The sequence below is a fragment of the Stegostoma tigrinum genome, chromosome 1 (genome assembly GCF_030684315.1).
Source record: "Stegostoma tigrinum isolate sSteTig4 chromosome 1, sSteTig4.hap1, whole genome shotgun sequence".
Classification (NCBI taxonomy): Eukaryota; Metazoa; Chordata; class Chondrichthyes; order Orectolobiformes; family Stegostomatidae; genus Stegostoma; species Stegostoma tigrinum.
The window spans coordinates 33256807-33400985 of NC_081354.1; the positions used below are offsets into that span (position 1 = coordinate 33256807).

The 144179-nt window shown below is 40.6% G+C and overlaps 1 protein-coding gene across 3 annotated transcripts; it reads left to right on the forward strand.

The window, feature by feature from the left end:
- Positions 1-5179: 5179 nt before the first annotated feature.
- On the forward strand, positions 5180-97409 carry ankrd50 (ankyrin repeat domain 50). Of its 3 annotated transcripts, none has more exons than XM_048532966.2 (5): positions 5180-5708; positions 6109-7299; positions 64006-64235; positions 87334-90902; positions 95480-97409. In XM_048532966.2, the coding sequence occupies exons 2-4, from the start codon at positions 6839-6841 to the stop codon at positions 90897-90899; spliced, it is 4257 nt and encodes a 1418-aa protein (XP_048388923.1). In that variant the 5' UTR covers positions 5180-5708; positions 6109-6838; the 3' UTR covers positions 90900-90902; positions 95480-97409. The 3 variants fall into 3 exon arrangements, with proteins under 3 accessions (XP_048388923.1, XP_048388905.1, XP_048388915.1); XM_048532948.2 differs by having other exon boundaries at positions 6131-7299; XM_048532958.2 differs by lacking the exon at positions 5180-5708 and having other exon boundaries at positions 5946-7299.
- The last annotated feature ends 46770 nt before the right edge of the window (positions 97410-144179 follow it).

Consider the following 144179-nt stretch of genomic DNA (forward strand, 5'->3'; position numbering starts at 1 on the left):
GGCACTGCAGGAAGCCCAGGATGGACACGTCGTCTGCGGAATGGGAGGGGGGAGTTGAAATGGTTCGCGATTGGGAGGTGCAGTCGTTTATTGCGAAATCAAGCGTAGGTGTTCTGCAAAGTGGTCCCCAAGCCTCCTTGGAGCGGACAAGTGAGTCACAGACAGAGTGGTCCCGCCAGAGGTGTAGGGGCTGGTGCAGCACCTCCAGCGGTTGCAGGGAAAAGTGCTGGGTGAGGTGGGGCTGGAGGGGAGTGTGGAGCGGACAAGGGAGTCACAGAGAGAGTGGTGTTCTCCAGCCCCACCAAACCCGGCACTTTTCCCTGCAACTGCAGGAAGTGCTACACCTGCGCCTACACCTACCCCCTCACCCCCATCCCAGGCCACAAGAAGACTTTCCACAACAAGCAGATGTTCACCTGCACATCTACTAAGGTGGTATGCTGCATCCACTGTTCCCGTTGTGGCCTCCTCTACATCAGAGAAACCAAGCGGAGGCTTGGGGACCACTTTGCAGAGTACCTATGCTCAGTTCACACTAAACAACTTTCAAGGAACACTGAACCTGCAATCCAAGGTCTTTTGGTTCAGCAATACTCCCCAGGACCTTACTGTTAAGTGTGTAAGTCCTGACCTGATGTGCCTTACCAAAATGCAGCACCTCTCATTTATCTAAACTAAGTTCAGGCGAATGGAACTTAGTTTAGATAAATGAGAGGTGCTGCATTTTTGGTAAGGCACATCAGGGCAGGACTTGTACACTTAACAGTAAGGTCCTGGGGAGTATTGCTGAACCAAAAGACCTTGGATTGCAGGTTCAGTGTTCCTTGAAAGTGGAGTCACAAGTAGATAGGATAGTGAAGGAAGCTGTTTGGTATGCTTGCCTTATTGATCAGTGCATCGAGTACAGCAGTTGGAAGATCCCGTTGTATGGGACATTGTTTAGGCCACATTTGGAACACTACATTCAATTCTGGCCTCCCTGCTATAGGTCGGATGTTGTGAAACTTGAATTGGTTCAGAAAAGTTTTAAAGATGTTGCCAGGGTTGGAAGGTTTGAGCTATAGGGAAAGGCTGAATAGGCTGAGGCTATTTTCCCCAGAGTGTCAGAGGCTGAGGGGCATCCTTATAGAGGTTTATTAAATCATGAGGGGTATGGATAGGGCAAATAGACAAGGTCTATTTGGGGAGTCCAAAACTGAAGGGCATAGGTTTAGAGTGAGAGGAGAAAGATTTAAAGGGACTGAAGGGGCAACTTTTTCATGCAGAGGGTAATGTGTCTATGGAATGTGCTACCAGATGAAGTGGTGGAAGCTGGTACAATTACCAAGTTTAAAAGGTATCTGGATGGGTGTGTGAATAGGGAAGGACTTACAGTGATATGGGCCAAATGATGATGAATGGGGCTAGATTAATTTAGGATATCTGGTTGGCATGGACAAGTCAGATTGAAGAGTTTGTTTCCATGCTGTACCTCTCTGTGACTTTAAATGAACTTCTTAAAAAAAAAAGACAAATGAGGATTTTCTTCTGAGAATAGTGAATTTGTGGAATTATTTACAGCTGAGGGCAATTGAGGTTGGGGATCATTAAATATTCATAAACAGATTTCTAATCATTAAGGGAAAAATCGAGGGTTATAGGTATAATACAGAAAAGTGAAGATTATCGATCAGTGACAATCTTATTGAATCGTAGAATTGACCCTTTAATTGACTTTAAGTTACTCATGAGATTTATACATCAACCATCAATCTATTGTGCATTTATGTTTGGATAAGAATTTATTTATGATTTTTCAAACCAAACTTTTTCACTTTGAAGAATTTTCCCTATGAATTGAGATAGCAGGGTTGGCATTACCTGTATCATTGAAGTTCTTTTGCACTACATTTTGATTATGTCAAAAAACCTCATTAATCAGCGATACTTTAATGAGATCATGTTCCTTATATAAGAAATTCAGAGTTGACGTATCACGTTGAGGAACTCTTTACAGTCAAGTGTCTATTTTAGTAACCCAATGTATTATTACAGAAGGAACAAATTATTCTGTTTTTCTTATGTGATAGAAGTTTTCAGGTGTTGTTTTGACACCACTATTAATTGTTAAAATAGTCATAAATAACTCCTTCCCCTGTAATACAAGGGTATAGTATTTGTTTTTCAATTATTATCACCAATTATTGCTTTATGAAACCTCTTTTTGCCAATTTTGGTTGAGATTTACAAATAAGCACGGATGAGAGCCTGCACCAAATGCAAGCAGGACAAGTAACAACAAGATCTAAACAGACATGTAGATTATATATTCAAATTTATTTATCATCATTCACTTATACTACAATTGTTATCATCCACATCACCAATGAGTTCTGAATAAAACTAAAGCAAAGCACTATTTTGTATGGTGATTACTATCTTTGACATTATGCCTTCAGAAGCGCTCATATGCTGTCCACACACATCACAGTCAGTACATTATCAACGTAATGAAAACATTATCTCAATGACTCACTCCATCTACTGGATATATACTGAATCACATTAGACTTAAACACTGCACTTCAAACATAAAAATCCACTCGCAGCCCAGCCACCTGACATTTTCAGGCTTTTACATGCCAAATTTGGCATAATTGTGGCTCTTTGATTGATTACATTTTGTCTCCTACTTTCTATTATGCTTTCCGCATCATCTCTTATAATCTGTCTATTTCTGCTATGTTAAACATTTGGGCTGTTGTACAGCATTGACAGTTCGATGTAAATACAAGCTGTTGTAGTCTGCTGATGTTGGCAATGTTATTAGGCATGGGCTTTGCCTCAAACAGATTTCTTAACAGAAAAATACTGCATTTTGCAACTGATGAACATGCATTTTTAAACCAAACACCTTACAAAAAAAATTTTGTGAATACACAAATAACTTGTTTATGCAGATTTTTTAAAACTCACCATTGTCATAAGATATTGTTGTGCAATTCAAGTATAAATGAATTCCATGTTAATCAGTTGTTCGGATTTCTTCAGTCTTCCCTGATGGTAAGTTAGGATTTATTTTAGCAAACATTAATAGGCCAGCAAAATGAAATATTTGTTCTAAAAATGCTTGAACTGATTAGTTGTTCTGCAATTTCTTTTGGTTACTAATTTATATTAGATTTATTCACACATCTAGTATTTAATTCATGTTGATATTGCAAAGTGAAACTTCTAGAACAATTTTCCAATACCAATCTTTGCCCGACATAGGCTCACCCATCAGCAGCAGCCTTGTAACACAAATACACCAAGTGATCAAAAAATATATTTAATCAACACAGTTGAATATTTTTTGACCATATCTGATTCAATAATTAGTAAGACAGAGGGTTTTGAAATAAACTTGTTGGACTGTAACCTGGAGTTGTGTGATTTTTGACCTAGTGAGACAAAAAGGAAATACTTTTATTTGCCCCACCCTTTGTTTATCAGCTAGCCTTCCCTTCTGAATACTGCACCCCCCCCCGCCCACTCAATTAACTTGTGCCCATCTAAAATCTGTACACCACATTTGAATCTGCAAGTTCTGAGGAAGGGTCACTGGACCCGAAATGTTAACTCTGTTTCCTCCTTCACAGATGCTGCCAGACCCGCAGAGCTTTTCCAGCAACCTTTTTTTTGTTCCTGATTTACAGCATCTGCAATTCTTTTGGTTTTTATGTGATCCTGCCGTATTTAGCCATCGCCACATGCTCACTTGGTATCCAGTCATATTCTAAATTATAAATTGCTTCATCGCCTCACTAATCCCTAACCTCCAATATCCTCCAATCGATCCATCCCCATGAGGGGATTCAGTGTTTTCCAATAAGTCTCTTACATTGCACATTTCACTCACCTGGTCATTGAAGGCCGGTACTTCAGCCAACTCCATTTTAAACTATAGAATTATCTCTGTAAATCTGTGCAGCATACCACTTTCTTCCACTCATGGCCATCTTTAAAATATCTTTGGAACACAGTCAGTTCTCCATATTTATTATCGCTTTCTTTGGTTTAGTGTCAGTTTTTACTTAAAGTTATGCTCCTGTGGAAAATCTTGATGTTTTGCTTCATTAATAACACCTTACAAATGTAAGTTTTTGACAATTTCCACAATAAATGCTTTACAACTTAAGTTTCACTTCCTTGCATAAATTGAAAAAAAAGCCAATGTTCACTTTATATACTTCATTGGAAAGTCCATAGTCACAAAAAAATGAAAATTACAGTGCAAAAAGAAACAATAGACCCCCCCTCAATATCAACACCTTTCATTTACGCTTTTTCAAATACAGTCATCAGGTTTCCATATTTCTTCGATCACAGTTTCTCCATTCACTTTACCAATATAATCTTGACTGTTACATGATTTCTACATCACTAAAAGTGAACACCACGATCGCACAAGAGACAAATCCAGCTCCCTCTTAAATATCATATACACTACCTTGTACCTGTAACCACTCGCTACTAACTCCTTCAACCACTAGAACAATCAGCTTCTATTTAGGAGCAAACTATTGGAAATGCTGGAATCTGTACTGATAACAAATAATGCTTTCTCTGATGAAGACTTGAAAGTTAGCTTGCTTGCTCTTCATGGATGCTGCCCGACCCGCGATGACGTCCAACATTTTTTTGTATTCAGTACAGCTTCTCTTTATCCTTGACCCATTTTCAGATACATTATTTCAAACGGTTCAGGTATAAGCAATTATTTTAACTGATAAAAATTTCCCTTTGATTTTCCGTTAGAGAACGACTCTAATTTGTTGCTTGTCAAAAGCTCTATTTTCTCACTCCTAAATGAAAACTTTAAACATAGACATTGGTCTGTACGGATGTGGCGGTGCAGGCCGGGAGTTGCTGTCTCCAAGGATCAAGCCTTCGCTCCAGTCTCTTTGGAGTTGCTCCGCAGCCAGTCAGCTTGGCTCGTATGGTACTACAACTCCCACAAAACATCGCGCCTCCAGCGCTCGACGGCGGTCATTTGTATCGGGAGCACTGCACCCATTGAGTATGAGTCCACCTGGGAAAGGTGATGGCGAGGATAGGACTGCAAATCCCAGAGTGCAACAGTGTGGGCGGGGTTAGTACGCAAGCTGGAGGAAGGCAGTCCTGGCTCGCGTAACCTTTACAGTTTGAGTTGAACGGTCGTTGCGCGAGGCAGACGGTAGGAGCGCGAGCGGCTGTGTGGGGCTCCTAAACTGTCGTTGGCGGAGGGCGGGTGTGGGTCTCAAGCAGACACATACACACCGATTTGGGGGCTCCGGTTAGACAGACGCACGCAGATACGCAGACCGGGCTCCGACCAGTTAGGCTTTTCACAGCGAACCTGGAGCTCTGAACACAGACACTTTACATCGGCCCCACAGATATATATACACTGCACACACCGAGCCCGGGGTTCCGGTCAGAGAGAGACACTGAGCCCGCGGCTCCGATCAGACAGACAGATACTGAGCCTGGCGCTCCGGACAGACAGGCAGACAGACACCGAGCCCGGGACTCCGCTGAGGCAGACAGATACCGAGCCCAGGGCTCCAGTCAGACAGTCACCGAGCCCGGGGCTCCGCGGATCTCCGGGTTTTACGCAAGTCATTTCATTCATCTACAGTGTTGAGGTCTAGGAGGGCGGCGAGGGAGACCAGGATCCAGAAGAAACGGAACTACTCACGGCCCCAGTAAGTGATACGGAGATCGGAGGCATCCCGGCTCGGGGAGCGGGGCGTGATCGGGGGCGTCCCGGCTCGGGGAGCGGGGCGAGATCGGGGGCGTCCCGGCTCGGGGAGCGGGGCGAGATCGGGGGCGTCCCGGCTCGGGGAGCGGGGCGAGATCGGGGGCATCCCGGCTCGGGGAGCGGGGCGAGATCGGGGACATCCCGGCTCGGGGAGCGGGGCGAGATCGGGGGCATCCCGGCTCGGGGAGCGGGGCGAGATCGGGATGGCCGAGGGTGAGAGAGACTGAGGGCAGCTCGGATCGAGAGCGATCGGGGTCAGTCCGACTTTGGGAGCGGGGTTAAGTCAGGATAAGTGTCTGCCCAGAAGCTTTTATTTTAACTGTTGATGGATTCACTCCCCCGAGTGGTTTTCGTGTTTATACACAGGCTGCAAATGGACTGCCCTTATCCTAAGCTCAGGATTTCAGTCTGCTGGGCTGAACACTGAACTAGAAGGAGAAGATGGAGGGGAAGCATTTGGTCCGGGGTACTGCAGTTAGTTGCTGGGGTTTACCAGTCGTGTGAACCCGGAACGTAGTACTTGGCGAGCGAGTGGGGACGATATCAGCCCGACACCATTTAGACCTCGTTTCTTCCCCAAGAGCCTTTGTTGCGCTGGATTTACGATGTGGGGAGCTCCAGGAGATCTTGGACAGCTGCCGTAAATTTGTAGATTAAATAATTTCGATGGATGTACGGTGAAGATATGGCAACAAGGAGAATGAGAATGTTGGTCGGTTTTGGATCTGTGAAAAATTAGAGATTAAATTAAACGGGCGAGGGATGAGGGAGTAAACGTACAATGGATGGATATTGTATCACTCGGTACTATGCGGACAATATTTAACAAATAATAAGAATACTTGTTAGATATGTCACTGACCAAAAGGATAACAAAAATGGAAGAAAATGGCTCAAATTTCGCTGCAGCTGTTTGACTGCGCGGAGTAGTGACGGTACCTTGTCTTCCTTTGAAAAGACTACAATTCTTCGACTGTTTTTAGCTTGGGTTTTTTTTAATATACTTGTTAACTGTTCTCTGCGTATGCAGTAAAGCAACATCGCAGACAAAGGACATCATCACTGCATACGAAAATGTCTCAGAGTTTATTACAAGGAAAGAGATTTTTCTGTAGGGAGTGGGTTTTCCATAAACTCCACCATTGTCTTCAAGAAAAGAACAGTGGTAAAATGTTCGGGATCTCCAATCCTAGCGGGAATGGTGGTGTCCCTGGGAAAAATGCTGGAGGCATCGGGGGTATCCTGATCGTTGGGGGTCCCGGCAGCGGCAAGACGGCACTGTGTACAGAGTTGGTTTGGCCCACATGCCCGCTGTTGATTCAGCGGGGGTTGCATCGCCAGGCACTCGCCTATCACTTCTGTAAGGCTCAGGATGCAGACACACTGTGTGTCAGCAACTTCATCCGAAGCATCGTCTCCCAGATTCGCAATAGCAATTTGGTCCAGGGATATGAAGAGAAACTGCGTGAACCAGCCGTTCACAGCGTGCTGCAGGCAGGCGAATGTGAGAGAAATCCTGGAGAAGCTTTCAAAAGGTACCATGTAGTTTAATAAAAAGAACAGTATCCTGTTGAATATTTGCTTTTTTTGAAACAAACTTAGAGCATTTCTTGGTCACTGTATAGGGAATTATTTTAACCCTGAGTAGTAATTATTTACATACTCACTGGTTATTACATATTGGATCAGAAAAACTAATTTCGAATTATTAAATATTGTCGTGATTCAAAGAGGACAATATAAAAGCAAATAAAAAACTCAACAGATAAATGTGTTTTTGATTCTTATTTTCAGTATCAGATTGGTATATACATGACACTAGCTGGTGGCCATTCAGGCCCTTACTTCAGCTTTTCTCGATTTGTACCTCGAGCCTCATTTAACCACTTTTGGCCAATTTCCCATATGTGTCAATCGTGGATTGACAAGCAAGTGTTATGCTATCATTATTCAGATTAAAGTTAATTTCAGCAATCCTAAAATGTATCAGTGCTCCACTAACAAGATAAAATGATGTTTTGTAAGGGATTTGTGTTACTTTTAATTATGTTGCAGCCAGTGGTATCAGACAGTTCTTTTAAGGTGGCGTCATGCTGAATGCCAAAATATAATTTGGAGGACTTTGGCTAAAATTTGGCACATTTAGATGCATTGTAAAGATGAAAACTGCTTCATGAGGAGTCAAAAGTTGAAATGTAACTCACCTATAAGATAATGAATTTGTGTTGAATATCTTGTTATAGAGTCATACAGCATAGACACTGACCCTTTAGCCCACCATGTCTATCCTGACCAATGACTGCCAAACTACTCTTATCCCATTTACTTGGCCTTAGCCTACTATGGCCTGGTATTTCATGTATTCATACAGATGTTTGTTAAATGTTGCGGGAATACCTGCCCCCATTCCATTTTAGGTACCATGTTCCATACATCTCTCACTCTCTGGGTGAAAAAGACTTTTCTCCGATCTGCTCTCAACCACTTGCTCCTCACTTTAAACTTATGCCCTCTGGTCTTATCAATGCCTGCCGGGGGAAGAGCTTCTCAATATACTGCTATGCCTCTCATAATTTTGTATACCTCAATCAGACACCCCCTCAACTTCCTCTGCACCAAGGAAAACAAACCCAGCCTGTCTAGTCTCTCCTTGTAACAAAGATTTTTCATCTTGGTGAATCCCAATTGTACCCTCTCCAGTGTAGTTGTGTCCTTTTGAATCTGTGGTGACTAGAATTGCACGTGATGCTCCATCTGTGGCCTTATGAATGTTTTATGAAATTGGTGACAAGACTTCCTTGCTCCTGTATGCCACGTTCTGGCTAATGGAATGCTTGCATTCATATGCCTTCTTCACCACTACCTATATTGACATCATCAGGGAGCTATGCACTTGTGTACCAAGGACCTTTTATTCCTCAGTATTCTGTCCAAACTTTACCATTCATTGCGTATATTCTTCCCTTATTAGACCTCGCACTTACCAGGATTAGGTTCCATCTGCCATTTGCTCTGCCCAGTTTACTGGCTGATCAACATCAGACTGTTGCCTGACACCAGTCTCTTCACCATCAATAACACTCCTAAGGTTTGTATCAAAAGCAAGATTACTAATTAAACCTTCTACATTCACAGCCAAATCGTTAATATACTTAACAACAAGGGTCCCAACACTGATCCCTGCATTACACCACTGGTTACAAGCTTCCATTTGCAAAACCAATGCTCCCCCATCACCCTTTGCCTCCTATTTATAAGTCAAGCTTTGATCCAGTTTGCCAACTTGCCTTGGATCCCATAAGCTCTTACCTTTTGGACCATCCTTCTGTGTGGGACCTTGTCAAGGCCTAGCTGGAGTCCATGTAAACCACATCAACTGCAGTTCCCTCATATATTTGGTCACATTTTCAATAAACTCAATTAAGTCACTCAGACTTGATTTCTGTCAAACAAATCCATGCCAACTTTTCCTGCCTTTCCAATTATTGATTAATCTTGTCCTTCAGAATTTTTTCCTATAATTTCACTGCTATTGACATTAGACTAACTGGCCTGATTATGTGGCATATTCCTGCTGCCCTGTTGAACAAAATAACCACGTATGCTATCCTTCAGTCATCTGGCACATCACCTATGGCCAATGCAGTATTAAGTATATCTGCCAGGGCCTGAGCAATCTCCTCCCTTGTCTACCTTGGATCTATCTCGTCAAGCCCTAGGAATTTATGCACTTGTATGCCTGGTCCAACATCTAATACCTCCTCCTTATTAATCCGAATTATAATCAACTGATACCTGAGGCTGTCGTGTCTTTCACTTCTATGAACACAGATGAGCAGACGGACGACATTGTGGCTCACTGCTTAGCACTGTTGCCTCATGGTGCCAGGGACCTGATTCAATTCCAGCCTCGGGTGACTGTGTGGAGTTTGCACATTCTCTCTGTGTCTCCATGGGTTTTCTCTGGGTGACCTGGTTTCCTCTCACAGTCCAAAGATGTGCAAGCTAGGTGGATTACCCATGGGAAATGCAGGATTACAGGGACAGGGTAGGAGGTATGTCTGGGTAGATTGCTTTTCGGAGGAGTGGTGTGGACTCAATGGGCCAAAAGGCCTGCTTCCATGCTTTGGATTCTATGATTCTAAGTGTTAATTTAAGACCTCACCCATGTCCCCTGGCTCCGTTCACAACTTGCCTCTTTGCTCTTGAATAGGTCCCACTCTTTAGATGGTAATCCCGTTCCTCAATATATTTATACAATGCCGATTTATATCTGATATAATAATTATAAATTCAGGAGAAGGGATAACTTTTAATCTCATTTTGCCTTTTGTTCTTCCATTTCTAATAGTTTTCATATCTATGAAGAGGAGCACAGTAAATTAACTTATTTTCTTGCAATTTCATGTTAACTTGTCAGAAATCTGATGAAACAGAAATATATCTTCCTAATGGCATGAAATTTTACTGTTCTTTTGTTCTTGTGGAAGAAAGGTCAGTTATATGTAGCAATGCTCATCAGCAGTTGGTCCATCAGAAAGAAATAGCATCAGTTCATTGATCTTGCCAAGCCATTGTGCTTTACTGGCTTTCCCAGTGAAATTACTTATATTGGTCAGTTGATGGAAACCCTTTCACTATTTTCCTCCAATCTTCCCAGCAAATTTATGGTTTTAAATTGAACTTTGAGCCAAGTATGTGAAATGACTGGAATATTGGGATGAACAGCAAATAGAATCTAAGACTTGGACTTTGGTGATCAAATGCCTCCACCTGTCACTCTAAATAATTTGCACACATTTTTTTTCCCCCTCAGTTTCTTTGTTATTTTTGTTTCTGCGCTTTAGATGATCATGAAAGAATTATGATTTATTTAAATGCAAAGGCATATTTTGTGCAGCAAGTTATTGTAGGTATTGATATTTAGTCTGATTTGGAGCTATAGGAATAAACAAACAAAATTGTATATGTCCTTGATGTAATAATTTAGCTGGTAGCATTGAATCATAATTTACAGATGATCTCTGCATTAACAAAACCATGATTAGACTGCGTATATTCTACGTGCAAAAATTGGCAGAATATTACATTACGATTTGAGACCTAGAAAAGACTACAGTTACTATTTCTTGGAAGAGCTCATGATCTTTTCTACTATGTTACCCTTCCATCAAACATATAACAAAAAAAAACTTTTCCAGGTTGCCACTATTTAGAATTTTTTTCACAAAATATCTTTTGTGCATGCTAAATTTAACACTTGCAGTCAGATATACCATGCCATAAGCTGTTTCTCATCTTGCATGGAAGCTGAATATTTGCATGTGACTGTCGGAAGATGCAAGAAATTAGTGTTTCAGACTATTACAATTCAATTAGTTTATCGACTCCCATTACATGCGTCAACTGCAGAAGAAATGTCGTTGTTAGAATTTACTTTATAGATGGTTTTCTTTGGATAATATTACTCTGTAACCTTTAAAAATACAGTAAGATACTTTTAGGGTCTTGGACAGTTCTGTATAGTTTGGAAATATATGTTGACAGTTGGTGGGGCTAATAAGCTGCATATTTCCCCAGCTAGTTTTCTGAAAAGGCTGATGTAGTGGTGCTCTGGTTAAATGTCTCGTTAAAAAGGAAAGGCTTGTTAAAACATTCTTGGTTTGAAGTAAAAATTTTTAGCGGCATACCAGTATACTGCGGTGACCATTATAGGACAATACAAGTGCAAGGATACTGAAAGCCGTTTTTAAAAAAAACTATTGGCAATAATAAGATATAACCCTTGCCAACAGCATTTGTCTGCTAATTTTGAGTTTGGCTGCAGGCAGTGCAAACCAGCAATGCAGTTTCCATATTGCTGATATGCAGATTTTTGCTTCAATGTTGCAGAAGTTTGTTGTCAGATAAATAAATCATAAATGCAGCATACAATTATTTATCGCTGAAAAATGACACATCTTGTTGAGGCTTTTCATCTTGATTTCATCAGGAAGAGTGCCAGAATTGCAATTTATGCTAAAGGAGAAAAGGTGCTGATTCATTCTTGTGATTGTTTTGAAATTGGCATTGTTGCATTTCTCGTTATGATTCCAAGATGAAAAGCTTCAACAACACCTCTTTTTTCTAGCAATATTCAACTTCTCTACTCCCAAGAGACTGTTGATTTTAGTTACTAGCATGCTGAAAATTGGTCACTCTGTGGATTTAGATTTAAATGTGAGAATATAATATTGACCAGAAACTATTTTGTTTGAGAAATGAAAACAAAGTGCTGAAAAAATTCAGGTCTGCAGCATCTGTGAAGAGAGAGAGAGTGTCTTGAGTCTAAAATACTGCCAGACCTCAAATTTTTCCAGTGCTTTGTTTTTATTTTGGATTTCCAGCATCTGCAATATTTAGCTTTTATTATCTGTTAAGGGATCTTAATACAAAATATCATTAAGGATTCTGCAGCGAGTAAATATGGAGAGTATGCTGTCAAATGTGCACTTTTTAATCATTGCAAACAGTTAGACTGTTTGCTAGTGTCCCTCTCTTATCTGTCTCTCGCATTTCCCTTTACTATGTACTGGATCTTACTTTATTAGCCTTTCAGCCTCAATGTTGTGACCTCTTATTTTGAATTTGGTGACCTTTTCCATGAAAACCAATTGTTCAGTCATGACGAACTGTTGATTTTATGTCAAGTGAAGTCATTTTGTGCCATACTCGTTAAATACTCTGCTAGTTTCCCTTCTCTGGATTATTATTAGTACCATAAAATAGTACAGCAAACTTTGCATTAACAGCACCTTATCAACCAGCTCTATTGTTAAACTGGCAAAAAATATTCATATCAAATACTGCGATCTACAGCAGTGTCTGAGTATTTATGCTGTAAATAAAGTATAATAATGATTTGCGTACCACCTGCATTATGTTTCTGTTACTTACCAAGTGTATTTACATTGATTTTAAGAGGTGTGTTAATGTGTTTAACATGGATGTTTTTGAGAGATTTTTCGTGGTTTGGAGGTATTAATATCAGTATTTTCAGATGAAGTATTAAACAGATTCTACTTGCATGTCTGAGTGGGTATAAAGGATCTCATAACACCATTCCAGAAAATAACCCAATCACTGTAGACTGGTGAAATCTGTTTATCTGAATGGCAAGTACTGTTTTAGAGTGTGGATTTCCTTACTTTTCTAAGATTTGGTTTGGAAATCACGCCTGCCTGTACTCTTGTAACTACTTAAGGAAACTTAAATGTCACCAGACTTCAGACCCTTTGAAGGACTGTTATCCTAAAATTAGTGGCTTTTTTGAGTGTAGGTGCAGAATTGGCTCTAAAGGTTTATTTTTCGGTTAAGGAACAACTACAATGGTGGATGTTTGAGAGACCAGAACTGGAATATTGTGGATCTGGGTGATGTTCCAAAAGTAGGGTGCATCAAAGCCTTGAGCACTTGGAAAAAATAATGTGAGAATTTAAAAAAAATAATCCATTGCTGAAATAGGAACCAATGTAGGTCAACAAACATATGACCAATGGGTAGGCTGGATTTAGTATGAATTAGACCCTTGTACTTTGAATATTTTGATGAACTCAGCTTTATAGTGTGGAAGCTCGTTTGCTGGCTTGGAAAACGTTGGAATTGGTAGAAGTAATGTCTGTTGCAGCTGATGTAAATTACTACTTCCTACACTACATGATGTACACATTAGTAAATTGCCTAACAAAAGAAAATGAGCAAGTTGCAAGTGTAAGTGAGGCATTACAAAAGAGAAAGTGCTAGAAAAGCTAAAAGGTCTAAAAATTGATAAATCTCCTGGCCCCGATAGGCTACATCCTAGAGTTCTGAGGGAGGTGGTTGAGAAAATAGTGGAGGCTTTGGTCGTGATCTTTCAAAAGCCACTGGAGTCAGGGAAAGTCCTAGATGATTGGAAAATTGCTGTTGTAACCCCCATGTTTAAGAAAGGATTGAGGCAAAAGATGGAAAATTATAGGCCGATTAGCCTAACCTCAGTTGTTGGTAAAATTCTAGAATCCATTGATAAAGGTGAGATTTCTAAATTCCTGGAAGTGCATGGTCGGATTAGAACAAGTCAGCATGGATTTAGTGAGAGGAGATCGTGCCTGACAAACCTGTTAGAATTCTTTGAAGAGGTAACAAGTATGTTAGACCAGGGAAATCCAGTGGATGTTATCTATCTAGACTTCTAAAAGGCCTTTGATACGGTGCCTCATAGGAGGCCGCTGAGCAACGTGAGGGCCCATGGTGTTCGAGGTGAGGTACTGGCTTGGATTGAGGATTGGCAGAGAGTTGGGATAAAAGGCTCTTTTTTGGAATGGCAACCGGTGACGAGTGGTGTCCCGCAGGGTTCGGTTTTGGGGCCGCAGCTGTTCACTTTATATATTTAATGATCTGGATGAAGGGACTGGGGGCATTCTGGCGAAGTTTGCTGATGATACGAAGATAGGTGGACAGGCAGGTAGTACTGAGGAGGTGGGGAAGCTGCAGAAAGATTTAGGCAGTTTAGGAGAGTGGTCTAGGAAACGGCTGATGAAATTCAACGTGAGCGAATGCAAGGTTTTGCACTTTGGAAAAAAGAATACAGGCATGGACTATTTTCTAAATGGCGAGAAAATTCATAAAACAGAAGTACAAAGGGACCTGGGAGTGTTGGTCCAGGATTCTCTAAAAGTTAACTTGCAGGTAGAGTCCGTGATTAAGAAAGCGAATGTAATGTTGTCATTTATCTCAAGAGGGTTGGAATATAAAAGCAATGATGTGCTTCTGAGACTTTATAAAGCTCTAGTTAGGCCCCATTTAGAATACTGTGTCCGATTTTGGGCCCTACACCTCAGAAAGGAGATACTAGCCCTGGAGCTTGTCCAGCGGAGAATCACACGGGTGATCCCTGGAATGGTAGGTTTAACGTATGATGAATGGCTAAGGATCCTGGGATTGTTCTCATTAGAGTTTAGAAGTTTGAGGGAAGATCTAATAGAAACTTACAAGATAATGTATGGCTTAGAAAAGGTGGACATTGGGAAGTTGTTTCTGTTAGGCGGGGAGACTAGGACCCGTGGGCACAACCTTAGAATTAGAAGGGGTAAATTTAAAACAGAAATAAGATGACATTTCTTCAGCTAGAGAGTGATGGGCTTGTGGAATTCATTGCCACGGAGTGCAGTGGAGGCCGGGACATTAAATGCCTTCAAGGGAGAGATCGACAAATTCTTGATCTCACAAGGAATCAGGGGCTACAGGGAGAGTGCAGGGAAGTGGAGTTGAAATGCCCATCAGCCATGATTTAAATGGTGGAGTGGACTCGATGGGCCGAATGGCCTTACTTCTACTCCGATGGCTTATGGTCTTATGGTCTTGCAAGCTTTATATTCAAAATTTAAATAAAATAGGGGATAGAAATCTACTGTGTAAATTATATTGAGTTTTGAACTTTAAGTTAATGTTTTAGAACTGAGTTTTATTGCTTTGGTAAATTGTCAAACAAGAAAAATAACTTTAAGTGTATGAAGCACAGTACAAATGTCACTATATCAACTACAGTGGATAATTCGCATTTTCTAATTGGTAGTGTAATATTTCTATTTTACTGGTTCACTGAGCTGTTTTCATTCTCTTAATAAAGCTTTTTCACTGTTTACCTCTTTGCATATCATCAAAGACTTTTTTGTCATTTTTTTTAATTTTAAAAGAAAAATTCCAACAAGGAAACCAGTGTTGACAAATCTCTGCTGTAAGTAAGGTACTTCAGCATTTGCTGCACTTGAAACTTTCTTCTGGTTATCAAGATTGTAAAATTATGTATTAACTTCATAGAGAGACTGTGTCTGGTCTGAATTGGAAACTCATTGAAGCAACAGTGTTTAACATGTGCTTTGGTGCTATGTTAAATGCTGCTTAATTGAAGTGCAATATGATCCCTCACCTTCTCTCTACCACAAAAATAGTAAGAATTCAGAACAGAACATAACTTCATGTACAATCACTCAATATGAGAGAACACCTATCGAACATTAGAAATGTGAAACATCCATGTCTTGACATGTTTAAAGCAAAATAATAACTTAGGGTTCTAGATTATTTGTGTTTGAAATTAAATGGTATCTTGGTTTCTATTTGGTTTGAAGAGATGCTGTTTTAAATAAAGAAGGAAGAGCAGCTGTGCGCCTTTGGTCATGGCACCTACAGGAAATGTGATATGTTTGAGTTATTATGTCTGAGTACTAGATAAAGCAAGTTTTTCCACTTTTTACCATGTTTACGTAAAGGACTTTTCCTTTTTGACAGTTATGGTTTCATTTATTTCTGCATTTAGCAGGGTAAAACCACTGTCATTCTGTGGTGTATTTAACCTTTGTTATCTTGTGCATGACAGTTGAAGGAATTTTTTTTGTTATTTTAAGATATTAATGCTTTTTCTACCATGAAAAGTGTTGTGTGCAGATTTGTCTGCTCATGTTACCAGTTCAGTTATGGCAGGAATCAGCTGTTCAGCATTTTTAGACTGTGAAATACTGTGAATCTCTTGAGGTTTATATTTTACATTAGGAGAAAAAAAATGCATGAGCCTTATAGACCGTCTCACACATAATTTTGTTGAAGGTACGCTTCATATTCCAGTTTATTAAATAAAAGCTGTACTATTGATTAGTTATAAAATGTCATTGAAAGGAAAATATAACGTGATTTGAATGTTAGTGTTTCCAGTCCTGACATGTGAACAATCATTAGGTTACTAACTCTTTAACCAAGCGAAAGCACCGGGCATAGACTTTCCTGAGAACTGATTTTTGAAGCAAAGCCACCTTGCAATAAATATGTTATGATTAATGGCTTGTGACGTATATATTTTAATATCATTTTTTTCGGTTTGAATTTTCAACTAGCGATATGTGGGTTTTGGTTTGTGTATGAAGAGATGTAATGATTAACTTGCCAGAATTTCTGGAGCCACGTTTTATTTTTGAAGAAAGGAGTAAGACATTTGTCCTGTAGTATAAAGGGAATTTGTATTCATTTTGAGAGATTTTACAACCACGCAGAATAAACAGGTGAAATGCATTCAGCTTTCAGTTGGAATGATCCATATTTTCTTTTTGCTTAGGGAAAACATCAATAATCGGACAAGCAATTTGGTTTCAGCTTATGAAAGTCCAGCTAGAATTTATGTGTAAAATAGTTTCTCCTGAAGGAAAGAGAGTTGAGAACAGTTAAGAAATAAGTTACCCTTGTGCAAGGAATTTAGTTTGAAAATTCCACACCAGAAGTGCTTTGTTAGAACCTGAAGGGTTTATTCAAAGCTGAGAAAGTATGAACTCAGTTGTGTGAATTCTTAAGAAGCTATCAAAGTTGCAAAACGTGAAATTGAAAGTAACAGTTAAGTCAAACCATATATAATTGCAAAGGAATTCTCACTGCTGTTTGAGTACTGTAAGTGAGATCTTATTTTACTACATATTTCAGTCTTCAAAATTCTGTTTTTAGTAAGTAGCTTGGTTGATTCTGTTTTATCTTCATTTCCTTTGCATGATAAGCTTCTGTTTTGTTTTGTAAAACCAAACTGCAGCAATTCTGTTTTATGCTAATGTTTTAGTGGAAGACTACCTTGTTAAGCAAGAACAAAATCTATCAAGCCAGATTTCAGATGAGGAACTGACTTATCCAGTAATCGATCAACTTGAATCATATCAATGTTTTCTTCGAGTTTAAGAACATGCTAGGCTCAGGTGCATCAGCCCTGCTCTCTAATATGCTGTTAAATCATTTCATTTGCAACTTCTGTTCCCGCCTTTCGAATCTCTTCAAACCTCTTGCTTTCAACTATGCACTTAGCCATCTTTTCTCAGATTTTTACCTGGCATCTATTTCTCCCATGAAATGACATGGTGACCCAAGTTTCCCAAATTTTGTGGTCAACCAGCACTTAATCTGAGTAATTTTAAGTATTAGGAACAGTGTTTGTAGGTTATTAAAGCCAAAACAGCACGGTAACATTTTATGGGTAATCTGGAACTTGAACTTAGAAACATGGAAAAGAGAGCAAGGGTAGGCCATTTAGCCCATTTGAGCCTGCTCAGCCATTCAGTGTGATCATGGTTGATCTTTAGCCTCATTGCCATACTTCAGATTTTCTCTATGTGCCTTGCAGCTTTTGTGTGTAGAAATCTATTTTTTTCTGAAATATATTCAGCAACCTGACCTTTACTGAATTCCACAGGGTTGCCACCCTGTGAGTAAAGAAATTTCACCTCATCTCAGTCCTAAATGTTCCACCTTGTATACTGAAACAGTGACCCCTTGTTCTTAAACTCCAGCCTCCCCACCTAGGAAAGCATCATTTCTATCCAGTCCTGTCAGAATGGTTTATGTTTCAATGACATCCCCTATTACTCTTCTAAACTCCAGTGAATCCTAGTTTACCCAGTCTCTTCTCAGTTGATGCACCTGCCATCCCAGAAGTAAGCCTGATGAACTGAACTCCCTGTAGGGCAAGTATAACATTTCCTGGGCAAGGAGACTGAATATTCCAGATATGGCCTTACAAAGCAGCAAAGTAGCAGCAAGGCATCATTGATCCTGTCCTCAAATTCTTTTGCAATTCCTTCCTCGCTGTTCACTGCCGCTGCATGCTTGCTTTCAGTGACAGGTGTATAAGGATAACTCTCATGTATGTACATCAACATTTTTCAATCTATCAGATTGAATAATACTCTTCCATTTTGTTTTTCCATCCAAACTGGGTAACTACGTTTATTCAGTTAATACTGTATCTGCCAAATATTTGTCCACTGACTCACCATGTCTAAATCACCATGAAATCTTTTTATATCATCCTTCCAACTCTCAGTTGTTCCTGGTTTTATATCATCAGAAAATTTAGAAATAAAGCATGTAATTCCCTAATTTAAATTATTGATGCAGTGATTATCTGGGACCTACGCAGTAATCCCTCCACTATACATCATCTTCCGCTCCAATAAAAATTACTACTGCTCTTTTTATTGTGAAATTGGCATTGCTGCTGGTCAGAAAAGCATAAGTGTAGTTGTGCAAGGAGCACAAAAAATAGTATGTAGCTGCAGAAAGCAAGAGGGTCACTCAAGCAAGAGACCTCACTCCAATGCAGTTTTGGTTTCCATGTTGAAAGAAGGCAATAGTTGCTTGAAAGCAGTAAGTGAAGATTTAATATATTGATCCCTGGGATGAGAGCATTGACTTACGACAAGATGCTGATGAAATTTGCTTTACATTTTCTGGAGTTTAGAAAAATTAGAGGTGATTGTCTCACTGAAGTATTCAAGACTATGAAGACATTGATAGAGTAGATACTGATAGGGGAGGCAATGGCACAGTGGTATTATCACTGGGTTGTTAATCCAGAGACCCAGATGATATTCTGGGGAGATAATGGGAACTGCAGACGCTGGAGAATCCAAGATAACAAATTGTGAAGCTGGATGAGCACAGCAGGCCAAGCAGCATCTCATGAGCGAGGCTGTTTGGCCTGCTGTGTTCATCCAGTTTCACACTTTGTTATCTTGATATTCTGGGGACCCAGGTTCAAATCCTGCCATGGTAGTTGATGGAATTTGAATTCAATAAATATCTGGAATTAGACTCTAATGATGACCATGGATCCAGTGTCGATTGTTGGAAACACCCATCTGGCTCACTAAGCCCAACGTTAGACATAGTCATGTTGAATGGCGGGTTAGGCTTAATATGCCATATAGTCATCTTCTGAACATATTTCATATTCTTGGAAAATAAGACTGTGTACAAGAGCAAGTTGTTGTCAGTCCATCACCTCCCACCAATCCAAAAGTCCAACCTACATAATTTTTTAAGTGAAGCAGGTACCAAGAAATAATATCTTTTACATATTTAGTAATGGGTTGTGTGTGCGTCTCTGACTCGGCCAGAATTGCTAATACCCAGTTTCTCTAAAGAGGGTGTTGGTGAGCTGCCTTGAGCTGCTGCATTCCTTCAGGTCTGTGGGGACACCCACATGCTATTAGGAAGATAATTCCAGAATTACAGTCATGGTGAAGGAACGATGGCATTGTTACAAATCAGGATGGCATGTGGTTTAAAGTGAAACTTCCAATTGATAGTGGTGTTGCTGTATACCTGCTGCCCCTGTCCTTCTAGGTGGTAGAGATCACTGACCAATAAGGTGCTGTCAAGATAGCCTTGGTGTGTTACTGCAGTGCGTTTTGCAGATGGTGCACATTGTTACCAGTATGCATTGGTGCTGAAGAGTGAATGTTGAAACTGATAGATGGGGTGCCACTCAATCAAGCTGTTTGTCCTGTTCAAATTGCAGACATCCAGCAAGTGCATTGTTTTCCATCACACTACTGATATGTGCCTTGTAGATGGTGGACAGATGCTGGGAAGACGGCATGAGAGTTACTCACTATAGAATTCCTTATTTTGGTTTCTGGACAAGGTAACGCCCCAGGATTGATACTCAGTGATCATAATGTCATTGAATGTTAAGGAGCATTGGGCATGTTCTCTGTTTTTGGAGGCGGTTGTTGCCTCACATTTGTCCAGTGTAAATGTTACTTGACATTTATCAGCCCAGGCCTGGATTTTTTTCAAGTTTTATCTGCATATGGATGCAGAGTGCTTCATAATTTCAGGTTTAGCAAATGGTGCTAAACCTTGCGTAATCATCAGTGAACAACCGACTTCTGATATTTTTTTGAAGGACAAGTCATTGACTCAACTGAAAATTGTTGGGCATGCACACTAGCTTGAGGTACTCCTATGATGATAGTCAGGGACTGAGATCATTGACCTCAAGCACACACGTTTGTGCTAGTTTGGAGACCAGCAGAAAGTTCGCATATATTAAGTTGATTGAAGTAAATAACTCTTGTTTTAACTGTTTCTACCATTCAAGCTAGCAGGACTTCTCTCTTCAGTTAGTTTACAGCTACAGATTTGTCCATTCCCACAAGAAGAGGCACTACTGGATCTGGTTCTTGGGAGCAAATTGGGCCAAGTCAAACAAATGTCAGTATAGAACTATTTAGGCACACAATGATTATTGCATTTTAAGGTTTAGGTTGATGGTAGGGAAGGACAAAAGGTCATCCAGAGCAAGAATGATTAACTGGGTGAGAACTGAATTTAATTGAGCAAGAGAGCTTGGTTAGAAATACTGGCACCAAAGGTAAGAAATGCTCGCAGGTGCCAGATTGCGTTGCCTAGAAAAAATGCAATCAAGCGAAGAGTTATAAATTTATAGCAGGAATTATTGAATATACTGTCAGTACCTCACGTTGGTACAGTTGGCACTGAGACCATATAAGATGTACTGAAGCATTTTGAAAGACATGACAATGGAATTTGTAGGGGCTCTATCAATAATATAACAGCCTTCCCCAGACTTGGGTGATGCTAGAGGAGTTAAATTACAAAGTAGCACCCTTGTTCAAAAAGGTTACAAGGATAAGCCCAATAATTGCAGACAAGTCAGTTTAACTTTAGTGGAGGGAAACATTGTCAAATAATTATTTAGGTTGGAATTAATGGCACATGGAAAAATCTGGGTTAATTAGCATTAGTCAGCATATTTTTTTAAAGGCAAGATGTGTTTAATTGTATGGAATTCTTTGAGGAGGTAAGAGTTTATGAAGGTAATGCTGGGTAGATGATGGCCTACCGGTTTTACCACTAGACTATTAATCTAGAGACCCAGGTAATGTTCTGAGGACCTGGGTTTGAATCCCACTGTGGCAGATGGTGGAATTTGAATTCAATATTAATCTGGAAATAAGAGCTAAATGATGATCATGAAATCATTGCCCATTGTCAGGAAAAGCCCATCACTCATGTCCTTTTGGGGAAGCAATCTTCTATCCTTACCTGGTCTGGCCTACATGTGACTCCAGACCCGCAGCAATTCTTAACTGACCTCTGGGCAATTAGGGATAGGCAATAAGTGCTGGCCCAATCAGTGATGCCCTTGTCCCATGAATGAATTTAAGTAAATGATGTAGCACACATGGACTTTTAAAAGGCATTAGATACATTGCCACACAACAGACTTGAGAAACGTATATAGCTCCTGGAGCAAAAGGAAGAGAAGCAATGCTGGTAAAAAAAAAGGTTAAGTGTTGGGAACAAATAGGAATGGATACTTTTCAAGCTGAAGAAAGAAATATTATGAAATTTCCCTGGAGCAGGTATTGGTTTTCCTAATGTGTATTAATGATCTAGATCTTGGTGTGCAGGAGACACTTCCAAAATTTGTGGATTTGATACAAAACTTGAAAGCATTGTAAACTGACATGAGGACAAAATAAAACTATCTAAGTGTCTTGATAAGTTGGCAGAATGGGCAGAAGTTCAGTCAACATGGAGAAACTCTTGGAAATTGCGGGAACTGCAGTATGCCAAAGCGTGTGCAGGAGAAAAGAGACCTCTATGTTTTATACGTACAAGTCATTAAAAGTGCAGGACAGTGAGAGCAAACAGTTAATAGAGCATCTAGTATCGTTGTTTTGGTATTCCATGTCTTTAGTAATAAAACCTAAGAGGTTACACTAAACTAATAAAATTCATTAGTTAGACCTCAGTTGGTACATTGTGTACAGTTCTTACACTTTAGGAAGCTTGTAAACACATTGGAGAGAATGCGGAAGAGATTTATGAGGAATGAGAACCCTCATTATGAAGATAATTTGAAGAAGTTGAGATTTTGAGAAATTTTACTTGGAGAAGTGATGGCTTAGAGAAGAAGCAATCAAAATTTTCATCATGAAGGTGCTGAACAGAACCGAGAATGAGGCGGCACAGATAAGGTAACTTGCAAAATACGAAACATGATGTGAGTAAGAACTTTGTCACAACAAGTAGTTACGAGTCTGGAACTGGTTTGAAATGTGGTAGGGGCAGGTTCAGAGGAGGCATTCCAGAGGGTACCAGATATTCTTTACAACAGAAACAATATGCAAGTTTTTGGTGGAAAAAAAATTTAGGAGAATCACTCAGAGTTAGAATTCAGAGAATCGGTAGAGGTGTAATGGCCCAAAAGGCCTCTTTCGGTACTGTAACAGTGCTGTGATTCTGTACTACTTCTGAAAATTACAAACTTATAGTTATTGCTACTCAGAATGGTCAAGGTTTTGGAGTAAAGCGCTATCTCCGTTCCCTCTGATGTGTTCAGTATTGAGGTGGATCCTTATATTAATTATGCAGTCTGTGCTTTTGATGTTAGCGTGTGGATTCATGACTGCAATTTTACCTGAGATGTGTTTCAGTTTTATCTGTAATATTCCGCAAGGGTAGAAGAAGGTTGAAGTTACTAAAAAAGATGGAACTTCAGCAGTAGGAACCAAGGCCAGATTTGTTCACTATCTGGCTACAGGACAGCATTGGCTAACACCTGATCTATCTACCAGTCTTTTTGACTGAAAAGTAGTGTGTGGAAGCAGTTGGAGCCTAAAGGGAAGGGAGGAAGGTTGCTAAAAGATTTTCTGAAATATTAATTTTTGGCATATCTAAGAAGACAAATAAAAGTGTTTATCCTATTTAGCTATAAAAGGCACTGGTGACACCATATTTTAAAAACTGTGTGCAGTTTTGCCCTTCCTATTTAAGCAAGCATGTAAATGAGTTGGTAGCAATTCAGCTAGGGTTACTAGATTAATACCTGGAAGAGTGGGTAGTCCAATGAGAATTAGTTGGTCAGAATAGGTGCTTCCACTGGAGTTAGAAGAATGAAGAATGACTTGGGTTGATGTGTATAAGATTCAGAATGACATGGAAAGGGTGTTTCCTCTTGTGGTTGATTCCCAAACCAGGAGGTGCTGTTTTAAAGTTACTGGTTGTCCTTTTAGGACAGAAATGAGGGGAAGTTTTTTCTGTGAGAGTTGTGAGATATTGGTATTCTCTGCTTCCAGAAGGCAGTGGAATTGGGATCATGGAATAACCTAGGTCATTCCTGGATTTCAGGGAGGAGAAAGTCGACAGGATTCCTGTTTCTGATTACTTAGAAAAGAATGCAAATGCAGAACGGTTGAAGTCTGACTTGCATTTAATGCTATCTATGACTAAATCATGTGCTCACAGAGTGATGACCCCATAGCTGAGAACATGATACGGAACAGGCTGATGTGTTGCAGTTTATGCTATTCATTTCAACTAATCTGCATACGTTTGGGTTTGTAAGGAATATAAGTAAAGAAATATTTCCCTCCACATTTGTGTGGGAATTTTGTTTCTGATGTTCATTGTTTAGACATGCCCTCTCCAGCTAATAATTGTTCATGTTTGAACAATAGTGATGTCTTTGAAACTTGAGGAAGTAGAAAATTAGTGGTGATGGTGTGCATATGTGGTGTATCCTTGGAAATTCTGTACAGAAATTGTGCCATAATTGCATATTAAGGTTTCTGAATTGGTAAATGAATACTGCAGTTCGCTCTTACTGATTATTAGGAACACACGCATACTCCAGTGAAATAGACAGTAATTTTGTTAATATGCAAATCAATAAATTACCATTATTGTACATCAATGATCGCCATCTGTTATAATCTATTCTCTATTTATGGTTTGCTACAATGTTCATTAATGTAAAGCTGTCCAGCCTTTGGCACAATTGACCATTGTGTTAGCTGTGTTGATCTCCAGTATTCACCTGCAATAACCTGAATTTATTAGCCTCAGAATCTTTAGACAATAAGTTGAAATCTCGATGTGACAAGTTGTGAAGTTAAATTACCAGTTCTATTGAATTCAACAGCTAGCACCAAAGTTCTGAAAGCTGCCAGGTATGGTGGCTCAGTGGTTAGCACTGCTGCCTCACAGCGCCAGGAACCCAGGTTCATTCCCACCTTCTGACAATTGTGTGGAGTTTTCACATTCTCCCTGTGTCTGCATGGGTTTCCTTTGGGTGCTCCGGTCTCCTCCCACAGTCCAAAGATGTCAAGGATACGTGAATTGGCCATAATTGACTATAGTGTCTAGGGATGTTTAGGTTAAGTAGGAAATGTAGGGGTAAGGGGATGGATCTGGGTGGGATGCTCTTCAGAGGGATGGTGTGGACTTGTTTGGCTGAATGGCCTGTTCCCACACTGTACGGACTCTGTGATTTTTGTAGAAGTGCGACTAGCTTACCAGTGTTTTTCATGGAAGGGAGACTGCCATGCCTTACTGTTATGATTTCCATGTGATACCATGTGAAAGAAAGGACAACATCCAAAAGCACTTCTGTCGATTCATTGCTTTTTGAAGTGTAATGACGGGTAATCTGCAAAGCAAAGCCCTATGAGTCGCAATGTGAAATGCCCAGATAATTTTAGTGTCTTTTGTTTTGGAAGTAAATGTTGCCCAGGATGTTAGGAAACCTCCCCGAACTTCAAAATAGTGCTGTAAGAATGTTTGCTTTGATTTGAGTCAGCAGTTTAATATGTCATTTGAAAGGTAACATCTCTGATAGTACAATACTCCTTCATTCCTGCATGACAGCCATTCTGCATATCATTCTCAAGCATCAAGATTGAGACTTGAACTCACACCTGTTGTTTGTGCTGCATAAATGACTGCTGCTGGCTAATAGCTGGGGAAGGAGTGTTACCGCCAATCCTTCTTTCTATTCTGGGCCGAAAACCCTGTTTAGTTAACAATGGTAGTAGAGGATGTACAACTGAACTATTTGAGACTCATGTTTTGTATTCAATAGTTCATGCAGGATAGCAATAGGTACAATATATAGGTGAGTTTGACACATAAAAACAACTAACATCAGGAGATTCTGACACACCTGTCTCTCTGAATTACGAGCTAAACTCCTCTTTTCCACATACATTGGGTGGCCCGTAATGCAGAATCCAACAGTAACCCTTTACGAATCATTACCTTATACAACAATGAACTTTTGACTCAGGTGTGTGCAAAATAATAATCTCCACATCTTTGAAGCAGTTTTCTTCAATGGATGAGGAAGATGTGCAAACAAGACAAACAAGTGAGGAAGCATCGAATCTGAGCGAAATGTATTTAAACGAATGGAAATACTGTCTTGTATCTTAAGAACAGGTACCATGATACTCTTTGGATAATATTCTTAGTTGGCAAAAGAGAATCATCTGTCGCATTCTGGATATCTCAAAGAGATTGTACCTTTTTAGATTATTGATAAATAAAGTGCATTCATTTCTTTCAGGGGAGCCATAACACACATAGTAGAGAGAAGCTGAATGCGGATGCAGGAATTTTACTTGATTTTGAAGCACTTTTTGTTCGATTGGAACTGGTGCTGGTTTTCTGTTCTTGTCTTGTGTGTTAAGTAAAATCAGCATAGATGGCACAGTGGTTCAGTAGTTGGCAGTGCTGCCTCACAGCACCAGGGACCTGGGTTTGACTCCACCCTCAGGTGACTGCCTGTGTGGAGTTTGCACATTCTCCCTGTGACTGCATGGGTTTCCTCCGGGTGGTCCGACTTCCTCTCTCAGTCCAAAGATATGCAAGTTACGTGGACTGGCCATGCTAAATTGCCCGTAGTGTCCAGGGATGTGCAGGCTAGGTGGATTAGCTTTGGGAAATGTGGGGTTGCAGGGATAGGTTGGGTCTCGATGGGATGCTGTTCAGAGGAGTGATGTGGACTTGATGGATCAAATGACCTGCTTCCATACTGCAGAGATTTGATGAAGCCTATACATCTTGCAAAAAAAAAGTGGAAATTTAAAAACCACAGTGTTGTTAGTTGAAACTGAACAAAAACTGTTTTTTCGCAAAGCAAATCAAACAGTGGAAAATGCATAATAATAACTGCTTATGATGTTTAGGAAGTGGATAGGCCAGTAAATAGGACGTATGAATAATTGCTTTCAGTGTAATGAAATATGTTTTAAAAAGCACTCAGGTTTTAGGTCTTTTTGTATATACCTGATTTTCTTGAACTTTAATGTTGTGCATGAAGGCAGTATGCTGGTGTGTTTACTCCCTATCTTGGTGGAGAAGCTGAGGGTGTCATGACATTGCTTAATTTAAAATCAGTCAATGCTTTTTTTCATATTTTGGTAATTTGAGAATGAGTTGAAGCGTCTCAGTCAGTTAATGATATGAATGATGGTTTGGATGTTCATTTGTTATTTTATTTGTACTTCAACAATTTAACCAAGATGTTTGGATTTTATAGAATTTCAAATAAAAAATCACTGGCATAGTAGCAGGCCTTTTGGCCCAACTTGTTCCTGCTACTGTTTATGCTCCAAACAAATGTTCTCCTGCCCCTCTTCTCTTAGCCCTCAAGGATAATCTGCCAATCCTTTCTCCCTCGTGTTTACCTACATTTTATTTGTGTATCTGGTGTTGCCCTTAACTACTCCTTATGGAATGAGTTTTAACTTCCAGCTACTGAGTAGTTATGTAAATTCTTTGTGAATTTACTAGGGTTATTATTGCAAAAGAAGTTCTTCTCCCTGTACTGTAATGAAACCATTTCAGAATCTTCATTCTCTCTCAGGTCGGAGCGCAATATGCTCTCTTCTCGCCTCAGATTTTATTCAAGATGAAATGTTCTAGAGAAAGTACAGGGAAGGTCTACAAGAATATTGTCAAGGTTTACAAATTTTAGCCATATGAGAAGATTAGATTAGCAAGCTTTGTTTTCCTTCAAACAGGAGGCTGAGGCATAAGTTAACTGAAGTGTGCAAAATGATGAGGAATTTAAATATAGTGGATACCGAAGATTGTCCGCAGTTGAGAGGTGAGGCTTGAGGGCCTGAATGGTCTACCTTTGTTCCTATGTTCTTAGACCAATTGCCAGGGGCATAGATTAAAGTTGATTGATAGAGGACATGAGGAAAAATGTGAGGGAGTTTGGTGGGGCTTTGGAACTCATTGACTAGTTTGGTTAAAATGGAAACCTGTAACTAATTTAAGTGAGACCTAGGTCTGCACCTGGAAAAAACCATAAATTCATCTGTCCTTTTAAGATCATATATTTTGGCTTAAGAGAATTGTCACGTGATTGTGTGAAATATGTGTTGCACTTAACATCTGTAATAGTTGTCTAAATTTGGAAAAACTTAAAAGATATTGTGCTTGGTCATCACTTTGAGCAGTTGGCCAGATCCCTGCAGGGTGGTATAGAATAACATTGGAGACTTCAGTACTTTGCCCACAAAATGCAGAGTGATGCCCCTCAAGCTGTATAATCAGTTGCCTCAGTGTAATGGCAAAAGATGGCTATGGTCCTTCACTGACTATGCTAGTTACTAAGTTACTTATTACAGCACAGATCAAGTGTGTTTTTAATGATTTGAAAGTCCTAATGGCACTCAACCCCAATTAGATGCGAAGCACTTGGTAATTATTGAATGATTTTATTTTATATATTTATGTATGTCTTTGGTAGCAAGTGGGTGAAAGCACCTTATAATAATATTGATAAATACTATTCTTCGTGCACCGGTATGTAGTCCCAGTCTCCATAGATGGCTTGTTTGGCACTAATAAGTGGCACAACTGAATTAAAAGTGCATTAGCACATTAGTGATTGACTTTGTTACAGAGATAGTAGGAACTGCTGATGCTGGAGAATGTGAGATAACAAGGTGTAAAGCTGGATGAACGCAGCAGGCCAAGCAGCATCAGAGGAGCAGGAAAGCTGATGTTTTGAGGGTCTAGGCCTGAAACGTCAGCTTTCCTGCTACTTTGACTTTGATAATACTAATACAATAAAAATAGTCTCTAAATGTAAAACTACCTCGCCATCAGATCACTGAGCTATTGCCTGTATAATGTTTGAAAGGAAATGAAAACCTCGATATTCTGATGGCCATATAGTCACTAGAGCAAGATAGACTAGACTGGAGTTGCACGTCAGAACCACCAAAAACCATGTCGCAGCTGACTCCCTAGGAATTGCTTGGGATATTGAAACTTCCAATGGCCAATTCACCAGCACCTGTCTGATATCTTAAGAATAATAGGATTGTAGTGGTAGGGGATTTTAACTTTCCAAACACAGACTAGGATTGGCAAAGTGTTAAGGGCTTGGATGGAAAGGAATTTAAATGTGTCCAAGAAACATGTCTTATTCAGTATATGGATGTACACACCAGAAGAGGAGCAAAACCTAACCTGCTCTTGGTGGGGATAAAAGGCAGAGCAAGTGACTGAGATAACAGTGGGGGAGCACTTTGGAGTCAGTGATCATAATTCTATTAGTATTGAAATAGTAACTGAAAAAGATTGATCTGATCTAAAAGTTAAAGTTTTAAATTGGAATAGGGTCAATTTTGATTGTATTTGGCAAAGAACTTTCAAAAGTTGATTGGGAGAGGATGGTTGGAAAATGGGAGGCTTTTAAAACTGAGATAATTTGAGTCCAGAGATTATGTTCCTGTTAGTGCAAAGGGCAAAGCTGGTAGATAAAGGGAGTGTTGGATGACTAGATAAATGGAGATTCTGGTCAAGAAAAAGGTGGTGTATGTCAGGAATAGACAGCTGGGTTCAAGTGAATCCCTAGTGGAGTATAAGCAAGAGTATACTTAAGAGAGAAATCAGGAGAGCAAAAAGCGGACCTGAGATATCTTTGGCAAACAGGATTAAGGAGAATCCAAAGAGATTCTACAAATACATTAAGGGAAAAAAAGTAACCAGGAAGAGAATAAGGCATTTTTTAAAGATCAACAAGGCTGTCTGTGTGGAATCACAGGAGATGAGTGAGATACTAAACGTGTCAGTATTTACTGTAGAGAAGGATATGGAAGCTAGAGAACTTGAGGAAATAAATAGCAGCTTCTTGAAAAATGTCCATATTACAGAGGTGGTGGTGCTGGATGTATTAAAATACATAAAGGTGGATAAATCCCTGGAACCTGATCGGTTGTGTCCCAGATCTTGTTGGGAGGCTGGGGAAGAAATTGCTCGGTCCCTTGCTGAGATATTTGTATCATCAAAAGGAAAAGGTGAGGTGCTGAAAGACCGAAGTCATGATGTGGTGCCATTATTTAAGAAAGTTGACAAGGAAAAGCCAGGGAACTATAGACTGGTCAGCCTGATGTCAGTGAGACTAAGTTGATGGATGGAGTTTTGAGAGATAGGATTTACATGCATTCAGAAAGGCAAGGACTGATTTAGGGAAGAGTCAATGTGGTTTTGAGCATGGGAAATTGTGTCAAAATTACTGTCAAAGAAAATTGATAAAGGCAGTGCGATAAACATTGTCTACATGAACTTCATTAAGGCATTCTGCATGTTTCCACATGGTAGACTGATTAGCATGGTTAGATCCCATGGAATCCAGGGGGAGATAGCCAATTGGATACAAAATTCATTCAAAGGTAGGAGACAGAGTGACGTAGTGGAGGCTTATTTTTCAGACTGGAGGCCTATGACCAGCAGTGTACCACAAGGATTGGTGCTGGGTCTACTGCTTTTTGTCTTTTGTGAATGATCTATATGTGAAAGTGCGAGGTTTAATTAGTAAGTTGCAGTTGACCCCAAAATTGGTGTAGTGGACAGCGAAGAAGGTTATCTCAGAATTCATTGGAACCTTGTTCAGATGTTTCAGTGGGCTGAGGAGTGATAGATGGAGTTTAATTTCAATAAATGTGAAGTGTTGCATTTTGGTAAGCAAATCAAGGCAAGACTTGTTCACTTAATGGTCGGGCCCTGTGGCCCTGTGTTGCTGAACAAAGAGAGCTAGGGGTGCAGGTGCATAGATTCCTGAAAGGAGAGTCACAGATAGAGAGGGTAGTGAAGATGGCATTTGGCACACTTGCCTTTACTAGACATAACATTGAATATTGGAGATGGGATGTCATGTTGCGGCTCTACAGCATATTGGTTAGTCTACTTTTGGAATACTGTGTTCAATTCTGTTCTCCCTACTTTAAGAAGGATGTTGTGAAACTTTAAAGAGTTCAGAAAAGATTTACAATGTTGCTGAGATTGGAGGGTTTGAGCTATAAGGAGAGGCTGAATAAGCTGGGGCTTTTTTCCCTGAAATGCTGGAGGCTGAGGTTTATAAAATAACGAAGGGAATGGATATGGTGAGTAGCCAATGTCTTTTTTCCAGGGTAGGGGAGTCCAAAATTAGATCGCATACCTTTAAGGTGAGAGGGGAATGATTTAAAAGGGACTGGAGGGGAAATTCCATTGTACAGACAGTGGTATATGTATGAAACAAGCTACCAGAGCAAGTGATTGAGGTTGGTACAAATTACAACATTTAAGAGGCATCTGGATGGGTAAATGAATAGGAAGGGTTTAGAGGGATATGTGTCAAATGCTGGCAAATGAAACTAGCTCAGCTTAGGATATCTGGTCAGCGTGGACAGGTTGGACCGAAGAGACGGTTGCCAGGTGCATAACTCTGACTCCATGACCTCTAATGCTGTGGAAAAACTCTTTATAGATGCAAACTTTAGATGCTTTCACTTGAGTTTAGTAGTCACACATGACAAGTTAGAGGACTGAAATTGTTGTTCTAACTTCTGGGTAATTATAAAACTGAAACCCCAAACTCTCTACTGAACTCTAGCTACCTTTCCCTCAAAAAAAAACTCAATTCCCTGACACCTGACACACCTGCACCCACCCTGACCAGACCCCTCACTCCATCCACCCCTTCTCTCTGTCTGTCTGTCTGTCCGTCTCTCTCTCTCTCTCTCTCTCTCCCCCCCTCACCCCCCGCCAGGCCCAATAACTGACCTCCCTTGACACAACATCTATCCTAATTGGCCTGATCCTTCACCCCAGAGACATATTTTGGGTAGTATCTTCAGTGTCCTGTTTAAAATGGAATATAAATACTACAGACTAGCAGAACAACCCTTGCAGTTCAAATTTGCTGAATATGAACATATTTGTGCAGGGTTTTGCCATTGTTTGAATTTTCAGTAAAACAGCACATAAGCTCTTAGGTAGAATCACTGTGTGCTTGATAAAGAGAGCCAACAATCAAGTGTTTTTGATCCTTTAGCTGCATTACTGCCAATTAAATAAAGATGCTATTTTTTCTACAGTTGGCTTTCTCTTAGGATCCCACCTGCAACTTCAGTTCTGCTGAGTGTTAGAGTAAGACAAGGCTAGATGGTCTTTAGTGCCAGGAGTGTAATAGTTAACACTGATGAGTTAAATGTGTGGATAGACACATGGAAGTGTGATATTTTTGCCACCATGGAAACATGGTTGTGGGACAGGCATGACAGGCGACTCAACGTTCTGGAGTATAGACAGAGGACGGTGTAAAAAAAAGTGATGGAGCAGCACTATTAATTAGGCAGTCAATTACAGCAGTAAGGAAAGATGACATCTTGGAAAGGTCTTCAAACGAGGCTTTGGGGTAGAATTTAGAAGTATTGAGTAAGTATTTAGAAGTATGTACTGCATCGGCTGTACCCGCTGTTGCCTCCTCTACATCGGAGAAACCAAACGGAGGCTTGGGGACCGCTTTGCTAAACACCTACGCTTGGTTCACAATAAATAACTGCACCTCCCAGTCACCAACCATTTCAACTCCCCCTCCCATTCCTTAGACGACATGTCCATCCTGGGCCTCCTGCAGTGCCACAATGATGCCACCCGAAGGTTGCAGGAACAGCAACTCATATTCCGCTTGGGAACCCTGCAGCACAATGGCATCAATGTGGATTTCACAAGCTTCAAAATCGCCTCCCCCTACTGCATCCTAAAACCAGTCCAGCTTGCCCCCGCCTCCCTAACCTGTTCTTCCTCTCACCTATCCCCTCCTCCCACCTCAAGCTGCACCCCCATTTCCTACCTACTAACCTCATCCCACCCCCTTGACCCGACCATCCTCCCCGGACTGACCTATTCCCTCCCTACCTCCCCACCTACACTCCCCTCTACTGACTCCATCTCTGCCTCTTTAACTTGTCGGTCTCCTCTCCACCTATCTTCTCCTCTATCCATCTTTGTCCCACCTCCTCCTCTCTCCCCATTTATTTCAAAACCCTGTCCCCCTCCCTCGTTTCTGATGAAGGGTCTCGGCCTGAAATGTCAGCTTTTGGGCTCCTAAGATGCTACTTGGCCTGCTGTGTTCATCCAGCTCTACACATTGTTGTCAGGGATTTGATTGAAGTGTATAAGATTATGAGGGTTTGGACAGGGTGAGATGGGGAGCTGCTGTTCTCCGTGGTTGAGGGGACATAGTTTTAGGGTAAGGGGCAGGAGATTCAGAAGGGATTTGAGAAAAAGCATTTTCACTCAGGATGGTGGGAATCTGGAATGCAGTACCTGTGTGAAGTGAGTGGAAATTGGAAACCTTGCAACCTTTAAAAGAAATATTTGGATGAGCATTTGAAATATCATAACATTCAAGAATATGGGACAAATGCAGGAAATTGGGATTTGCATGCCTTTAACGGTAGATATTGTTTGTACAGACACGAAGAGCTGAAGTGTCTTTTCTGTACCTTATGATTCTGGGTCTATGAGCTTGTCCTAGTATTTGACATTTTTCTGGAATGTGAGAGTGTACCACTTTTAGTTGTTCATATTATGAAGACTACACTGGGATACCATGCATTAGAAGATGTCGATTAGTGAAAACGTTAAGCAGTCTGGAGACTTGTGCAGACCTCAACACCGTCTGTTAAGTGTAAAACACACAGCTTTCCAGCATTTGCACTTTTTGCATTTTACCTGCATCTAGTGTAACTCATGTTTTTGATTACAGTAAAGAAATACTATTCCTCTAGCAGTTTCCAACAGGCCCAGCCACCAAATACCATAGATGGTGTTTGTGGATGTGTTATTAGTGATTTATTTTGGGAGGAGAGAGTTGAGCATCATTTTGTTTCTGCAAATTTTCATTTGCAAACATGCAGCCTTAATCAATAACTAGTATGGAAGCTATCAGCAAAGAGATCTCAAATCTCAAATCTCAAAAAAAAGGATCAAAGGTTCAATGTGGTGTTCATCTGGCACACAGCTGTTAAAGACGTACCAGACATTTTCTGTCTTTAATTGATACCACTGGAGAGGAAATAAAGGGAAAATTATGAACTGACGTGCAGAAAGATGTGGATAGCCAGCTTTTACTGCCCTGCTTTTAGTTCTTGTTATTACAGGATCTCTTCCAAGAGAAGGGAGGGGATGAGTACACTGGTCCATGTGAATAACTCACTGGTAGTGGCTGGGGAGAATGACATTACCTTCTGTGAAGTATTCTTGGAAATGGCTTTTAAAAAATGAACTAAACTTTTGTTAGAGGTTTTAACTAGTTCTTTTAACATTTAATGTTTTATACTGTATCTGCTAGTTCTAAGAAGCCTGGTGGTATGTCATCGTGAGGATAATGCTCAATATTTCATTGGTAGTGGAGGAGGAAGACGGGTGGTGAGAATGTGGGGTGGTGAGTACTTGACAACACGGTGTGGTAATGGAGGAACACAGCAGGCCAGGCAGCATTAGAGGAGCCGGAAAGTTGACTCTTTGGGTCAGGACCCTTCTTCCGAAATGGCGGGGGGGGGAAGTGAGCTGGGAAATGAATACAGACAGGAAGTGTGGGGCTGGGGAAGATAGTTGGGATGGTGTAGGTGAGCGCAGGCAGGGGGTGGTGGGGATTAGTCAGTGGGATAGGTGGGGTGGATAGGTGAAAGAGAAGATGAACAGGTTGTATCAGGTCAAGTAGGTGGGGCTGAGAGGGAGCCTCAGACATAGAATGAGGCTGGGCATGGGGAGATTTTAAAATTTTGAATTCCACATTTTTCCAAAGAAGAGTCAAGGCCCAAAACATCATCCTTCCTACTCCTCTGCTGCTTGGCCTGCTGTGTTGAGTATGGTGTTATTGTGACTCTGGAGGAGGCCTAGGAGGGACATGTCACCCAGGGAGTGGAAGGAGAGTTAAAATGGTTGGCAACTGGAAGGTGTTGTCGTTTGTAATGTACAGCACGTGGATGCTCTATAAAACAGTCTCCAAGTCTACGCTTAGTCCCACTAATGTAGAGGAGGCCACATCAGGAGCAGTGGATACAGTAGACCAAGTTGACAGATGAACAGGTGAACCCCTGTCTGATATGAAAAGATTGTTTTAGGCCTTGAATGGAGGTGAGGTACGGGCAGGTGTGGCACTTGCTGTTGTTGCAGAGAAAGGTGCTGGGGTTAATGGGGAGTGTGGAGCTGACGAGTAAGTTGTGGAGCGAGTGGTCCCTGTGAAAAGCAGATGGGGTGGTGAGAGAAATATCTCTTTGGTTGTGGTATCGGATTGTAGGTGGCATAAATGACAGAATGATACGGTGGATGTGGAGTTTGGGTGTTGGTATGTGAGGACAAGGGGGATTCTGTCTTTTTTTTCTTGGGGGAAATGGGTGTGAGGGAAGAAGTGCAGGAAATGTAGGAGATCTGGTTGAGGGCATTTTTGGTCACCAGAGGTTGTGAAGTTACGGTCCTTGAAATAGGAGGACATCTGGATGTTCGGGAGTGGATCACTCCATCTTGGTAGCTGACGCAGTGGAGGAATTGGGAGTAGGGGATCGCATCCTTGCAGGGGGATGGGTGAGACAAGTTGTAGTCCAGGTAGCTGTGGGAGCCGGTGGGCATAAAATAAATGTAACTTTGGAGGCAGTCACCAGAGAGGTCTGAAAAGGAGAGGGAGGTATCAGAGATGGTCCAGGTAAATTAAGGTTGTGGTGAAAGGTGTCAGTAAAGTTGATGAACTATTCAAGCTCCTTGTGGGAGCACAAGGCAGCACTGATTTAGACATTAATGTAGCAGAGGAAGAGGTGGAGGATAGTGCCAGTGTAACAGTGGAAAAGAGATTGTTCCACCTATCTTATGAAGAGGCATGCATAGCCTATGGCCACCCCCTTAGTCTGTAGGAAGTGGGAGCAATTAAAAGAGAAGTTGTTCAGGGTAAGGATATGTTCTGTAAAGCAGATGAGGGTGTCGGTGGAGGAGGGCCTGATGGAGCCTGTAGGACAGGAAGAAGCGGATGGCTTTAAGGCCATCTGTGTGGGGGTTACAAGTGTACAGGGATTGGATGCCCATAATGAAGATGAGGCATTGGGCTCCAGGGAATTGGAAGTCTTGGAGGAGGGTGGAGGATATGGGTGGTGTCCTGGACGTGGGTGGGGAGTTCCTGGACCATGGGGGAGAGAAAAGAATCATGATAAGCGGAGATGAGTTCAGTGGGACGGGAGCAGGCAGAGACAATGCTTTGCTATTTTTTAACTTTGTGGTGTTAAGTAGCCAGATCAAGTAGTTGTTTAATTGTGCTGTGACAGTTGTGACACATTGATTTTTACCATTCCATTGAAATCTGTGCAGCTAACATTGTACAGCTTGTTTATTAAATTCCATATCCACCAAGTACTAGTTGCTGTACACAGCTTTAACTGTAGTTAGTAAATTTAACCAAGAAAAATAGCTAATTTAGAACATATGAAACATAAACTTAAGAAAATTAGGTTGCATTGAACTTACTCTGGGTCAATATATCAATTCATATCCTGGAGAAAATAATAGCATTTTTAGTACGTTGCCTGTACTACTGGTGAAACAATAGCAACTAACGAATGAAGAGGTACCTGGTCATCATTGGGCTAAGACAGAATGGTTACAATGTCTGTTGAATTAAGGAACACATTAATTTTCTCAGAACATCATTTGCTTTATCTTCATTTTACTCTCTCTTGCAGAACTTCATGGTAAGATCTGAGAGATTCTATTCTTATTTATGATAATGCACACCCTTAACATATTACTCTGTTAGAATTAATCCCTAATATAACATATGTCTTGCCTTGCTCCCATCTCCCCACTCCAGTCTCTGACTTAAAAATTTTACTTTATGAAGACCAAATCACAGCTTTACTATATACTGTTACAGTTTGATTTTTTTTTGTTTTTTTCATCACTTGAGTATTCTTCCTTACTCCCTATCTTTTTTTTAATGTGAATAACTTGTAGCAGTTTCACAGGTCTATCCCACCAAAACTCTTCCTTTGGAGGGGATTGGTGATTTGAGCCCTGAAGTTGGTGTTTCTGATTTTTCTGGCAGTTTGGAAATTGGTAGATGACTTGGGTTCACTCCTCTTCTCATCTCATGATCTCTAACACGACTGCCAAGTTTGTGTTATGGTCTTGCCAGTGGTAAGTTTTTTTGAAGACCTTTTTTTGAAAAACAACTTCATCTGGCACTGCTAAAAATGTGCCAGATTTTATTTCCCCAAGTTACAAAATTCTCTTGTTATTTCACCTATGTGTAGTCTAACTTCCATATCAATTGCTAGTTCCAGAAAGACAAAAAACATGTAGTCTGTTCTGATCACGTGTGCTGCAAATTTTCAAGAAGGTGAAATGAGAAGGGAAATTAGGGTCGGATAACAATTGCTAGCCTTGCCAGTTACACTTGCGTCCCATGATAGAGTGAAAGAAAGTACCTCAATTACATCATATGATGATGGCATCCCAAATAACTGTTGCTCGTCTTTCCAGATGGTAGAGTTTATAGTTTGGAAATTGCTTTCTAAGGGCCCTCAGTGAAATGCTGCAGCATATCTTGTAAATGGTGCTTACTGCTTTGCGTGTTGTTTGTAAAGGAAGCAAATATTTGTAGATACGCCAACCAAGAGGGTAAAATCTGAATGGTATATATCTTTAGGTTTTGTTAGAGCTGTGCTCATTCAGGAAGGTGTGTCCTATAATCTGCTATGGTGTGATTCAAAACACTATCCTGGATGGACAAAACACTATCCTGGACAGGCATGTTTAACATTGTCTGTAACTGCAGCCTCAGCACCGTATCCCTACTTGGCCTTCTTAATTTCTGTGCAGTGATTACAATACCATTTCTATCATCGCTTTCATCTATTGTCTAGATTGTATAAGATTTCTGACAAATAGTTGTATTCTTTCTTGATCAAAATGAAATCTATATATCTCAGTGCTGCTCACACAGCACAGTGAGCTCAAGAATCCCAACAAGGATCTATCCTTTTTGTTATCTGCCGTATTATTAAATCAGGCACTAGCATGGCTCTCTCAACTTCTAAAATTCATTGATGGCATTCAACTCTACGTTGTTTCCTATTTTGTCAATCTGAAGATGCTAATGAAATGGATATTTATAGGATTGAATCAATTGTTTCTGGTCCTCCCTTGTTTCACCTTATTATTGAAATTTATTTTTTACCTACTTGCTTTGGGCTGAACAAGATAGTGTGAAACATTGGCATCCTGTTTATTTTGGACCTACACTGCAAGCGTCATATTTAATGCATCACCAAGCACAAATTTCATTTCTGCAGTATCCTTGTTCGTTTTCCATCATCCACTGACCATAATACCATAAACTCCAATGTCTCCTGAAATCAATTGTCTTTATCCTTTTTCTGCATTTACATCTGGTCACCCATGGATGTCATCATACATAATTGATTCCTGGGTTGGATTTTCAATTTCCCCCACTGCAGTCAGTTTAAAATTATATTTGTCTTCAAATCCCTGATGGACTAATACATCCTACCTCCTTCAGTGCATTTTCATCCTCTAATCCTGCAACTCCTCACTCTTTGGCCTCACCATTGTTAATAGAAAACTCATTTTACTTCCACAATGTCCAAACGTAATGCTTTCATTTTTTTTCTCCCCCTCAAAATGACATTTTTGAAAAGATATTTAACTTTGAGATGTCAATTATTAATATCTCCTTCAGTGGTTCAATGCCTGTTCTCTAACTATCCCTTTATTTCTCCATACAAAGTCCCCTGGGAATCTACTTAATTGGAGATTTTCTGTCAGTGTAAACCGTTCAAAAGCATCAACATGAGCAAAAACTACTAAGCCAAAGTCATGAAACTGCTGTCAGTATTTCATGAGGCTGATTTTACCCAAAATCTTAACGATTTTGACATTATGTCTAATATTGAAATAAAAGTTGTATGTTTTAAAGCTATGAAAGATCTTCATTTAAAAAATGGTTAAGCACAGTTAAATACAAAATGCAACTACGATATATATTTATAAAGTATTCACATCACTGAGACTAGGTTATTTGACTTAATAGATCAATGCTGATGCTTTTGCTTGACATCTTCCAGCCCTTTTTAATCTCATCCTACCAATATATCCTTCTGTTCTTATTTTCTCCTTCCTCATTTTCGTTGTCTTGATTCCCTTTAACTGTAGCTGTGTTATTTGAGGAGTACTTGGGATGTGGTGGAGAATGCCAGTCATTTAATCACTTTCTGTGTCATTTTTTTTTCCCTGAATTCCATACTGAATTTTTCAGTGACGTCATGATATTCAAGATCCTGAGTTCTGGTCTTGCTTCAGTTGTAAACATATTTTGTACATCTGCTTTATCAGATGCTTTCATAAGATAGAAGTATTCAGTCAGGTTACTCTTCTTTCTAGACAAAAAAGAAACATCCTGCTTAATTTGTCTTGATATGCATAATTTCTCAGTACAAACAAATCTAGAACTTTCTCTGGTGCCAGTTCTTTGAAGTAACTCATATTGGAGATGTCCATTCTTCTGAACAGCTTAAGTTTATTTAATGTTTTCCAGATAGTATCATGATAAACTTAATGAGGCGGTTTAACAGGATAACCAACTAACTTTATCTGTGTCAAAACCTTCTGGAGGACTTGTTGGCAAAATTGCTATTATCAGAGCATGGTAAAAAGCTATGATGTCCTAAACACCGCCATTTTTTCCAGCACTGAAAACACACAAAAGGTGCTATAAGCAAGTTATCCATTTTTGGCAAGTTGTGAGCCATAATTTGTTTTTGTATAAAAGCATCAAAGCCAAGAAAAAAGCACGATCTTTTTGACATTGCCGGGAAAGCAAATTTAGTCAGCAAATAGAGCACGTAACAAATGAAACATTCTAATATGGTGACCACTGAGATCTTATACTGGTGTAGCTCTTAAATTATGTTGTAATAAACATAATATTTTTTGAATGTAGCATTAAGGTTTGAAGGAGATTCTAAATAAAACGTAATTGTTCAAGAGGTAGATAGGATATGAACAAAAGTTGTAATAAGTCAAAGCACAGATATGGTGAAGAAATCAAATTGAATTTTTTTTACACTTTAACTTCTATGTACAACTCACTATGTAAACCTGAGTAAATATTTAAAAATCAAAAGTCACAAAGACCTATAATTTTCAGAAGTTGACTGAATTTCTTGTGGGATAGATGACTGAAACTAAATTTCTTCCATTATATTTAAGCAATGACTTTAGACTTTAACTGATAAGGTGCCCACTGTTATATATTTCCCTTCAAATTAATTGCACAATATATAATTTACATCTGATAGAAATTGAATTTCACCAATAAAACTTTGCTTCGCAAATCTGTAGTGGTGTGCAAGTGTTTTTTCTCTCAAGTTACTCTGAAACGCATTTGGCAGCTATGTTTCTTCATTCTGCTTGTCTTGAGTAAGCTTTTGAATTATTATCAATGATTGACCAGATATCCCAAATTATTCTAGTTCCATTTGTCAGCATTTGACCCATATCCCTCTTAAACCCTTCCTATTCATATACCCATCCAGATTCCTTAATGTGCATTTTGAAATGCAGAGGTCAGAGTCAGAAATTATTAAAATATATTCTGTTAAAAGGGAGTTAAGGTAACAGTCTGTTTCTGTAGAAGCTGATGAGCCAGTGCATTTTGTCACACTGTATTTTCACATTGACAAGTTTTTCTTTTTTATCCTTTCTGGAAAGTTTCCTATACAGTTGCTGTTTAGCTATCAGAATGAATTACGTGCACTTTCTAGGACTGAGAATTGGTACAATGGCTCATGTGAATTTCACGTCAGACATTTTTTATGCTACTGTTTGAGGTGAATTTTGCTGGAGTACTACTCATAGACAAAATGTAATACATATAATTGTGTGGAGTTATAATTTTTTCATTGCAATATGGTATATGGATTCCCTAAATTGAGCCAGTAATTTAGTTAGTATAATTAAAATGTATTGATATTTGAAAAAATGTTAGTGAATTTCAGTGACACAATTTACTGAATTTAATCAAAATGCTTAGCTCGTTGTTATAGTTACTCAAGTATAAAGTTCAATCAGTGGTTTCCACTAAATAATAGGCACGATATAAGTGTATTAGCCCTTGGTTAGAATCTAGCCCTGAATCCCGTGTGAACTAGCTTTACTAATTAGTCCACTTAGCAGAACGTTGTCAAAGGCTTTACCAAAATCCAAATAAAATCCAATTTCTACTGCTGTACCATCAATTTTTTTGGTAACTTGACCAAAAAACTCAATCAAGTTTGAGAGACACAGTTTCCTCGCACAAAACGATGTTGACTATCCCTAATCAATTTTCCCTTTCTAAATGTCCATAAATGTTATCTTTTATAATCACCTCCAACAAAATAATCACCACCCACAACCAAAGTCAGACAAGTTCCCCAGTTTCCCCTTACAACCTTACAAAAGGAGCAACATTAGGCATTCTCCAGTCATCAGCTCAGCCATTGTCTAGTGTACTGACCTCTGTCTTGCAGAGGCTGAGCATTAGCTCTTGATACCTCCTCCTATCTTCCCCTGGACCATGAACCCATTGTGACACATCAGGCCATTATATCAGCTACGGTAACTGATCTTATTTCATCTGGTAACCTCCCACCTACTGCATCCCTGCTGATAGTCTCCCAGCCTCAAACAGCTCACTAATACCTCCTTCGCAAAATCCACAGACAGAACTGTCTGAGCAGACCCATTGTTTCAACCTGCTCCTGCCCTTCAGAACGCATCTCTTCCTACCTTGACTCAGTCTTTTCTCCCTGCTCCAATCCCTGCTCATGTACATCTGTGATTCCTCAGATGCTTTACGCAGGTTTCAAAACTTACAGTTTGCAGGTTCCAGCCACCACCTCTTCACCATGGATGTGCAATCCCTTTACATATCCATTCCCCACCAGGGGAGTGTTAGGGTACTCCACTTCTTCTGGGAGCAAAGACCTAACTGTCCCCACCCTCCTCTGCTTGGCTGAGCTTGTCATCACCATCAGTAACTTCTCTTTTAACCTCTGTCATTTTCTTAAGGTCAGTGGGGTTGCAGTGGGTACCACATGGGCCGCAGTTATGCTTTCTGTCCATGGGGTACATGGAATATTCCTTGTTTCAGTCCTTTTTGTTGGCTCCCACCCACAACTCCTTCTCCAATATATCGATGATATCACCTGTGCTGTTTCCCTCTCTTGTTCGGAATTGGAAAAGCTCATCGATTTCATATCCAATTTCCACCCTGCCCTCAAGTCCGCCTGGTCTATCTCTGACTCCTCCCTTCCTCGACATCTGTTTCCATTTCTGGGGACAGGCTGGTCACTAATATCCACTGTAAACCCACAGACTCCCACAACTACCTGGACTATACATCCTCACATCCTGCTTCTTCTAAAACTCCATCCCATTCTCTCAGATCCTCCATCTTCATCGTATATGTTCAGATGGGGCCAACTTCGACTAGGGAGCCTCCAAAATATACACCTCCTTCCTCACCTGAGGATTCCCAGCACAATTGTTGACAGGGCCTTCAACCGCGTCCGACCCGTCTTCCACACTTCCGCCCTCACCCCATCTCTTCCTCTCCTGTTACAGCAATAAAGTTCCCCTTGTCCTTACCTACCATCCCACCAGCACCCACATTCAGAAGATCATCAGGTGCCGCTTCCGCCCCCTCCAGCGAGATGGCACCACCAGACACATTCCCCCCCTCCCCTCCCTTGTTTGCCTCCCACAAGGACTGTTCCATCCGAGACACCCTAATCCACTCTTCCTTCAGCCCCAACGCCCCTCCACAGCCACACAGCATCTTTCCCTGCAACCAGTGAAAGTGCAACTCTTCTCAGTATCCAAACATAGCTTCCAGGTGAAGCTACACTTCACCTGCACATCCCAGAATCTAGTCTACTGCATTCGCTGTTCAAAATGTGGTCCCCTCTACATCAGGGAAACAAAGTGTAGACTGGCTGACCGCTTAGCAGAACATCTACATTCTGCTCACAAGAAAGATCCTGAGCTACCTTTTGCCCGCCACTTGAACACACCACCCTGTTCCTGGCCATTATCCGGTAGAAAATTAATCTGGAACTTATAATGGGGAATAAAGAGATGGCAGGTGAATTGAACAGAATTTTAGGTTAGGTTTTCACTCGAGATATAAATAGCTGGAAATCAGGAATTGAAAGAGAAGGAGGAGCTCAATTAAAATTGCATTTACCAGGGAAGTGTTACTGAGTAAATTGTTGGAACTGTGAATTGACATGTCCTCATGTCCTAATGAATTTCATCCGAGAAATTAAAGGAATTAGCTAGCGAGATAGTTGATGCATTAGTTTTAATTTTCCAAAACTCATTTGACACAATGTAACTCCTTTAATCAAAAAAATGACAGAGGTAGAAAGCAGGAAACTACAGGGCGACTAGCTTTACATCTGTTATCAGGAAAATGCTAAAAGCTATTATTAAAGACATTGTAACAGGGCACTTGGATAAGCTCAAGGTAATCAAGCAGAGCTGACTTGGTCTTGTCTAAAGGAAATCATGTTTAATTAATTTATTGGAATTCTTTGTTACTGTGGATTCAGGGGAACAAGTGGACATATTGTACTTAGATTTCCATAGACATTTGAAAAGATGCCCCTATCAAAGATTTTTGCAGAAATTAGAAACTCATGGTGTTGGAGATAATACATTGGTATTGATTAGAAAATTGGCTGGCTAACAGGAAGCAGAGAGTAAAAATAAATTAACCTATTTCATGCAGGATGTCACTAGTAGTGTGCCACAGAGGTTGGTGCTGTTGTCTCAGATTTTTGCAATTTATGTAAAAACTTAAGATGAAGGGACTGAAGATATAGTCGCTAAATCTTCTGATCACAAAGTTGATTTGTGAAGAGAACATCGGGAGCCCAAAAAAGAATAAAAATAAGTGAGTGGACATGTGACTGGCAAATGGAGAATGATGTGGGAAAATGTGAAAAGTTCAGCTCAGTTAAACCACATTTGGAGTACTGTTACACTTAGGGAAGGATATTAATGTGTTGGAAGCAATTAAGAGAAGGTTTACTAGAGTGGAATGAGCTAGACAGGCATGTGCCAGTTGAGTTTAGAAGAGTCAGAGGTAACGTATTTGAAATTAATAAGATCCTGAGGGGACTAAACTAGATGGATCTGAAGATGATGTTTCCTTTTCTGGTAGAATCTAGAACTAATGATCATAGTGTAAAAATAAGAGGGTGTCCATTTACACAGAAGTGAGGGCAACATTTGACTCTGAAGTTGGCTGTATGGAATTCCCTTCCTCAAAAGGCCGTGGTGCAGAATATTTATGTTTTTTTATTTTAAGACAGAGGTAGGTGGATTCTGAATTACTAAGGAAATGAAAGATTATCAGGGATGTTATGCAGGAATGTAGAGTTGAGGTTAAAATCAGCTCAGCCATGATTTTATTGAATGGCAGAGTAGACTCAAAAGTCTGAGTGGCCAAGTTTTGTTCCTGGTTTGTAGGTTCATGGATTATAAGAGCTTTGTTTGAATGAATGAATGAACAATCTGAAAGGCGAGGTGGGTGTTAGGTGATCCATTGCACTAAAGGGTGAGATGGACAGGGAGGAGACATGCAATATTAGATGCCAGCCACTACACTGGGAGGGAAGGTTGACTGGAGAGTAGGAAAGGGAAGTTAGAGTTGTTATATCTTGTGTAAGGGAGTCAGGACCACTGAGCAACTTTGCAATGATGTCACTTAAGTGGATATGACACTGGTTGATTCTGCACTCGAAAGAACACGCTGGAAGAGCACTTGACTGGAATTTGCTGCTGTCTGAACTATAACCAAAACCAGATGGACATAAACACATGAACATAGTAATATAACTACAAGTAAGCCTTGTAAATCTGCAATCGTCATTCATGTATAATAAATAATTACTTTAAAGTCTAAGCTTGAAGTCAGTTTGTTTTAGTTTTGTTTTTTCCTCAACTAGTCTGTAAAGAACCCAAACTCAGTGTGTCATTAAACTGCAATAAAAGACCTTAAAGGAGGCAGAGAAGTGTGTCAAAATAGGCCATTTAGAGGATGCTGAAGATGCATTAAGGGAAGGTATAAAAATTCTAAGAAACATTGGAGTCTGGGTCATTGTCAAAAGCGTAGAAAAGTTGAGGAGAATTAAAGAGTTCAGTTACAAATTTAGCAAGGTACAATGTCTGAAAGAGAATGAATGAAAAGAGGCATCACTACAGGAGAATATGTAAAGAAAGAATATGTAAAAAGTGGAATTAGAAATGGTAGACTGGGATCCAGAATGGCAGCTAAAACATTCATTTGATTTTATTTATTGTAATCATATATACCTAAATACAGTGAAAACTTTTGTTACAAGCAGTACAGGCAGATTATAACATACAAGGACATCCTGTTATAAAGGGGATGGTCAACAACTCCGATAATTAAAATTAAAACCCCCAGAGACGCTTGCCTTGCCATGTAATCTGTTAAGGAAAGTATGAAAGTGGTATAATCTGCTTCTCACTCCAATCTGTTATAAAGGAATGGTTAAATGAAAGAAATCCCTGATACTCTGTTTATAGGCAATAAGTAACACTATCTGACTCTAAAAATGAATAATTCAACAGAATCCATAACAAATCAAACAATTCTCCCCTTTTCTACTAACTGGTCACAAATTAGACAAAATTCTAATGAGATAGTAGGAACTGTCGATGCTGTAGGCCTAAGATAACACGGTGTGAAGCTGGATGAGCACAGCAGGCCAAGCAGCATCAGAGGAACAGGAAAGCTGACGTTTTGGATCGAGACCCTTCTTCAGAAGAAGGGTCTTGACCCGAAGTGTCAGCTTTCCTGCTCCACACCATGTTATCTAAAATTGTAATGACATGCTGTTCCAATAAATACAAGTCCCACTTGTCATAAGAAAAAATAAATTAAATCTTAGCCTGTCAAAATTACAGCTAGGATAAGCCTTCTGTGATATTCTTTGTCTTCTCTGCAGTTTTCCATTGAGGAACACCTTTCTCCATTAAATTTTTGTGTCAGGAATATTAGCTAAGAGTGCCACTGATCCTTTAGTTAAATGATACTTACTCTGAGAACTTAGAGATTCTCTGAGAGCCAGTGACTTTCTCTTTCTTTAGAGCTGATGCTTGTTGAGAGCTCTTCACTTAACTGATAGCAGTTGTGCTTACACAAATTTTCAAATAACCTCTTCTTTTCTTTTATACCCTTGACCTATCAGTTTCTTACAACAGGATTGGCTTTAGGTTGTCAACACCATCAGATTTAAATTTAATTGGGTTTTGGTATCTGGGACTTAGTTTAAATTAAACCTGTTGTTTTGGTAATAATGCTACTTTTCCTGCTAACAGTATAGCCTTCTGGTACAATGTTTTAATTTCAAAATCTCTCTGTGCATCTGCTGCTGCCTACAGACTTTTTTTAATATCTAGGCTTAAAAAAAACATAATCTTTTAAGGGGGCCATGGATTCTTCACCCCCATTCCCCACCTCTCACCCCCCCTTGCCATTATTTTACAGACATCAAATACTGTACCAAACCTTGCAACAAGGCCGATCACAGGGTGTTTAGATGGAGTGAGGCAGACAAGGTTATGGCTGCACAGCCGGTGCACAAAAGCAAGATCAATATTAGATTTGAAATTGGAGAGGTCCATTGAGCAGCCTAAACAGCAGGGAAGTAGCTCTTCTTGAACCTTTTGGTGCATATGTTTCAGCTTTTGGATCTTCTGCCTGAATGAAAAGGTTTGAAGAAAGTATTACTGAGTTGGGAGGGGCCTTTGATACTAACAACCATTCCGTGGCAGCAAGTGGAGATGGAATCCATGGATGGGATGTTGGCTTTCGTGGTGGCCTGGCCTGTGTACAGCACATTTTGTAGTTTCAATCCTGGGCAGAGCAGTTACTGTATCAAGCTCTTATGCACCCAGATAGAATACTTTCTGTGGTGAATCTGTAAACGTTAGTGAGAGTCCTTATAGGCATATCAAATTTCCTAAGCCTCCTGAGGAAGAAGAGACATCGTTGTGCCTTCTTGACCATCACATCAACATGGGAGGACAGGACAGATTATTGGTTATCGTCACCCCTAGGAACTTGATGCTGTCGACTGTCTCCACCTCAGCTCTACTTATGTAGATGCATCATTACACTACAACACCAAGCATTCTGTCTCCTTCCTGCATTCTAATTCTTCGTTGTTTTATCCAGCCTACAGTGGTGGTGTCATCAGCGACCTCGTGGATGGAGTTTGTCTGAAATTTGACCACACGATCATGAGTGTGCAGGAAACACAGTAGGGGGCTAAGTCCACATCCTTCTGCGGCACAGGTTTTGAGGATTATTGTGGAGGAGGTGCTGTTGTCTATCTTCACTGATTGTGGTCTGTGGGTCAGGAAGCTGAGGATTCAGTTGCAGAGGGTGGAGCCGAGACCTACGTCTCAGAATTTTGAGATTAGTTTGGTAGGGATTATATTGTTGAAGGTGGAGCTGTAGTTGGTAAGTAGGACCCTGCTGTACGTGTCCTTATTAACCAGATGTTCCAGCAATAAGTGTAGGGCTAGGGAAATGGCATCCACTGTGGACCTATTTGTCAGTACACAAATTGCAGGGGATAGAAGTAGGCTGGGAGGCTAGAGTTGATGTAGGCCATGACTAACTTCTTGAAGCACTTTTGTGATAATTGAGGTCAGAGTCACCGTGCAGTAGTTGCTAAAGCATGTTGCATGTGTTTTCTTTGGTACTGGGATGATGATCTTCTTGAAGCAGGTGGGGACTTCAAGTTGTAGCAAGGAGAGGTTAAAGATGACAGCGAATACTTCTGCTGGCTGGTCTGCATAGGATCTGAGTGCACGACCAGGGACTTCAGCTGGGCCAGTCACTTTCCTCAGGTTCACTCTCGAGAAGGCTGATCTGACGCCTGTAATGTTGACTAAGGGAACCAGTGCATCCGGGGCTGTAGGGCAGGTGACACTGTGCCAATGCTCAAACTGAACATAAAAAACATTGAGCGCATCAGAGAGGGATGTGTTTTTGTCTGCTGTTTGTTCTACTTGATTTTGAACCCTGTTATGTCATGTAGGCTTTGCCAGAGGCAATGGGTGTCCATGTGGTTAGTTTATTTAAATGTTTGTTTAAGTGAACAGGTGGAAAACTCACAGGCATGGTTGCATATCATTGATTAAGACAATCACGTTCTATTATAAATGCAAAATAGTGAGGAACCAGTGAGAGAGAGACAGACTTAAAGTCATAAATTAGGTTAAGAGATAAAGTTGACTATAGCATGGCTTTAACTTGCTCAAATTTGAGGTTTGATGCTGCAATTAAACCTTCACCTGTGTTGAGCTATTTGGTGGTTATTGGAAGCATATCCAGCATGCGTTATAATTTTATAGGTTAGTCAATTAGTAGAGTGGCTAAACATTGTTCACATCCAAGTTCTAAACAACAAAATTACTGAGAGTTGGATTTCACTGATCAAGTAACAGACTTAGCAGTACTGTTTGCTATGGTATTGTTGGCAAATCCTGTGTGTAAAATCAATGGAAGATATGTTTCATTTCAATTGCTGCACACTTTACACATTCATTTGCCTTCCAGGCACTTTCCTGAAGAAAACATTAACTGGAAAAGTCATCCATTTTTGTTTTCCACTGCTCAATAGTTTTGAATCTGTCTGTTTTCCAAAAGTATGGGATTATATTCAGTTGTCTAACCATGGCATTTAACACACTTATTATTCCAAGACTTTTAAAAATCATTGGTTTTCTCCTATATTAGCTTGGAAAATGATGAAGCCATATAAATTTAAGTTAGGTAACAATCAAGGTAAAAAGGCAAAGAAAGCTCATCTGCAAGTATTCCTGATCCATGGTTGTCCTAAGAGGAACCAGGATAAAAACCCAACCCAAATAATGCTATTTAGAAGCAGAATGTCTTTAATTGTATTTAATAGTTACCATACTGATTTGTACTAGTGAATTGACAGCAAGTTAGTTGCTGGTTAAAATTTCACAGCACTTCAATTAATCTTCCATCTTTAGTCTTTTCATCTGTCAGTTGGGGTTGGTCGATATTATAGATTTCAGATATGAATTTTCAGCTTTCAAAAAATAAGTTAATGTAAATCAGTTTATCATTAGAATTTTCTGAAAATCTGTGGTGTGAAAGGAGACTGATCCATTTTAAAATGGACCAATATACCACAGGAATACTGTCGGGTAAATTTTATCTGTGTTGCAGCTACAGTGTTAGTGTCTCATTTTATGAATCTTTCTTAAACAGATTGTGATTTATATTTTATCGTTAGATGTTGAAATTTCATAGTAAAGTAAGAACTATTTGTGGGCAATAGTGATAATTCTCTCCTTAACTGCAATAGAGTCATTTGCTAGTCTTCTAGTCTTCATTCAGGGAATTAATGTGGTGGTTACTTTAATTAATGATGGATTGACTGTTTCTCAAAATGTAAACACATTCTTCCAGCTGGAATCCTGTTTCTAATATAAATATCAAAACTGCCCATGAGGACAATGAATTCCCATTTTCCAGGTATCCTTTACCTGCGAACTTGGTCAGAAGAGTATTTAAAGACAATATAAAATAGGGGTGCAAATTTAAAGGAACTGCAGAAGCAGAGGGACCTGAGTGTACAACATGTGCATAGGTCACTGAAGATGGCAAGGCTGGTGGAAAAAGCACTGAATAAATTGTACACTGTTTTGGCTTTATTAATGGAGGCACAAAGTACAAGAGCAGGAAGGTGATATTGAACTTGTAGAAGACACTTCTAAGACCAGAGTATTGTGGAATGTAATGGTGCCATACTGTAGAAAAGAAAAGAATGCCTTGTGGAGAAAGTGCAGAAGTGACTCTCATTCCTGGAGCTATTCTTGAGAGTGTTCAGCTATGAGGAAGTTTGGAAGTTGAAGAACTGTTCTTGGAGAGAAGAACACTGAGTGGAGATTTGATAATAGTTTTCAAAATCATCAGCAGACTCAATGGAGTAAATAGGGAGTTGATATTTTGGTTCATAAAAGAAAATAATGAACAAGAGGGCGTAGATTTGAAAGTGATATGCAAATGAAGCAAGGTGATGTGTTAAATTTTTTCCAAAGCTAGAGGCAGAGTTATTGAATATTTTTAAAAAAGAGTTAGATAGCTTCTTGTTAAATAAAGGAATATTGAAGTTTAAAGGAATGTGGAATTCAGAACACAGGTAGATCAATCATGATCTTATTGACTGGCAGAGCATGCACAAGGGACCAAATGGCCTACATCTCCTAATTCTTATGTTCATATGTACATGTATAAGGATTTTTTTAATAAATGAAAAAAGAGTCACAAAAGGGAATAGGAAGAAATTGGAAAATAAGCTGTAAATAAAGGAGGAAATTATTAAAGAATATAAACTATTCTATAAATGTGATAAGGAAAATTGAGATAGGGATTGAGTGACTAAAGATGCCCAAGATAAATTCAAGAGTAATGATTATGAAATAGCAGAAATACAGAGTAATTGCTTTACCTTGATATTTACCAAGGAAACTAATAAGGTAGGCATCAAAAAGGATATCAAAGCCTTTAAGACGGAAAGGAAATAGATGGTTGATAAATTAGTCAGACTTCAGAGAAGATAAAATGAGTTGGTTGCATCTGCACAGCATAAGAAATGGAACAGTGCCAGAAGACTGGCAAGAAGCTAAAGCTGTTCTTATGTTTGCGAAGACAAATCGAATAAATCTACAGAAATGTGAACTACTTAGCTCAATGTTGGTGGTAGAAATTATCTTGAATCTTTACTTCAAATGCTTCCCTATTATACTTTTGTGACTGAAAATACAGCAAAGAATTCAAAAAGAAATCGTAGGAGCTGCTGGAGAATCTGAAATAACACGTTGTGAAGCTGGATGAACGCAGCAGTTCATCGCTTCCCTCCGGAAAAAACCTCAGTTTATCCCTTGGCGTGCTGTGTTCATCCAGCTTCACACCGTGTTATCTCAGATTCTCCAGCATCGGCAGTTCCTACTATCTCTGTAACAATTTTAACTCCACTGCGAAACCTCTTCTAAGAATGCCCACCTCAAAGAAATTACCTTCCTCCCTCCAGAAAACCTTCCATTCATCCCTTGGCCTGCTGTGTTCATCCAGCTTCACAAAGAATTCAAACAGTTGGCCAAACATGACTTTTCCTTTTGAAACCAATACTGACTATTCTTTTAAGGAAATGGACCTTCGGTTAAAGCTCTACATTGTAGACTCCTCATACTGGCCAAGTCATCTGGAGTCGGGAGACAAGCAGAAAAATTGATAGCCAAGTAGCTACAAAAGAGAAAGCAAACCGTAGGTTTTAAAAGTAGCTAGACTGGTTTAATATGAGCATTTCCATGTTGATCAAGACTGGAACCACTAATGTTCGTTATTTGCATAAATAATTTCAGCTCGTGAATTGAAAACCCTGTCAGAATTTCGAATGTCGAAATCAAAACTATCTGAGAAATACTGACAAAATATAAGATGACCTTCGTAAGTTTGGACTATGAGCTCGTAATTGACAAAGCAGTTTAGATGAGTTTGTTATTGGAAGGAATAATGAGGTCTAATTGAATTAAAGTCATAGAGTACAGAAACAGGCTCTAATTAGCCTAACTCGTGCATGCTAACCAGGTTTCCTAAAATGAGCTAGTCCCATTTGCCTGCAGTTGGCCCATCCCTTTAAACAGTTCTTATTCATGTACCTATCCAAATGTCTTTTAAATGTTGTAATTGTACCCGCCTCTACCACTTCCTCTGGCAATTTATTCCTTATATGCACAACTCTCTGTGGAAAAAGTCTGGTTTAAGTATTTCCGCTCTCACCTTAAACCTATACCTTCAAGATTTGGACTCTCCTGTCTTAGGGAAAAGAACTTAACTATTCAGTACCCTCTCCAGCCTCTCCTTTATAACTCAAACATTCCACTCTCGGTAGCATCCTTGGCAATCTTTTATTTCCACCATTTCCAGTTTAATAACATCTTTCCTGTAACAGGTCAATGAGTACTGTATACAGTGCTCCAAATGTCTCAGCAATTCCTTATACAGCCATAACATGATGGCCCATTCCTATACTCAGTGTTCTGACTGATGAAGGCATGCTTGCCAAATGCCTTCTTGAACACTCTGACTGTCTGTAACATCATGTTCCCCTTAGTTCCCTAGGTCCCCCTGTTTGACAACACTCTTCAGGGCCCTACCACTAACTGTGTAAGTTCCTGCTCTGGTCGTCTTGCCAAAATGTAACATCTATTTATCTCAACTAAACTCCATCTGCCTTTCTTCAACCCACTGCCCCAAATGATCAAGATTCCCATTGTACTCTAGGATAACCACCATCAATGTCCACTACACCACCAATTTTGGTGTCATCCATAAACTTACCAACCATGCCTCCTATCTTCTCGCCAAATTTGTTTTTATAAATAACGAATAGCAGTGGAGTCAGCACTGATTCTTGTGGCACACCGCTGGTCAAAGACCTCCAGTCTGAACATCAACCCTCTACCACCACCCTCTCTCCTACCATTAAGCCAATTTTGTATCCAACTGGCTAGCTCCCCCTCGATTCCATGTGATCCAATCTTGCTAATCAGCGTTCCATGCAGAAATTAGTTAAAGGCTTTGCTAACGTCCATGTAGACAATGTCCAATGCTCTGCCTTCATCAATCCTTTTGGTCACCTCTTCAAAAAATGCAATTAAATTTGAGACGCATTATTTCCTAAGCACAAAGCCATGATGTTGTTGGATGGGATTCTAAGAGACAGGATCCACATGCATTTGGAAAGTCAAGGACTGACATGCCCAATCACTGAGGTTAGGCTCTCCTGTCTGTAGTTCCCTGATGTTTCCTTGCGGCCTTTCTCAAAATAATTTCACAACATTAGCATTCGTCCAGTCTTCCAACTCCTCACTCGTGGCTGTTGATGATATGAGTATATCTGCTGGGCGCCCTGAAATTTCTTCCTTAGCTTCTGACAATGTCGTGGAATACACTTGATCAAGTACCGGGGATTTATCTTTCTTTTGTCTTTTAAGACCTCCAGCATCTCCTTTTCTGTGTTGTGGACTATTTTCAAGTCATCACTATTTATTTCCTCGAGTTGCCTAGCTTCCATGTTTTTCTCTACGATAAATACTGACAAGAAATATTTGTTTAGGACCTTGCCCATCTCCTGTGTTTCCACAATTAAACAACCTTGTTGATCTTTAAGGCACCCTATTCTCTCCCTAGTTACTCTTTTATTGTTAATATACCTGCAGAACCTCTTTAGATTCTGTTTCACCCTATCTGCCAAAGCTATCTCATGTTCTTTTTGCCCTCCTAATTTCTCTAAAGTGTTCTTCTACCACTCACTAGACTCCTCAGTAGATTCACATGATCTCAGCTATCTATAGTTGGTGTATTCCTCCTTTCTCTTGACCAGAGCCCTAATATCTGTAGTTATCCGGTGTTCCCTACTCCTGCCAGCCTTGCCCTTCATACTAAGATGAACGTGCTGTCCCTGAAGTTTTGTTATCTCGCTTTTAAAAATTTCCCACTTGTCAGATGTCCCTTTACCTGTGAACAGCCTCCCCCAATCAACTTTTGAAAGTTCTTGTCTAATGCCATCAAACTGCCCTTCCCCAATTTAGAATTTTAACTTGTAGACCAGACTATCCTTTTCCATAATTATTTTGAAATTATTGGATTATGGTCACTAATTCCAAAGTGCCCCCTCCCACAATCATTTTAGTCACTTGCCATGCCTTATTTCCCATGAAGAGGTCGAATTTTGCCCCTTCTCTAGTTGACCATCCACATATTGATTGAGAAAGTTTTCTTGAACACACTTACAAATTCCTCCCCAACCAAACCCTTAATACTATGACAGTCCCAGTCTGTTTGGATAGTTAAAATCACCAATGTTACAATCCTATTATTTTTTACAGCTAATTGTGATCTCCCTATGTATTTGTGCCTCCAATTTCCGGCTGACTATTGGGAGGTCTGTAGTACGGTGATCATCCCTTTTTATATCTCAGGTCCACCCATAAGGCTTCACTGAACGATCCCTCAAATAGACCCATTCTAAGTACTGCCATGGTGTTTTCCCTAATCAAAAACGCTGCAAAAACTTTACTCCCTGTCTATTCTTCCTATAGCATCTGTACCCTGGAACATTGAGCTGCCAGCCAGGTCTCCTCCTCGGCTATGTTTCTGTGATAGCTATGATATACCAGTCCCAGGTTACCATTCATGCTCTATGTTCAACTGCCTTCCCTGTCAGGCTCTTGTATTGAAATAGATGTAGTTTAATTCATCAGTTTTCCATTGTTCCTTATTATGCTATTGCCTGCCGTGCCTATTTAACTTGGTGTCTTTAACGTCTGTGCCAGCCTCAACCTTGTCTCTTGTCTCACTACTGCTTAGAGTCCCACCCCCGCTAGACTAGTTTAAACCCTCCTGATTAGCTTTAGCAAATCTCACATCTGGATATTGGGCCACCTGCAATTCAAATGCACTCTGTCACTCTTGTACAGGTCACTTCTGCCCCAGAAGAGATCCCAATGATCCAAAAATCTGAATCCTTGCACCATGCTCCATCTCAGCCATGCATTTGTCTACTCTACCCTCCTAATCCTACTCTTAGTAGTACATGGCACCAGGAATAATCCAGAGATTACTACCCTTGAGGTCCTGCTTTATAACTCCTTATATTAACTCTGCAGGACCTCATCCCCTTTTCTACCCATGATATCGCTACCACTGTTTTTGAATTGATTTACTACTATTACATGTCCCTTCGTTCGATGAAAAGTTTTATCTGCGTGCAGTACAGGCAGGCTATACCATACAAAATGCATAAGGGTGATAGAACAGAGCGAGGAACAATGTCGCAGCTGCAGAGAAGGTGCGTAAGGAGCGAGATCAACATTAAATTTAAAACTTGAGTGATCCATTCCAAGTCTAATAACAGCAGGGACGAAGCTATTCTTGAACTAATTGGTACATGTGTTTAAGCTTTTGTGTCTTCTGCACAACGGAAGAGTTTGGAAGAGATTGTAACCTGGGTGAGCGGTGTCTTTTATTATGTTGGCTGCCTTGAGACAGCGAGAAGTCTAGATGGAGCCAACGGATGTAAAATTAGCTTGCATGATGGACTGGGCTATATTCACAACTCACTGTAGTTTGCACTCATGCTCTTCATTGAGAATTTGCTGTAACTGCTCCAAGACATCCTTGACTGTGGCACCATGAGGCGACACACTGTGCTGGAGTCTCAATCACAGCTGCAGAAATGCCTGTCTGTACCCCTAACTAGAGAACCCTTTATCACGGTTGCTCACATGGAATTTGCCATATCCTGATTTACAGCAGAGCCTATCATAGTGCCAAAGTCCTAGCTGCTTCTATTTTCCTCTGACAGGCTTTCAAACCAAACAATATCCAAAACTGTATATTTGTTTCAGAAGGAGATAGCCATAGGATACTCCTGCAATACTTGCCTACCTCCCCGGAGTCACCCACCTACCTGTCTGATCCTGCGGTGTAACTACCTCCCTGAAGCTACTATCTATCACACTGCTGCTCCAACTGATTGATGCGGTCTGAGAGGAGCTGTAACTGAATGCACTTCCAGCAGGCATAGTCGCCAGTGGCACTCGACTGCTCCCTGATCTTCCACACCTGACAGGAAGAGCATACCACCTCCTTGACTACCACCTCTGCAGCTTTAATAACTAGCAGACTTAGGGAGAAAAAAAGCTCTTACCTTTCCCTTACATTGTTGCTACTCGTCTCCTTGACAAAGGACTGGCCTAAAGACCATAACAGCAAGGTCTAAAGTACTACCAAACCTTAGCAAGTGAAAACACTGTGATTTGAGTGAAGTGGCAGAGAGAGGCATTGCAATGTCTTGTTCCTGCCATTTTTTTCAATGAGCTGCATTGTGGCCAAGGTATTGCTGATTAGATTGAGGGGCTGGCTGAGGTGAATTAAATGAAAAATACCAATAAATGTTACCAATAAAAGATACCAATAAATAGATGAAGAAGAACTGGATAGGCTGGGACTTTTTTAACTGGAGCATAGAAGGTTGAGAGGTGATATTTTTTGAACATCATGACGAGTACAGATAGGATTAATGGGAGGTGTTTTTTTTCCTAGATTGGGGAACTTCAAGACTTGGGAGCATATTTTTAAAGTGAGAGGAGAGACGTTTTGTAAAAGGCATGAGGAGCAAAATATTTCACACAGGGTGGTTCACATGTGGAACAATAAATATCAGTTAGCCTTTAACTATAATGAACTTTCTAAGGAAGTGGTGGATGTGGGCACATTTACGCCTTTTAAAGACTTTCGATATGTGCATGAATAGGAAAGGTTTGGAGGGATATGGACCAGGAGCAGGAAAGTGTGACTAATTTAATTTGAGATTACGTTCAGCATGGACTGGTAGTACCAAAGGGTCTGTTTCTGTGCTGTATGACTCTGTGACTCTGTAACAACAGATTGATAGGTCATGTAAAGTTTGTTATACATGTTTACAAAGTCGCAAAAACTACCATAAAAAACAGGTTTCTTTCTAAATTAAAGCTGTGGGGTCATGTTAAATGTATGTAGAGCTTGCTTTGAGCTGACATGTGAATGACAAAAATAACGTAGAAACACTGTAGTAGATAAATAATATAGATAGTACATGTAAGATGTACGAGCATAATACCAGAACTGAGTTTAAAAAATGAACATTTTAGGACCTTTCTCTAGATTTCAATAATCTATAATAATAGAATAAAAAGAATAAATTGATTAGGGATAGTCAGCATGGTTTTGTGAAGGGAAGGTCGTGCCTCACAAACCTTATTGAGTTCTTTGAGAAGGTGACCAAACAGGTAGATGAGAGTAAACCGGTTGATGTGGTGTATATGGATTTCAGCAAGGCATTCGATAAGGTTCCCCACAATAGGCTATTGTTCAAAATGCGGAGGAATGGAATTGTGGGAGATATAGCAGCTTGGATCGGAAATTGGCTTGCTGAAAGAAGACAGAGGGTGGTAGTTGATGGGAAATGTTCATCCTGGAGACCAGTTACTAGTGGTGTAACACAAAGGTCAGTGTTGGGTCCACTGCTGTTTGTCATTTTTATCCATGACCTGGATGAGGGCGTAGAAGGATGGGTTAGTAAATTTGCAGACGACACTAAGGTTGGTGGAGTTGTGGATAGTGACGAAGGATGCTGTAGGTTGCAGAGAGACATGGATAAGCTGCGGAGCTGGACTGGGAGGTGGCAAATGAAGTTTAATGCAGACAAGTGTGAGGTGATGCACTTTGGTAGGAGTAACCGGAATGCAAAGTACTGGGCTAATGGTAAGATTCTTAGCAGTGCAGATGAGCAGAGAGATCTCGGTGTCCATGTATACAGATCCGTGAAAGTTGCCACCAAGGTTCACAGGACTGTTAAGAAGGCATTCAGTGTTTTAGCTTTTATTAATAGAGGGATCGAGTTCCGGAACCAAGAGGTTATGGTGAAGCTGTACAAAACTTTGGTGCGGCCGCACTTGGAGTATTGTGTACAGTTCTGGTCACCGCATTATAAGAAGGATGTGGAAGCTTTGGAAATGGTGCAGAGGAGATTTACTAGGATGTTGCCTGGTATGGAGGGAAGGTCTTACGAGGAAAGGCTGAGGGACTTGAGGCTGTTTTCATTAGAGAGACGAAGGTTGAGAGGTGATTTAATTGAAACATATAAAATAATCAGAGGGTTAGATAGGGTGGATAGGGAGAGCCTTTTTCCTAGGATGGTGACGGTGAGCACGAGGGGGCATAGCTTTAAATTGAGGGGTGAAAGATATAGGACAGATGTCAGAGGTAGTACTCAGAGAGTAGTAAGGGAATGGAACGCTTTGCCTGCAACGGTAGTAGATTCGCCAACTTTAGGTACATTTTAAGTCGTCATTGGATAAGCGTATGGACTGCATGGAATAGTGTAGGTTAGATGGGCTTGAGATCTGTATGACAGGTCGGCACAACATCGAGGGCCGAAGGGCCTGTACTGTGCTGTTATGTTCTATGTTCTATGTTCTATGTTCTATGAAAGGAGTAGGCCGTAAACCGATGAATGTCTTTAAAGTATGAAGTAACAATATAGGAACAATGAAATAAGGAAAAAGAGGCTCTGATGGAACGTGAATATGAAGTACCTATTATTAGCTTGTTTCACTGCTGCAAACATTTCATCAAATCATACATGTTTGTACAGTAAACTATGAACAGTTTTTAATTCCTTCCTCCACCACCCTTCCACTCAAGAGCTCCCTTCTGAAATCTCGAAGATTTATTCATTTTTCTTGGCCCAACCCAAAGCATATGTTACAGTCCCATAGAACTCACTGTAACTCTGTGCCCTAAGGGGTAATATTCTACGGAGGTGTTCCCATTACCTTTCTTGACAGCATCATCCTTAACCTTTAAATTTGAGTCCTCACAGTTGTGGATTTTTTCAGTTCAAGTATGTGCTTCACTCCCTCCTTGTTTAGAGATATAAAAATCAGGACGACCCCCTTGTTCCTAATGGACGTCTTTACTCTGGCAGATTCTTGATATAACTGATTGTTCAGCTGATTTGTTTGGCCACAAGACTTCATCTGAATTGCTGTATTTTTTTCTATCAGCTGAAAGCTAGAACAAATCTTCCAGCTGGTTTATCCCTCTCAGTCCAAACTGAGTTGCCTGCTTCGTCAGCAAAATCACAGAAATCAAACAAAAGATTTTTTTAACCAAAGCCTTTTTACAGTATTAATAGCTTTTAGCTTTTTTTATGGAGATAAACAATAGACACTGTGGCTGTATACAGAATCGACAAATAGGTCACCTTTTGTTTATAAGGTTTCTTTTCCACTGTTAACTCTGACCTTGTAAGATAAACATAGATTAGCTTTTAACTATAATTGACTCCAAACTTGATGGAATTGCATATGTTTTTGGGTTGCTCATTAGTTTCTAAACCAGATGCTGCCATGTATCTAGTCAAGATTTTTCAAGGTTTTTAATTGCAAGTTATATTCTAAAACATGTAAACCATGGACTAGATTTTTGCAACAAAATTGAAGTGATCCTTTCCACTGCAACCTATGTCTTTGTGCTGTTAGTATGATTGAGAAAAGGACATAGAATAAACACTACCAATGTTCAAAAGAGAGGAGGAAATTTAGGCAAGCTTGGGTTTAAAAGCCTGTATATTCTTGAAAAAGAAGCTATGGTTCCACAAGTTTTAGTACAGCCACATATTTGACAAAATAACTATCTGGAATACAAGACTTGATGTTTTATTGAGATCTGTCTCTTGGTTAAACTTTTGAAAATTTTAAAAACACATAGTTACTAAGTCATCCGAGAGAAGTTTTGTTTTAGAGCAGTAAGACTACGCTGTTTTCTGGTTGTGTAGATTGTTAAGGTGCAAAGATGTCCTTTAGTAGAGTGATGTGCTCTTCCTGTCAAATGTGGGCGATTAGGGAGACAGGAAGAAAAGAGATTAGACTGAGACGGGAGCAATTGGGCAGCAAAGCAATTCAAGCAGTCAAGGCAGACAGTAACAAAGCAGAGAATGAGGTAGGACTGAAAAATTAAACTACATTTATTTCAATGCATGATGCCTGACAGGTAAGGCAGATGAACTCAGGGCATGGTTGGAAACACGGGACTAGGATGTCATTAGCTATTGTGGAAATGGGACTCAGGGATGGACAGGACGAGCAGCTTAATGTTTCAGAGTAGATGCTAAAGGAACAATAGGAACGGGGCAAGAGAGGAGGATGAGTGGTGTCTTTGATTAGGGATAACATTACGGGGTTGTACTTAGGGAGGATACTCTTGAGGGTATGTCCAGGGAAGTTATTTGGGTGGAACTGAGAAATAAGAAAGGGATAAACACCTTGTTGGGATTGTACTATAGACCAGCTCTAAGAACAATCATTGGGAATTTGAGGAGTAAATTTGTAAGAAGATCTTAGTTATCTGTAAGAATAATTGGGTGGTAATGGTAGGGGATTTTAACTTCCCAAACATAGACTGGGGCTGCTATAGTGTTAAGGGCTTGGGTAGAAATGAATTTAAGTGTGTACAAGAAAATACTCTGATTCATTAATGTGGATGTACCCATTGGAGAAGGAGCAGAACTTGACCTACTCTTGGGAAATAGGCATCGAAAGTGACTGAGGTTTAGTTGGGGGAGCACTTTGGGACCAGTGATCATAATTCTATTAGTTTCAAAATAGTGATGGAAAAGGAAAGAGCCAGATCTAAAAGCTGAAGTTCTAATTTGGAGGAAGACCAATTTTGATGGTGTTAAGTGAAAATGTTCGAAAGTTGATTGAGGGCAGATAGGTAAAGGAATAGCTGGAAAGTGGGAAGCCTTCAAAAATGAGATAACAAAAGTCCAGAGACACCATGTTCCTTTTAGGGTGAAGGCCGAGGCTGGTAGGCGTAAGGAGTGCTGGATGACTAGAGAAATTGAGGTTTTGGTAATGAAAAAGAAGGAAGCATATGTCAGATATAGACAGCAGGGATTGAGTGAATCCCTAGAATAGTATATAGCTGCCTTTATAAAGGCAACAGAACTATACTTAAGAGAGAAATCAGGAGGGCAAAATGGGGACAAATAACTTTAGCAAATCGGATTAAGGAGAATTCAGAGAGATTCTACACATATATTGAGGATGAAAGACTATCTAGGGAGAGAATAGAGCCCCTTAAAGATCAGCAAGACCTCCTATGTATAGAACTGCAGGACTTTACTGTGACGAAGGATATGGAAGCTAGCAAATGTGAGGAAATTAATAGCGCTATCTCAAAGTGTCCTTTTTACAGAGGAGAAAGTGTTGGACAGCTTAAAATGAAAAAAAGTGGATAAATACCTGGGACTTGATCAGGTGTACACCCTAGAACTCTGTGGGAAGTTATGGAAGCGATTACTGGGCCCCTTGCTGAGATATTTTTATCATTGTTGGCGCAAGCAAGGTGCTGGAAGGCTGGAGTTGACTAACGTGACGTCATTATTTCAAAAAGGTGGCAAGGAAAAGCCAGTGAACTGTTGACCAGTGAACTTGACATCAGTGGTGGGCAAGTTTTTTTTCGGGGACCCTGAGGGACAGGATTTACATGTATTTTGAAAGGAAAGGACTGATTAGGGACCGTCAAAATAGCTTCATGTCTCCCTAATTTCATTGAGTCTTTAGAAGAAGTAGCAAAGAGGATTGATGGAGGAGCAGTGGATGATCTGTATGGACTTCAGAAAGGTATTTGACATTGTTCCACATGGTAGACTGGTTAAAAAGGTTACATCATGTGGAATACAGTGGGAACTAACCATTGGGGTGAAGAACTGGCTCAACATTTGGCGACAGAAGGTGGTGGTGGAGAGTTATTTTACTGACTGGAGGCCTCTGACCAGCAGTGTGCCACAAGAATCAATGCTGAGTTCACTGCTCACTTATATAAATGATTTGAATGAAAACACAAGAGGGATGGTTGGTTAGTTTGCACAATTCACCAGAATTTGTGGTGTGGTGGACTGCAGAGTTTACCTCAAAGTACAACAGGATCATGATCAGATGGGCCAATGGGCTGGAAAGTGGCAGTTGGAGTATAATTTAGATAATTGTGAGGTGCTGCATTTTAGAAGGGCAAATCAGCACAGGGCTTACTTAAACAATTAATCGTAAGGTCCTAAGGAATGTTGCTGAATAAAGACACCTTGGAGTGCATGTTCATATTTCCTTGAAAGTGAAATCACAGGCAGACAGGGTCATGAAGAAGGTATTTATGGGTATGTTTGCCTTTCTTGGTCAGTGCATTAAGTACAGGAGTTGGGAGGTCATGTTATGGCTGCATAGGACATTGGTTAGGCCACTTTTTGAAAAATGTGTTCAGTTCTGGTCTTCCAGCTAAATGAAGAATGTTGTGAAACATGAAAGTGCTCAGAAACGATTTACAAGGATGTTGCCAGGGTTGGAAGGTTTGAACTACAGGAAGAGGCTAAATAGGCTGGAGGCTATTTTCCCTTGACCCTTGGAGGCTGAGGGGAGACTGTTTAGGAGTTTATAAAATCATGAGGGGCATGGATAGGGTGAATAGCCAATGTCTTTTCCCCAGGCTAGGGGAGGTCAAAGCTAGAGGGCATAGGTTAAGGTGAAAGGGAGAAGATTTAAGTGACCTGAGGGGCAACTTTTTCATACGGGCTGGTATGTGTATGGAACAAGCTGCCAGAGGAAGTGGTAGAATTACAACATACAAAACGCATCTGGATGAGTACATGAATAAGAAGGCTTTAGAAGGATATGGGGCCAAATGCTAGCAAATGGGACTATATTAATTTAGGATATCTGGTCAGCATGGACGAGTTGGACCAAAGGGTCTGTTTCCATGCAATAAAGCTGTCTGACCTTGAATAACATGGAATTTGCCTCAGCCTGAACATTATTGCTTCAGGAAAGGGAAACAAAAATAATAAAAGAAGGAAAAGAAGACATAACTTGTTGCCATCATAATAAATGGAGGTAAATAGTTTGGTAATTTACAGTTTTTGAGCAAAGAGTTAAATTTTTACATTCAGGAGACCTTGTTATTTCTTTGATGTCTAAATGGAACTGATTTAGCAGTGAGCTTTCCTTTACAGTTCATTGTCTGCTTTGCCTACTTTGAACTTAATGTTTAGAGAAAAAAAAATCTGCACATAACACTGGTATTCTTTTTGTATACCTCAGGTTCTTGACAATAAAAGACTATCAAGAATTATAAGTAGAGAAAAGGCACTGTAATCCTTTAATATTTTACTTATTTTAGTGCTTGGTTTAAATTTTCTTACCATTCATTAGAAGTTTTAGCTCAGAAAAGAAAAAGTAGTCCTGTTCGTGGCCCTGAAAGAGGTGTCAAATAATTGTTCCTCTACAGAAACTGACTTGCCTCATGTAGTCAGTTTAGCAGTGTTCATATCTCTGATCAAGTTATTTTACTGTATACATTTTCAGTGGTGCCTATGGTGCTGTAACTTTGTTTCTGCCTTAAATGAATGCACTATATAATCCTGGTGTGTGTGGTTCTTTGGGTACTAATTACCTTCGAGTGCATTACTCTTTATATTAGGGGGTCGATTAGGTTAGTTGGCTGGACAGCTGATTTCCAAAGCAGAGTTTTGCCAAGAGCATGGGTTCAATTCCCACAACAGCTGAACTTATCATTGAGGACTCTATTTCTCAATCTGTCCTCTCACCTGAGACTTGGGACTCTCAGGTCAAATCACCACCAGTAGTCTCTCTGTAAGGAGAGAGCTGCTGTATGGTCTGGTAGGACTATGGTGACTTAGCTTTAACATTACTCAAGCAGTCATATTCTAGATATGACTGTGACCAGGTATTGTTTGACTTGACACAACATACGTGCACTTGAACTTTCTGGAAGAGACCACTGAACTGAAATTGACCGTAGAAACTGTAGCTAATTTCTGCATCTCCAACTGGAAAACAGATTTACTGTTGCTGAAATTTTCAAGATTTGCATCATTTACTTGGACTACAGTGATAAGAATTTGATTTTTGTGGATATTAGCTATTACTGGAAGAGTTCTTTCCACTATGCCCAAAGCCATATTATAAACACTTGGACTAATACTGTTGGTGAAAATATTTAAATACATGCATTCAGGTTGTTTGAATTTTTACAGTATGCCAGTGGTTTGGAGAATGTGGCCACTTCATGACTTTGACATTGTTACTAACTTATTAATGCTAATTTCTATTTTTTTTCTGTTGCAAGAATTCTGTTGTGTGCTATTGTAAAATCTTTGAAGTATTTTTAGTACATTGCTTCCAATAAGAAATAATTTACCAGGTATAATTTTTAAGAATGATGTGGCATTTAAAGCTAACTTATATTTAATTCAGTTTACTGCTTACTGCTTATGAGACTGCCCATTGAAAAAGATCCAAATCGTTAATTAGCAAGATGACAAAAAAGTGTAGAACATGGATAAGCAGTGTGTGCAGAGAGAATGTTAATGTGCACTATTTGCCAAAGGCTACAATATAGACTGATTTAAATTAACTGCTCTTTTCCATAAATGATAAATATATTTTTTAAATTCTCTGAAATTCAAGTCCCATGCCTCATGGTTCTGTTTCTCTTTCAGGTGTGTACTCTTGCCATTGTTGGGAATAAAGCCACCTTCACAGAATCTGTTCATTGTCATAGACTCTGTCGATGAGGGCTGCAACTATGCGGAAGGAGAGCAAAGGCAAGCAGGCCTGACACGGACAATAGCGGAGCTTTTAGCAAGTCATCATGAGTTCTTTCCACCATGGTTGCTGCTTGTCTGCTCTTCCAGGAAGCAAAGTAAGATGGTGACAAAAATGTTCACAGGTGAGATACTCCCCTGCAAGTAACACTGCTTGTTATGCAGGACATTAAAATGTCATTATTGCTGGGCATCTGTGTGTTTGTCGTTAGGTTTCTCCACCCTTTGATTTATTTTAAAAATTAGTTTCTTTCATACTGTTATAAGCTGTTTGTGTTCTTTTCTGTTCTGTTGGTTTGGAGGACCAGACATCATTCCTTGAAACTGATATTGTTGTCATTTTTCCCACACTCTAGGTTCTGGGAGAGCAATGCTAAAACAAACTCCTTACATTGTGTTCCCATTTTTGAATTCTAAATCTACAAACCAGGTAGATACATACAGTTGACAATTTCTATTTCATATTCAGAGAGTCACAAAATTGATCATGTCCAGAATCAGGTGGGGTCACATTACCTACATTGGTGAAATCCTGCAAATCCACTGAGAGTCACATTGAAAAATAACCCTTCATGAGGATAAGTACAATGAAGGAACCTAAATTTATAACATCTATCTTTACTGTAACAGCTTGAAATACAGAGAAATCGGTATGAATGATTAGAATTTAGATTTAACTTATTTGAGTATGATTTTGACACTTTAGCATTTGTAGCAAATCTTGGATGTAACCCAACTGCATCTTAGTTTATGTCACTTGAATCCATGCTTTACAATGATTGACCTTGGAGAAGTTTCTTATTGTTATATCAAATTGCTCACAATAATGGGTTAAAATTCTGCAGTAAACCCAAGGCACTGTATCAGGAAATATTGACCTCGAAATCACCTCCAGGTGAAGAGACCTTTACTAGAAAAGAATATTCAGCATACAAATATACTGAGCCCTGTTGTTTCCATCTTGCTGCCAAGATGAGGCAAAACCTATTCAGTCAAGAGGACACTCTGCGTAATTTTTTCATGCAGGCAGGGCAGAAAATAATGAGACGTCTCTTGGTATCCTTTGACCTCAATCTCGGATTTGAAAAGAAGTATTTGTCATTAAAAGTATTTGTAGAATGGAGTCTACAGTTTACTATCAATTAAGTTTGTGCCTGAAGCTCACAACAGTATCAGTATAGATTTGTAAAGGTGGAAATAATTTGGTGTGATATGATGGTGAGTAGATGTGCAGCGACAGCGGCCTTCTTAAAATCTGGAATGCAGTAACTCGATCTTTGCTTACCATGTTTGCCAATTTCACTGTTTTGACATGTCTGGAGAATTCCAGATTAAAATTGCCGTAAGGAAGTCTACAGTGAATGTCATTGCTTCACACCTGACCACAAAATCTGGGTCAATACTATAGCTATTCAAACTTGTAGTTTACAATCTACTACAACCAGTATATTCAGTGTACAGGATATTTAAACATATATCAGTACGATTCTCATTACAAAACCATAATGGTATCATTCAGCTTTGACTGTAATTATGCGTGTGTTTGTTTTCAAAAGCATTTCGAAACAAGCCAAAGCTGAACTTTGAGATAATAAGGTGTAGAGCTGGATGAACACAGCAGGCCAAGCAGCATCAGAGGAACAGGAAAGCTGATGTTTCGGATCTGGACCCCTCTTCAGAAAACTTTGAGACAGTTTTCCTGTCAAACACTGCCTTAAAAATGATTTCCTAATATGAATGTAATATTTTGGAGAGACAGTGCGATCATGTCTATTCAGTTCAGTATATACGAAAGTAAGGCTCAGGCGCAGGAATATGCCATTTGGCCCTTCACTCCTCTTCAGCCATTTAACAAGATCAGAATGATCTGAGTGTGATTTCAACTCCACTTTTCTTCACTGTACATGATTTCTTTTTGTATGCTATGATTTGAACAAAAACTAATTGATTTGTGGCCTTTAAGCATAACTTGAGATTCATTCCAAATTCTTTCAGTACTACTGAGCCTCCTCAATTACAGTGATTTTAATTTTTTATTCATCAAGATCAATACCATGTCCATATTCACTAATGTAAATGAGTCTTATAATGCACATTACTAAACTTATATGCAGAGAGATATGTTTTGCCGATTTTAGAGCATCTTGGTTTTGTTTCTGTCACCAGATAATTTTGATGAGAAGCAAATGTGCATTGTATAACCTAAAATAACAGAGCAGTTGTTATGATACGATTTGCATTGGGTTGAAAATAGTCTGTTTTAAGAGCTGACCCTATCTGAAAACTTGATTGTGTGAAAAGTTAGTTGATTAAGTTGCTTTAAGTGTAATGTAGCACATTTCCTCATCTGAGATATCAAGGTTCAGAACTGGATGAACACAGCAGGCCAAGCAGCATCAGAGGAGCAGGAAAGCTGACGCTTCGGGCCTAGACCCTTCTTCAGAAATTTCTGAACAAGGTTCTCGGCCCAAAATGACAGCTTTCCTGCTCCTCTGATGCTGCTTGGCCTGCGGTGGCATCCAGCTCTGTATCTTGTTATCTCAGATTCTCCAGAACCTGCGGTTCAAACTATCTCTGAAACATTTCCCCATCCTGTGGCTTAACTGCCATCCTTTTTAATACAACTATTGCAAGACTTGTTTACTAGCAAGATTGATTGTTTACATTAACACAGACTGTTCAATCTCTTTGTTATCTAGCATGCCCACATATTAGTGGTCTCAAACAGTAATAACAAAAAGATTATGTCACCATTTTGCTTTGTGATAATGCTGTCTTATGGAAAAGTGACATAGTTCAAGCTGAACATACTTTCCTTTGACTATGCATTTATGTTGACTGCTATTAATAAAACTTATAAATTTTTGCCAGAAGATACTACTTTTTATGAGATAGGTGTAAGTGCAGCATAAGCAGTTAGGATTTCAAAATGAACACCTCCTGGTCATTCCTTATCCACACAGCATCTTGTAACAAAACATTAGTTAAGAAAATAATAATTGAGCTGTTTCCTTGTTCTTTATTAGCTTCTGGAAGCATGTGCAATTCCTTCATTCATCCCGGCTATTTTGTCATCGTGATGGAAAAGCAGTTGGACGTGTGCAGATCATATTACAGCTGATGGAAGTGAATGGAGCATAGTACTATGAACTACTAACATAAAACCACATGCCACTTATCGTTGGAAGGTTGATTAGTTGAACTCATGTGGAATTTATTCTGAGACTGTTTATTGTCTCAAGACTTGTTTGGCTGTCCTCCCATTCTCACAGTTCCAACAGTTGGGTTAGAATGAGGCTCAACCACCTTAGACAGTTGGGTACCTGTCATTCTGATGTGGTTTGGATGATCGTTTCTGTGGAGGAGTTAAAAATTAGATTTAGATCAGTAGTGCATATTATAATCAGCCCTCTATGTACAGGTTGCTTAGGTATGCAGCTTTTTTGTGAACATTGGCTTGAAACAGAAACAACTAGACTTTGATCTTTTTCCTGCTGTGTCATTTAACAATTTTCATAGTTGTTACCATCAAACACAGCACTGAAGAGTTTGTTTTTTTTCCATATAGCTATTATTGTGAGTGAAGTGGGAAACTTATCTTCTATGCCCTGATATTTTGGGGCGTAGAAGATAATCTCCCCTCCCCCCACTGCATTCCAAAACCAGCCCAGCTCGTCCCCGCCTCCCCAACCTGTTCTTCCTCTCACCTATCCCCTACTCCCATGTCAAGCCGCACCTCCATTTCCTACCTACTAACCTCATCCCACCCCCTTGACCTGTCCGTCCTCCCCGGACTGACCTATCCCCTCCCTACCTCTCCACCCATGCTCTCCTCTCCACCTATCTTCTCCTCTATCCATTTTCGATCTGCCTCTCCCTCTCTCCCTATTTATTTCAGAATCCTCTCCCCATCCCCCTTTTCTGATGAAGGGTCTAGGCCCGAAACGTCGGCTTTTGTGCCCCTAAGATGCTGCTTGGCCTGCTGTGTTCAATCAACTCCACACTTTCTTATCACACTTGTAAGATCTGTTTACTGCTATTTTAACTGAGGCAAAATTGTTCTTTATTGTCTTAATATTTTATACAAAAGCCATGTTTCCAGGAGCAGAGTCGGAGGGAGGAGCACCCAGAACACGGTTAGTATAAGTCTAATTTGCCTTAGGGATTCACAGCCTCATTTCCAGGAGTGGAGTCGGACCAAGGAGAACCTAGATTAACTGGAAAGGTGACATCACAGAACAACTGTGATCTGATATGGCTAGCAGGAAATCTGCCCTAAATGTAGAAAGAACAGTCCAAAACTAATAAATAAATTAACTAGATAACTTAATTAACCAAATAAAGATGGCTGGACAGGTGATGTGCTGTAGCTGTATGATATGGGAGCTGGCAGATCCCATTGTGAGCTGCAGCGATCACATCTGCAGTAAGTGTTGGCTGCTGGAAGAACTTCAGCTCAGAATTGGTCAGCTGGAATCTGAGCTTCAAACACTGCAGTACATCTGGGAGGCGGAGAATTACCTGGACACTTTATTTCAGGAGCTGATCGCACTTTGTAGATTAAGTGCTTCAAATTCAGTGAGCGATCAAGAACAGCAGGGTGTGTTTACAAATGTGGCAGATAGGGGGATCCTGAATTCAGGAACAGATGAGCCTCAGCTCTTGACCTTTGTCCAATAGGTATGAGGTACTTTCTCCCTGTGAGGATGAGGAAAAGGGCTGTAGGGAGGATGAGCCTACTGACCATTGCACCATGGCACAGGAGGCCATTCAAGTAGGGAGCGCAAAACGACAGATGATAGTTGTAGGGGACTCAATATTTAGGGGGATTGATAGCATCCTTTGCAAGCAGGATCGAGAGTCCCACATGGTTTGTTGCCTGCCCAGTACCAGGGTAAGGGACATCTCTGACTGGCTTGAGAGGATACTGGAGCAGGAGGTGAAGGATCCAATTGTTGTGGTCCACATTGGGGCAAATAACATAGGCAAGGCTAGGAAGGATGACCTATTTAGGGATGATTAAGCATTAGGAGTGAAATTAAGGAACAGATCCTCAAGGGCTATAATCTCTGGACTACTACCTGAGCCACGAGCATTTTGGCATGGGGATAAGAAAATTATGGAAATCAGCACATGGCTAAAGGAGTGGTGTGGGAAAGAGAGGTTTCATTTGGAGCATTGGCATCAATTTTGGAACAGGAGGAATCTTTACCGTTGGGACAGCCTCTACCTGAATCAATCTGGAACCGGTGTTCTAGCAAATAGGATACAGTGTGGTCACTAGGACTTTAAAATAGTGAAATGGGGGGGAAGGGAAGGAGAAAACAACAGGAAGTTTATGGTACATAGAAAAGGAAATGGCATGTTAATGCATATGCAGGAGTATTTAACTACATCGAGGACTATGAAGGAAGTTAAGAGGAAGGAAAACTCAGGAGATATTATTAAGGGAGATGCCACAATTCAAAAAGAAGGTATAAAAACTAACAAAGGCACTTTACCTAAATGCTCATAGCATTCGAAACAAGGTAGATAAGTTAATGGCACAAATTATAGCAAATGAATATGAATTAGTGGCCATTATGGAGACATGGTTGCAGGATGGTCATGACTGGGAATTAAATATCCAGGGTAGCAGACTATACGGAAGGACAAACAGGAAGGTAAGGGAGGTGGTGTTACTCTGATGTTTAAGGATGACATGATGGTGGGAGCAAGTGGTGATATAGGCTTAATGGAGAATAAGGTTCAATCCATTTGAATAAGAAATCCTAAGAAGAAAATGTCACTGATAGGCTTGGTCTATAGGCCACCAAATAATAACATGACATTGGGACAGGCAATAAACAAAGAAATAACTAATGCCTATAAAGATGATACAGCAATTATCAAGAGGATTTCAATCTACACATCAGCTTGTCGAACCAGGTCGGTCAAGGCAGCCTTGAGGAGGAGTTCAATGACTGTATCTGCGATAGCTTTCTTGAACAGTATGTAATGGAACCAATGAGTGAGGAAGCTATCCTGGATCTGATCCTGGGTAAAGAGACAGGGATAATTAATGATCCTCTTGGAAGGAGCAACACGGTATAGTTGAATTTAGAATACGAGTGGACAGTGAGTAGATAAAACCCAATACCTGTGCTTAAGCAAAGGAGACTACAATAGGGTAACATAGGAGTTGACTAAAGTAGACTGGGAGCAAAGACTCTATGGTGTGACAGGTAAGAAACAGCGGAGGACTTCCAAATCAGTTTTTCAAAGCCCTCAGCAAAAGTATATACCAGTGAAAAGGAAGGACTGTAGGAAAAGGGGTAATCAGCTACGGATGTCGAAGAAAATAAGGAAGGCTATCAAATTGAAAGATAAAGCATACAAAGTGGCAAAGACCAGTGGGGAAATTAGAAAATTGGGAAGACTTTAAAGGACAGCAGAAAGCCACAGAAAAGGTTATAAGAAAAAATAAGATAGATTATGAGAGTAAAGTGGCTCAGCACATAAAGACAGATAGAAAAAGTTTCTGTAAATATATAAAACAAAAAAGATTGGCTAACGTAGACAAATGTCCGTCAGAGGATGAGAAAGGGGATTTAGTAATGGGAAATGAGGGAATAGCTGAGGCATTGAACAGATATTTTGTGTCAGTCCTCACAGTGGAGGACACAAATGACTTGCCAGTAACTGATGACAAAGAAATTATGGTAAGTGAGGATGTAGATACGATAATTATCACGAAAGAGGTAATGTTGAGCAAGCTATAGGAGCTCAAGGTAGACAAGTCTCCAGGCCCTGATAGAATGCATCCCTGGGTACTAAAAAAGATGATGAGAGTAATAGCAAATGCACTCGTAATTTTCCAAATTTTGCTGGACTCTGGGGCAGTTCCAGCAGATTGGAAAACAGTCAATGTGACGCCAGTGTTCAAAAATGGACGTAAACAGAAAAATGAGGAAATGTAGGCCAGGTAGCTTAACTTCTGTAGTGGGGAAAATGCTTGAACCAACATCAAGAAAGAAATAGCAAGACATTGAGATAGAAATTGCCCCATTGGGCAGACGCAGCATGAGTTCATGAAAGGCAGGTCATGCTTGACTAATTTGCTGGAATTCTATGAAGACATCATGGGCTCAGTGGACAGTGGAGAACCAGTAGATGTGGTGTGTCCAGATTTCTAAAAGTCATTCAACAAGGTGCCACACAGAAGGCTGCTGCATAAGATAAAGGTGCACAGCATTGCAGGCAATGTATTGGCATGGATCAAGGAATGGTTAACTAACAGGAAGCAAAGAGTGAGGATAAATGAATGCTTTTCAGGTTGGCGAGTAGTGACTAGTGGTATGCCTCAGGATCAGTGCTGGGACCGCAATTATTTAAAATTTACATAGATGATTTGGAGTTGGGGATCACATGTCAAAGTTTGCAGATAACACTAAAATGAGTGGTAGAGCAAAATGTGTAGAGGACTCTGAAAGTTTGCAGAGGGATATAGATAGTTTGAGTGGGCAAAGGCCTGGCAGATGGAATTTAATGTTAATAAGTGTGAAGCCATCCATTTTAGTAGGAATAACAGTGAAAGAGACCATTATTTGAATCACAAAACATTGCAGCTTGCTGCTGTGATCAGGGATCAGGGCATGAATAGCAGAAGATAATAAAATGTGAGGCTGGATGAACACAGCAGGCCCAGCAGCATCTCAGGAGCACAAAAGCTGACGTTTCTGGCCTAGACCCTTCATCAGAGTCTAGGCCCGAAACGTCAGCTTTTGTGCTCCTGAGATGCTGCTGGCCCTGCTGTGTTCATCCAGCCTCACATTTTATTATCTTGGATTCTCCAGCATCTGCAGTTCCCATTATCACATGAATAGCAGAAGGTTGGTTTGCAGGTATAACAGGTAATTAAGAAAGTAAATGGAATTTTGCCCTTCATTGCTAGAGGGATTGAGTTTAAAAGCAGAGAGGTTATGTTACAGCTGTATAGGGTGATGGTGAGGCCACACCTGGAGTACTGCCTGCAGTTTCGGTCTCCTTACTTGAAAAATGATGTACTGACACTGAAGGGGGTGAAGAGGAGATTCACTAGGGTGATTCCAGAGTGAAGAGGATTGGTTTATGAGGAGAGGCTGAATAGACTGGGATTATATTCAGTACAATTTAGAAGAATGGGGAATCTCAAAGAAATATATAAAATTATGTAGAGAGTAGATAAGATAGTAACAGGGAAATTTTTTCCATTGGCTGGTGAAACCAGAATGAGAGGGCATAGCGTCAAAATTAGGGGGACCAGATTTAGGACTGAATTGAGGAGGACCCTCTTCACCCAAAGGGTTGTGCATCTGTGGAATTCCCTGCCCAGTAAAGTAGTTGAGGCTTTTTCATTGAATGTTTTTAAAGCTAAGATAGATAATTTTTTGATTAGTAAAGGAATTAAAGGTTATGGGGAGAGGATGGGTAAGTGGAACTGAGGCCTTGAAAAGATCAGCCACTATCTTATTGAATGGCGGAGCAGGCTCCATAAGACTATAAGACATAGGAGTGGAAGTAAGGCCATTCGGCCCATCACGTCCACTCCGCCATTTAAATCATGGCTGATGGGCATTTCAGCTCCACTTCCCTGCACTCTCCCCATAGCCCTTGATTCTTTGTGAGATCAAGAATTTATCGATCTCTGCCTTGAAGGACCAGCTGGCCTACCACTGTTCCTGGTTCTTATGTTCTATGTTTTCTTTTTACAAAAAGCTACATTTTAAAGCTAGGAAGAAGAGAAAAAACGTGGCAAACCAGATGTCTCATAGAAGATCGTACTGACCTTTGCATTTGACCCCATGATATACAAAATGCTGTTAATTACTTGACCTCCAAGTCAAACTGGAATAAAACTCTGGTGTAAGGCTGCTGATAAGAAAGCAAATATGCTGTCTAATGCTTGTTAACCAGTTTTATGAAGCAAAATCAATAATAATTTGGAAGGGCAGTATATTTTCTTTAATCCAATTTGGGATACAGTGGGAGCATTTAGAGTGGCATTGGATGATGCTGCACTCTCAGTTTCCCACTCCAGAATAGTATCAGTGCACCAGTTGGATTTTCATAGCAAACTGATAACATTCCTCATCAATTTCTCCGCTAGCACATACATTTGTAAATTTATTGAATTTGACAACTTGTCATGTGGGATTTCTGAACTGCTTATTCCAGTACCATGACTAGGCTACTGTATTTATTATCACCATGCACTTTATTGATGCTGTAAAATTGCAGGTCCTTCAGCTGTTTTAAAAATAAAATTTGAACAGACCATGCACAGCCCATGGTGCGTTGTGCATGAGCTGGGACCCCAAGGCATGCCAGGAAATGGAGATCCCAGCCTCTGTGTAGCAACAGCACTCAACAATGTTCCCTCTCCCCTCACCCCACCACTCCACACCCAAGAAAGATAAATTTATATTTCCTCATAATATCTGGAAATATTGCATTGATTATTTTTGATTTCTTCCTGGGCATTTATCATTGCATCTCTGTAAACTAATTCATGTTGCTGTACAACATGTATTCTCCTAATTATGCAAAAGATTTCTTTAAAACCTTACTTTGGACCTCAGAAACTTCATTTACCAAACCGAACTAATGTACAAATCTTTTTATATGACGTATATGTCGTCTACAAGGTGTTAGAAAGGATTCTGAGGGATAGGATTTATGGCCGTTTGGGGGAGCATGGCTTGATCAAATGCAGTCAACACAGCTTTGTGAGGGGCAGGTCATGCCTCACAAACCTTATCGAGTTCTTTGAGGATGTGACTAGAAAAGTTGATGAGGGTCGAGCTGTGGATGTGGTGTATATGGACTTCAGTAAGGCATTTGATAAAGTTCCCCATGGTAAGCTCATTCAGAAGGTCAGGAGGAATGGGATACAGGGGAACTTAGCTGTCTGGATACAGAATTGGCTGGCCAACAGAAGGCAGCGAGTGGTAGTAGAAGGAAAATATTCTGCCTGGAAGTCAGTCCACAGGGCTCTGTCCTTGGGCCTCTACTGTTTGTAATTTTTATTAATGACTTGGATGAGGGGATTGAAGGATGGGTCAGCAAGTTTGCAGACGACACAAAGGTTGGAGGTGTCATTGACAGTATAGAGGGCTGTTGTAGGCTGCAGCGGGACATTGACAGGATGCAGAGATGGGCTGAGAGGTGGCAGATGGAGTTCAACCTGGATAAATGTGAGGTGATGCATTTTGGAAGGTCGAATTTGAAAGCTGAGTACAGGATTAAGGATAGGATTCTTGGCATTGTGGAGGAACAGAGGGATCTTGGTGTGCAGATACATAGATCCCTTAAAATGTCCACCCAAGTGGACAGGGTTGTTAAGAAAGCATATGGTGTTTTGGCTTTCAGTAACAGGGGGATTGAGTTTAAGAGTCGTGAGATCTTGATGCAGCTCTATAAAACTTTGGTTAGACCGCACTTGGAATACTGCGTCCAGTTCTGGTCGCCCTATTATAGGAAAGATGTGGATGCTTTGGAGAGGGTTCAGAGGAGGTTTACCAGGATGCTGCCTGGACTGGAGGGCTTATCTTATGAAGAGAGGTTGACTGAGCTTGGACTTTTTTCATTGGAGAAAAGGAGGAGGAGAGGGGACCTAATTGAGGTATACAAGATAATGAGAGGCATAGACAGAGTTGATAGCCAGAGACTATTTCCCAGGGCAGAAATGGCTAACACAAGGGGTCATAGTTTTAAGCCGGTTGGAGGAAAGTATAGAGGGGATGTCAGAGGTGGGTTCTTTACACAGAGAGTTGTGAGAGCATGGAATGCGTTGCCAGCAGTAGTTGTGGAAGCAAGGTCATTGGGGTCATTTAAGAGACTGCTGGACATGCATATGGTCACAGAAATTTGAGGGTGCATACATGAGGATCAATGGTCGGCACAACATTGTGGGCTGAAGGGCCTGTTCTGTGCTGTACTGTTCTATGTTCTATGTATTCTGACTGTTTTGTGGGGAAGTATTAGAGTACTACCTAGCTTCTAAAACAATTAGAGAATGATTACAGCATAGAAAAAGACTACTAACCCTTTGCTGACAGCTCTTTATTGCCAGTGCTCTCCATTTTCCCACAGCTCTGCAAACCTTTTTACCCTTCAGTTAAACATGCAATTTTCTTTTGAAGTGATGATTGAATCTGCCTCTATCACACTCTCAGGCAATGCATTATCGATTCTAACCCCTCACTGTGCAAAGGTTTTTTTTCTCATGTTGCTTCTTTTGGCAATATTGTTTTCAGTCCTTCCTCTCTGTTCTCCCTATTCACTTTGTGCATAATCCTCATGGATTTGTACATCACAATTACATTTCTCCTTGCTCTCTCTTCATGAAGATGAACAGCTCCAGCTTTTCCAATCTTGCCACGTAACTGGTGTTCCTCATATCTAAAACTGTTCTTGTAAATCTTTTCAGTGTCCTGTCTCATGTTCTTTACATCCTCCTTTAAATGACGAGTGCGGTTTCTAAGCCCAGTACTTCAGATAAAGGCAAACTAGTGTTTTATCCAGGTTTATCACAGCTCTGTTTCATTCTTCCTAACAAGATGAATTGAGTCATATTTTCATCTGTTATTTGTCTCCCTATTGCATGAGCCTGTCTATTCATCTTTGAAATTTTGAACAGGATTCGCACTTCATGATCCTTAGGTTGTCTGGGCATGCTTCTGTTTACTAGACTATCAAATTGCAACCTTATGGACTCACTAACTGCTCAGCAATCAGTTATTTTGTCGGTGCTGAGATCACTATTATAACAAAAGGTTAATAGAAGTTTTTTTTTAATTCTTGGTATCTAAAACTCTGAATTGTGTCTAAAATCTGTACATTTTTAGTGTTACTATCCCTTTTATTTCTGTTTAATTCTGTATCCTAGATTTGGTTTGTTGATTGAGCACTAATTTCAATTCTTTGATGAATTATCAAATCAACTTTAGTTTATGTGCAAATGAATCAATCTAGCCTATTTTGTAATCCAGATTAATTAAATTTAGTTAAGAATTTACCAATATTCTCACCCCACCCTGTTCTGTTATTTTTCTGCATTCTGTGTCAATTGTGATGTTATTCTTTCTCTACTTTTTGATTTTCCTGCCATTGTTTTAGCTTCTGTTTCTTAATATCCGGCCTGCAATACCCTGGCATGCTTTTTGAATTTCAGCTGTGCTGTCTCCCACTCCTTTTATATCCAGTCTAAATAACTAAACAGTAACACTGGATGGTCCAGAGAAATACGCTCTACTAAAATAATCATAAATGGGCCTTAAAGAGGATAATATTGTCTTGAGTTTGATGATTATCTGATCATAAACCAAACTGCCTGTTGAGGTTGTGCTGAAATGTGTCTACTGGCAATGTTGCAATATCTCAGCAAGGAACCATTACCTCATTCAAATAGAAAACTGATGAGGAAGGAGAATTATGATCTGGAGCTTCTCCAACAGCTTATTGAGTAAATGCTCCCATCTGGTTGTAATGCTTTATCTACCAAGAGGATTCCACGTGTGACTATTAATTAGTCTGCATTGGGCTGTCTTTCCCTGGGGTGATATGAAGGGTATTAAAATTTGGCCAAGCATCTCCCCTAGTGAGAAATGTTAGCCACTGTTTCTAACTCTTATTATCATCAAGTAATCTCTGTTAGGAGGTTTGTAAGTCTGTATATCTGATCTGGGTAGGATTGAACTAAACTATATTTCTAAACCATTTTCTGAAGAAGGGTCCCGACCCGAAACGTCAGGTTTCTGCTCCTCTGATGCTGCCTGACCTGCTATGTTCCTCCAGCTCCACACTGTGTTATCACTATTTTCTGCCTCCACCTATAGAAAGAAAGTTGAGAAAGATTTGCATTTATATATTGCCTTTTATAATTTCAGAACTTCACAGAATGCTTCACAGCCAGAAAAGTACTTTTCAAGTGTAATCACTGTTCTAATGTTGCAGAAGTGTGTAATATTTTGCCAATGTGACATTGACACTTTAACCTATTTCTTATGGTACTAACTGAAAAATAAATATTTCAGGACATCAGAAATCAGTCCATTTATCTTCAGGATAATATCATTGAACCTTTTTCCATCCACCTGAGATGTTTCATCAAAACTTCAATTTAACATTTCATCTGAAATACAAAAACTTCAATGATACAGCACTCCCTCTGTTTTTCATTGAAGTGTTAGATTTTATTTGCGTGCTCAAAACCATGCCATGTGACTCAGTGCAAAAAATAGAACTTCAGCTGCCCCCCAGATCAAATAACCATTCATCTTGAACTTTCAAGGTTTAAATGTGAAAATTAGTTCCAGTCAAATATTGACAGCATTTGTAGTCCTGTTTTGTGGCATGAATCGCCACTTTAAGAAGTAAAGGAAAAACTATTGATGTCAAGAAGAATATAATCCTTTTGCATTAACAGGCTGAGATAAAATAAATTTGCTTTGTTTCAACTTGTTAAATAGTCTTTCTAGAGAAATAAACTGCATTTTTATTTTGTAGTCGAGAACATCTCAGTATTATGATTCTTGAGCTTAGTACATTTCATTCCATGTATCCTGCCTCTCTTGTTTCCCCACAATCAAATTATGCTGATTCTATAACTTTCTGAGGTGGTACTGACAGAGGCTTCAATATTGTACTTGGATTTGTTTGTTATTTGAAGGATATAAGGGACTAGTTTTCTTGTGGGATGTGTGCATTGCCCTTGAGTACTTTAAGACTGGGAACATTCCTTTGACAACCAAGAGCCTCAATGTGAAACCAGGAAATGCATTTGAGTGATGATTGTTTATGGAAAAAGAGGAAATTAATAAATCAAGCAAGTCAGACCACAAATTCCTTTTGAATATAAAAATGACGTGTTCTTGAAAAAATCTGAACAATGATGCAGAAGGCAAAGTTACAGGGTCACAGACCTCTAAGTTATGACTATGGCATGCAATAGTCAGATCTGCAGAAAACTAAGAATTCAACTGCAATGAATAATTGTTTACTAAAATGATATAATGTTTCCCTGGAAGTGCTTTGTAGTGGAGGTAGAGGATTTTTGTTAAAGAGAAATCTCCCACTTCCTATTGCAGATATTCCTGTCGGGTAGTAAAGGAAATATATAGACAAATTTCCATACGCAATAAAATTCGTCATGAAAGTCAAGCAAATGGCAAGGTGTGACTTCTACAATGATGTAAGCAATCAATTTGTAGCTCAATTGCCCAGAGATTCTTAGCCCTGTGCGTTGGATTTTCCAGAAACTGTCTGAACTTAGGAATTTGTCATAAACTACCTTCAAATGTTTCACAATTCTAAATATGTGATAGTATGTCTAGTAATGATCTGTTCATAGCACTGTGTTCTCTTGGCTAACAGTTCTACCAGGAGATATGAAAGTGACCCCTGATAAAACATTAATAAATGGAGCTCTAATATCTATCAAAAAATACAGTACTCACAAGATCTAGCATCACCTAGATCCTGAATTAGATTGATACTGTGACAATTGAGTGCTGCGTTTTTTTTCTATTTTGCATACTCCACTGAAGGGAAATGCAAGTAATGCGAAAACAATGAACCTTTTGGCTAAAAGGCTCCAATCTCAATGTACGATTTTGCACAGCTTGCTCATCCTTGAACATTGATAGTTGCCAGCACATGAAATAAAGACAAAAAGTGCTGGAAATATTCAGCATGTTAGGCAGCACCTGTGGAAGAAACAGTTAACTTTTCAGGTTGATAAACTTCTGACAGCACTTGAGAACTTGTCAGTTACAATTAGTACTGAACCAAAGTCCCACAAACTAATGAGAGACCCTCTGTCCTGTTGGCCTTGCCACCAGCCTACCTCAGTTACCACCTCAGGCCTGCATCAACAATATTCTTCCCCTCCTTCCCAGAAACAAAATACAGCAGCAGGCCAAAGCCGTCAGCTCGGGAACTGGTTGATACAATCAAGAACTTGCCCAAATCCCATCTCTTATGAAATCCTATCCTTAATGTAAATTGCCAATAATGTTTTTAAGCAGTACAATTTTGAAATCCAGTGCTTGTGATTTGTCTCAAAGTTAACTGCATAGCTGTGGAACATTATATGTAAATAAGAAAGATCCTTTTAAAATATTGAACAGAGTTCAATGCAGGTGCTGGGGAGGCTTCAACTAGTTAATAGATCAGTCTTAAATAAAACTTTAGATTATAGTTGAACACAGCAGGCCGAGCAGCATCTTAGGAGCACAAAAGCTTTTGTGCTCCTAAGATGCTGTTTGGCCTGCTGTGTTCATCCAGCTCCACACTTTATCTCGGATTCTCCAGCATCTGCAGTTCCCATTATCTCTGTAGACTACTGTTACTTCTCATACTTTCACATAGCCCAGCTAATATGGAAAACCGTTTTCAATCAACAAAGAGTTTGAGGCAGAACATTCGAAAGCAAGATTCATTCTACACAGTCTGTGATCATGTGAATTTTGTAAGAGATGTGATCATGGTTAAAAAGTAGCAAAGAATTATGGTTGCAAGTGCATACTTTGAAGCACATTTGGAACATCACAGACAGACAAAAGAAGTGTGAAGGAAAAATCCTGAAATAAATTACCAAGCAAAAAAAATGCATAATTTTACTCAATAGAGGAAATTAATTACAGATAATATAACTTCCCAAAACGCCTGTGGAGTGTTGCTGAACAGAGACCTTGGAGTGCAGGTTCATTGTTCTTTGAAAGTGGAGTCACAGTTAAAAAGGATAGTGAAGAAGGCGTTGGGAATGCTTGCCTTCATCAGTCAGTGCATTGAATATAAGAGTTGGGGAGGGCATGCTGTGGCTATGTGGGACATTGGATAGGCCACTTTTGGAATACTGTGTGCAATTCTGGTCTCCCTGCTGTGGAAAGGATGCTATGAAACTTGAAAAAGTTTAGACAAGGATGTTACCAGGGTTGGAGGGTTTGAGCTATAGGGAAAGCCTGAATAGGCTGGGGCTATTTTCCTGGCGTGTCAAAGGCTGAGGGGTGATCTTTGCAGGAGGGGAGAAGGGGACGGAGTCCAACACTAGAAGACACAGGTTCTAGGGGAATGGGAAAAAATTTAAAAGGGACCTAAGGGGCAACTTTTATCATGCAGAATGTGGTGCTTGTATGGAATGAGCTGCCAGAGGAAGTGGTGGAGGCTGGTACAATGATGACATTTAAAAAGCATCTGGATAGGTATATGAATAGGCAGGGTTTAGAGGGATATGGGCCAAGTGCTGGAAAATGGTACTAAATTTATTTAGGATATCTGGTCAGCATGGATGAGTTGGATCGAAGGATCTGTTTCTGTGATCTACATCTCTATGACTCTCTGACCGTAATAAACAGAAATTGCTGGAAACTGTAGTAGATCTGGCAGCGTCTGTGGTGAGAAACCTGACTTAATAATTTCAAGTCTGGTGACTCCGCATCAGAATTAGCAGTAGCTGGGATGAGATGATATGTATACTGAAGACAGAGGATGTGGGATGGAAATGAATGAGAGGATAGATGGTGACAGAGCCCAGAGATAGAGAAAGACAATGGGCAAACAAAGGATTGGGTAATGCCACGCCAGGAAAGGAGTAAAGCTGATAATGGAGACCATTAGTAGATGAAAAAGGTGTTGGCTATGCTGAATGCATTCCACGTAATGACAAGGTCTTGGGAAGGTGTTCAAGCCTAAAATTATTGAAATCAGCTTTTGAGTTCTGATTGCTGCAGGATCCCCATGCGGAAAATGAGATGCTGTTCTTCTAACTTTCACTGAAGTTATGATGGAGCACTGCAACAAGCTCAAGATAAATGTTGGCCAAGGAACATGGTGATGTGTTGAAGTGACAGGCAACTGAAAGCTCTATAGAAGAGTGTAGGTGTTCTATAAAGCAATCGCTTAGCCCATGTTTCATCTTCCCAGTGTAATGGAGACCATATTGTGAGTAGCAAACACAGTAGTCTTGATTGAAGTACAGGTAAATGACAGGTAAAATTCACCTGGAAGGAATGTCTGTAGCCTTGGATAGTGAGGAGGAAAGAGATTAATGGGCAGATGTTATACCTTCTGTTGTATGGAGGGTGCTGTGGTGGTGTAGGGAGCAGCAGAGGGAAGGCCTGGGATGTCTGAAGGGAGACCAGTCCCTGTGAAATGCTGATAAGGGAGGAAAGGAGACTGTGCCTGTGGTGGAGGGATCCCGCTCAAGGTGAGAGAAATGGTGGCTTACGAACCTTTGAATGCCATGCTGATGGTTTGAATGTGACAACCAGCAAAACTCTACTTTCTGTCCACAGATGGGTTTCTCCAGCAATTACTGTTTCTCTTCTTATTTGGTAAATGTTACATTAACTGTGTTACAAAGAGGGGATCAAATGAAATAAGCTGTCTACATGGGGGTGGCTCAGTGCTTAACACTGCTGCCTCACAGCACCAGGAACTGGGGTTTGCTTCCACTCTTGGTCAACTGTCTGTGTGGAATTTGCACATTCACTGTTTGCGTGGGTTTCCTCTGGGTGCTTTGTTTTCCTCCTGCAGTCCAAACGTGTGCAGGATAGGTGGGTTGGCCATGCTAAATTGCCCATAGTGTATAGTGATGTGTAATTTAGATGTGTTGTAGGGGGATGAGTCTGGATGGAATGCTCTGAGAGTCTGTGTGGATTTGTTGGACTGAAGGGCCTGTTTCCACACTGTAGGGATTCAATGATCTATGATTCTATGACAATTATCATCTGACTTAATTTCACATATTGGATTGAAATGCTGTCATAATCCAAGATAGGAATCCCTGGAGGAGTACAAGGGCTCTAAGAGTATACTCAAAATGGAAGTCAGAAGGACAAAAAGGGGACAAGAGTTAGCTTTAGTTAATAGGGTTAAGGAAAATCCATAGAGATTCTGCAAATACATTAAGAGCAAAAGAATAATTAGGGAGAGAATAGAGCCTCTTAAAAATCAGTAATGGAACCATAGGAATTGAGTAAGATACTAAACGAGCATTTCGCATCATTATTTACCGTGGAGAAGGAAATGGAAGCTAGAGAAATTGGAGAAATAAATAATGATATCTTGAAAAGTGTCCATATTAAAGAGGAGGTGGTACTGGATGTATTAAAATGCATAATGGTGGACCGGATTAGGTGTATCCCAGAACTTTGTGGGAAGCCAGGAAATAGTATCTCACCAACTTGATTGAGTTTTCTGAAGAAGGGACAAAGAAGATTGTTGAATGCAGAGTGATTGACTTTGTCTTTATGGACTTCAGCAAGGTGTTTGACAAGGTTCCACACGGTAGACTGGTTAGCAAAGTTAGACCATGTGGAATCCAGGGAGAGGGGCCATTTATATACAAAATTGGCTTGAAGATAAGAGACATACAGTGATAGAGGTTTGTTTTTCGGGCTGGAGGCCTGTGACTAGCAATGTGCCTCAAGATCAGTGCTGGCTCCACAGCTTTTGTCATTTATATAAATGATATTTGGATGTGAATACAGGAAGTAAGGTCAGCAAGTTTGCAGATGACACCAAAACTGTTGGTGTAGTGGACAGTGAAGAAGATTATCTGAGTACAATGGGATCTTGATCAGATGGGCCGAGGAACGACAGATGGAGCAAATTTTTGATAAATGTGAGTTGTTGTATTTTGTTACGGCAAATCGGGGCAATACTTTTCCACTCTGTGGTACGGTCCTCAGGAGTTATGCCGAACAAAGGAACCTTGGAGTGCAGGTTCAAAGTTCTGTGAAGGTGGAGTCTCAGGCATACGGGGTAGTGAAGAAGGTGTTTGATTAGCTTGCCTTTATTGGTCAGTTCATTGAGTTTGGGAGTTGGAATGTCACGTTGCAGCTGTATAGGATATTTGTTAGGCCACTTCTGGAATACTCCGTTCAGTTTTACTCTCCCTGCTATGGGAAATATGGTGTTAAAGTCCAAAGGGTTCAGAAAAGATTTAAAAGAATGTTGCCAGAGTTAGAGGTTCTGAGCTGTAGGCAGAGACTGAATAGGCTGAGGCTGCTTTCCCTGGAGTGTCGGAGGCTGAGGGGTGATCTGGTAGAGGTTTATAAAATCATGAGGGACATGGATAGGGTGAATAGCCAAGTTATTTTTCCCAGGGTAGGGAAGTATGAAACTAGAGGACGTAAGTTTGAGATGAGAGGGGAAAAATTTAAAAGAGACCTAAGGGGCAGAGGGTGGTGTATGTTTGGAATGAGCTGCCAGAGGAAGTAGATGGGGCAGGTGCAATTAAAATTTAAAAAGCATCTGGATGGGTACATGATTAGAAAGGTTTTAGAGGGATATGGGTCAAATGCTGGCAAATGGTACTGGATTTATTTAGGATAGTCTGGTTGGCTTGGATGAATTGGACCGAGCGTCTGTGTCTGTCCTGTACAACCCTATGCTGCTAAGTTAGTATGACTTTCAAAAAGTACAATCTACCATGTATAGTGTTAGTCTAAAATTGTATAAGAAGTATCATCTGTGTTATTCACACAGTAAATGTTTGGGGCGGCATGGTGGCTCAGTGGTTAGCACTGCAGCCTCACAGCACCAGGGACCTGGGTTCGATTCCAGCCTCGGGTAACTGTCTGTGTGGAGTTTGCATATTCTCTCTGTGTCTGTGTGGGTTTCCTCCGGGTGCTCCGTTTCCTCCCACAGTCCAAAGATGTGCAGGCTAGGAGGATTGGCCTTCTAAATTGCCCATAGTCTTCAGGGTTGTGTGGGTTATAGGGTGATAGGTCTGGGTGGGATGCTGCAAAGGACGGTGTGGACTTGTTGGGCCGAAGGGCCTGTTTCCACACAGTAGGTAATCTAATCTAATCTAATGTTCATCTTTTGTTTTTTCTCTTGCATTCATTAGGACAGTTTACAAGAACATCAATTTAAGGGAAACAAACAGCATTAGTTCTGTATATATGAGAGAAGAGTGCTTATTGATTAGCAGGTGGATTTCAATTGGTAGAGAATGTATATAATTGATCATTAATAGTTAACTGCCTTGGAAGAATTTGAAAATAAGGCACGGAGAAAAAACACAGATGAAAAGTTTAAAATCATGTTGTTGTTTGACCAGGACCAATGCAGATCAACAGACACAAGAGTATAGTTGGATAAGAGATAGTAGGAACTGCAGATGCTGGAGAATCTGAGGCAACAAAGTGTAGTGCTGGACGAACACAACAGGCCAAGCAGCATCGGAGGACCAGGAGGGCTGACATTTCAGGCCTAGACTCTTCTTCCAAAATGGGGGAGGGGAAGAGGGTTCTGAAATAAATAGGGAGAGGAGGGGAGGTGGATCGAAGATGAATAGAGGAGAAGATAGGTGGAGAGGAGACAGACAGGCCAAAGAGGTGGGGATGGCGCTAGTAAAGGTGAGAGTGTGGTTGCGGAGTTAGGGAGGGGAAAGGTCAGTCCAGGGACAATGGACAGGTCAAGGGGGTGGGATGAGTTTAGTAGGTAGGAGATGGGGGTGGTGCTTGAGGTGGGAGGAGGGGATAGGTGGGAGGAAGGACAGGTTAGGGAGGCAGGGACAAGCTGGGCTGGTTTTGGGATGCGGTCGGGGAAGGGAAGATTTTGAATCTTGTGAAGATCACATTGATACCATTGGACTGTAGGGTTCCCAAGGGAAATATGAGGACCTGTTCCTGCAACCTTCAGGTGGCATCATTGTGGCACTGCAGGAGGCCCAGAATGGACATGTCATCTGAGGAATGGGAAGGGGAGTTGAAATGGTTCATGACTGGGAGGTGCAGTCGTTTAGTGTGAGCCGAGCATAAGTGTTCCACAAAGCGATCCCCAAGCCTCCGCTTGGTTTCCCTGATGTAGAGGAGGCCACAACGGGAGCAGCGGATACAGTAGACCACATTAGCAGATGTGCAGGTGAACATCTGCTTGATGTGGAAGGTCTTCTTGGGGCCTGGATGGGGATGAGGGGGGAGGTGCAAGGGCAGGTGTAGCATTTCCTTCTGTTGCAGGGAAAAGTTCTGGTGTGGTGAGGCTGGAGGGGAGTGTGGAGCAGACGAGGGAATCACAGAGAGAGAGTGGTCCCTCTGGAAAGCAGATAAGGGTGGGGAGGGAAAAATGTCTTTGGTGGTGGGATCGGATTGCAGATGGCAGAAGTGTTGGAGGATGATGCAGTAGACCCGAAGTTTGGTGGGGTGGTACGTGAGGACGAGGGGGTTTCTGTTTTGGTTGTTATTGTGGGGAGGGGATGTGAGGGATGAGTTGTGAGAAATGCGGGAAACATGGTCGAGGGCGTTCTCGACCACTGAGTGGGGACGGTGCGGTCCTTGAAAAACAGGGACATCTAAGATGTTCGGGCGTGGAATGCCTGATCCTGGGAGCAGATGCCGCAGAGGCGAAGGAATTGGGAATAGGGGATGGCATTTTTGCGGGAAGATGGGTGGGAGGAGATATATTCTAGAATCCCCCTCATCCTCACATAACAATGTAACATCTTTGCGACAGCACATTTACTGTGGGCAAACCCTTCAGAACATAATTGCTATTGAGAGCTATCTGTACACATTTTTTAAAAATTATGTTCAGCAACTTTCTACATTTTGCTGTGGTCTTTGATGGTAATCAGTAACTGCATGGAGAATACCTTATTGTTAATAGTCATTGCATTTAGTTAAAGTCACTGATCAGTGTGCTCGAAAGCTGACATTTAACTTGTAAGCAAGTATTTGGTTCCATAACAGTGAGACAATGTATTTATAAACCAAGGGAAGTGGTGGGAATGTGGTACATATAATTCTTTTTTATGTCTTGTATTGTTGTGAAGAATCTTTTGTTGCTGGTTCTTGACTCCCATGACTTTAAGATTTCCTGCGTTGATCATATCTTACTGAGTGCAATTTCATAGAAGATCAATTAGTCATCTTAGAATCCTGCTCTAATGTCATAATAACTCGAGTGCCCTATCATCATAAACTAGCCATGAAAGGCATCAACATGTGCAATGACAGAAAAGAAATCTGAATCAACTGAGTACAAATATTCAATCATGCTAAAATAATGCACAAATGACTTCAAAGTTGTAATCACTCCCAGCTATTTATTACTGCATTTCATTATTAAGTGTATTTTTTCCAAATCATATTAGAGATGGGGTATTTGTTATGAATTAATATGCATAACTAATTAAGTTACTACTTTGGAAAATTTTATTTCTCAAAACCACTGGTGATCTGGGGCATAGAGAGCTGCATTGTAGTCCATTTAATCCATTATGGAGCACAGAAAGGATATGTGAATCTCTTCTCTCATATCTACCTATTGCCATTTTGCTGTATGCTAACATGTAAGCAGTTGGCATCCTTCACTACTTTGGCTGCATCAAAGTATTTGTCAATATTTCAAATTATACAGTATTGAGTATCAGAGAGAAGCCAGACATTTTCTTCATCTCACATGCTTTTCCAGAGTGGTTGACCAAACAAGGAACGGATGATTTAGATGCTAGTCGATTTTCTCTGCCCTAATCAAGTGCATCAAATTTGTTTATAACATACCTGTTTGTCTTATTATTGGATTCTCTGAGCACAACTTGTGATTTGAAACTTGGGCTTAATACGCTTCCATTTTGGCTGAGTTCCTAATTGAATAAATTCAAAACTTTTGGGGAATAGAGGGAAGTAATTGACATTACATTATTTAGATACTTCATGGATAATTTTGTGACAATTGCAAGCTTTCCTGCAAAAATTGCCCAGATGTTTGATTAGCTCCAAATCAAACGGTTACTCCTGTGACTCTTGCAACCAATTGACAGCTTGAATAAAAGGAAGAATATGAATAAAGCATATAAGATCCTAAGGAGACTTGATAGCCAATATAGATCACCTCACATTTAATAGAAACAAGCTAAAGCTTGTCCAAGATGTATGTTAGATATGCATTCTGGCATTGCAAGGGCAATGGAAAGGTCAGAATGTTTGCAGAGAGTGCAAGCAGGATGAAGAGGAATAGTGTGCTATGGTCACAATTACAGGTGTTATTTCTGGCTTTTATTAGGGAATTTGGTTGATGTGGCAGGATAGAAAACCTAACTAGGGAGAGTGAAAAACAGGTGTGAAAAAGGTGTTCAAGAAAAATTTGAAACATAAAGAGATTTCAGATGAGCCAGATTTTACAGCAGAGACTATCAAAACTTCATTAAACCTTTGCTTATTTGTATTCCTTAGTGTTTTTTTTATCTTTCAGGCTTCCGGAAAATTAGCTTGGATGATTTGCGTAAAGCCTACATTGTGAAGGACGTACAGCAGTATATCCTGTATCGCCTGGACCAGGAAGAAGCATTAAGACAACACCTGACTAAAGAAACAGCTGAAATGTTAAACCAGCTCCATATTAAAAGCAGTGGCTGTTTTCTTTATCTTGAATGTGTCCTTGATGGAGTTGTGGAAAGCTTTATTATGCTACGAGAGATTAGGGATATTCCAGGAACTTTGAATGGACTATATCTTTGGCTTTGTCAACGGCTTTTTGTGCGAAAACAGTTTGCGAAAGTGCAACCTATTCTAAATGTAATTTTGGCTGCTTGTAGGCCATTAACTACTTTGGAATTATATCATGCTGTGTGGACAAAAAACATAACCATGACAATTGAAGAATTTCAACGTAAATTAGATATTTTATCAAAGGTTCTTATAGATGGCTTGGGGAGCACTAAAATTCTGTTTCACTACAGTTTTGCAGAGTGGTTGCTTGATGTGAAACACTGCACACAGAAATACTTATGTAATGCAGCAGAGGGTCACAGAATGCTTGCCATGAGTTACACATGCCGTGCAAAAGAACTCTCCCCTTTGGAGGTACAAGAGTTTGCACTACACCTGCTTAATTCTAACTTGCAGTTAGAACCACATCATTTAGCCTTGTGGATGATCTGGAATGGCACACCTGTGAAAGGAGCTTTGTCAACAATAGTTCCTAAAGAGCAGGAAATACTACAGCTTTTAGTAAAAGCAGGAGCTCATGTGAACAGCGACGATGACCGCACATCATGTATTGTACGTCAGGCTCTAGAGAGAGAAGACTCTATTCGAACTTTGCTAGATAATGGTGCTTCTGTTAATCAGAGTGACCCAAATGGAAGAACATTATTAGGTAGCGCAGCCTACAGTGGCAATTTGGATGTTGTTAACCTCCTGATATCTAGAGATGCTGATCTGGAAATTGAAGATAATCATGGACAGACGGCGCTCACGCTTGCTGCTAGACAAGGTCATACAAAGGTTATTAATTGCCTCATTGGACACGGTGTTAACATAAATCACACTGATCAAGACGGCTGGACTGCATTAAGGTCAGCAGCTTGGGGAGGACATACAGAGGTGGTATCAGCACTTCTCTATGCTGGAGCTAAGGTAGATTGTGCTGATGCAGACAGTCGAACTGCTCTCAGGGCTGCAGCATGGGGAGGACATGAGGACATTGTTCTCAATTTGCTTCAGCATGGAGCTGAGGTTAACAAAGCAGATAATGAAGGAAGGACTGCACTTATTGCAGCAGCATACATGGGACATAGAGAGATAGTAGAACACCTGGTGGATCACGGTGCAGAGATCAATCATGAAGATGTGGATGGCAGAACAGCTCTATCAGTAGCAGCACTGTGTGTCCCTGCAAGCAAAGGTCATGCATCAGTGGTTAGCTTACTGATTGACAGAGGAGCAGAAGTTGACCATTGTGACAAAGATGGTATGACTCCTTTGTTAGTAGCAGCCTATGAAGGCCATGTGGATGTTGTTGATTTGCTTCTTGAAGGAGGGGCAGATGTCGATCACACTGATAACAATGGTCGTACTCCTCTTCTGGCTGCTGCATCCATGGGTCATGCATCTGTTGTAAATACCTTATTGTTTTGGGGTGCAGCTGTAGATACTATTGATAGTGAAGGAAGAACAGTACTGAGTATAGCCTCAGCACAAGGAAATGTAGAAGTGGTGCGGACTCTGCTGGACAGAGGACTAGATGAGAATCATAGGGATGATGCTGGTTGGACTCCATTACATATGGCTGCATTTGAGGGTCACCGACAAGTATGCGAAGCACTTATTGAACAAGGTGCTAGGACTAATGAGGTGGACAATGATGGTCGTATCCCTTTAATACTGGCAGGACAGGAGGGCCATTATGACTGTGTACAGGTTATGCTTGAAAACAAATCCAATGTGGATCAGAAGGGTTACGATGGTAGAAATGCATTACGTGTTGCATCATTAGAAAGTCATCGTGACATAGTTGAACTACTCTTGAGCCATGGAGCCGATGTGAATTACAAGGATGCTGACAGCCGCCCAACATTGTACATTTTGGCACTTGAAAATCAGCTAGCAATGGCTGAGTATTTGCTAGAAAATGGAGCAAATGTGGAGAGCACAGATGCAGAGGGGAGAACTGCTCTTCATGTCTCCTGTTGGCAAGGGCACTTGGAAATGGCCCAAATTTTAATAAATTACCATGCTGATGTCAATTCTACTGATAATGAGAAACGATCAGCTTTGCAATCTTCTGCATGGCAAGGGCACGTGAAGGTTGTGCAGTTACTAATTGACCATGGAGCATTGGTAGATCACACATGCAACCAGGGTGCTACTGCTCTTTGTATTGCAGCCCAGGAAGGACATGTAGATGTTGTTCAGACATTGTTGGAACACTCAGCAGATCCAAACCATGCAGATCAATTTGGGCGGACTGCAATGAGAGTTGCAGCAAAAGGTGGCCATACACAGATTATAAAATTATTGGAGAAGTATGGGGCATCGAGTCTAAATGGATGTAGCCCTTCTCCAGTTCACACAATGGAGCAGGCAGCCCCTCAATCTGTCACTATGAAAATGCACTCTTTAACTATTAAATCAAACAGCTCTGGTAGCACCGGTGGAGGAGATCTGCAGTCTGCTATGCGTGGTTTTTCTAATGGTCCTCAACACCCCTTCAGTTCACCCTCTGAATCTCCAGATTCAACTGTTGATCGACAGAAATCCTCACTGTCTAATAATTCACTCAAGAGTTCCAAAAACTCATCTCTACGCACAACATCATCCACAGCAACTGCACAGACTGTACCCATGGACAGTTTCCACGGCATGTCATTCACGGAGCAGATACAGCAGCATTCATTACCACGCAGTCGAAGCAGGCAGTCTATTGTAAGTCCCTCATCTACTACACGATCCATAGGACAGCATGCAAATTCTCCAACTAGTGAATATGATTGGGGACAAATGAAACCCAGTGTGAGATCTTCTAAAAGTGTTAAAACTGGCCACATTGAACCTAGCGAAGGCTCTACCAAAATTGGTTCATCTGGGAAGAGATCAGCCCAAAATAAGCAAAACAACTGCCCTCAGCCAAAGGTTTTGGAATATGAAATGACACAACTGGACAAACGAACAGCCATAAATAAAATAGTCCAGAATAATGCAGTGCCATTAAAACAAGCACCACTTGAATCACAATGTAAGATACTGATTCCACACAGTCCACAGGAAGCCTCAAGGGCTCAACAACAGTTCTTAATACAGCAACATGGGGAACAAAAGAAAAGAAATGGAATAATGACAAATCCAAATTATTTACAAGGGAATCCTGTTCTCCTGGGCAGAGTTGCAGTTCCAAAGAATGGACAAGAGAAAGGACATACTGAATGTTTGGAAGGTTATCCATTAGCAGAGACTGAACTAAGTCTGAAGCAAGCCCTGAAATTACAAATTGAGGGGACAGACCCTAGTTTTAATTACAAGAAGGAAACACCATTGTAGCAGGTACTGTCAAGCTAATTTGTATGTAAATCTAATAGATGCAAGTATTTAAGCTGTGAGAGCTTCACGGCATAGCATGTTTAACTTTCTTATGGTAAAGTTCCTTTTTTGAAAATATAATTTGATCTACTTCATGAGCCAACATGTCTATATAACAGTAGTGAGCAGTATCTGGATCAAGATCACTTTTGTTTTTATATAACTATTTATGATAGAGGAATACCTCAATCTGAAGGGTGTCACACATGCAGGAGCATTCCAAGACAAGGGATAGACTTTGAGCTTAACTGCCTAACGGTCTGGTGAAGTATGTCACTGCCCTGATGTAGCCTGAACAATTTAAAATTCCTCAGTGGAAAAGGACTCACCTCTGGCAGATTACCACCCAGATGATGAAGACAAAATCCTTTCCCTTAAGACCCCTACAATGTCTGAGTACCTATAGTGTGGAAACAGGCCATTTGGCTCAACAAGTCCACGCCACCCCTCCAAAGAGCATCCCACCAAGACCCAAACCCCTACCCCTGTATTTCCCATCATCCCTGGACACTATGGGCAATTTAGCACAGTCACTTGACCTACCCTGCACATCTTTGGACAGTGGAAGGAAACCAGACCACCTGGTGGAAACTCGAGCAGACACGGGGAGAATGTGCAAACTCCACACAGACAGTCGCCCAAGGTTGGAATCAAACCTGGGTCTCTGGCGCTATGAGGCAGCAGTGCCAACCACTCAGCCACTGTACCACCCTCTTAGCTTGGAGATCCAAATATCAAATCCTAGCCTCTGCTGGCATTCCTAGTTGAATATCCCCAAAGAAGCAAGTATGTATTACCTGTGGGAGAGATGAGAAACTGGCACTGGACCTTTCTGCAGCTGATCTATTAAGATATTTATAAGTACCACAAAAAGTTTAAATTCATGCAATCATGCATTGGGTTCACAATTTAAAACTTTTAAGAAAAATAAGCATTTTTCTCTGAAATATTTACAATGTGGTTGAGTATGTGGATTCAACACAGGTAGATTTATTCATCAAATGAAATAGCTAAACAGAGCACTTGGCAGGAGCCCCAATTTATGGTTATAATAGATCATTCAATTTCTGTGCCAAAGTTAAAAATAAACCTGCCATAATTGAACCACCAAGAATGAACTGGCAGTTCTGAAATGCTTGGTCTTAAAATTTCCAGATACGTTTCAGAACAACATTATTCCATGCAGCAAGAGAAGAATTTAAATTCGTATGATGGATATTTGCGATTGTGTAGAAAAACAGTTCATATTTTCTTGTAAAATAATTTATAGTAGAGATTTTAAAGTGACCTCTCACCATGTTTACAGAAAGACAGTGTACAGAGAGAGACCTCTAACTATTCAATGAACTTCACCAATGATCCAAACTGTAAATGTCATTGGGCTTCATCCAAATATTATCAGTGAATGTTGGAGTCACTGTAAGAGTATATCTCCTCTTTACACCACAAAACTGAATATGCAGAATAGTATTAAAGGGAAGGGACGGGAATTGGTAATGGCAGAGCTCAAGGCAGGAAGACTTGTCGAGGAAACAGCAATTTTGCTGTCCTTGAACCTGCAAGTATCTTTTAGAAAAATTTAGTCTATTTTTAAACGAACTTTATGCTGATTTAGCTACTTTATGTTCTGCCACTTAGTGCATGACTTAACACATGCTGCATCATTGACAGGTATCCTAGGTCCTACGTCTTTGGTGGAAATGCTGGACACCAATTTCTAGAAACTTCCAGAATTTCACATGAAATGAAAATCCAGGGAATACACCATTTTATTCCTGGCAAGGATTTGAAACAGTCAGCCTCAAATATCAATTATTGCCTGAATATCATTGAATCGAATTGAATTATTTTTATTGCTACATTTTCTCATGTCAGTACAGTGAAAAGTGTACTCGTCGCCATTTATGATGCTAACTTAGGTACAGAGGTCCCTAGGTACAGATTCTTGAGTGCAAATTCTTAGGAAAAAGAAATTTGAAAAATAAAGAAGTAAAAAGTCCAGCATTACAGACCTTCAAAGGTACAAAATCATAGTAATAAATTAGAAAAATAGAGTTCAGAGAATAACAATCCTTCCTCAATAATATAATAAAAAGTTTAAAAAAGTATAAAGAAGAGAATTTAATACAAAGTCCATTTAGTGCATTTCATGGGCCTGGGCCGCCCCACCCCATCAGTTGGTATCCCTGGCCAGACCTACCATAGTGAAGAAACCGTTCTAATCATTCATTTTATGTAGAGCTGCTTATCCTTTTGTAAAGATGGACGAAGGCAGAATGATGGATATTGTCTACATGGACTTTAGCAAGGCGGTCCACGAGGTTCCACATGGTAGATTGGTTAGTAAGGTTAGACCATATGGGATTCAGAGAGACTTAGTGAATTGAATACAAAAATTGGCTTGACAGTAGGTAGTCACTTATATAAACAATTTGAATGAGAACTTAGGAGGCATGCCTAGTAAGTTTACATTGACATGAATATTGATGGCATTGTATGTTGTGAAGAAGGTTATCTAAAGATATAACAGGATCTTGCTTGACTGGGCCAGTGGGCCAAAGAATGGTTGATGGTGTTTAATACAGCTAAACGTGAGGTGTTGTACTTTGGTAAGACAAACCAGGGCAGGACTTACACGGTTACTGGTAGGACCCTGGGCAGTGTTGTCAAATGGAGAGAAGTGGGGGTACAGGCGCATAGTTCCTTGAAAGTGGTGTCGCAGACACAGTAGTGAAGAAGGCATTTGGCACACTTGCCCTCACTGGTCAGAGCATTGAGCATAGGAGTTGAGAGGGCATGTTATGGCTGTACGAGACATTGGTATGGCCACGTTTGGAGTACTGCATACAGTCCTGATTGCCCTGCTGTGGGAAGGATGTTATTAAACTGGAAAGGATGCAAAAATGACTTACAAGAATGTTACTGACACTGGAAGGTTTGTGTTACAAAGAATGGTTGGATAGGCGAGGACCCCCCCCCCCCCCACCGCCCCTGCAATTTAGGAGGCTGAGAGGTGACTTTATAGAGGTTTATAAAATCATGAGGGGCATAAATAAGGTAACTAGCCAAGGACTTTTCCCTAGGGTACATGAGTTCAAAACTAAAGAGCATAGGTTTAATGGGAGCAGGAGAGATTTAAAAAGGTCCTTATGGGCAACTTTATCACTTATTGGCTGGTATATGTAACATGCTGCTGGAGGAAGTGATAGAGGTGGGTACGGTTACAACATTTAAAGGACATTTGGACAGATACATGGATAAGAAATGCTGACAGGGATACGGCCAAACGTAGGAAAATGGAACTAGTTCAGTTTAGGAAACCTGGTCGGCGTAGACAAGTTGGGCCATCGGCCCTGTTTCCATGCTGTATGCCTCTGACTCTGTGGCTTGTCAGCTGGAATATACCTTAGATTGCCAGCACAGCACCCTCTGCAGGATATTTGGTGGCTGTGAGCAAAACACAAAACAGGCAGATACCTCAACCAAACAAATTGAAGAATTCTCACTTACACACAAACTAAACCATGAAATATAAAGTAAGGAATGTAAATTAATTTAAAATACATAGGAAGCAAAATAACAATTCTCTGTGGGAAAGAGACAAAGACAAAACTTAAGGTATTTTCCTAGATTAAAAGCTCCCAAAACTAACTTTGTAGTGACAGAATAAAATGCCACATTTTTGTTTCCACACCAGTATCCTTCTTATAAATTCTAAATCATTATGGGGTGTGAAAAAATGATAAAGATGTTTTTGAATGTTCTCTTCAATTCACTCTTCTGAAAGGCAGAAATATGTATTAAAGATTAAATGTAGCAGAAGAATAGATCATGGCATTGACTGATTAATAGAAATTTTAAATAAGCCATGTCAGGAAAAGTCCAGTTTTCCTATATCTTCAGATTCCATTGACATGATGCTCCCTAATTTATTTTTGTCAAGAATATATTTGGCTTGTATATATGTATAATTAGAGATGTAGGTCAGTTCCTATTTTAAAATTGAATTTTTGTTAGAGAGTTCTATATTGAATTAGATTTAATGTAATTGTTTTTGACCCATCAGTTCTCATGGGAGAAGATGAAACAACTGATATATAAAAGACTAATTGGATTTGCTTAAATAATTAGATGAATAGACATGGTCTCTACAGGCTAGTGCATCTCAAATCTACATCTGTCAAATTATCATAATACTAATATACTGTATTACTAAGTGTTGTAGCCACTGCCTGGTTATTGAAGTAGATAATGTGGGACCACTTTAGAACTGAACCGTAAAGAACATGTAGGTCCCAAGTATGACAATCTAGGCAATAAACTAGCTCATCTTAATTGCTGTAGCAATATGTTTTGTTAATTACATTGGGATGGAGAAAACAAAATAAGCCAGGATTTCATTTATGAATGCAGAAATTAATTATTGCTGTTACATTTAACCACAGGATCTATACAGTAACATGCACAAATTCAAGAAAATCCTGGTAGTTTATTAATTAGTTTACTAATTTATTTAAATCTAAACCATTGTTCATTTCCAGAGAAAATGTAATGGATTTCAGTGAAGTGCAGCAATTGATTACCATCATACTTTGCTGCTGGAACATGAAAGACATTGAACCAATTGCAGCCTCAGTGGAACATCGGCCTGATTTGAAGAAGTCACCCGATATCAGTTTTGAAAGCACATTCGCTTTGTGAAAGCAGCAGTGGAGAAGTCTTACTACGGCATAAATGTTCAATACAAAATAACTGTGCCTAATTTTATGTCTGTTTTTAAGTATAGTCATTTATATGCTTTACATATTTATTTGTGTTACTTTGTAATTTCATAACAAAATAGTAGTTACATCCCAACAACTGTTGCTATTTTATGGTGCATGGAGGAGAATTCAGAATGCTGAAATTGAAGTTAGAATTTGATTGAAATCAACAGAATATTGAGATTCTAATTAAGCAAGGCTTTGCTGATGTCCTCTGACTGAAGATGTGATATGTGGATTGTAGCAGAATATGCACCACCTATTGCTGTGGATTCAGATCTGCATTTATAGACTAAGTATGCATGGAACTATTTCCCTGGGCCCAGTTGTTTTGATAAGATGGCATTACAGAACATCCACATAAAACTGAAAATGAATTAGTCTAATACTTATTTTGTTTTCTGTTACGCAGTGTTGGGTTCACAAACACATATACAAAGGGTGACCTCGGGTCAAGTACAACTTTTGAAGGGAGTTTATTTTTACTCTTAATGGAAGTTGGATGTACAAATTATAGTGGAGTACAACAGCATACATTGATTTCTGTGCGTGTGGTTTTCTTTCCTGTTGAAGAAAGAGACAGAATGCAGCCAGCTATGTAACATGTTACAGAAAAACTGGTTGCTTGCTGTACATTTGTGACTTTTTGTGTAAGCTAAAAAGATGTAAGGTGTTGAAGATATAGATGGCAGGACAACTGTGATGTAGTGCATGGACATACTTAGACATGAGCTGATTCCAAGGCCAAATCAAGATATGTTTTGTATATGAGTAATAAGCATAGCCTCATATGGGAAAAGTTAGAGAAGCTTGTATTCCAGTACAGTATTTTTGTCCCTGTGGGACTATTGTCTGATCAACAGACTGCAGTTTCAGATTTTGGAAGTGTTGACTTTGCCTCTGCAGGCTTGATCATGTTATTGCATCCCCGAATTCTAAACAGAGCCCAGGCAGGAGTAATAAAAAAATACAGCTTCATCACGGGCAGCATTTGTGTTTATTACTCAAAAAGAATGTACTTGAAGTTTCAAATGATCCCTGCAGCCTTTCTTGTTAATTAGGTTTTATAGATGCCTTCCTCATTATCATACTGATTAGCCAGTTGTCAGATTTATTCATAAGGTGCTGAAATTTTCAGAGAATATGACTCAGTTTGGAGTTTTGGAAGTTAATGTTTGGCTTTGAACTCATTGGAAATATGATTTGTTTAATTTCCCTGCAATGTAGATGCTATAAAGAGAAAATTCCCAGATTGATGTCGTGAGTAAGCAGTATGTTGAGTCTGTATCTCAAATCACCAGGCTTTGGGTGGAATGAGTTGATGGGTTAACACAAAGGGCTAATTATATTGCTTGAAACATAAAAGTTTGAAGAGTTAAAAAAAATTGTTCTTGTTTGGACCTGAACTTCTGATTTAGCCATATAATCATCTATTTGATTCTATTAAGCTAAATATATCCAAAGTAATTTGTTGATTCAGTTGAAAGAAAAGCAGCTGAAGATTACAAGTGGCCATGTGCCCTCCAATCATGTTCTCCTACATTTAACTCCAGGCAGGATTTGAATTCTGTATGTTTGTATTTTTTAAATTAGTTTTGTTTTGCTATGCAAATCTATTTTGTTTATTCAAATAGTCACTTAACTGCATTTCAGTTAGTTAGATTTACACTTAAATCCTTTTTTTTGTATTTGGTTGTAAATAGCTTTAATGTACATTGAATTTTGCATTGTAAGATTTTATTTTATTTCTTGTATTATATTGAGCAAAAATTCCTGTGTATAGTAAAGTGCTTAATAAATATATTTGCTTTTCAGCAGATTGACTTTAATTTAACAACAATGTTATTGTCGACTAAACAGTTTGTGGATTTGTTTCAGAGAAGAATGAAGTGAAAAAACTTGTCGGACAACATACTATAAGGATCATTAATTGTTTTGATTTGAAGAGAGACCCCAGACCTTCTAAAAGTCAAATTATTAAATTATGATTTTCCAAACTTCCTTCTGATGCATACTAGGCACAATGACTGAAGCAGTGTGAGGAAGCTTGATTTAATATATAGTTGATTCAGAATGTTCTGTATTGGGATGTCCTGTATTCTTTAATAATACCATCCCTGTTAATATATTTTTCTCTAATAACAAGCCCCCATTTCCTCCCAATAACTACTTTACAACAAGTATTGTTCTCAAACTGTCTTACACCTACAGGTCACAAGCCTTTCTCATAATATTTTCCACTTCCCTAAATGAATATAGTAGCCAATCACTGTTCACAGAAAAGCAGCCGACTTGATTGGCATCCTATTCAATGCCACCACCATCAAAATAGTAACAGCATTGGCTAGCATCAACATGCTGCTTGACAGGATCTTGTCTGTGACCACCTACTACCTAAGATGATGAGGCAGGAGATGCAAAGGAACACATCACTTACAAATTCCCCACTAAGCCACACGCTATCCTGACTTGGAACTTTATTGGTATCCCTTCAGTTACTAGGTCAAAATCTTGGAACACCATATTTAATAGAAATGTGGGTGTGTGTGCCCTTCTTGGACTGCAGTTGTTAAAGAAAGTGGCTCACCATCACTCTTCTAAGGAGAATTATGGATGAATAATAAATTCTAACTTATCTAGTGATGCCTACAGCCTCTAAACAAGTAAAAAGAAACAGAATTTCAAACAAACAAGCTGATAATTGAGCCAGTGGGAGGATTAGAATCAAAGACAGACATTGAGAGACATGGTAGTTGATGTAGCTCTGAATGTTGGCATACGTATGAGTAGTGATGAGATGAGATGGGATCTGGATGAGATTTTGGGCAGCTGTGTAGCCAATCTTCAGAAAGGTGAGAGACTACTGAGTGAAGAGAACAATCTCATTGATTGCTTATTCAAGCCATTCTCCAACTGCACCCTGAGTGCAATGTATCTGCATGGCCCATGCCCAGCATCCTCCTCAACCCTTCGTTCACGTAAGTCAAAAAAGCTAACCATTAACTTTGTGTCGTTATGCCTGTTGTCATACTAACTCACAACTTTAGGCTTCAACATCTCACTTTGGAGCTTGGGCACCTATGACTTACTTGCGTCTGCCAGACCATTTTGTGTGCTCATCTGCACAGGATTCATTTTGGGACCTTAGCTTCAATCACTTTATGCTTTCTTGAAGGATACCAGCCTGTAACCTTAGTACCTTCTATCATTTTGTGTGATATATAGTGAGAAACCTCAGAGAAAATTTTATGCCAGTTGAAGAAAAGTCATATTGGATTCAAAACACTAACTCTCTTTCTGTCCCACAGATGCTGCCAGAGCTGCAGATGGTCCATGATTGTTTAGGCCAGTTTTGTAGGCTGTACATCCCAAATACTGATAAATCATATCAAACATCATATACCTTTAGTTGTTTGCAACAAGCAAGGCACAAACCATATCCTACCAAGGCATGCTTACCAATCATGCAAGACAATGTCCAACATCACATATGATTCTGCCATCAGACAATATTTGCTTAATAAACCTGAATTTGTGAAGAACTACATTGACAACCAACTTAGGATTGGTAGTTGGGCTCAGTGTGTTAGTGGACTTAAATTGAAAGCTGCATGTTAATTTACAGAACCTAGTTCATTAGAGACAGAAAGAACTTCTACAGGTGCTATGCCTGTTTCAACTCAACAAAATAGATGATTTCTCAGTCCAATACTCTAACGAATCAGAGTCAACCTGCCTTCTTTAAAATTTAGAATGAGGGAGAAAAGAACGTAATGTTTCTGAAATAGTGCGAGACTGAGTGGTGACAACAGCTTTCATAGTAGCTTCGTAAACAGCAGGAGAGAGAGTGGGGTCAGCAGCTTCTCAAACAACATGAAAGGGAAGATCTAACAGCCCTGGAGTCCCTACAACCAGCTTCTACCTGTCAGAGCCAAAGTGTGGCATCACAGAAATACAGACATGTGAAAGGTGGGTATTTTCCTTTCACTCTTTAAATTGGCCGAGGGATTTAGGAAGCTAGGAACAGGAGTAGGCCATTGAGCCTGCCCCGCTATTCAATACAATTATGGCTTTGGAACCCTTCACACATTTTACCCATCCTATCACTGTACACCATTTGTAAATCTATCAATCTCTAAGTATATTCAAAGACTAAGTTTCCATAGCCCACTAGGGTGAAGAGATTTCCACAGATTCATAATCCCCTAAAACATAAGTGGCATCCCTTTTATTAGAAATTATATGCCTGGTTCTAGACTCCTCAATTAGGGAAATCATTTTACCTGCATCCCTTTAAGTATTTTGTAAGTTTCAATGAGATCACCTCTCATTGTTTGAAACTCTGGAGAATACTCCAGCATCTGCAGTTCCTATTAGGTCTGTAGCTCCCTGCTTTCTCTGTTGCTGGTTTCACAAACAGTGGGGTGATACTTGAGACCTTCCAATCACATGAATCATTCCAGAATCTACAGAATTTTGGAGAAAATTACCAGGAAATAAATAGATGTTTGAAACAGTTGAGGGCTATGTTGAGCTGACATGACTAAGGGGTTGAGGCCTAGGGCTGTTCAACCATGATCTTGCCAAATTTTGAGGCAGGCTTGAGTGAGAAATGGCCTCCTGATCTTCGTTCTTCCTTTTAATAGAACATGGGATAGTACAGCACAGTACAGGCCCTTCGGCCCACGATGTTATACCAACCTATTCTACTAAGATCAATCTACCTGCATGCCCTACATTTTATTACTTTCCATGGGCCTATCCAAGAGTCGTTTAAAAGTCTCTAAAGTATTTGACTCCACTACCACTTTCGGCAGCGCATTCCACACGCCCACCACTATCTGTGTGAAGAAGATACCTCTGACATCTCCCCTATACCTTCTTCAAGCTACCTTAAAATTATGCCCCCTCGTAATAGTCATTTCTGTCCTGGGAAAAATTCTCTGACTATCCACTCTACCTATGCCTCTCATCATCTTGTAAACCTCTATCAAGTCACCTCTCATCCATCTTCACTCCAATGAAAAAAGCCCTAGCTCCCTCAACCTTTCCTCATAAGACCTGCCCTCCAGTCCAGGCAGCATCCTGGTAAATCTCCTCTGCATCCTCTCTAAAGCTTCACAATCTTTCCGGTAATGGGGTGACCAGAACTGAACACAATATTCCAAGTGTGGTCTAACCAGATTTTTATAGAGCTGCAGCATAACCTCATGGCTCTTAAACTCAATTCCCCTGCCAATGAAAGCCAACACACCAAACACCTTCTTTACAACCCTATCAACTTGGGTAGTAACTTTGAGGGACCTATGGATGTGGATCCCAAGATCCCTCTTTTCCTCCACACTGCCGAGAATCCTGCCATTAATCCCGCATTCTGCATTCAAATTCGACCTCCAAAAAGAATTATTTCACGCTTTTCTAGGTTGAATTCCATCTGCCACTTCTTTGCCCAGCTCTGCATCCTGTCAATGTCCCACTGCAATGTACAGCAGCCCTCCACACTATACACAGCTCCACCAACCTTTGTGTCATCAGCAAACTTACTAACCCACCCTTTCACTACCTCATCCAAGTCATTGATAAAAATCACAATGAGCAAAGGCCCCAGAACAGATCCCTTTGGTGCACCACTGATCACCAAGCTCCAGGCTAAATACCTTACATCTACGACCACCCCCTGTCTTCTATTGGACAGCCAGTTTTGTATCCCGACAGCCAAATTTCCCTGAATCCCAGGCCTCCTTACATTCTGAATGATCCTACCATGTGGAACATTATTGAATGCCTGGCGAAAATCCATTTACAGCACATCCACTGTTCTACCTTCATCAATGTGTTTTGTCACATCCTCAAAGAATTCAAAAAGTCTTGTGAGGCATGACCTGCCCTCACAAAGCCATTCTGACTATTTCTAATCAAACTGTGCTTTTCCAAATAATCATAAATACTATCTCTCAGAATTCTCTCCAATAATTTGCTCACCAGAGAACTTAGAATGACTGATCTGTAATTTCCAGAATTATCCCTATTCCCTTTCTTGAACAAGCGAATGACATTTGCCACCCTCCAATTTTCTAGCACCACTCCAGTGGACAGTGAGGATGCAAAATCATTGCTAAAGGGTCAGCAATCTCTTCCCTTGCTTTCTGTAGAAACCTTGGGTATATCCCATCTGGCCCAGGGGACCTATCTATTCTCATGCTTTTCAAGATTTCTAGCACATCCTCCTTCCAAACATCAACCTATTTGAGCATATCTGCCTGTTTCATGCTGTCCTCACAAACGTCAAAATCCCTCTCACTCGTGAACAAAGAACATCTAGCAGGTAACTGTTAATTACCATGAGTATGTGGATTGTTCATAACAATGCCCTCTACCAGTCAGTAACCACTAGTGAACCAATCAGCACTCTCCTCTAGCATTATAAATGATGTTTTTTTCTGTTATATCGATATTGTTACAAAATGTCCTCACAAGTGCTGGATGAAAGATTAGTTCTTTGTTGTCAACAATATTATTGCTCTCCACCACAGATTGGTATTGTTAGCATATATACATTGTTTTCTGTATCTGTTTTTTAAATCAAATTTTGATTTTATTGAAGCTTATTATATTTATTTAAAGATTATTTTAATGAAAAGCTATTCCATGAAAGTTTACAACCCCACTCTTGCAGTGTTTTCCTATAGCTGTCTCTTTGCCCAGTTTTTTTCAACATACACATGGTGTTGTTTGGTTCTTGCACTGCACATTTCTAGTTCATTCAACTATCCCAGTACCTCTGGGACTGTAAATTTTCTGATACTAGTAACCACTAACCTACCAGTGTTCTTGTATTCTTTTGTGTACACATCTGTGATCCCATGCATATATGCTCAATCAGTGGGGAAAAAAATCACTTAAAGATCATCAAATAACCTTTATTAGATAAAACAGCTGCAGACACTCAGTCAGATGTGTTTTCCTAAGATTTGTGTAATTTTTTTTATATATCTGTGCTGCTCAATCAAAATTGCATCAACTTGTATTGTCATTAATGTAATTTTGAATTTATCAATATCCTCTTTCATTCCTCCTGCGCTGCACATGGAAGGAGCAAAGAGAGTGAATAATAAGGCCATAAGTTACTCTCGGGATTTGGTTTGCATTGTAGTTCATGACAGCACAGCTAACAATAGATAAAATGACATATGCAATGTGAGAAATTTTACAGCCCTTATTTCAAAGTCTCTGTCACTTCTTTCTTTGCAATGTTTACATTAACATCAATATGATAAAATGTAAATAATATTAATGATGGTTCAACCTAAAAGTGACACACATTGAGAAAAGATATGGTAATGTAATCACTCTGAAATACTCCTGATTTAACAAACAGGAAGGATAAATAAAGGCATTATACTGCATTTCCAGTACCGAATTTTCAGACTGTGCATACACAGGTACATTAAAATGCTCGTTGGTCCATGAAGCTGTGTTTGTTGTCAGCTGCTTGCAGTTAAATTCTGTTTGATTTTCTGAAACCAGATGACTGGTATTGAAAGATCAACAGAAACTGTGGGGATTCTAAGCAGCAGTAAATATAAAGAAGAGAACAATCAGTCTCCTCACAGAAGAAACAGCATCAAAAATAAAAATTGCAGCTGATTGTCTCTATTCTACAGCAGCTTCTTATCCAGACAGGTTATTCTTCTTCATCTAAATATTTCAACATTCTCGACTGTTGAAAACAAATGCTTCCTGTAGCAAAGATTTGAGAATGACCAGATTCTACTCCTGTAAAATAATTTCTGACTCATACAAATGTGTTTGTTTTCACCTCCACCTCCTTCCCTGGCACATTCTGAATAAAGATTGGATTGGATATTTTTGTTCCCCTCTCCTACACACATGTACACACATACACACAAACGCACACACACACAGACCCAGAATAAGCTCCACCCAGCCACCATTGATGGAAATCTTGAGGCTTACCCACAACTATAGATGTGTCAATTTTGAGAAGCTCGTCAAAGAACTGTTGATCCAGGTGAGGACAGGGCAAAACAGCAATCCCTTCCTTGTTGTGATTGAGGCCAACTAAAACACTAAACAGTTCATCAAGTACTTGTTTGAGATGGAGATTAGGATTCTGATGGTGGTATGTTGTATTCCACATGCTGTCTGTCTGATAAGAAGTGTGGAGCAATCATCATTACTCTAGGGAATCATCCTAACCCCATCAGAAGAATAGCTGTGCAAAGGAGGGTTTAATCTGTGGAAAGGGTTGTATTTTAAGCCATAGAGATATGGGCAGATGATACACTCCATATTATGTGTCAGTGCAAGAGCTTTATTCAATACTTTGAAAGGTCTGCTCTTTCATATTTAGAGACTTTGCTTACAGTTTATGTCATTTTGCTCATACACCACATCCAGACTTCATCAATCACACACTGAGATCAGATAGCAGACACACACCATCAAATATAAGAGAACACTACAGAGAAAGTTTGCCCTCAGCATTTGATGGATACAGTGGGGACTCAGCGCCCAAACATCACAAATGTGTGAGCAGAAGAGCCAGCAGTATGGCTGCCCTTCAGGATAGGGCAGACACTGTCCAGTAAGAATCCTGCTGCAGGCAATGGGGACATAATGGGTAGATATTTTAGCCCAATGAAATGAGGGACAACCCTTTCCATAGGAAAGAGTGAGCTGCACACAGCAGAAGGGCATGGGAGAGGAGAGAGGGACAGTAACAAAACAGCAGACATATCCTTAACCCAGGATCCACTGCAGAAAGCAAAAGTACCTGGAGATGTTTCAGAAAGAGTAGGAACTGCAGATGCTGGAGAACCTGAGATAACAAGGTGTAGAGCTGGATAAACACAGCAGGCCAAGCAGCATCAGAGGAGCAGGAAAGCTGATGTTTCGGGCCTAGACCCTTCTTCAGAAATAGGGTCTAGGCCCAAAACACCACTTTACTGCTCGTCTGATGCTGCTTGGCCTGCTGTGTTCATCTAGGTCTACACCTTGTTATCTCAGTAGTTGAAGATGATCAGGATTCAGTGCCACAAAAGATTGCCTCTCTAGACAGGTGGTCACCGAATCTGGGCATTCAATGTTGAAGATCTCTCACTTTGCAACACTGTTTGCTGTTAGCAGCCAACAGAGTCACTGTTGCTTTGAACCTCTTTGTTTCTGGCTCCTTCCAGGAATCGGCAATGCATCTCAGTGGTATCTTAAAAAAAGCTGCAACTTGTCTGTTACTGGCCCCCTATTTCCAAAGACAAACAGTGCACTTAGATCATGAAAGCCATGGCCACTCAGGCAGAGGGCAGTCAGGTTTATCACCATTGCGAATTCTTTTGGGTGCAAGCCATCATTGAACGCATTATTTAATGACCTAGGCTTCCAATGAACCTCCAATACAACTCATCAACAGAAAAGGTTTGCACTCCTTTGGCATTCATCTAGTCTGTGATCACAAAATCTTCCTCCAAGTGTACCCCACTTTCCAGGCAACTGACACAAATCCTTCATGCTCACCTCATCCAGACATCATTACATACTTACTCAAACCATTAAAACATAGCAACAAATCCTCATGGGTAAAGGCATGGACACGCACTGCCCTGAGAGCCCTGGATAGCAGTAACTAAGCACAACCAATCACCAGGATCACAACTGAGCAGGCTATTAGGCTTCTGAAGAAGTGCTTCCACAGAATTGACCAGTCGCATAATACAAGGGTCTTTGACACTTCAGTGGTCAGCTGCCTTCTTCATAACATAGTCCTCTGGATAGGTGTGAATCTAGATATTTGTGAGGCTCTGAATTCAAATAGTTCATCACAAGATGCACAGGAGCAGGAGGTGAAAAGAGAAGGAGGAAGTGGAGGTGGTGAGAGATGACACTAAACAAAGAAATGGCCCAGATGCACAGCTAGTGCGTGTGAGGAAGTCAAGAATGTCAGAGATCTCAATGCATTCATGTTTCAAGTTCTGAATTGCATTGGCTACCATTAAATGGAAAGCAGTCTGCGAGTGGTAGTAGAAGGAAAATATTCTGCCTGGAAGTCAGTGGTGAGTGGAGTTCCACAGGGCTCTGTCCTTGGGCCTCTACTGTTTGTAATTTTTATTAATGACTTGGACGAGGGAATTGAAGGATGGGTCAGCAAGTTTGCAGACGACACAAAGGTCGGAGGTGTCGTTGACAGTGTAGAGGGCTGTTGTAGGCTGCAGCGGGACATTGACAGGATGCAGAGATGGGCTGAGAGGTGGCAGATGGAGTTCAACCTGGATAAATGCGAGGTGGTGCATTTTGGAAGGTCGAATTTGAAAGCTGAGTACAGGATTAAGGATAGGATTCTTGGCAGCGTGGAGGAACAGAGGGATCTTGGTGTGCAGATACATAGATCCCTTAAAATGGCCACCCAAGTGGACAGGGTTGTTAAGAAAGCATATGGTGTTTTGGCTTTCATTAACAGGGGGATTGAGTTTAAGAGTCGTGAGATCTTGTTGCAGCTCTATAAAACTTTGGTTAGACCGCACTTGGAATACTGCGTCCAGTTCTGGGCGCCCTATTATAGGAAAGATGTGGATGCTTTGGAGAGGGTTCAGAGGAGGTTTACCAGGATGCTGCCTGGACTGGAGGGCTTATCTTATGAAGAGAGGTTGACTGAGCTCGGTCTCTTTTCATTGGAGAAAAGGAGGAGGAGAGGGGACCTAATTGAGGTATACAAGATAATGAGAGGCATAGATAGAGTTGATAGCCAGAGACTATTTCCCAGGGCAGAAATGGCTAGCACGAGGGGTCATAGTTTTAAGCTGGTTGGTGGAAAGTATAGAGGGGATGTCAGAGGCAGTTTCTTTACGCAGAGAGTTGTGAGAGCATGGAATGCGTTGCCAGCAGCAGTTGTGGAAGCAAGGTCATTGGGGTCATTTAAGAGACTGCTGGACATGTATATGGTCACAGAAATTTGAGGGTGCATACATGAGGATCAATGGTCGGCACAACATTGTGGGCTGAAGGGCCTGTTCTGTGCTGTACTGTTCTATGTTCTATGTTCTATGTTCTATATCTGTCCTAGCAGAAGCAGCAAGATGCAGCTTTAAATGCTTACTTAAGTACAATGAAGAATGTACATTTACTGAGAGGCTTTTCCCTTATTCCCACTTTGTATTTCCCCATCCCATTATCTGTTTTAGAGTCATGGTAATTTTAAAACCAACTGCTTCCACTGAGTTTTTAGCTACCCTGAATAGCTTCTATATTAGTTCAATATCTGATTACACTTCTGAGGAGTGTTTGGGATGTTTTCCTATGTTAAAAGCATAACATTAATGAAAGTTTTTTTGTTGGTCAGACAGATTTTTGCTGTTCTTTGCAGTTTGTTAACATTGAAAAATCAGTATGCAATGTTCAGCTGCATTAGGAAGCAAGACTTGGCTTCTCTCTATCTCCTTTCATATGCACCAATTAAAACCATCTAGCTTACATCAACACAATTTTTGGTCTGAGGATTTCCTGCTGCTCTATATCATTAAATTATTTATTGATTTTAAGTGAACGCCTTGGCTTTCTTAAACTCAAGACAACAGTATCAATGGATACTGAGGCCAAATAGGTCTGAATTTGAAATTAGGAGCCAGGTTTGTTTTCAGGTCAAGAATCTAACACCAGTGAGAAACTAAGAAAATTCATCGTCTTTCAAATGGTGATCCCCAAATTCATGTGGGATTGAGTTATTTTTCCCAAATAGAGCCTGAGTGGTAGGAAAAAAGATAAATCAGATAAAAGTGGGTGACTCACTGAGACTCTCCACCATGTCTCTCAGTGAAGCTGCAGGGTATCTGGAATGAGAGATTTGCATTTATTGCCAAAGCCTTTTACTTCAGAAGTAGGCAAAATGGTACAAATAAGCATGAGGCCTGATTCCAAGGGTATGGCTATCCTTTAAATCTATTGGTGCCAACATGGATCTAATACTGGAAACCTTGTGGGAGAGGAATGTTCTTCATTCCAGAGGATAGCAGGAACAGGCTACCAGTTGAAATTAAACAGTTAGATAATCGCCATCATTGAGGGGATATGTCGGGTAAAATCTACCTAGATCCAATGGCAGGAACAGTTCAATCACCTTCTCTTTCTCTAGTAAGGTGAATACAACACCAAGTCTTTGCATGGGTCTCAGGCCTGACACCCTCTGACAGCTGCACAAACTAAGGAGATTCAAGGCGCATACTTCTCCAGAGCATGGGTGGGGCTGTGTTCCCAAACCAATTACTGATACCTCAGAAGGAGTCATGCGTATAGTTCTGCTGAAAATCAGCCATAGTCATAGAATTATACAACACAGAAATAGAAACTTTGGTCCAACTCTTCCACCAAATGTATATTCTAAACTGATCTAGTCCTATTTGCCAGCATTTGGCCCATATCCCTCTAAAACCTTTCTATTCATGCACCCACCCAGATGGCTTTTAAATGTTGCAACTGTATGAGCCTCTGCCACTTCCTCTGGAAACTCATTCCATGCACGCACCACCCTTTGTGGGAATGGTTGCTTCTCAGGTCCCTTTTAAATCATTCTCCTCACACCTTAAACATATGCCGTCTAGTTTTGAGTCCCCTACTGTGGGAAAATGACTTTGGCTTTCACCCTATCCATGCCCCTCATGATTTTTTAAACCTCTATATGGTCAGCCCTCAGCCTCCAATGCCCCAAAGAAGAAAGCCCCAGCCTATTCAGCCTCTCCCTCTAACTCAAAGCCTCCAATCACAGCAACATCCTTGTAAATCTTTTTCGAACCCTTTCATGTTTAACAACATCTTTCCCATAGCAGGAAGACCAGAATGGAATGCAGGATTCCAAAAGTGGCCGAATCAATGTCATGTATAGTGGCAACATGGCCTCCCAACTCCTATCTTCAATGTACTGACCAATGAAGACAAGTTGGCCAAATGTCATCTTCATCACCGTGTCCACCTCTGACTCCACTTGCAAGGAACAATGTACTGGCACCACTAGATCCCTTAGTTTGGTAACACTCCTCAGGGCCCGACCATTAAGTATATAAGTCGTACTCAGATTTGCCTTATCAAAATGCAACATGTCTCATTTATTTAAATTAAATTCCATCTGCCACTCTAAAAACTTTTAAAAATGCTAGAAATCACAATGGGTCAGGCAGCATCCATGAAGAGAGAGTAAGCTAATGTTTCAAGTCTAAACGACTCTTCATCAGAGCTGATGCGAAGTAACTTCACGCCAACCATAATCCCAAACTAAACTAGCCCTACTTGGCTGCCCTTGGCCCATATCCCTCCAAGTCTTTCTTATTCATGTACTTATCTAAATGTCTCTTAAATGTTGTAACTGTACTTACATCCACCACTTCCTCTGGCAGATCATTCAACACATAAGACAATAAGACATAAGAGTGGAAGTAAGGCTATTTGGCCCATCGAGTCCACTCCGCCATTTAATCATGGCTGATGGGCATTTCAACCCCACTTACACACACTCTCTCCGTAGCCCTTAATTCCTTGCGAGATCAAGAAATTATCAATCTCTGCCTTGAAGACATTCAACGTCCCAGCCTCCACTGCACTCCGTGGCAATGAATTCCACAGTCCCACCACTCTCTGGCTGAAGAAACGTCTCCTCATTTCCTTTTTAAATTTACCCCCTCTAATTCTAAGGCTGTGCCCATGGGCCCTAGTCTTCCTGCCTAACGGAAACAACCTCCCAGCGTCCACCCTTTCTAAGCCATGCATTATCTTGTATATTTGTATTACATCTCCCTCAACCTTCTAAACTCCAATGAATATAATCCCAGGATCCTCACCTGTTCAATCACTCTTGGTGTAAAAAAAATTGCCCCTCATGTATTTTTTAAATCTTTCTCCTCTCACCTTAAAAATATGCCCCCTAGACTTGAAATCCCCCACCCTAGAGAAAAGACACTGACCATTCACCTCATCTATACCCCTCATAATTTTATAGATGTTTGTAAGGTCACCCCTCAACTTCCTACACTCCAGTGAAAAAAGTCCCAGCCTATTCAACCTATCTTTATAACACTACATTTCCAGCAACATCCTAGTATATCTGTTCTGAACCCTCTGCAGCTCCCTCATCATTGAAGATGGACATATTAGTGGAGGTTTCTCCTCTACTGAGTTGTTTAACTGTGCACCACCATTGACGACCAGCTGTGGCAGGTCTGCAGAGCTTAGATCGGATCCATTGGTTATGGACTCTCTTAGCTGTGTCTATCACCTGTTGCCTATGTTGTTTGGCATGCAAATAGTCCTGTGTTGTAGTTTTACCAGGTTGATACCTCAATTTTAGGTATGCCAGGTGTTACTCCTGGCATGTCTTCCTACACTCTGTATTGAATCAGAGTTGATTTCCAGGTTTGGAAGTAATGTAGTGTAGGGAACTTGTTTTAGCACAATTCAGCTGCTGCTCATTATGATGGCCCACAGCATCTCACAAATGCTCTGACTTGATTTGTTATGTTTCTTTGGAGTTAATCCCACTTAGCATGCTGCTGGTGCCATACAACACAATGGAGAGTACCCTCAATGTGAAGAAGGGACTTTGTCATCTATCACAGTCCAAATCTCTGAGCCATGTTGCTCAAGATCTGACTAGCTCAGCCAGTGGTGGTGTCACTCATGGTGATGGAGATTGAAGTCCCCTATCCAGAGTACATTCCACACATTTGCTACCCTCAGCGCTTCCTCAAAAAAGTTATAGGTGATAAATCAATGACTTAAGGGCTAGTGTAAAGTTCAGGGAGTCAGGTTTTTGGACAAGTGGAATGTATTTTGGGATAGAAAAGGCCTGTTTGAAAAGGATGGGTCTAACCTAAAGTGGAAAGGGATTAATATCTTAGGCAGGGAGATTTGCTCATTCCATTCAGGGAGATTTTATTTTGATAGAGAGGGGAAGTAGAATAATTCTAAGCAGCAGTGTAAACAGAAGGATTGATAGGGAAGGCTCTGAATGTGAGAAGAGCATGTCACTTAGAAAAGAAAGACAATAGAGAGTCAGAGGAGTCAATTTGGCTCCAGTGAAGCATTGGTGTGCTTGTTATTTATATTCCTCGGTTTGCTGGGATGGTTGCAATCACTTCCAGTTCTGTTTTTCAGTGGTTTGTACATTGGATCCAGTTCAATGTGTTCATTGAAGGATTTCCAGTAGAATGCCAGGCCTCCAGGAATTCCCTGGCATGTCTCTGTTTGGCTTATGCTATTATGGATGTGTTGTCACAATCAAATTTGTGTCCTTCTTTGTCTGTGTGTACTGGTCTCAATACACATAGACAAAGAAGGACATGAATTCGGCTGGGACAACACATCCATAATAGCACAAGCTGAACAAAAACATGCCAGGGAATTCCTGGAGGCCTGGCATTCCAACCAGAGCTTCAACAACAAACACATTGAACTGGATCCGATATACAAACCACTGATAAACAGAACTGGAAGTGATTCCAACCACCCCAACAAACTGAGGAATATAAATAACAAATGGGACTGAATGCCAATGCTTTACCAGAGGCGCACTGACAATGTTACCTAGCAGGGTGACAAAATGCCTGCAACCAAACACACTAGTTCGGCGAGCAAGTGTACAACCTCAATAGTGGGGGATTTTAATTTTCCAAACATTGACTGGGAGTACCATAGTGTTGAATGTTTGGATGGTGAAGAATTTGTCAACTGAGCTCAAGGAAATTTTCTTGATATATATGTGAGTGTTTCTACTTGAAAAGGAACAAAAATAGGCTTTCTTTTGTGCAATAAGGCAGGGCAGGTGACTGTAGTAAAAGTTGGGGAACACTTTGGGTCTAGTGATCATAATTCTATTAGTTTCAAAATGGTTATAAAAAAGAATGAGGCTCCCATAAAAGTCAAAGTTTTTAGTTGGAGTAAAGCAAATTGGAATGGTAGGAGATATAAACTTTCAAAAGTTGTTTGGAGTAAACTGTTCGCAGGTAAAAGGACATCTGACAAGTGGGAGGCATTCAAAAGTGTAATGATGAGAGTTCAGAGGCATTTTGTTCCTACCAGAGTGAAGGGCAAGGCTGGTAAAATTAAGAATCAGTGGATGAATAAAGATATTGAGATTCTAGTCAAGAACAAAAGGGAATCTTATTTTAGATACAGACAACTTTGTTTGATTGCATTTCTTAATCAATGTAAGGAGTATAGAGGGACTCTTAAGAGAAAAATCAAGAGGGCAAAGAGGGGATAGAAGATAACATTGACAGATGAGGTTAAGGATAACTCAAAGAGATTCTACAAATACATTAAGCACAAGAGGGTAACTAGAGAGTGGGTAGGGCCTCTTATAGATCAAGGAGGTCATCTTTGTGTTGAATCCCAGGAGATGGGAAAGATACTAAATGAATATTTTGTGTCCTTTTTTTATTGTAGAGAAAGAAATGGCATCTGGAGAATGCAAAGAAATAAACTTTGATGCTTCAAAAGTGGTTTTCAGTATAGAAGAGGAAGTTTGGGAGCTCTTAGAGAATATATAGGTGGAAAAATCACTAGGACCTGATCTAATGTATCCCAGAATGTTACAGGAAATAAGGGAGGAAGTTACAAGAGCCCTTTCAGAAATATTTGCATCATCTACAACTGTGGGTGGGGTGCCTGATGACTGGAGGGCAGCTAATGTTATACGTTTGTTTAAGAAATACTGTACGGATAAAACAGAATTATAGACCCGTGAGCACTACTTCAGTTGTGGGTAAATTGTTGGAGGTGATTATAAACATTAGGATTTATGGATATTTAGAAAGGCAAAAATTAACTAGAGATAGCAAGTTTTGAGAAGATTTGTAGCTCAGGTTGAGGTTCTGGATGTAAGTTTGCTCGCTGAGCTAGAAGGTTCATTTTCAGATGAGTTGAGTTGATGAGTTGTTTTATTAATAGAAAGCGGGACATAACACCAGCGCTTCACCAGAGGCTCACTGATGATGTTACCTAGAATGGTGATGAAACGTCTGAAAACGAACCTTGCAGCTCAGTGAGCAAACTTACATCCATTGATTAGAGATAGTCAGGATGGTCTCGTTTGAGGAAAATCCTATTTCACATTATAAGTTTTTTGAGAAAGTTTCCAAAAGGATCGATAATGGAAGAACAGTAGATATTGTTTATTTGAATTTTAGTAAAGCCTCTGCATGGTAGACTAATTAGTAAATTTAGGCATGTGGGATTCAAGGTGATAGTGTCAATTGGGTACATAATTAGCTTAAGGCAGGGATCAGAGTAATGGAAGAGGGTTGCCTTTCGGACTGCAGGCCTGTGATCGGTGGTGTCCAACAAGGATTGTTTCTGGGCCCTCTTTTGTTTGTCATTAATATAAATGATTTGGATGAGAATATAGAAGGCATGGTTCGTAAGTTGGCGAATGACACCAACGTTGGTGGCATTGTAGACCGTGAAGAAGGCTTACTTACGATTACAAAGGGAACTTAATCAAATGGGCCAATGGGCTGAAAAATGGCAGATGGAGTTCAATCTGCATAAGTGCCAGGTATTGCATTTTGGTTCAACAAACAAGGGTAGGGTTTATACAGTTAATGGCAGGGCCTTGGGTAATGTTGTAGAACGGAGAGACCCGGCGTGCAGGTACATAATTCTTTGAATTTTGCATCACATATAGACAGAGTGGTTAAAAAGGTGTTTGGCGCACTTGTGTTCATTCCTCAGTCCCTAGAGTATAGGAGTTGGGAAGTCATATTGACATTTTATGGGACATTGGTGAGGCCTTTTCTGGAGTATTATGTCCAGTTCTGGTCACCCAGTTGCTGGAAGGAGTGGGTTCAGAAGAGATTTGCCAGGATGTTGCCTGGCTTGGAAAGTTTGGGTTATAAAGAAGGGCTGGGACTTCTTTCACTGGACTGTAGGAGGTTGAGGGGCAACCCGATAGAAGTCTATAAAATAATGAGAGGTATAGATAGAGTTAATGATAATTGTCTTTTCCCTAGGATGAGGGATTTCAAGACTGGCAGGTACATTTTTAAGGTGAGGGGAGAGAGATATCAAAAAGACATAAGAGGCAAAGTTTTTATACAGAGTGTAGTTTGCGCATGAAATGAACTTCCTGAGGAAATGGTGGATGCAGGTACAATTACAATGTCTAAAAGACATTTGGATGGATACGTGAATAGGAAAGGTATGGAGGGATATGGACCAGGAGCAGGCAGGTGGGACTGGTTTAATCTGGAATTATCTTCCTCATGGACTGGTTGGACTGAAGAATTTGTTTCCATGACTCTAAGACAAAGGGGTATTCAACATGGAGCAGTACTGGAAAGATATATATGGTATTCAGCAGGTTTCCTTGCTCATGTTTGATGTGATTTATGAGAATTCATGCGAACTGGGACAATTCCTTCTACTGTACACTTCCACCTCAGTCCTGCTGGTGGGCCAGGGCGTACCCAGGAATGATGATGGTGTCTGGGGAGGTGTGAGTAAGGTATCATTCAGTGTGTGGGATTATTTCAGGCTATTGTTTGATTAGTCTATGAGACACCTCTGACAGTTTTTATATGAGACCTCAAATGTTAGCAAGGAAACTTTGCAAGGTCAACAGGGATGAGTTTTCTTTCCTATGCCGAGGTTGGTGTCAGGCTGTTCATCTGATTTCATTTCTTACTTAAGACTTTATGGTAGTCGATATAACTGAATGGCTTGCTTTCAGGGGACAATTAAGAGCTAACCACACTGCCATAGGTCTGGAGTTATATAAAGGCCAGAGATGGACATTAAAGGAAGGGCATTAGTGAACCAGATAGATTTCATAACATGGTTTTCATTAAACTCATAACTCAGGGACTCTTTTTATTGGACTCAAATTACACCATCCAGTCCCTAGATCTCAGAATAACTACTCCAGTGACAATATCACCACTCATTCATAAGACTATAAGATATAGGAGCAGAATTGGGCCATTTGGCCCACCGAGTCTGCTACGCCATTTGATCATGTCTATTATATTTCTCAACCCCATTTTCCTACCTTGTCCACATAACCCTTGAACTGTCTACTAATCAAGAACCTATATATCTCTGTCTTAAAAATTCAATGACTTGGCCTCCACAGCCTTCTGCAGCAATTCGATCCACAGATTAACCATATTCTGGCTGAAGGTATTTCTCCTTATCTGAGTTACAGTATTAGAGTCATACAGCACAGAAATGAGTCCTTCAACTCAACTCACCCATGTCAACCAGGCTTGCTAAACTGAACTAGTCCTGTCGGCCCATATCCCTCCAAAACTTTCCTATTCATTTAACTCTCTGTGATGATGCTGCGGCTTTCAGAGGTTATTTTGTCCTTTCTTATGAGAGATGAAACAAGAGGTGAGGAGCTGTCTGTAAGAAAGTAAACATTTGTGAATCCTTGGAGACTTTTTTGAAGTTGGAATAATGGAAGTGACCATCTGAATGTGGCCAGCTCTCACAGACCAGACTTTCTAGTTTGTTTTAGTTTTTAGGTTCAGCTTTTAGGATTTGTTGTTGTGGGCTTGAAGAAGTGAAAGCTATCTTTTCCCGCTCTCGGTTACATCTGGAAGCTGGGATTTCTCTCTGCTGCTGGGTTACCTGTAAGACAATTCTACATTTCTGAATTTTCCTTTTTGCCAATGGATCTGTTCATGGAATGTCACAAAATTGGAACAGTTAATTAGTAATAGTCAATGTATCTATTATTGGTAAAATTTTCTAGTCGAGGTCATCAGAGGTCTAGGTCTAGAACCAAAACATCAGCTTTTGTGTTGCTTGGCCTGCAGTGTTCATCCAGCTTCACACTTTGTTATCTTGGATCCTACAGCATCTGCAGTTCCCATTATCACTAACATTAGCTTTACTCTCTTTCTCCTTTCCTCCCTATTAGCCATTGTACTTTTCCTCCTTACCACTCTTAATCTCTCTCTGCCACCTCACATCTTTAAAGAACAGAAGTGTCTAGCTCTATAAATTAAAAGTTGCTCTGGTTTTAATGCACTGCTTACTGAGGGACACATCAGGGAAACAGAACTGACAAAGTTTCATTTCTCAACACGCATGCAAAGTGAGGGATTTCAACAACTTTAAGTCTGAAGTGTTATCCAGTAGCATATGAATATATGTGACCAATAAATTAAAATCCTCTCAAATTCTTAACATCAAGGACAATGATGACTCTTACCATTTGGCTAAATGTACTCCAGTAAAACCAAAATATACCATCCCCAACAAGTTTAAGTGTTGCTTCATGGGTCACACAAAATTTCAATACAACTTTGCTGTGAATTCTCTTACCTTTATTGTCTCTTCTAACACAAAAGTTGTCATTAAGGATTTTATAAACAAGAATTGGAATATTAATTTTGCATTCAGTGATTGTCAAAAAGAATGACAATGATAGACCAATAGCATATGGTGTGGGCCAAATTGCAGATAATAGTGTTTAGAGAGGGCGAAGGATGGGAGTTTTGTATGTGGGCCGCTGGAATAATCCAAGTCATCCGTGATAAAGTATTGTACAATTGTTTCAAATTTGTGTCACCACTTTTGTCAGCAAGAAATGTTTGGAACAAAGTTAGTGCTTGCTGGATGCTAGAACTCTAAAATAATAACAGAAAATATCACAGGAGAGGGTATCACTTCAATTTTACCCAGTGTAGAGCATCTCTGTTGTGAAAATGGTGGACAAGCCTGGGAATCTCACATTCTGGCCCCACACATGCCATTTGCCATTTTGATGGGATAGGAAGTGGTGTCGAGTCATGCTCCACAAAAACACATTCTCTGGAAGGAGCTAAACATTTAAATCATCAGCAGCCTCCATTCCAATGTGATTTTTGTAACCCAGCAGTGTGAAACTCAAAGTATATAGAGCAGACATGGTAAGAGCAGGTCCAAATATTGTGAAAACCATTGAAGAGCCAGAATACCCCTTTGGAGTGGTAAGATAATCTTTTTGTTATTATCCTAGGACACCTTTTACCAAGGTAAGGCATCAATCGTAAAAAAGTAAACACCTTTGTGTGTAAAAAGTCCATAAAAAGTACAGGAACTGTCAAATTGATTGGAATGACAACAAACTTGTCAAAGTAAACTATGATAATCAAATGTGAGGCTGGATGAACACAGCAGGCCAAGCAGCATCTCAGGAGCACAAAAGCTGACGTTTCGGGCCTAGTCTAGGCCCGAAACGTCAGCTTTTGTGCTCCTGAGATGCTGCTTGGCCTGCTGTGTTCATCCAGCCTCACATTTGATTATCTTGGAATTCTCCAGCATCTGCAGTTCCCATTATCTTTGATACTAAAATAAACTATGAGAAGTGTCAAAAGCAGGAGGAGCATAGGTTGACATGGAGGGTATGGAGGCCATGAAAAAGGAGCAATACTCCAAAAGTTTGTGATTTTAAATAAATCTGTTGGACTATAACCTGGTGTAAAGTGACTTCTGACAATGTCATCATGGACACGTGTGGATAAAGGGACAGAGGATGAAATGGAAGATATGAAGGCCTATGGGCTGGGTACAGGACATGAAGTGATATGTATTGGTTTGGATGAGGGGAATGCGGAATGTGTGGGAGTAAGGATTTGAGACATTGATGAATGGTGACAGTTATATGGCCATTATGTTTATTTTGATACATCAGTCTAGTGCCAAAGCACAGGTCTTCTGCCCAGGATCGCACAACACTGGGCAGCTTCAACTGCATCCAGGATTGCTTCACTCAAATTTTAATATAGTGAGCTCCCTTCACTTCCTAGCTACTTAAAATTCAAAGTCTGGGCAGCCACTTTTAAACATGCGTGTTGTGTAATGGAATTCTCCTGTCTTTGTGCACCCAAACTTGTAGATGAAAACCTAGGTCTAAATGTTTGATTGTGAATATGGAGCTGGATTTTCAAAGTGCGATCAGGAATCTTGCACATAAATGAATTCCAGGTCCTAACCCTGGGATCCATCAGCATTGCTCTCACAATGTTATTTTTAATTTCAAATGTCCTAATTGACGAGAAACTAATTAACTAGTTATCGAGAGAGGCAAGCTGTTGAATATCAATTACCTGAGAATCAAATGTTCTTCTCTTGGTAGAAACTGCTTTTCCAGCATCTTCTGTGTTCTTTTCCAATTTCTGATTTCTAGCATTCTCAGTATTTTGGTTTTGCTTGACGTAGTTAGTGTACAGTATTCTTTATTTCCACAATACTGCAGCTAATAGCAAGAATAAATAGAATCAGACAGCACAGAAACAGGCTTTTCCATCCAACTCATCATTGCCAACTAAGATCCCAAACTAAACTAGTCACCCTCACCTCTGTCTGGCCCAAATCCCTCTCAACCTTTCCTATTCATGTACCTGTCTAAATGCCTTTTAAATGTTGTAACTGTACCTGCATCCACCACTTCCATTAGCAGCTCATTCCACATATGAACACTCCTCTGTGAAAAAGTTGCCCCTCAGATCCCTTTCTCCTCTCACCTTAGAATTATGCCCTCCAATTTTGAACTCCCACCCATGCTTCACTGTAACACAAGTACATTTTTTCTTATGTTAGTTCATGGGATGTGGGTGTTGTAAATCAGACTAGCATTTGTTGCCCATTCTTAATTTCCCATGAGATGGCAGTGAGCTGTCATCTTGAATTGCTGCAGTCCTTGAAGTGTAGGTAAACCCACTGTACTGTTAATGAAGGAACAGCAGTACAGCTCCAAGTCAGAGTGCTAAGAGACCTGGAGGGGAACTTTCAGCTGATAGTGTTGCCACACATCTGATCCTTTTGCCTTTCTATGGGGTAAAGAGCACAGATTTTGAAGGTATATTCTCTTCTGAAAATAAAAACTAAGACTTGATTCTTTCAGACATGAAGCATCTGTTCTGATGATGCCACTTTCCATTGGGGGTCTTCAGAATTGTCTACTTTTTTACTGAAGTGAGTATTCTCTGCTCCCATAGTTGACAGGACCCTTAGCCAAGTCTGACCCATTTCCAATAATTCTGTCTTCATCCCTTCTCTTCCCTGCCCAACAACAATAGGGTTTCCCTGGTCCTTAATTTCCACCCTCCAGCGTCCACATCCAAAGGATCTTCAACTGCCATCTCCAGTGGGATGGCACCACCAGACACACATTTCCCTCTTTTGTCAACACCTTGGTTCATTTCTCCTCAATTTTCAAAGCCTCCCAATACCCCAAGACACTTGCCCATGCAATTGCAGAAGATGTACCACTTACCACTTCCTTCCTCCTCACTACTCAAGGCCCCAGACATATCTTCCTGGTGAAACAGCAATTTGCCTGCCCTTCACTCAATCTAATCTACTGAATTTGCTGCTCGTAATGCTCTCTTCTCTATGATGGAGAAACAAAACACAGACAAGGTGGCCACTTAGCAAAACATCTATTCTGTCTGTAAAAATAACCCCAGGGCTTTCAGTTTACTGCAACTTCAAAACAGCACTGTGATGCCTGGATAAAGTTTCCCTCTCAGGCTTGCTGCAGCACTCTAGTGAGAAAATGCAAGCTGGAAGACCAACACCTTATCTTCTGCTTATGACATTACAGCCTTCAGAACTCAATATCAATTTAATAATTTTAGAGCCTGAACATCTCCTTCCATGTCTATGACTAAGCCCTCCCCTCAGGTCTTGTCATGACATGAGTTGCTTTAAGCATAGTGAACATTATTTTCACCCATTTATAGCCTCCATTATCACGTATTCCAGTCGCTCTTTTTCCCAGCCTTACTATTACTAATCCATTTGTATGTCTAATTTTTCTTTGTTCTCTCTAGGCTTTCTCTCCATCTATCAGCTCATTCTTTTTTTTCATCCCTATCATTAGCATAAATACCACCCTCCTTAGTTGCCTCCAGTTCTGAAGAAGGGTCATTGGATTTGAAATGTTAATGCTGTTTTATCTCCACAGACCTGCTGAATTTCTCCAGGGATTTTTGCTTGGGTCACTTGTGTCACTGATATATATGTAGTCTATTTCAAAGATAATGACTTATTTTTGATACACAACATCCAAGAATTCCTGAGGATTGTGAAGTTACGATATATAAACCAGCTGTAAGACAACTTCGTACAGCCAAATTGGAATCTAACCAAATCCATTGCAGCTACAAAATGATTTGATTGCAGTTTAGTTACATTTAAATGGTCAGGACAGACATAATTCACTGAAGACAGCCTTTAAATTACCAGAGTGTTGGATTGGGGAAAGACAATTTCCATTTCATTAATTTTCTTTAACAAAGAATTAATTTATATATATTTGCCAGTTACTTTTTTTAACCTCTATTCTTTCTTTATGACAGTCAAAGAATGGATCAAATTGTTTCATATGATGGAAACGTAAAAACTTATTGGTAAATTTGGCACTCTTACAGAATTAGAAAGTCCCCTTTCCAGGATCATTCATTCTGCCTGTAGCAGGGCCAAGACCAAGTGGGGAGGCTGTACTTTGTCCTTGGCTGGTACCAAACTTGTTACAACCTATTGAAAACCTATTTTTTTAAACCTCTTTCTTCTTATTTAAATTACAATGGGTGGTATTGGGTTGAATGCTTGAAAACTGTTTCCTTCAAAGCTTTCCAGTACAGCTACTGTGGGTCAAGTAATTACAACTTTAATTTAAAAGTTACGGAACTGCAGACCCAAAAATGCATTATGAAATACATATGGTAGCCCATTCAAATCTTATGACTTAAAGCTGTATGGTCTGGTCTTGAAACTACATAAAACAAAGAAAATAAAGTAAATGCTCATCAATTAATTAAGAAAAATGTGTTATAGGTTATTAGAACATATATATCTGCCCAAACTACAAAGTTCAGAATTAAACACAACCATTTGCCAACTGTGCATATAACTCAGAAAGGAGAGGAGTTGGGTCAGTTAAACATATTGGGTCTTCTTGCAAGATCAGTCAGATTTTACAGAGCCAGATAACTTCAGATACTCTTTTCTTCACATATTCTTGAAGCAAAGAAATTTATGCATCTCACTTACTTTTTGCATTGGTATAGCAATGATTTAAAATCAGAGCAATTGTAAGTATTTGGTAGTGGACAGCTGGTTTTATCTCTCCCATTATTGCTTTAAGTTGTTGGACATTAAGTTTATTTTAATTATGCATTTTCCATCAAGAAAAAGAAATTTAATTTCTATATTCTATAGGAACACTACTTTGCTGATGTGAACTGGCCATTGGTCCTGGAAAAATTTTCATGACCATGAGTTCATTTAGAAATGATCTACTTAAGTTTGTTCTTGTTCTGAATTATTTACTTTAAGTATGCTGAATCTATCAAATAGAAGCTCTGTGAGCAGGGAAATATTAATGATTGGACTTTTGATGTAATTTTTAAAAAATCTTGATGGTGGAAGTGGTTCTAGTATAGATGTTAAATTTTAGTATGAATTCAGAAGTCAGAAAAAATTGCTTGAGAAATCCAGTTAGGCTAATTCAGAAGGTTTAATGTTTAAGTTGAATTGAAAATAGAAATTAAAGTGGCTTATAACTTGACAGTATGTGGTATTCTGAAGTTAGAAGAGGAGAAAAAGGGCTGCTAATTAATTCAAATAAATGACTTGAGAAGACTTACAAAAGGAAAATCCAAAGGATTCAAGGCATTGCAGTGAAAAATGGAACTGTCATCAAAAATGGCTGCCTTTATAATTGTAAATAATTCAGAAAGAACGTGATTTCTACCTGCTACTTTTCAATATAAGCTATGCAGCTGCTGTGATAGTATCTTCCTTTGGCTGTTCTACTGTTGAACACTCTTCTGGACTGCAGTTTTCTGGCAACCCCCAGGTGTGATGAGCAATCATTGATGACTCTGCACAAATTTGCAAAGCACTCTCAAATGCTTCAATTCTGCATTTAAGGAACTCAGCAAGCTCGAGCTTGTTATCAAAACAAAATCATTACCAGGTCAACTAAATATTCTATCTCCCATACATTTTGAGAAATGCCCTAGAATATGTTGAGCAATCTCCACACCTTAGGAGCCAATTCGGTCAAAAGCCCATCATTGGTGAGAAGTTGCAATATTGTAAACATTGATGGTTGATCCAGACAAATCCAGCGAGTGTTTAACAACAAATACCTACACAACTCAACATGAGAGCACTTGTCATCACCATATTCTTATATACAGTGAGACCCAGACAGTGCATCAACAATTTGCAACAATTCCATAGAAAGTCCATCAAGAATGCCTCTGCCAGATCCTCCGCTCCTACCGTTAAACATCTCAAAAAATGCTAGCACCCTTTTCAATTCCATGCCCACAAGCATCCGGACAAAATCTCCTGCAAAACGGCAGGTTAGACTGAATATCCCGATGCCCGCAAAACATCTTCCCTGCCAGGTCTTGGCTTCATTACTTAAATAAGCAACTTTCCATAACAGGTTGAAGAAAATGCCTCAAAGCACACTGTATCTCCCACAGAACCACTGAAGTATTGATGATTAATGATGGGAAAAATTGCCGCCAATCATTCGGAAAAATTGCAAGTTGTCCATTCAAATGCATTAAACTTTTAAGATACAATATCATTGTGATAGCACAGAGCAGCATCAAGAAAGGAGCTAATGTAAATTCAGCACTCAAATTCCACTATCTTCGGGGGCTTTCTTCCCAGTGTAATCCAGTATCTGCAGGTCAAGAGTTAGCCTGTGCCATTATGTAAGGATCCACAGCAGAAACCTACCACTGAATTGACATCATCCTCAAGTTGAGAGACAGTCAATGATTATAATTTTGAGGCTGTGAATAGGTTTATGCAAGTTTCGCCCACAATTAACTCTCTTATTTAATTAACTTAAATTAGTTTGGTAATTTGCATAGGTGGAACCACATATACCATACATGTGAGGTATTGATATGTTTTTATATTTATGATAGAACAAAAATACCAAAATTATACTGTCACATGCTTCCATAGTGAGCTTAGATGTAATTGGTATTGCTGTGACATGATGAATAATAGAGATGGATGTGAAATATTGTCAGTTGGTAGGTTACATGGAAACCATAAAAGGGTAAAACTTTAAAGATATTTTCAGTGAAGTCCCTGGACTGGCAGGTACTTAAATGTAGAGAACAATATGATCAAACAAGAATTTGTCATTCTGTTATTTAATTGGTTTTAGCTTTTGTTCTATTACGTTTTCTGCAGTGGGTCAGTTAAGTACAGTGAGAGGCAAATTTTTTGTTGACACTATTAATAATTGCTTCCTTATTCAGCGTGTTAATAAGAGTGCTGGGTGGGACATAGTATGTTTTAATTAATTTAGTGCCTTGTGGTCATTTGGAGGTGCTATCTGCCTCTATAGGGGTGCATCTGAAAATTAACAAGCATTGTATTGTTAGGTTACAGACAATAAGGCAACTTAATATGTCAATAGTTGCTGCTCAATTTCAAGAGACTAATTTTTCTCTTTCAAAGAAAGATATTAAAATTCTACATAAACATATGCTGTTGTGTAAAAATAACAGTGACACAGAAGAAAACTGGAGTGTTTTTAAATTCATACCAATGAACAGGAAGACTAGCTGGCATGAAGAAGTGTTCAACATGACAGTGGAACATCAAATAAAGTAAGTCAATAATCATGCACAGAATTTCAAATGTCATGGGCGTTTGGAAAGGTATAGAAAGAACTGAGGGTCAGTAAAGTTGAAGTTTCACGTTGGGACTCTGTTTCTGAAGAAGGGTCCTGATACAAAACATCAACTTTCCTGCCCCTCTGATGCTGCCTGGCCTGCTGTGTTCCTCCAGCTCCACACTGTGTTATCTCTGACTCCAGTATTGGCAGTTCTTACTGTCTCTAAGGGTTAATGAATCTGATATTCAGAATCCTAAAGCAATATCAAGCGAGGGCAAGCAGACAACTCTTGCAGGGTTGCAAATTATGGGAGATCAGAAAGCAAGACTATATTTATTCTTCCAGGGATTTAACACATTTGGTTAGAGAAACATATTGCAATGAGCTTGTTTAAACACTTTCCACCAATATTCATTTTTTAAGGTAATATTCTCATTCCAGTGTAACATAAAATTGCTTCAGTGAAAGCATCCAGAATAATAACTTGAGATAAGCGCTGATGCTGCAGAATACGTTGGCATATGTTGGGGTGGCATGGTGGATCAGTGGTTAACACTGCTGTCTCATGGCACTAGGGACTTGGGTTCAGTTCCACCCTCGGATGACTGTCTGTGTGGAATATGTACACTCACTTTGTGTCTGCATAGGTTTCCTACAGGTGCTCTGGTTTCCTCAACAGTCCTAAAGTATGCAGATTAAGTGGATTGGTCATGTTAAATTGCCCAGGGTGTTCAGGGATGTGCAGGCTAGGTGGATTAGCTAGGGGAAATACAGGGCTACAGGGATAGGGTGTGTCTAGGTGCAATGTTCTTGGGAGGGTTAGTGTGAACCCGTTGGGCTGACTGGCCTGTTTCCATGGGGGACTACGTGGATGTTTGGGATAGATTTGGGTTGCAGCTCCATGCCATTGTGACGCTGGGGCTGCCATTGGCAGACTTAAAGAAAATTTCTATTTCATGTTCCATGTTTTTTCCAGCTGGTCAAACAGATTTTGGAAATCTTTGAATAAACCTCCAGATAACAGCATTTGTAAACATTGAGAAGGAATGTTCTGTCAGGTAGGCGCTAAATGTTTAAACTTTAAATGTCATTGTTAGATGCTTTCTTATAAGATGGATGTTCATAATGTTCAATACTGCAAAGGTAATCATGTAGACCAGTCTTTTGTAAACATTGAGATGCATTTGAGTAGCTTTCTTTTGACATAAAAGTGCCATGATACATGAAAAAATGAAGAAAGCTGTGGAGATCTGTCCTTTCCTAGTCTGTACAATAATTCTCATTGTCCAGAATGCTGTATCTTAAAGTGGATACTTGTACAGCTAATACAGTATCATTATTCAAAGAGGCTTGTAAGAATATACCAGGAATCTACAGGCCAGTGACTCTAACATCTGTGAGAGGGAAACTATTGGGAAAAAAAATCTAGAGTCAGAGTTGATTGTCACTTAGAAAGGAAAAATTGATCAAGCATAGTCAGCATGGCCTTGTAAGGGGAAAATCATATCTAACAAATTTGGTGAGATTTGTTGAGGAGGTGACCAAGTGCATATATGAGGGTAGTGCAGTTGACGTAGTTAACATGGACTTTAGTAAGGTCATGACAAGGCCTTGATTTTTGACAAGGTTTTGGATGGGACACTGGCTAAGAAGCTGACAGCAAATGAGATCCAGGCCAATTTGACAAATTAGATCCAAAATTGGCTTAGTAACAGGAAGCAGAGTGTGATAGTCAAAGGGTGTTTTTGTGACTGGAATGATTTATAAGTTCGCAGATGATATGAAAATTGGTGGCGTGATAAATAGTGACAAAGACTGCTTTAGAATAATACAGATAGCCTGGTCAAATGGGCTGAAGTGTGGCAAATGGAATTTAATCCTGAAAAGTGTGAGGTGATGCATTTTGGGAGGACAAACAAGTTGAGTGAGATACATTTGTATCAGAGGCAATAGGAACTGCAGATGCTGGAGAATTTGAGATAATAAGGTGTGGACTGGATGAACACAGCAGGCTAAGCAGCGTCTTAGGAGCAGGAACACTGACATTTCAGGAGAAGGGCCTAGGCCCGGAACATCAGCCTTCCTGCTCCTAAAATGCTGCTTGGCCTGCTGTTTTCATTCATCTCCACTCCTTGTTATCTCTGAGTGAGATATATGTTGCATGTAGGACCCTAGGAAGTACAGAGGATCAGAGGGACCTTGGTGTGCATGCTGATGCTTAAAGGCACTTTAAAAATGCTTAAAGGCAGCAGGGCATGTCGATAAGGTGGCATACGGGATATTTGACTTTTATTAGTCAAAATATTGAATACATGAGCAAGCTCTATGATACAGCTGTATATAGCATTAATTGGGCCATAGCTAAAGTATTGCATACTGTTCCTGTTGCCACACCATCAGAAGGTGTGCTTGCACTGGAGGGGTGCAGAAGACATTCTCTAGGATGTTGCCCGTACTGGAGTGATTCAGCTGTGAAGGCTGGAGTTGTTTTTCTTAAAGCAGAGAAGACTATATATATATAAGTTCTAAGGGGCATAGACATGGTAGATAGGGAGAAAATTTTCCCCCTAGCTGAAGAGTCAATAACAAAGGGGCATTGTTTTAAGGTAAGGTGCAGAAGGTTTAGAGGGAATTGAGCAAAGAAATTTTCACTCAGATGCTTCTGAGTGCCTGAAACTCACTGACTGCAAGACAGTAGAGGCAAGAATCCTCAAGATGTTAAAGAGCTACTTAGTTGAATACATGAAACACAACAGCAAAATAGGCTATGGGCCAAGTGCTGGAAAATGGGATTTGAATAGGAAAAGGTTTGTTGACTGCAATAGACACAATCGGCTAAAGGGCCTCTCTTGTGCTGTAAAAACTGTGGGACTGACAATAAAAAACCTGCTTCATTTCTTTAATTAATTGGTCATGTAGTTTGAAATAAGAATAAATCTGAACCTTCTGCTTTGATAGATCCCATTGTCTGGAGATGCAACAGTGTGCTTTAACAGCTGAGAACATTATGAATGATTGGCTAAATTTCAAAAGCTGCTGAAGCAGTTAGCTCAGCAGATTCATTTGTTCACTCAGTTCTACAGGAACTGAGAGCATGTATTGATTAGTAGTTTTGAAAGAGTATAATATCAGTTTTAATAGTATATGTATATATAGATTTTATATAACGTTTGCAACTTAATGACTGATAACTTCATTTAATTGCTAGTGGCTTATTTTATCAAAACCTCATAACAATGGCTCTTATAAAGCTCCTGAGGTCTGTCCATAGTGGATATTGGGTAAGTGGTCCCAGAGGATTTTGGAGAATATGAGAGGTAAGTAAAGGAAGCATGGAGGGTCACTGGGTTAAAGGAGGCATGGGGTACACAAGAGGGTATGGGGAATTTGAACATCATGGAGGGACAATAGAGCTGGTGAGTGTGTGGAGATAAAGTCAGCAAAATAATGATGTGGAGAGTTCGATTGAAGTAAGCGAGTTTTGAGAAGATTGAAGCCCCGAAGAACTAAGGAAAGTCTTCTAACTAGTACAAATCAACAATTGCATTCTTCTAACACTACTTTGAGCTTTCCTAGGGAAATGATAAAAATGAATATTTCACACTCACCGGGAGATGGAAACATGGTGGGCACAGGAGGATATTACAGGTATAGCTTGGTGAAGTTAGTTACACTGATTCATGTATTCTGAACCGGATATGAAAATCTAGACTCAAATGCTAGATATCATATTGTATATTTAATTAATTAACTTCTGTTAGCTTGTACAGATTCCGTGACTTAAGAAGGAATTGGTTCTTAGTAAAATATAGGCCTGTACATTTGACATTGGTTACAGAAGGTTTTATTTGAGTTATGATCACTTGAAAAGCTTGGTAGCTACTAAAGATTTGTAGTGCAGGGATTTAGATGTGTATCCTACCTCAAAGCATCAGTAGGGTCTCTGTGAAAATGACCACCCTGCAGGGTTATGGTAGTCTGGTTAACACTGCATACTTGATTTACAAAAGAGCACTTGGCAGATTTGGTGCAGTAATTAATGTTTTATAAGCTGTTACATTGTTTTGGAACTTAGGGAAGAAAAGATCAAAATGACAGCACTTTAAAAGAAGAGAGTGAGAGCAGATACCAAGTGGGATGTGAAAGAAACAGGACAGTAAACAGCTGAGATAACAAGGTGTAGAACTGGATGAACATAGCAGGCCAAGCAGCATCAGAGGAGCAGGAAAGCTGACGTTTCGGGCCGAGACCCTTCTTCAGAAATGGGGGAGGGGAAGGGGATTCTGAAATAAACAGGGAGAAAGGGGGAGGCAGATAGAAGATGGGCAAAGAAGAAGATAGTGTGAGAGGAGACAGACAGGTCAAAGAGGCGGGTGTTGGAGCCAGTAAAGGTGATTGTAGGTGGGGAGTGAGGGAGGAGATAGGTCAGTCCAGGGAGGACAGACGGGTCAGCGGGATGGGATGAGGCCAGTAGATGGGAGATGGAGGTGGGGCTTGTGGTGGGAGGAGGGAATAGGTAGGAGGAAGGACAAGTTAGGGAGGCAGGGACAAGCTGGACTGGTTTTGGGATGCGATTGGGGGAGGGGAGATTTTGAAGCTTGTGAAGTCTACATTGATGCCATTGGGCTACAGGGTTCTCAAGCAAAATATGAGGTGTTGTTCCTGCAACCTTCAGGTGGCATCATTGTGGCACTGCAGGAGGCCCAGGATGGACATGTCGTTTAAGGAGTGGGAGGGGGTGTTGAAATGGTTCGTGACTGGGAGGTGCAGGTGACTTGGCTTCCAGCATCGGCAGTCCTTACTGTCTCCATGCCTCTACCACTTCCCTGTTTTCCATTAGCTTACCGGGCAATCTTCTGACAAAACTCTTCCCTAAACGAGTCTTGAATTTATATCAACATCTAGTTTCTCTCCTAGCTTTTCTTAAGCCATCTCTGAGCTCATCTTCTTCATAAAACCCACCTTCTGCCATCTCCATAATTCTCCTCACTAAACCCACCAATCACCAAATTTCTTTCCTGGATTCTGTTGTACTTAACAGGAGTAGTCATTAGAATGGCCCTAAAACAACTCTCAGGCTCGCTTTGCTTTATTTTTAAGGGGTGGGGACGTGGGGGGTTTCCTTTTACACAGTTTTTGTCTGTCTCTATTTAGAAGCAAGTTGCTGTGTGCCAAACAGGTTCTGATGGTCATTACAGGTATTGCAGAAAGTCTGTGACAAGTGAAAATAAGGATGATTCCAAACCCAGAGAAATCCAAATGTTGGCAGGATGGTGATGGTGATGGGTGGTGGGGGGGGGGGGGGGGGGGGGGGGGAGGATTGATATTGGGAGGCACAGTTATGGAGAGCATGTTCTGATTGGGGTAAGGCTGCCGAGAAGGATGAACCCCCCCCTTTGATGATCAGCAGTTGATAAGACTAAACATTCTTGGCTACATATTGGCTGCAAGTTTCTTCTCCCACTCAAGAAGTCAGAGTGGTGATATTTAATAAAGGATTTATTCCCCATTTAAAGGGCATGAATTGGGTCACAGGCAGGCAGCTCACAAAAGGCATTGTATGCTGTGTGTAAAAGTGCAGTGAGGATAGGAGCAGGCAGATTATGTTCTTATAATTATGGAGGAAGTAGATAAGACAGTAGCAATGAGGTTGTTTACACTGGTGGGGGAAACGAGAACAAGAGGTCATAGCCTCAAAATTACGGGAAGTAGATTTGGGACTGAGTTGAGGAAGATCTTCCTTACCCAAAGGTTTGTGAATCTGTGGAATTCCCTGACCAGTGAAATGGCTGAGGCTTCCTCATTGAATGTTTTAAAGCTAAGATAGATAATGTTTTGAATAGTAGAGGAATTGTGGGTTATGGTGAGAGGGTGGGTAACTGGAACTGAGGCCACAATAAGATCAGCCATGATCTTATTGAATGGCGGAATGGGCTTGAAGGGCCAGTTGGCCTATTTCTGCTCCTGGTTCTTATAATTAACTGCAGACATGATGTTGATGTTATGACACGCTATTTGAATGGGTATATAAATTATCTGATTCATTCCAACCTTTCTATTATCACAGCACACTTCAATGAGACAAGCAACTCCAAAGCACACTCACTTTTCTCAACTGAACTGACTGTCACTTTTATTTGCATTTGTTGTGGGTATGACCTTACTGAAAATCTTGCAACATAGTGCGTACAACAAGTTAAAGAAGAATTTAAAACATCAATGTTTCAAACCCACCGCCTAAAATATATCGTTGTTGGCTGTGAGAATGGACAGATTTTCAAAATCTGTTCAACTAGTTCTGACTACTCATGAACAATGGATCAGAGGAAGATACAAAGTAAATTGCAATTTGCCAGGTTAATAGAAAAATTGGGCCTGAATGTGTTTGCTCACAAGAGATCGTTGCTTCATTTGTAAGGGACATTTTTGTTTACTTGGTATCATCACAGTGTTTACTGATTTCTCTCAGCAGATGAGGCATTCAGGATAAGGGCAAGGAGTATCTCATGTGGATGAAGATCCAAAGGCCAGCTAGCTTTGTCTCCCAACAATTTATTTTCCCCCCCTGTGGATTAAAATATTTCATCAACTGAATTGTAGAATCCCTATAGTGTGGAAAGAGGCAATTCAGCCCACTGAGTTTGCACCAACCCTCCACAGAGTAACACAAATCTTGCCAGCCTAACCCTGTAACCCTGCAGTTCCTATGGCTCACTCAACTAGCCTGTACACCCAGGGAAATTTACAATGATCAGTCCACTTAACCTGTCCGTCTGCCCTGGACTGATCTATCCCTCCCTACCTCCCCACCTACACTCACCTCTACAGGATCCACCCCCGCCCCTTTAATTTGTCTGTCTTTGGGGTGTGGGAGGAAGACAGAGCACCCAGCAGAAACCCATACAGACACAGGGAGAATGTGTAAACTCTACACAGACAGTCACCTAAGGCTAGAATAAAACTCGGCGATAACAAAGTGTGGAGCTACATGAACACAGCAGGCCAAGCAGCATCTTAGGAGCACAAAAGCTGACGATTCGGGCCTCGACTCTTCATCAGAAAAGGGGGAGGGGGAGAGGATTCCAAAATAAATAGGGAGAGAGGGGGAGGTGGGTCGAAGATGGATAGAGGAGAAGACAGGTGGAGAAGAGACAGACAAATTAAAGGGGCGGGGGTGAATCCTGTAGAGGTGAGTGTAGGTAGGGAGGTAGGGAGGGATAGATCAGTCCAGGGCAGACGGACAGGTCAAGGGGGCGAGATGAGGTTAGTAGGTAGGAAATGGAGGTGCGGCTTGAGGTGGAAGGCGGGGATAAGCTGGGCTGGTATTGCGATGCAGTGGGGAGAGGGGACATTTTGAAGCTTGTGAAGTCCACATTGATACCATTGGGCTGCAGGGCTCCCAAGCGGAATATGAGTTGCTGTTCCTGCAACCTTCGGGCGGCATCGTTGTGGAACTGCAGGAGGCCCACGATGGGCATGTCGTCTAAGGAATGGGAGGGGAGTTGAAATTGTTCACAACTGGGAAATGCAGGTGTTTATTGCAAACTGAGTGTAGGTGTCCTGCAAAGCAGTACCCAAGCCTCCGCTTGGTTTCCCTGATGTAGAGGAGGCCACAACGGGTACAGTGGATGCAGTATACCGCATTGGCAGATGTGCAGGTGAACATCACCTTGACGTGGAAAGTCTTCTTGGGGCCTGGGATACGGGTGAGGGAGGAGGTGTGGGGGCAAGTGTAGCACTTCCTGCGGTTGCAGGGAAAAGTGCCAGGTGTGGTGGGGTTGGAGGGGAGTGTGGAGCGGACAAGGGAGTCACGGAGAGAATGGTCTCTCCGGAAAGCAGACAAGGGCGGGGATGGAAAATTGTCTTTGGAGGTGGGGTCGGATTGCAGATGGCGGAAGTGTCGGAGGATCATGTGTTGGATCCAGAGGTTGGTGGGGTGGTATATGAGAATGAGGGGGATTCCCTTTTGGGGGATACTGACCTATCCCCTCCCTACCTCCCCACCTACACTCACCTCTACAGGCTCCATCCCCGCCCCTTTAACTTGTCTGTCTCCTCTCCACCTATCTTCTCCTCCACCCATCTTCGATCTGCCTCCCCCTCTCTCCCTATTTATTTCAGAACCCTCTCCCCCTCCCCCTTTTCTGATGAAGGGTCTAGGCCTGAAACATCAACTTTTGTGCTCCTAAGACCTGCTGTGTTCAGTCAGCTCCATACTTTGTTATCTCAGTTTCTCCAGTATCTGCAGTCCCTATTATCTCTGATACAATAGAATCAAATTCAGCTCCCTGGCACTGTGAGGCAGCAAAGCTAACAACTGAGCCACCGTGCCACCATGCCATCCTTAGCAAGGAGTCACCTCTTTTCACAAGAAACTTATCACTTTATACTTTGGAAGCTATTCTAAAATGTAGATCAATGACTTAGTTAAACAAAAAAATTTCCACAAGTTTTCACCTTCAAATCCGTGCTCATGTGGAAACATATCCAGGCAGGCAGGCCAGTTTAATGGTAATTTCAATTGTGCTCTTCTTTACTGCACATGTGCCATTCCTTCTCATCTTGGAGATGCTATCCTCAATGTTGAAAATGCTCACACTAAATGCTTACGCCTGACAATGTCTACACCAGCTGAATAATGAGTGGATTCCCAATATTCCATACCTATGTGGTGCCAAATATCGATTCATCTGTGGTATCGGAGGTCTACCCAAAATTCTTCTGTGAATTTTGCGGCATACTACTCACCTTGCTACAGCACAGTGGCTCTGATTTATATTCCCATGAATGTCCTGTGGAATGTAGAGCAGAAAGTCAGCATCACATAGACAATACATTTGACCCATTGAGTCCATGTAATCTTGCTGTGGTGCAACCCAATTAGTCCCACCTCCCCCAGTCGATCCTCATGGCTCCATAGGTTTATTGAGGATCTTTCTCCCCAACTGCAATGTTATATTTATTTAATTCTGCCGTCAACATTTTTTGGCTCAGAAAAAGAAAACAACCATTGATCCCTAAGTCCTTGCAAGCTACTGGTCCATCATCTCTAGAGTTTAACAGTACCCACCCCTAGACTGGGTTGAAGACTCATCATCAATGCTCAGACATGACCATTTATTTTGATGTACTGTACAGCAAGATGCTCCCCACATTCCAGACAGATTCGTATTTATGAGATGGTGAGCTGCATGTCTGACTTTCTGAGCAAAACTGCTGTCTATCCAGCAGTACTGAAAGCCTCAGGCATTGGCTGAAGTGACAATGCATTCACAGTTTTGGTGTGGTATGGCAAGAGAAGTCAAAACAAGGCAAGGTATGAATGGTGTGAGCATGTGGATAGGTGCTAAGTGAACAAGCACCAAGAGAGCATTGTTGAGATGCAGCTTGGTCCATTGTGTTGGCAAATTCTGGATAGCAATGTCTTTGTATGAGGGGTGCTTGTGGCTGGTGGCCTTGAATATTGCCCTGAGATGCTGTTTGAGGCTGAGCAACATGGAGGCCCCTCACAGCTAGAGATGAGCCAAAATCTCCGTAGACCACTGTGAAGTCCATGTTGAGAATTCTCAATGTTTCACTTGCTCAATGCATTTGGTAAGATTAGAAGTTGAATATTAATGATTTGTGTTAATAATTCATTTAACAAAATATAATTCCCCTTAACAGGCAGCTCACTGCTGCCTAGTGAGAATCTCACCTCACTCCCTTGACAATTGCATAAAAGATGTAATGATTTGGTCTCAATGTGAAAATTTACCTTGCTGGACTTCTCTCCTAATTCAGCCATAAGTATTCTCATAGCCCACATCTCTCACACTCCTATAAAATTTGGCCCAATCATCCATCCTGCCCTTCATAGCTTCCATGCAGCCTTTGATGTGGTTAACCACACCATTCAATTCTAATACCTCCTGGCAATCATCCAGCTAGTTGGATCAACACTCACTTGGTGTTGTCTGATCTATCTAATCATAGTTAGAGAACCATCATCAATGTTTCTGTTCCTTCTCCTACACCGTAACCTCTAGTGTCTCCTAAGATTCTATTTTTGTTTCCCACATATTTCTTATATACAGGGTGCCTCTTGGTAAGTTATTGTCGGTTTGTTTTTCACATCCACACAGCCCAAAACCACCTCATTTGACTATTCCACAATATGTAAATGATCAAGAAGCTTAACAATACTCTGCATGAGACAAGCATAAAGTTCTTACAATTGGCAAAACGTGGAAAGATTGAACGTCTAATCCGTAACATATAGTTCAGCCTGACTGTTAACCACCTTTGTAATATATTTAGTCCCAAGATTAATTTTGATCACTTACACATGCTGTCATGAATTTCTAACTGAATTACCTTGCCCCACTCCACACCTGCCTCAACTCTTCTGCTGTTGAAACCTTTGTTTGTGTTTTTGTTACCTTAAGGCATGACTTTTGCCACAAAGTCCACACTGGTCTTTTACATTCCACCACCTGTAAACTTGAGGTCATCCAGAATTCATGTGCATATCCTAATTCACACCAAAAGTTGATCATCCCTCACCCCTGTGTTCACTGACCTACCCTGGCTACCAAAGAAGCAGCAGCTTGAATCTGAAATGATCATCCTTGTCCTTAAATCCACCTTAAGCTTGGACTCTCTTTAATCCTGTATTATCATCCAGGCTCAAAATCCTTAGACATATAAATGCTCCTCTCATTCTGTCTGTTTGAGCATCCTCAAACTTAATCATGCCAGCATTGATGAATGTGTCTTCTGTTATCGACACCCTAACTTCTGAAACTTCCTCCTGATTCTTCTTTCCTCTTTACAATACTCTTTAAAATCTACATCTTTGTCAAAGATTTGGCACGTCTCATTATATTTCCTTATGTGGATTAGTGTCATATTTTGTTTTATGCTGTTTCTGTGAAACTTCTTGGAGTGTATTATTATGTCAAAGGAACGTGCAAACATAAGTGCTTCTTGTTATATTCAAATGTAATGTGTTCATGCTGAAAAGCGTGTCCAGTTTCCTTACCTGCAAACGTTGAAGGATGAATAAAAGTTTTAGAATGGGGGCAGAGGCAGATAGTCAGGATGCCAGCCTTGGAGTTCTTGTGTTGTGAGCAGAGGGTCCAAGAATTTGGACCTTTGCACTGGAGAAACATAGTCCATTACAGATTTGATTTAAAAAAACTGGAAAAATTAAGTTTTGTCCAATATATGAGATAAATAGAAATTGAGGCGCTTGAGTGCGTGTATACAAATACCAATGATAACCTTTAGTACAGATGTCAGGAAATACTTCCTTTCACAGACAGTCATTACCCCATGAAACAAACTGAAATTAAATGCTGGATAAAGAGTATCTACCATCCTTTGAAAGTGAACTTATAAATTCCTGAGTGAATATGTCATTTCCAGTTATAAAGGCTAGCTGTGATTATGAGAAATTAAGAGGTACCACAACTTCCTGGGGCCTTACATGATTGACTTAGGAAGTTAATTTCCCAGAGTTTTGCTGAGTTGAATGCATTTTTTGCCCTTTCCCAGGAAGTTATGCAGTTCAGAGGTCAATGAATGATGGATCAGATTTTGCAGTGTTGATAAAGTTGATGGTTGTTTTTGTTTGCCTTTCTGTTCATATTTGTCCAAGAGACTATTTTTCATGCAAAAAATCTGGGTTTCAAACCGATTGGACCATTGGATTCAATGCAATGTAGCCTAATCATGCACTTACACAGTACCCAACTTTGGTGAAATTGCTATTAGATGGTGATCAGGACAGGAATTTGAGCGAATTATTTTACAGTCCATAAGATTAGGGAGAATAAGACCAACTTTTGTAACTTCCCACTGTGACCTAGTTGAAAAATATCTTACAAGTACAATACAGATTTGAACCTGGGACATTCTTTAATTTTACAATACATAACCAATTTCCTTCTTGGCAGCAACTGCTATTGGGCAGCAATATGGAAGGTTGTAAGCTCTTGGGGGTGAAACTATTTATTCCATTTGGATATGTATTTTTGTTAATATTTACAAATGATCACATCTGATCAGGAGCATGATAGGAGTATGAACTGGGAACAAAACAATGAACAAAATAATCAAGGCAGCTTCCGAAAGATATTAGTGAAAAGGTCAGCAAGGGTTCCTACAAAAGAACAGCTATCCACACAAAAAAGCATTGAGGTTAACTGAAGATCATTGAAAAACATCCTCCACAACAGTTGAGAATTGAGTGTAAATCACAATGTCCTCATGTAGCTCCTAAAGTGATGCAATAGCTGAAGAAAAGAATGATTAATTAAATGCAGACACATCAACAGTCACTTTCAATGTCAGAACTATTTCTGCAAGAAATACAGACAGTTTTAAGTTTTAAGTTAGACTCACTGATAGAGAATGTCTGGCACCATCTTTATCTTTGTCAAATGATTTCACTTATAAGAATAGATTATTCACATTCAAATGCATAGCAACTGCAATGGCTCTACGAATCATTTTTTTTGGGAATTCTGAGACATGTGTTTGGTAACTATTAAAACAGTTTTTTTTTGTCTTCTTCACTATTTCAGGCATTTTCTATTGGGAATACTTATAACACATGATTTTACACATTGACCAGCTCTGATCTACAGAAATGTAGTTTTGCAAGAAGCTATTTTTGACAGCCTGGAGGTTTTTACTAAGCTATGCATTTATTTTGAAGTGCAACAGATGTGATCCTCCAGCCCACCTCAGCTTATCCACTGCCAAAACTCTCAACTATACCTTTTTGCTTCAGCTCCAAACTTGATCACTTCAGCGATTTCTGCCTCCAATTACCATAATGATCAACCAAAACTCTGCTGCCTATATCTGATACCATACATGTTCTATTCAATCATTCCCCTTAATCTTGTTGGGCCACATTCACTCCTGATTCCATAAGACTCCAATTTAAAAGTGTTCATTTTCTTGTACTATTTTCTTAAAATTTCTTCAACTCTTCCTATTTGCTGTCACATTCATTTGGCTGACAACTGCCTGAGCACTCTGCATTATTCCAACTTTAGGCTCCTGTGCATTCCGTATTCCTTTTGCTCAACATTGGCACTTGTGCCTTCATCCATCTATAGTCCATGTTCATGACTGATAGCTCTCCAAATGGTATTCTTCCTTAAAACCTGTGACTTCTACAAAACCTTTAATTTTCCCTGTAACATTTCATAGAATCCCTACAGTGCGGAAACAGGCCCTTCAGTCCAACAAGTCCACACTGACCCTCAGAGCATCCCACCCAGACCCTCAGAGCATCCCACCCAGATGCATCCCCTAAACTATATGCAAATTAGCACAGCCAATCCACACAGCCTGCACATCTTTGGAGTGTGAAAGGAAACCAGAGCACCTGGAAGAACCCACACAACACAGGGAGAATGTGCAGACAGTTGCCTGATGGTGGATTTGAACCATGGTGCCTGGTGCTATGAGGCAGCAGTGCTAACCACTGAGCCACCGTGCCATTCCTTTGGTCTGTGGAATAATGCTGTCAGTTTGAAAAAGTTATTTTGTCTTAGGTTTTTTTTGAAGAGCGATTATAAAGGCAGAGGCGATGAAGAGGCTACAGGAAATGGCTTAAGTCAACAATCAGATGACGCCGTTAGGTTTTTCAAAGATCAGTTCCAACAATGGGAATTGAGTGGCACAAGTCCTCTTCCTGAACATCACCCCCAGGCCTCCTAACCTCCCTCGACCTCTTCATCTCCAACTGCCGTCGAGACGTTAGCCGCCTCAACCTCTCCACCCCTCTAACCCACTCGAACCTCTCCTCCACAGAATGGGCAGCCCTCTGCTCCCTCTGCTCCAACTGCAACCTCACCATCAAACCCGCAGACAAGGGAGGTGCTGTGGTAGTATGGTGCACTGACCCTTACATCGCTGTGGCCAAACGTCAACTCTCCGACACCTCCTCCTACCGCTTGATCATGACCCCACCTCCGAGCACCAAACCATCATCTCCAATAACATCCATGACCTCATCACCTCAGGGGACTTCCTACTCATAGCCTCCAACCTTATTGTTCCCCAACCCCGCACGGCCCGTTTCTATCTCCTTCCCAAAATTCACAAACCCGCCTGCCCTGGTCAACCTATTGTCTCAGCCTGTTCCTGCCCCACCGAACTCATCTCCGCCTATCTGGACTCCATTTTCTCCCCTTTAGTCCAGGAACTCCCTACCTACGTCCATGACACCACCCACGCCCTCCACCGCCTCCAGAACTTCCAATTCTCTAGCCCCCAACACCTCATTTTCACCATGGATGTCCAGTCCCTATACACCTGTATTCCCCATGCAGATGGCCTTAAGGCCCTCCGCTTCTTCCTGTCCCACAGGCCCAACCAGTCCCCCTCCACCGACACCTCATCCGTGTAGCCGAACTCGTCCTCACCCTCAACAACTTCTATTTCGATTCCTCCCACTTCCTACAGACAAAGTGGGTGGCCATGGGGACCCATCTGGGCCCAAGCTATGCCTGCCTCTTTGTAGGTGACGTGGAACAGTCCCTCTTCTGCACCTACACTGGCCAAAACCCCACCTCTTCCTCCGTTATATTGATGACTGCATCAGCGCCGCCTCTTGCTCCCCAGAGGACCTCGAACAGTTCATCCACTTCACCAACACTTTCCACCCCAACCTCAAGTTAACCTGGGCCATCTCCAGCACAACCCTCACCTTCCTGGACCTCTCAGTCTCCTTCTCAGGTAACCAGCTAGAAACTGATGTCCATTTCAAGCCCATCGACTCCCACAGCTACCTAGAATACACTTCCTCCCACCCGCCCTTCTGCAAAAGTTCCATCCCCTATTCCCAATTCCTCCGCCTCCACCGCATCTGCTCCCAGGATGAGGCATTCCACTCCCACACATCCCAGATGCGCACTTTCTTCAAGGACCGCCACTTTCCCCCCCGCAGTGGTCGAGAACGCCCTTGACCGCATCTCCTGCATTTCCCGCAACACATCCCTCACACCCTGCCCCCGCCACAACTGCCCCAAGAGGATCCCCCTCATTCTCACATACCACCCTACCAACCTCCGGAATCAACGCATCATCCTCCGACACTTCCGCCATCTACAATCCGACCCCACCACCCAAGACATTTTTCCATCCCCACCCTTGTCTGCCTTCCAGAGAGACCGCTCTCTCCATGACTCCCTTGTCCGCTCCACACTCCCCTCCAACCCCACCACACCCGGCACCTTCCCCCGCAACTGCAGGAAGTGCTACACTTGCCCCCACACCTCCTCCCTCACCCCCATCCCAGGCCCCAAGATGACCTTCCATATTAAGCAGATGTTCACCTGCACATCTGCCAATGTGATATATGTATCCACTGTACCCGGTGTGGCTTCCTCTACAGTGCGGAAACCAAGCGGAGGCTTGGGGACTGCTTTGCAGAACACCTCCACTCGGTTTGCAATAAACAACTGCACCTCACAGTCACGAACCATTTTACCTCCCTCTCCCATTCCTCAGATGACGTGTCCATCATGGGCCTCCTGCAGTGCCACAATGATGCCACCCGAAGGTTGCAGGAACAGCAACTCATATTCCGCTTGGGAACCCTGCAGCCCGATGGTATCAATGTGGACTTCACAGGCTTCAAAATCTCCCCTTCCCCCACTGCATCCCAAAACCAGCCCAGCTTGTCCCCACCTCCCTAACCTGTTCTTCCTCTCACCTATTCCTTCCTCCCACCTCAATTCGCACTTCCATTTCCTACCTACTAACCTCATCCCACCTCCTTGACCTGTCTGTCTTCCCTGGACTGACCTATCCCCTCCCTACCTCCCCACCTATACTCTCCTCTCCACCTATCTTCTTTCCTCTCCATCTTCCGTCCACCTCCCTCCTCTCCCTATTTATTCCAGAACCCTCTCCCCATCCCCCTCTCTGATGAAGGGTCTAGGCTGGAAACGTCAGCTTTTGTGCTCCTGAGATGCTGCTTGGCCTGCTGTGTTCATCCAGCTTCACACTTTGTTATAATGGAAGGTGAGTGGCCAGTTTTCACAGATCAAGCTTTCTACTGTTTTTAGCTATGGCTGCCAAAAACTGTTTGGGTCCCAGAACAGCTGGAACTTCAGCAAAGTGATTCCTATCTGCTACTTTATGTGGAATTTATTTTGATGTTGTTCCTCCTGAATTGGGGAATTGTCTAAGAATTCGTGTCTGAATTTACCTTTTTGCCAAGGCGTGTGTTTATGGGATGTTGCTACATTGGAACAGTTAGTTAGTTATAGGTACAGTATCTATTATTCATTTTCCAATAGTTAAGTTATTCTATTATTTTTCTTTTGTTTGTATAGTGTTTTAAAAAATTGTGTTTTGCATAACTTTGAATAATTTGAACAGTTGCTTCACATCTGGAACTTGCACTTCACGTCTACCTTTAAAATCAGAAAAAGTTAGGGTCTAGTTTACATTATTAAAATATTTTGAGGGGGTCCGGTCTGGCCCATAACAATTTGTAATCACTTTTTGTTTAATCTGATTTCATGCTCTTTGAGCTCTTTACCCACTTTAAGGAAAGTAAAGCCATGTTGTTGTTCTACAAAGAAATTTTGGTTGCTTTGAGTAAATATTTTATCTTCCTGTAATTCTATGCTTATAAACGAATTCTCAATTACAAATATACGTATAATTATAAAGACATAGCACTGGTATCCAAAGAGACAAAAATTCTTATATCTTTGAAATAAAGTTGGATCAAAGAAAGATTAATTTCTTCATACATATAGAACTGAGCTTCGGTCAAAATGAGAGAATCTAAAACTGGGATTGTTTTACTTCAATGCTGAGTTAATATGCACAAGGCCAAGGCTGTAAGGATAAACATTAGATAAGAGTCAATACTTCACTTAATTGGTCAGTTTAGGTAGAAGAGTCTTTCATTAGGGATTTACAAATGTATTATTTATGGGACAACTTCAAACCTAACACAATCGTGGATAATTTCTGGGAATGTTTACATTACCAAAGTGTAAAAAGTTGCAAATAATAAGTTGATAAAACATTCTTTATCCTTGATAAAAAGGTGTAGAGCTGGATGAACACAGCAGGCCAAGCAGCTTCAGAGGAGCAGGAAAGCTGACGTTTCAAAGGGTCTCGGCCCAAAACATTAGCCTTCCTGTTCCTCTGATGCTGCTTGGCCTGCTGTGTTCATCCAACTCTATACCTCGTTATCTCAGATTCTCCAGCATCTGCAGTTCTTGCTATGTCTGAAACAATTCTTTATCCTTTTCTTAATTCCCAGCATTGTTAACAAATATTGCAAAGCAATTGAAAAAATTATTTAAGCAGGAAGGCTGACATTTCGGGAAGGGTCTAGGCCCGAAATGTCAGCTTTCCTGCTCCTATGACGCTGCTTGGCCTGCTGTGTTCATCCTGCTTTACACCTTGTTATCTCAGATTCTCTAGCATCTGCAGCTCCAATTATCTCTGAAAAAATTATTTAAACTAGTATCTTGATATAGCAACAGATGGCTAAAGTAGTGTCGTAACTATGTGAATAAACATGTTTTAATGAGGATCTGTAGCTCAGTCTGTGATTGGGGTTGTTGGTTGGTTCGCTGAGCTGACTTGTCATCACGCAAACATTTTGCTCCCTTTCTCGATGACTTCTTCAGTGCTGTCTAGCCTCTGTTGACACGCTGTTGTTCTGTTCTGTTCTGAATTTATCTGGTCCGTTCTGTAATGGTGGGTAGTTCTGTTTCCGGCTTTGCTCTTGTCATGGTATGTAGTTGGGAACTATTTCAACATGTTTGTTTATGGCACCAGCAACTGAAAACCAGGTTTCCAGTAATTCTTGCGCTTGTCATAAAGAAACATATTGAAATAGACCCCATCTACATACCACGACAGAGCAAAGCCAGAAACAGAACTACCCACCATAACAGAATGGGCCATATAAATTTGGAACGGAACAGAACAATAGCACTTCAACAGAGGCTAGACAGTACTGAAGATGTCACCAAGAAGGGAAATGAAATGTTTGCAGGAGAACCAATCAGGTTATGGACACAACCAACAACTCCATAGTATTAACAGTTTAAAAAGATAATTTATTGCCGTACATTCTTTCTTATTAATTTGTTTATAAAATATTCAGGGCATTTTTTACATGTTTCAAAACAAATGAACAGACATTGTATTTGACAGTATAGGGCTGCATTGCAAAGTGCTCATAAAGGGCAATTAATATCTCTGAAGGCTTGAGTTAAGCAATGGTTTCACAAACTGAATGGCAAGCTGCAAGAATTTTTTTCTGTTATTTATTAATTACTAATTAAACAACAACTTAAACTGATACAGCACTTTTAATATAGTAAAATAAGATGTATCACAGAATCCAAATACCTTTAGCTTCTGACTGAAAATTTGAAATGCTGCACTGCAAAGAAATAGAGTCTTGTTAATCTTGCAGAGTTAAACCATATGTTTAATCACATAATGTTGCCAACAAAATTTTGGGTTGGCGCTCTGGCAACTATACATATTTCAACTGGTTGCTAACATAGCTGAATAGAACTGAACATGAGAGATAATGGGAACTGCAGATGCTGGAGATTCCAAGATAATAAAATGTGAGGCTGGATGAACACAGCAGGCCAAGCAGCATCTCAGGAGCACAAAAGCTGACGTTTCGGGCCTAGACCCTTCATCAGAGAGGGGGATGGGGGGAGGGAACTGGAATAAATAGGGAGAGAGGGGGAGGCGGACCGAAGATGGAGAGTAAAGAAGATAGGTGGAGAGGGTGTAGGTGGGGAGGTAGGGAGGGGATAGGTCAGTCCAGGGAAGACGGACAGGTCAAGGAGGTGGGATGAGGTTAGTAGATAGCTGGGGGTGCGGCTTGGGGTGGGAGGAAGGGATGGGTGAGAGGAAGAACCAGTTAGGGAGGCAGAGACAGGTTGGACTGGTTTTGGGATGCAGTGGGTGGGGGGGAAGAGCTGGGCTGGCTGTGTGGTGCAGTGGGGGGAGGGGATGAACTGGGCTGGTTTAGGGATGCAGTAGGGGAAGGGGATATTTTGAAACTGGTGAAGTCCACATTGATACCATTAGGCTGCAGGGTTCCCAGGCGGAATATGAGTTGCTGTTCCTGCAACCTTCGGGTGGCATCATTGTGGCAGTGCAGGAGGCCCATGATGGCCATGTCATCAAGAGAATGGGAGGGGGAGTGGAAATGGTTTGCGACTGGGAGGTGCAGTTGTTTGTTGCGAACTGAGCGGAGGTGTTCTGCAAAGCGGTCCCCAAGAACTGAACATGATCCTAGTTTGTTTAAGCAATTCTTGCCTTTGAGTTCAATGCTAATGAAAAATGATTTCAGTCTAAAATGATGATGATGATGAAGAATTTATGGAACAATAATTCACTGGTAACCTTCAAGTGCCTAGTATTGACACTGGTGTGAAGTGGAAACACGCTCATTTCAAATTGGTCAATTTAATTCCTTCATTTGTGCTGTGCCTGATGGATGTTCCTTTTCATTGCCCAGTGATGCTTCATTGTCAATTGTTTTCTTGCCAATATTTTTTGGTTGTGGTGGTTTGCCACTGCCTTGCACGTTCAGGGACAGGGTGAGGAGGCAGACTTCAAGTCTACACCATTTGGAAAGGGAATGGAATCTATGCAACTAATGTTAATCTGGTTTACATGCTAAATATATAGTTGAATGAGCTAACTAATTCCCTATCAAATTAAAAACATATCATAATTTAATAAAGTAGGCTTGGAACCTTAAGACATTATTGAGTTATGTATTCACTGAATTTAATTGTTGGGTTTTGATATCATAAGTTAGGCTCGTATTCTGAGTACAGAGTAGAAAAGTACCAAAATGATTCTAAGAACCTATTTAGTTGAGAGAGATTTCAGTGCTTAAGCCATCTTTCATCTTGCTTCCATCGGTTGGTGACCCATAACGTGGCTGATACTCCTGTGAAAAGTCTGATTTATCACTTAAAATTTGGTGTACAATTGTTTCAAGAAAGGTAATCTGGTTTTCTTCATATTTACAGTGAGCTTTCATTAGAGAGGACAGAAAGTCAATTCCTGATCTGGGGGAAAATATGAATGCTTCTCTCTGTAACTTTTTCCTACCTCCAAGCCCTTCAGCTACCCCAATCTCTCAGTTGTTGGCAAGCAAAAAGTTCTCTGTATAAAGTCATTGAGTCAAAGAGTTATGCAGCATGGAAACCAACCCTTTTGTACAACTCATCCATGCCCACCAGACATCCTCAACTGACCATGTCCCGTTTGCCAGAGTTTTGTCTGTATCCCTCTAAACCTTTCCTATTTATGTGTCTATTCAGATGTGTTTTAAATCCACAACCCCTCCTCTGGCAGCTTTCTCCATACATGCACCTCACTGTGCATGAAAACGTTGCCCTTCGGATCCTTTGTAAATCTATCTCCTCTCACCCTAATCCTACACCCTTTAGTTTTGGGCTCCCCTACTCAAGGAGAAATGCCTTAGCTATTCACCCTATCTATGCCTGTCATGATTTTATAAATCTATATAATGTCACCCCTCAACCTCTGACAATCCAGGGAAAGAAAGCCCAGCCTAATCAATCCCTCCCTATAGCTCAAAACCTCCAACCTCAACAACATCCTTAAAACTCTTTTCTGAACCCTTTCCAGTTTAATAACATCTTTCCTATAGCAAGCAGGCCAGAAATGAACACACTATTCTAGAAGTGGACCCAACGCCCTGTCCAGCCATAACATGACCTCCCAACTCCCATACTCAATGCACTTACCAGTGAAGGAACTGTACCAAACCACCATGTTTAC

Excerpts from the sequence above, each read along its gene's own strand:
- ankrd50 (XM_048532966.2), top strand. The coding sequence starts at position 6,839 with ATGTCTCAGAGTTTATTACAAGGAAAGAGATTTTTCTGTAGGGAGTGG. Across the intron at positions 7,300-64,005 it reads CCTGGAGAAGCTTTCAAAAG|GTGTGTACTCTTGCCATTGT; the intron begins GTACCATGTAGT and ends TTTCTCTTTCAG. Across the intron at positions 64,236-87,333 it reads GGTGACAAAAATGTTCACAG|GCTTCCGGAAAATTAGCTTG; the intron begins GTGAGATACTCC and ends TTTATCTTTCAG.